Below are 135,664 nucleotides of genomic sequence, written 5' to 3'. Positions count from 1 at the left end.
TAGAATTTCTAATCAAATTTATACATACATATTTCTAAAACAAACACCTGTATATGAGTTAATAGGGGATTATTTTACCCGACGATTGGCCTGTGGAAGCTATTTTAACCGCAGGACAACCTCTTACGTGTCGACTTGCTGTTTGTGTTGGTAAAGCTTGCAAATATCTGCTGTGCTTCTATGGTGGAACTGAATGTGGTGGTGTGACGAAGGCGAAAATTTGGGACCCAAATGATTTCGTTAAATTTGGAAGCGGATAAGCGGTAAACTATCCTGGATAGGAAGTGAAAATTGTTGACGAAAATGGTGAAATTATTCCCGTCAACCATAGAGGAGAAATATATATTCGATCGAAAATTATGTTTAAAGAATACTTCCATGATCCTGAAAAACAGCTGCGGTTAAAACCCCAGACGGATGGTATAAAACAGACGATATCGACCGGATGACGGAACTTTGTAGAGGGTCGGAAATCAAACATGGTTATTTCGAGTGGTTTTAATGTGGCTCCTGAAATCCTTGAACGTCATGAAAATCTTTATTGGTATCGATTTAGTAGTCATAATATCAGTTCCAGAGACGATCAGGTTTTGTGCGCATGCATGATAAGGAAACCAGGATTTACAGTAACCGGAACAGATGTCCAAACGTATTGCCGTGAATACCATGCCGACAAACCAGGGCTTTTCACCGTTCTTCAAAAATTTTATATGGTCACGTTCAAGGTAAAGGAGCAGGGCTTACAATAACATAGCATTTTTCTAAAGGAAATCGAGTGTAGAAATATTTGAAACGCTTCAGTGTGTTTGGGGAAAGATGCACCCGCACAAGATGCAGTGTACTGATTGGCGGTACGGTGTACAATCAAAGTACAGTCAGGGCGACCAGTTGATGCAACTCATAAAAAAAAGCTAGGGAAGAGAAAGTAATTTTTGTCTCTGATCGACGATCAACCCGGAGGAGATAGCACATGATATTAGAATCGGTGAATGGTCCGTACATACGATTGTTACGAGTAAGTTGGTCATGAGACAGATTGCGCAAGATGGCAACCTCGCTGATTGACGTCAGATCAGAAAAGAGCGCGTATCACAGTTGCGACAATCTTGATAGAAAGACACCAAACTTTAAAATCGCATTGCTGCTAATGGCGAAACAAAGATAAAATGTGATGAGCCAGAAATGAAACATCGGCCATCGGAATGGAATACATCCGCGTCCCCAAGGACGGCAAAGTTTATGTTAACTTTGGATATTCTAAACATAGTAATAAAAGTGTTTTGATTCTTAACGTAAATCTAAATGTATAAGAGCAGCATGAACGCAAATATTAGTGTTTATGTGAGCTGATGTGTCTAACATCGAGAGTCGGCTCACTTCCAGTGATGTCAGGCACATTTACGGATGCGCAAAACTTCCAAATTTTATACTTGCACTGAGAGGATGTCAAGTGTCTACAAACTAACAATTATTTTACAAAATTAAAGACAAAACATAGGAAATTAATATAATTTGGTTGGCTTCCTCTTCGGGCGTGGTTAAATAAGGCTGGCACAAGAAATATTGGTCCAACCATGCATATAGAGGAAATTACATGAATGTCTTTTCACACTGAATTTATTAAACAAGTTGAATGATATAATAAAACGCGAGGCGTTACCGAGCATTCGAACGAGTTTAATTAATTCAATATGGAACGATGCAAATGTAATATTTTTATCACATGATAGCTTTTCATGCAGAGTTATCAGATAACTTCTTTCTTTACAGATTATAGTCAAACGCCTCCTACACTTAAAACAACGTTAACGTCAGTACGTGTGTTTATGTAATGTTTTTTCTTTATCTCGTGTTGAGTGACCTGTGGAGTTTCCATTTTTTTCGATTTATTTCACTGCTGCGACGACAAACTAATAAAAATATTCAACGAACGTTAATATACTAGTAGTCAGAAAACATTAACGTGCGCTTGCATTAATGATGCTTTGAAACATAAAATTATTTTAATCTTGTTTCAATTAAGCAGCAAAGTGGAACATATTCAATAAAAAGGAAGGTTATGAAACTGGACTGGTGTGCCTTAAGATGATATTGGCAAACTAGTATTGGTCCAAGGGCAATACACATTCCAGTATTCCAATATCGATTGAAGGCACACCTGCCTTTTGTTATGACATCTGAATATAAAGACAATCTGACTAAAGTACTTGATCTTCTAAACGAAGATCTGAGAACGACCCATTCACATTCGTCTTCTGTATATTTTGGATTTCCATTATTGCTATTTTTATGCTATCCAATCAGACGACTCGTTCGATTGTCAAAGGATAAGAAAAATATGCGGTTATTCCAGGACTCGAACCCGGGACCCCTCGCTTGCAAAGCAAGTGGCCTACCGACTGAGCTAACCGGCTATCTGATACATTACTACATAAGAATTGTAAATATCAAAAGTCAATGCTACATGTAGATTTGCAAGATGTTGTAAGCTAGGCTCTGATTGGCTAGCGAAAGAGCCGTCAGAACGAGGCAATGAATAGATCGTTTTCAGATCCTATGCGTAGCGTAATAGGATATGTACTTTAGTCAGATTGATATAAAGATGATATAGACTTGATTAATTTCAAATTTGTTGATTTCAAGAATTTTGTCTACAATGAATTTGATCTACGATCTGAAAATTTTGAAAGATCTTCGATTGCAGACCCAGCGTTACAGCCTGGTCCCTCCCCACACGTAATGTGTTTCCCCGGGGAAATCAACTGTTGATTTCTTCCCGGGAAAAAATTCAGTATATTGTTTTTTTCCTACCGTAGTTCTTTTTTTTTCTCCTCGATCTTTGAACACAAAAAGGGAGAGGAAAAACTAACAAGTTGGTTCCCGCAAACCCTAACCCTGATTAGTTTCCTTCCCTAACCCCCTAGGTTTTGTACACAGAAAAGAGAAAAATAACTGGTTTGATGACCTCCGTAGTTAATTCACCACTTAGCTTTTATACACCAAAAAAACAGCCGATTTTTTCTCCCGCCTGGTTAGTTTTTCTACATGAAAAAGAATATATGTTAGCTGTAAAAATCTTATCATACAGACTTTTTGTATAAAATCTAAAGGGGAAAACTAACCATGGGAGAGAAAAAATAACAACTGGAAAAAATAGGGGAAAAAGCTAACCAGGGGAGAGAAAAGAACAACTGGTCAGTTTTCCTTGTTTGTACACAAAAGCTAGGGTTGTGTAGGGGGTTGGGAACCAACTGGCTGAATTTTTGCCCGGGGGAGGGGAGGGGGAAAAATCAACCTGTTAGTTTCTACCCGGGGAAAAAACTGGCAATTACATCACGTCTACAGTAAATTACGATTTACGACTTGAACATTTTTAATATTAAAATTAAACTACGATATCCAAAACAAACCATAAAATTCAAGTTTTCTGATCATAAACATGGTTGAGATCATACAATCCATTCAACGTTAATGGGGGTCTGGGGATAGACCAGGTGTTGTCCTTTTCATTCCGTTCATTAACCGTCTCTGTCAAACCCTGTCTGTTATAAAACGACCTGGTATCCATCTGTACTTACAATTATAGTTCTCATTTTCATATCATTATAAAAAAGCTCACGGCCACGCTACTTGTGAAGTATTTTAAACTATTATATATGTAAATTATAATGAACTAAATAAACAGATAAAGCGGGTTCTTAATTTGGAACAGGTCACATAATATGTGGTTTTTGCTGTTATCTCGAGTATTTGAGTATGCGTATTTGATTATAGATGTGGGTCGCTGAAATGTGTGAGGATTTTGTACAGATAGATAGTTTCAAAGAGTGACTTCATTTGAAAAGTAAAATGGAAGGTATGTTTACGAAGAGTTATGTTAAAATTGACAGCCCTCCGTTAGAATTAAAACATAAAACAATTCCGGAGGTATTAAAGTACTACTCAGAAACAAAAGGAGACGGTGAATCTATTATTTTTGTATCCACGGACGGATCTCGCGATGTTGTTACGTGGTCGGAGCTTTACCAAAAGTCTTGCAAAGTTGCAAAGTCGCTGATCAATATAGGCATTCGAGAAAAGGAAATTATTGCTATAAATCTGCGATGCTGTCCAGAATGGTTGTATGCCACATTCGGGGCAATGATAGCTGGAGCGATCCCTGTCAGTATAACGTTTACGTACACAGATGGAAACGATCTTATCGCAATGATGGAAAAGCTGGAGAAATGTTCGCTGCTAGTTCTAGATCCTGGATTAGAAAGCATTAACTGGAACATTCTTCGTAGGCTTCTTGACGAATATAAATCTGACGGAAAAGTTCGAAGTAAGAAAATGCCTTACTTAAGACATTTGTTAGGTGTTGCGTTCGACAGAGAACCAGATACCTCCAACGTCAAGGACTTCAAAGACCTTCTAGAAGAAGATCATCCTGACATAGAACTCCCCGACATAGATCCTAATGAAATTTACTGTTTATTTCAAACATCGGGAAGTACTGGCATACCTAAACTTGTGGCGCATGTGCAGCTAAGCGCAATGAAGTTAGCAGAATCACATATATTTGAGTTGATAGAAGACAAGTTTATCCAGTTTAACGACCGACCATTTAACTGGGGTGGAGGTTATCCAAGTTCCGTTCTGACCGGTCAAACAAGGGTGACGTTTTCCGAGTTTTGTGATCCGCCAAAGGACAGGATTTCATTTATGATTGAAGTTATAGAAAGAGAAAGATGTTCCATGGTATTTGCTCTACCTCCTTTGATGCACGAGCTAATTAAAAGACAGGTATAACGACAAATTGATATTATATAAGTTGCTAATTTCATTTTAATCAATTATAATTTTTGATCCAGACTTATCAGTCATCAATTATAGACATTTATAGCGCTTTCAACCAAACCAAATAGATTTAGTTATACATAATACATATACAGATCGAACTTGATATCAAGGTGCAAATATTTATTCCATTTTCATTTTTTTAGGACAATTTACCCGACGACTGGCCTGTGGAAGCTATTTTAACCGCTGGACAACCTCTTACGAATCGACTTGCTGCTTGTGTTGGTAAAGCTTGCAAATATCTACTGTGCTTCTATGGTGGGACAGAAATTTGTGGCGTAACGGAGGCGAAAATTACTGACCCAGATGATTTCGTTGAATTTGGATGTGGAAGGGTTCTGAAATATCCCGGATTGGAAGTGAAAATCGTTGACGAGAATGGTGAAATTGTTCCCGTCAACCATAGAGGAGAAATATATGTTCGATCTGAAATTATGTTTAAAGAATACTTTAATGATCCAGAAAAAACAAAAGCGGTTAAAACCCCAGACGGATGGTATAAAACAGATGATATAGGCTGGATGACTGAACACGGTCAATTCTTTGTAGAGGGTCGGAAATCAAACATGATTATTTCAGGTGGTTTTAATGTAGCTCCTGAAATCCTTGAAAACGTAATGAAAACATTTCCTGGTATCGATTCAGTAGTCATAGTACCAGTTCCAGACGACGTATACTATCAGGTTTTGTGCGCATGCGTGATAAGGAAACCAGGATTTACAGTTACCGAAACAGATGTCCAAACGTATTGCCGTGAATATCATGCAGATAAACCAGGACTTTTCACCGTTCTTCCGAAATTTTACATGTTCTTTGAGAAGTTTCCTGAAACAAGAAGTGGCAAAACGCATCGGAAAGAGTTGGAGAGAATAGCATTAGAGCGTTTCGGACCTAAAAAAGACAAATGTCCAAATTGAAAGACACGTTGTTAATAATACATACAATTATTAAACAGAGAAACGATTACGTGTGTGTTAAGAATAGTACTGCATAGAAAGAAACCTTTAAGATGACGAATAATATAAGTGGCTACACAATGCGAATATGCAGTCTGGTTTTTGTTTAACAAAGAATTATCCCAGATATTACATATAAAATTTAACTCTTTATTCATTCATCTGTTTTAATCATTTGCCTATATATACAAACCTGGATTAGTGATATGATGTCATTACTGTATAATAAATAGTTAAAAAACTGGTCACACATTGTTTTTCTAATCTTTAGGCAGACACTAAAACTAGTATATTGAAATTCAGTTATCTCATTCAAGTAAATCAAATTTACCATATTTTTCAAATAAATGTTGTATGTGTTGACATGACAACCGAACTTACAAAGCACCTATGCACCATATATATATATATATATATATATATATATATATATATATATATATATATATATATAGGCAGCGGAACTAAAGATACAAACTTCAATTAGGAACTATGTGTTTTTGATATATGTGTAGTTGACAGCAATAAAGTACATAGACTGAAAAAATATTAAAATATCATTTTTCTGAAGAAGAAAAAAGTTATTTGAGCTGAAAAAATGACTCCGGGTGAAATATTTGGGAAATTAATGGAGACAACTGCGCTAAGACTTTATGGTAGGCTTATGTGACTATTAATCTAGTACCTCATGCAAACCATGTACTTTTTACCTCTAGGCAGGAAAAAGGCATGCATGATTACTACAAGGATTAGCAATCTAATAGAAAACTATGTAAAAATCAAATCAGTTAATGCCCTGGGGGAAGTGTGACAATTTCTGTGGTGAAATTTGTCAACAAACAGACTATTTATTTTGAAAAAGTCAAAACCCACAGAATTTCACAAGGTAAAATATGTTGAAAAGGCTACAACTGGAAAGAGAGCAATATCTACTACCCATATATATGGGTCAAAGTATGGGTACAATGCCTAGAAATATGAGAAAATCAAAGATATAAATTTTAGGATTATTAAATGCATGACTATGTTATCCTGCATAGCATTTAACATAGATATGTTAATTTTCCATCGCACTGATATAACAGGGAAGGGAGAAGGACTGAAAAACGGTGTTCACTCAACAATTTTACTATATAAACAGATTGTTTCCCATGTGTAATAAAGAGGGCTTAGGGTAAGTCTCTAGCATATAGATAAAAGGCTTGTGATGTAACTAAAGCTATTCAGATACTACGTTAAAAACACTTTAATTGTTTGATAGTTAGCTAGTTAGCTTTGAAGTGGGTTTCAGGCAGTAAGATACTTTGCAAGAGTTAATTTGAAACTATTTGATTTACTCTTTTTCCCTAACTTTATTTGCCTACTAGGGACATCCAATAGATGGCGAGAGTTCATACATCACTTCCTTATTAATTAAATTTATTAAGCCATGACCACATTCAATGTAGAGCAGCAGCGCGCTTATAATAACATAGCATTTTCCTAAAGGAAATCGAATGCAGAACTATTTGAAACGCTTCAGGGATTTTGGGGAAAAGATGCACACGCACAAGATGCAGTGTATAGATTTTCTTTAAAGATGGGCGATACGGTGTACAATCAAAGAAAAGTCCATGGCGGCCAGTTGATGGAACTCATAAATAAAATGCTAGGGTAGAGAAAGAAATTTTTGTCTGATATTAGAATTGGTCTATACATGTGATTGTTACGAGTAAGTTTGAACTAGATGGGTATCTTGATGATAGACGTCAGAGCAGAAAAGAGCGCGAAACAGTTGCGAAAATCTTGATAGAAAAACACTTAACTTTTAATCCGCATAATTGCTATTGGACAAACAAAGGTAAGATGCTATGAGCCAGAAATGAAAAATGCAATTGCATCCCAAAGGACGGCAAAGTTTATGTTTACTTTGGTGTGTAAATAGCACACAGAGTTTCAGTGGGACAAACAGTAAATCAAGTGTGTCATCGTTACTTTCTTAGGCACTGATAACGATCCGCAATATGGAGACGCACAGAACCATATTTAATCCGTGACCGTTAATCCTCTTTACATGGTATATGCTTCTAAATATAGTAACAAAAGTGCTGATTCTAAATGTAGATGAGCAGCATGAACTTCGATATTTTTGTTTGGTTTAACGTCGCACCGACAAAATTATAGGTCATATGGCGACTTCCCAGCTTTGATGGTGGAGGAAGACCCTAGGTAACCCTCCGTGTATTATTTCATCGCGATATTAATGTTCATATGAGCTGATGTGATTTGGCTTACTTCCGGTGAAATCAGGCATTCTTGCATAAAAACTACTTTTTACTGGATCCGCCCATGTATTAACGGAGAAAAATCGTGTGCAAACAAGGCAATTCACGTGCTGTTAATACATGATTTTTATTTTTGTAATGCTTTGTCAGGGACGTATATATGTATTTCTGCAAAGACTGATACTTGGCATCTGCGTCTTGTTTCTTCCATAATAACCTCTTCTTGTAGCGTTAAAGATACAATGTAATCCGTAGAATTTTTGCTGTATCAGTTTCCAGCCCCAAAGGTACTGCCCCCAACAACGTACGGACTTACTTCTCTTATAGTTTACTCCCTTTACAAAGCGTCGGTTCAGTTGTTGTAAATAACCGTGAATGAATAAGTATCGCGTGTAACTTGTGCGATGGTTCGTTTTTAGGAATCACATTAATGATTTTGGTAAGTGTTAGTCGGTATGTTTTTACCTGATTTTTCGCAGAATTCATATAAAATAAACCTTGAAAGCTCGTTACTACCTTCGTAATAATCTGTACTCTAAATGTGTTTGTACTGAAATTATTCGAATGTAAAGTTTCTATTCTTAAAATTGTGTTCCTGTTTATCAAATTTTTAAGTTTTAAATTTTTTTAGTCTCGGTCAGAAACATTTCCGCGGGCTTTTGCAGATGTTAATACACAAAACAACGTGTATTATCCCTATACACTTACGGAAGCGCAAAACATCCAGATTTTGTATTTGCACTGAGAGGATGCCAATGGTCTACAAACTAACAATTATTTTACAAAATTAAAAAAAACATAGCAAATTAGTATAATTTGGCTGGCTTCCTCATCGGACGTGGTTAAATAAGACTGACACGAGAAATGACGGCCCTACCATGCATATAGAGGATATTACATGAACATCTTTTCATACTGAATTTATTAAACAAGTTGAATGAAATAATAAAATACGAGACGATACCGAGCATTCGAACGAGCTTAATTAATTCAATATGGAACGACGCGAATGTAATATTCTTTTTATCACATGATAGCTTTTATGCAGAATTATCAGATTATTTCTCTACAGATTATAGTCAAACGTCTCATACACTTATAACGACGTTAACGTTACATGTTATTACACAAGTGTTTATGTAATAGCATTTTTAAGTCGTGTTGAGCGACCTGTGGAGTTTTTTTTTCGTTTCGATTTATTTTACTCCTGCGACGTCAAACATATAATAAAATTTTCAATATATGTTTGCTAGGAGAACGTTAATGTAGTTAGGAAACATTAATGTGTGCTCGCATTAATGATGCTTTCAAACAAAAATTATTTAGATATCGTTTCAATGTAGCAACAAAGTGAAACATATGCAATAAAAATGTTATGAAACTGGACTGATGTGTCTTAAGGTATTACTGGCAAACTAGACTGGTATTAGTCCTTTGGCTATTGCCCTATTATTATTCCAATACCGATTGAAGGCACACCTGCCCTTCATTATGACCTCTAAATATAAAGATGACATAGACTTGATTAATTTTAAATTTGATGATTTCAAGAACTTTGTCTGCAATGAATTTTGATCTACAATCTGAGCATTTTGAAATGTTTATCTACGACTGCAGACGAGGTGTTACCGCCTGGCACCTCCCAACTAGTAATGTGTGTCCCCGGGGAAAAAATCAATCGGATGTTTTTTTTCCACCCTAATTGCTTTTTCCTCCTCGGTTTTTGAACATAAAATGAGAGCGAAAAAACTAACCAGTTGATTCCCGCCGACACCAACCCTGGGTAGTTTCCTTTCCTCAAACCAAATTAGAATTAGTCTTTTCCATCTTAAAGGCGTATGCTATTCGGCATTTTTTGGTGAAATGCAGTTCAAGGGCAGATTACTTTTTACAATACTGATGACCTATGACTTTTATTGCATATGTTCGTTCCTTAGATGATTGTTCTTCAATATCCAAAGTTTGGAGAAATTCTGTTATTGGGAAATATTTCTCCCATCTCATATACTGAGACTCTAGCGTACGCCTTTCAGTGTTTTGTACACAAAAAAATAGAGAATAAAGGTAAGTTTTATTCTCTCCCGCTGGGTTTTGTAGACAGAAAAGAGTGAAAATAACAAGTTTGTTGACCTCCGTAGTTAATTCCCCAACTTTTATACACAAAAAGGGAGAAGAAAAAAACAGCAGATTTTTCCCGCCCGGTTAGTTTTTCTACATGAAAATGAAAATATGTTAGCTGTAAAAATCTTATCATACAGACTTACCAGCAGAGAATGATGGACTAAGGGCATGCAAGTACAAAAACTACTAGTGGGGATAGAAACAACTAGTCAGTTTCTTCCCCTTTTGCCGTCTATCATTATTCAAGTGCGTACATATATACAAATGTAAATACTGGCGGAAGAACCAGTTATTCCGTTTCTTCCCACTTTACTGTCTATCATCATTCAGATATGTAGAATGTACACGTTTAGGTGGGAAACAACAAGCTATTCTGTTTCAGTCTTCCCCCTCCACCATCTTATACGTCTTACATTGTACAGTCAGGCATGTAGATACATATATACCAGGGGGAAAAGAACAAACTAGTCAGTTTATTTCCCTTCACTGTCTATCATCATTCAGGTATGTAAAACTATACACACTGTCTATTATTCAGACATGTAGATAAATATATACTAGAGGGAAAAGAACAAACCTAGGTCAGTTGCTTCCGCTTTCAACGTCTATTATTCAGGTGTGGCGAAAACTGACTTGGGGAAAAAACTGACCATTACTTCACTTTAAATGTAAAATGGAGGGTATGTTCACAAGAGTTATGTTAAAATTGACATTCCCCTATTTGAATTAAAAACACAAAACGTTTCCGGGGGCATTAAAGTACTACTCAGAGACAAAGGGAGACGGCGAATCTATTATTTTTGTGTCCACGGACGGAAGTCGCGATTTTGTTACGTGGTCGGACCTTTACCAAAAGTCTTGCAAAGTAGCAAACTCTCTTATTAATTTGGGAATTCGGATACAGGAAATCATCGCTATCAATTTTCGATGCTGTCTAGAATGGTTGATTGCTACATTTGGGGCAATGATGGCTGGAGCAATCCCTGTCAGTATAACGTTTACGTATACAGATGGAAACGACCTTACCGCAATGATGGAAAAGCTAGAGAAATGTTCGCTGTTAGTTCTAGATCCTGGATTAGAAAGCATTAACTGGAAGATTCTTCGTAGGCTTCTTGACGAATATAGAGCTGGCGGTAAAGTTCGAAGTAAGAAAATGCCTTACTTAAGACATTTGTTAGGTGTTGTGTTCGGCAGAGAGCCAGATGCTTCGAATGTTAAGAACTTCAGAGACCCTCTACACGAATACCATCCTGACATAGATCTTCCCAACATAGACCCGAACGAATGTTTTGGCTGTTTCAAACGTCAGGAAGTACAGGGGTACCAAAGCTTGTAGCGCACGTGCATCATAGCACAATGGAATTAGTAGAACCACATGTATTCGATATGATAGGAGACAAGTACATCCTTTTCAACGACCGACCATTTAACTGGGTCGGAGGATATCCATTTTCCGTTCTAACCGGTCAAACAAGGGTGACATTTTCCGAGTTTTGTGATCCACCAAAGGATAGGATTTCATTTATAATTGAAGTTATAGAAAAAAGAGCATGTACCATGGCATTTGCTCTACCCCCTTTGATGCACGAGCTTATAAAAAGAAAGGTATAACAAATTATTAATACAATGTTGCTGACTTCATTTCGCTGAATTAGGTTCAATGATGCCAATGCATTACTGCAGCTTCATATTTAAAATCTTAAAGACTGATCTTTAACTTGTTGAAAATAGGGTAAGTGTAACCTATGATCAGATATGTGAGACACTAAGTTTCTTATTAATCTGTGGTCTGGTTTATGAGACATTGCGTTCATTATTGGTCTGAGATCAGGTATGTGAGGCATTGCTTTTCTTGTTTGGTTCAGGGATACTTTTTTGACCCGTGATCAGGTATGTGAGGCATGGCGTTTCTTGTTTACCTGTGATCAGGTATATGTGGCTTTGAGTTTCTTTTTGATCTGTGATCTGGATGCGAAGCATTACGTTTTTTTGTTGACTTGTGATCAGGTATTCAAGACATTTTTATTGACCTGTGACCAGGTATATATGAGACATTGCGTTTCTTATTGACCTGTGCTCAGGTATGTGAAACATTGCATTTCTTATTGACCTTTGTTCAGCTATGTCAGATATTGTGTTTCTGATTGACCTGTGATCAGGTATGTGAGATATTACGTTTCTCAATGAGCTGTTATCAGGTATGCTTCGAAAATACATATACCTATATTATATAAAAAATACATATCCTGGCCACAATACGAAATTGGTCCCTTTAATGTTTTATTTACACTGTCCCGTTCCACAAGTTGAATTTAGAGACTGAGTGCGGATAACCAGGCCTGAGAGTTTGATTTTTACTTTCACAAACGATAGTCTAATGGTAGAGCGTCCACTTCGAGTGCGGGAGGTCGTGGGTTCGATCCCCGGCCGCGTCATAGACGTGAAAAATAGTACCAGTACCTCCCTTGCTTGGCGCTCAGCATTAAAAGGGAAACTTGCCTCTTCTCTCATACCCTCGTGGCGATGGATTCCATCAGGAATGAGGTGTCGAGAGTGATTAATATAAGCTGTTTCACATTCGACCTAAAATAAATTCTGTATAAACTAAACGCAGTAGTCAACCTTTCAATCATAAAATTATATTACAGAGCACGTAAACATAATTCATATTTGAATAAAACATACGTGTTTAGGCATATATAAAATTTGCATGAAATTGACTTACGGGTTAATCATTTGAAAATGGTTAAAGATATCAAATAGCTATTTTTCACTAAAATACTTTAGATATTTACTTCTACTGTAGAAAATCCCCATCAAATATATTTAACTTTACTAAATATATAAATTGTGTATGTTGAGCTACGTTTATAATCAAATGTCATGCAGTAACAGTTGAGTCAATAAAAAAACTGCCAGTTTTTAGTGGTAGTACATACAATGATATACTGTTTTCTGCCATATATGTATACAGCGTTTACTTTTTTTACCTAATGCATAGCACTGTTAATGCACACAAAGCTGTTAATTCTATGCTTTACATAAACTATATATAATAGTATTTGATAATGTTTTAAAATATGAAATCAGGGTCTAGTACGCCTTTAATAATTTATTTCAGTGTTGACTGCTTGATGTCATTTGGTTTAAATATCCCACAGAATCTATACTATACATCAAATGTATTAGAACATTTAGTGAATGGGCAGCGAAAAATCAATTTTATAGAATAAAGGATAACTTTGATTGAACTGAACTTTTTCCTTTGAAATCTATTGCTTATTTGTTTTATAGAATTTTATACGGGAATCGACAATATTAAAAATATTACGTTTCCAAGACGATAATGCATTTGGATCAGCATTTTCATGTCGGCACCATTTAACACAAAAAATTTCGATGGATTCTGCAATTTGACCACAACATGCATCAAAGTCAGTATTTGAATGAATTCTGTATTTAGGCCCATTGAAAAATAAATTACGAATACGTTTGTCTTTGGTAATATCAAAATTACCAGTGATGACATGACCTGCATCTGAATAGCAATATTTTGAGATTTTGCATTCACAGGGAGTCGGAGTATTTGTATGTATATTTAGGTCACAAACAATTTTATTGTAATTGAATATAATATTTCTTACAGGTGTTTTTTTTTTTATTTATAACAGATAATTAGAGCTTCAGAGTTTCTGAAATATTTAGGCACAGGATCAATGACACGTTTATCCTGAAATATACTACGTACATCGATGAAGTCAATACAACATATCTTAAGGAAATGTCTGTGATGGTCAGATTATGGACGGAGAATATGAGATATTACCTTCTTGATATATTTTATCATTTAAGACAAACGGAAAAGGTGACTGTATTTTTTTTTTCTCCATTTGAATTCTGCTAAATGTATGGCTTTAATTTTAGAACTAGAGTGGAATTTATATCATATACGAGTTGTTCTACTGGCTGAATTGTTACATGATCAAAAGTATGGCCAGATTTACGAAAGTGTTGGTATAAAAAGGTAGTAAACTTGTTCCGACTACGTATTTTGTACGAATGTTCGCGGAAACGAATTTTCAAAGATCGCCCCGTTTGGACAACAAACTGAATGCCACAATTGGGCGCATTTCACGTCAGTACATAAATCGAAGTTTGATGTACGACCTGATTATTTTGGATCGTTGACATACTATTTCAATATCTTGGTCTATACTAAATGTTGATCAACGACCTGAACATTTTAGAATATTGATCCACAATTGCAGACCTGGATCTACGTTGTATGTCGTCTACGACTTGAACATTTTTGAACGTTGATCTGCGATCAGGACATTTTCGATTTAGATGTAAGGCCTTTTTGATTGAAATACTTCAAAATAATTCAAAGTTAAAAATACGTTAACATGATAAAATGCCATTTAAGACTTTACTGGATTTCGATCTACGACCTAGGCAATTTTGAGTGTTGATTTTGGACCTGGATCTACATTGAATGTTCATTGTCAACCTATTATTTTCAAAAGTTGATTTCAAGACCTTGAATTACATTGAAGTGTGATCTACAACCCGAATGTTTTGGGACTTTAATCTACGATTGTACACCCGCGTTTACACTAAATGGCGATTTACAAACTGAAAATTGTTGAATATTAGATTTCAGTCTACGATTTGATCATGAACATATCTTTGCAATAATTCAACCCTTTCAACGTTAGTGAAGAATAGGGGATGGATTGGGTGTTGTTGTTTTCATTACCGTTCATCAGCCAAGCCTGATATTAAACTACATTATAGATCTCATTTTCATATAATTGTATAAAACAACTCCGCGAAGTATTTTATCTTTAAACCAGTCGATAGAAATAAGCATACATTATACATGCAAATATACCAAACAAAGTAGACAGATAAAGGAGTTCTAAAACTGGAACTTGTTATGTAGATTTATTCCTTTGCTGTTATCTCTCTTGACATGAGTATGAATATCAGATTTACATTGTCGGTCATTGAAATGTGTGTTAATTCTGTATGTTCATTTGAGGACATATAAATAGTTTCAAAGAGTGACTTCATGTGAAAAGTAAAATGGAGGAAATGTTTACGAAGAGTTATGTTAAAATTGACCGTCCTCCATTTGAATTAAAACACAATACGATCCCAAAAGTATTAAAGTACTTCTCAGAGACAAAGGGAGATGGCGAATCTATTATTTTTGTGTCCACGGACGGAGGTCGCGATGTTGTCACGTGGTCGGAGCTTTACCAAAAGTCTTACAAAGTAGCAAAATCTCTTATTAATTTGGGAATTCGGGAACAGGAAATCATCGCTATCAATTTGCGATGCTGTCCAGAATGGCTGTTTGCTACATTCGGAGCAATGATGGCTGGAGCAATCCCTGCTAGTATAACGTTTACGTATACAGATGGAAACGACCTGATCGCAATGATGGAAAAGCTGGAGAAATGTTCGCTGCTAGTTCTAGATCCTGGATTAGAAAGCATTAACTGGAACATTCTTCGTAGGCTTCTTGACGAATATAGAGCTGACGGTAAAGTTCGTAGTAAGAAAATGCCTTACTTAAGACATTTGTTAGGTGTTGCGTTCGACAGAGAGCCAGATGCCTCCAGCGTCAAGGACTTCAGAGACCTTCTAGAGGAAGATCATCCTGACGTAGAACTTCCCGAGATAGATCCTAATGAATTTTCCGGACTATTTCAAACCTCGGGAAGTACTGGAGTACCTAAACTTGTGGCGTACGAGCATCTCAGCCAAATGAAGTTAGCAGAATCACATATTTTTGAGTTGATAGAAGACAAGTACATACAGTTTAATGACCGTCCGTTTAACTGGGGTGGAGGTTATCCATTTTCCGTTCTGACCGGTCAGACAAGGGTGACATTTTCCGAGTTTAGTGATCCGCCAAAGGACAGGCTTTCATTTATGATTGAAGTTATAGAAAGAGAAAGATGTTCCATGGTATTTGCTCTACCCCCTTTGATGCACGAGCTAATTAAAAGACAGGTAAAACAACACATTGATATTTTATAAGTTGCTAATCTTATTTCATTTGATTGTAATTATTGATCCAGAATTATCACTGCAGCTTCATATTAATTGAAACAATTGAAACAATAACGACAAATATCTAACCTTATAAATGTGTAGGTAAAGAATCTTGCGTAGAAGTTTTCAGTGACAATCAAACATATTATTTAATCGGTTCAATCATCAATTTCAGAAATGTTTACGCCTTAAACCAAACCAGTTAGATGTAGTTAATTTAACATGATACATATACAGATGGAATTTGATATCAATGGGCAAACATTCTCAGTTTTATTCCATTTACTTTTTCAGGACAATTTACCCGACGACTGGCCTGTGGAAGCTATTTTGACCGGAGGACAACCTCTTACGAGTCAACTTGCTGCTTGTGTTGGTAAAGTTTGCAACTATCTACTGTGCTTTTATGGTGGAACAGAATCTTCTGGTGTGACTAAAGCGCAAATTACGGATCCAGATGATTTCGTTGAATTTGGATGTGGAAAGGCGGTGAATTACCCTGGATTGGAAGTGAAAATCGTTGACGAAAATGGTGAAATTGTTCCCGTCAATCATAGAGGAGAAATATATGTTCGATCGGAAATTATGTTTAAAGAATACTTTAATGATCCTGAAAAAACAAAAGCGGTTAAAACCCCAGACGGATGGTATAAAACAGATGATATAGGTCGGATGACGGAACATGGTCAATTCTTTGCAGAGGGTCGGAAATCAAACATGATTATATCCGGTGGCTTTAATGTAGCTCCTGAAATCCTTGAAAACGTAATGAAAACATTTCCTGGTATCGATTTAGTTGTCATAGTACCAGTTCCAGACGATGTATTTTATCAGGTTTTGTGCGCATGCGTGAAAAGTAAACCAGGATTTACAGTAACCGAAACAGATGTCCAAACGTATTGCCGTGAATATCATGCAGATAAACCAGGGCTTTTCACCGTTCTTCCTAAATTTTACATGTTCTTTGAGAAGTTTCCTGAAACAAGAAGTGGCAAAACGCATCGAAAAGTGTTAGAGAGAATAGCATTGGAGCGTTTCGGACCTTCAGAAGACATATGTCCAAATTGAAAAACTGAATATCAGTTGATATAAGTTAATATTAGTTCAGAGAGGAAGTGTCCAAATTAAAAGAAAAAATTAAATCCAATTATTAAACAGAGGATCGATTACCATGGTGTTGCAAGAGTGTTAAGAATAAAACTAAGTGAGATGTGTAGTTTTATAGTTAAAGAGAAACTGTTTTATTCATACACAGTGAGATAATGCATTTTGTGTTTTGTATAATAAAGAATTATTCCAGATATTACATTAAAATCTTCATTCATTCACCTGCTTATATCATGTGCATTTTGTACTTATTCATTAGCAATAAGAATTAGAAAAAATACGTTTTCTCATCTTCATACATCTCGTTGATACGTTCTGTAAATATTTTGATCGAAACCCATAGGACAAATATGTCGTACAGTCGATCATTAATAACATTGAATTACATATTAAAACCGTTATGTACAGGAGTTTTATCCATGTCTTGGCCGGGACATCGCTGCACATAAAACGTTGAAACAACGATCGGGAAAAATTGAAACAACAAAGGCGAAAAGACAACACATCTTCATTGAAAGTATGATGTACTTTCGACCTTTAACCAGTGTTGTTTCTTTGTTCTTTTTTACCGTCGTACTCTTTTGACAATCGCCATCGTATTTTTGACTATCGCCATCGTACTTTTGACTACCCCATCGTATTTTTGACTATCGCCATCGTATTTTTGACGTTTTAACGTCGAGGTTTCATTGTTTCAACTTTACTTAATTTAATGAATATGCCATAAATGTCCAGGTGGGACATCGTTGTTTTTCTATATATCTTTCTCAAATAGCAAATTCCACACAAATATCTTGTTGGTCATTTATCAGATAAGACATCGCTTTCTTGTTGGCCTATCATCAGATATGCGAGGCATTGCGTTTCTTCGTAACTTATGATCAGGTATGTGAAGCAGTTGCTTTCTTGTTAACCAATGGTAAAGTTTATGAGACACTTCGTTCCTTATTGACCTGAGATCAGGTATGTGAGGCAGCGCTTTTCTTCTTTGGCTCAGGGATACCTTTTTGACCCATAATCAGGTGTGTGAGTCATGTCGTTTCTTGTTGACCTGTAATCAGGTATACGTGGCTTTGAGTTTCTTGTTGACCTGTGGTCAGGATGCAAAGCATTACAATGTACGTCTCTTGTCGACTTATGATCAGGTACTCAAGACATTCTTATTCTTGCATACCAGACGGGGATCTCCGGTATTTTTACCGGTGCTGAAAAAAATCTATCTTACACCCCGGGGATGTAAAGATGACTCTCGTGCTGTAAATGACGTATTACGAACTACATATATGTAGAAGATTTATGTAGTAATTTATATTTTATTTCAAATATCGGAATAAAAATCCAATACCTTGACAGTTCCTCTTTGTTCCTGATATTATATTTCTCGATTCAAAACACGTTGTTTTATCAAAAAGTCATAACGTTACTCTGCAACTGATAAAACAAAACTGGAACTAAACATTGTTACGTCATGAAGATTTTCCTGTTTACGAACGTTGGTGTCCCGCACTTTGTTTAAAAATGCTGATACAAGAAATAGTTCTAAAAAGAAATCCGTTTGTTTGGTTTTATTATTATTATTATTTGAAATCGGTATGCAAGAAAAATATTCTGTCACTGGTTATGGGGGCAGATGGGAATATCCGGCCCTCGGGTAACTGTTTAGGCGGTATCTCGGCAGAAGCCTCGTTACCGCCTAAACAGTTACCCCCGAGGCCGGAAATTCCCATCTGCATCTACAACCAGTGAAAGAATCTTATATTAACCTGTGACCAGGTATATGAGACATTGCATTTCTTTTTGACCTGTGTTCAGCAATATCATACATTACATTTTCCATTGAGCTGTTATCAGGTAGATTCTATGCCTCGAAAATAGATGATAAATCTTACATGCCTGCCTATGTAAGACGGGGTTTTCCCTATCCAAGAGACAGTGTGGAAAGAAAAACCGAGCGCTAGCGAGGTTTTTTATCAAAAATTGGGAAAACAACTGTCTTACACATGCAGACATGTTAAATATTTTTTTCTTGCCTATCACGTTCAAAATAGATTGTGGAGACAAATAGATTTGGTTATTTCCGGATATTATCTTTATAGCTTATGACGTCACAATAGTGCCAGAACAATGTGACGTCACGCTATTTTAGACAAGGTTTTCCCCTACGGAAAGACAGGAATATCTACTTTCCCTGCTAGGTAGGCAAGAAAATTTTATTCAAAAAATACATACCAGTGTATTGGTATTCGATTTTTACTTCACAAACGCAGTAGTCCTCTTTTCAATCATGAATTTGTATTACAGAGCACGTTAACAAAATTCATATTTGAATAAAACATACGTGTAAATAGAGTATATTACATTAGTGTCTTTTCATATTGAATTTATTAAACGAGTTGAATAAAATAATAAAATTCGAGGCTCTGCCTAGTAGCATTTTATCAATTTTATTCAACTCGTTTAATAAATTCAATGTGGAAAGTCACAAATGTAATATTCTTTTTATCGCATGTTGGCCTTTCCTGTCGAAACATCAAAAATTCTACTTTTACTATATAAACAAGTAAATTTGACCAACGTCTCCTATACTATAAATGACGTCGACGTCAAAGCTTTGATAATACATTACACTTCCGCGACGTCAAACATGTGATAAATGCATATATAAAATTTGCATGAAACTGACTTACGGCCTTTATTTTTGAAAATGGTTAAAGATATCAAATGGCTGTCTTTCACAAAAATACTTCAGATATTTACTTCAAATGTAGAAAATCCCCATCAAATATATTTAACCTTACTAATTTATAGATATAAATTATGTACTTTGAGTTACATTTATAATTAAATGTCATGCACTATAGTTCGACTACTAGGTCATACGTGTTTACACGTTTTCAAACCAAAATGTGTCTACTTAAAAAATGACCTTTCTAATTTTTGATTATGTTTTGTTTTAGCTTGAGCTCACGTTTTTCTTATAGTTGAAACACTAAAATATGGAATCCGGAGTTAAGGTAACAAAACGCAATCTTTAATGTTTACAAACATGATGTTTACAAAAGCGAGCTGTAACAATGAAGCCTACAAATAAAACTACCAGTTTTATAGCGGTGGAACATACAATGTAATGTTTTTCTGCCATATATGTATACAACATTTACTTTTTCTTATCTAATACATACTACTGTTAATGCACACAAACTAAAAGTCTTGAAAATTTATGCTTTACATAAATAAACTATATATGGGTCAAGTACACCTTTAGAAATTATTTCAGTGTTGACTGTTTGATGTCATTTGGTAAAATATCCCACAGAATCTAGAACAGGTAGTGAATGGGCAGCGAAAAATGCATTTTATAGAATAAAGGATAACTTTGAGTAAACTGAACCTTTTCATGGATTTTTTACTGTGAGTGAAACAAGACGTTTTAAGGCTGTAGAATATTCTTGCTTGAATTTAGGTGAGAAAATTTTTGTCTTTTAGTACACGAATATATTGGGGTAGGATTTGTGTTTTGCAAGCTCCATCCTCTGACTAATGGCCGATTGCTCATTTATTTAAAATTACTTCCAACTCAAACTTTAATAAATAAAAGTTATAAAACAAACTCTATCGCAACCCAAATAGTCAAACACTTTTAAATTATTTTAGGTACTAAGGGGAATAAGTACGGCACATACATAAGTTATAACATATTGTATATACAGTACAATATTGTTTATACACCATTGACAGATATCAAATCATCTTGTACTGCAGTTGAGAAAAATAGGTAGCTTCCAGTAGGGCACGTTGTATTGCATGACAATACTTCATTCACTTCTTTTGCCTTCACTCTTTACTTTATACATTGTAAAGAAATGTAGGTATATTTCACTTCTACCTAATGGTTATTTTTGAACGATGAGTGCAACATTCAAATCAGTCTCATAGGTCTCGGTCATAATTTTTCAGTGTTGGACCTAAAGTTTTGTCCAGTTAAATTCTTTTACATTGAGGCTTCCTTGCGAAAAATGTTCGTTGTAGTTCGTTTTAAATGTTTTTGTGTCTTATACTTTGTGAGATTTCTTTTATCAAAATATTATATTTATATTTGTATAATAAAATCTCTGCGAACATGCTATTCAATGGTTAGCACTTCGAAAATCGTCTCTATTTTGTCGTGAGGAAATATAATAAATCATCCAAAATTAAAAAAAAAAAAGAAAAAAAAAAGAAAATATAAAACCCCCCCCCCCCCCCCCCCCCCCCCCACCCGCGAAAAAATAAGAGGGTCATGATTACCGCTCACCTGAGTAATATGAACTACATGTTTCAAATGTCAAACTGATGCTAAAACATTAAGAAAGTAGGTCAGTAGGCCACATTCATTGTCACTGAAAGTCAGTTTTAAGATCGGTGTGCAAAACTGTACTTGTTATCAAAATTTCAAGGCTCTATCTTTTAAAATAAGTAGGTCAGTAGGTCAAGGTCAAAGTCAAGTGATCCCTAATTAATTTGGGTCATCAGATTATCATAAGAAAACGGTCTAGGAAATATGACCAGAAAATTTTTAAGGTATTTTTTCCTATATAACACATACAACAAGTGACCCCCGGGGCGGGGCCTCTTTTCACCCCATGGGTATAATTTGAACACTTTTGTTAGAGGATCACTAGTCAATGCTAAATACCAAGTATCAGAGGCATAGGCCTTGAACTTTCAGACAAGAAGATATAAAAATAATTCTGATATGTCTGTATAAAATTTGGGACGCCCCTGGGTGGGGCCACTTTTCATCCAAGGGTAATAATTTGAACAAGTTTGGTAGAAGACCATTAGGTCATGCTACATACCAAATATCAAAGGCCTAGGTCTTGTGGTTTTAGACAAGAAAATTTTTAAAGTTTTTACCCTACACACGCCTACGTAAAATTGGGACCCTAGGGGCGGGACCTCTTTTTACCCCAGGGTAATATATTGAGCAGTCTTGGTAGAAGACCATCAGGCAATGCTACATAGTAAATATCAACGGCCTAGGTCTTGTGATTTAAGACAAGAAGATTTGTTAATTTTTTTCCTATACAAGCCTATGTAAAATTTGGGAACCCCGGGGCGGGGCCCCTTTTCATCCCAGAGGCATAATTCGAACAATCTTGTCAGAGGACCACTATATGATATCATATACCAAAAATCAAAGACCTATGCCTTGTGGTTTTTGACAAGAAGATTTTCAAAGTTATTTTTCCTATATAAGTCTATATAAACAATGTGACCCCCGGGATGGGGCCATATTTAATTCTAGGGGGATAATTTAAACAACATTGGTAAAGGACTACTAAATAATGCTACATACCAAATATCAAAGCTATAGGCGCTGTGGTTTTGGACAAGAAGAGTTTCAAAGAGTTTCTCTAAATAAATCTATGGATACCATGTGACCTCCCACCCCAGGGCTGGACCATATTTGACCCTGGGGGATTATTGTAATAGTCTTGGTAGATGACCACTAGATGATGCTACATACCAAATATCAAAGCCTTAGGCCCAGTGGTTTTGGACAAGAAGATTTTCAAAGATTTTTCCTAAATAAATCTATGGAGACCATGTGACCCCAAGGGATGGACCAAATTTGACCCTAGGGGAATAACTTGAACAAACTGGGAAAAAATATTAGATGATGTCACATACCAAATATCAAAGCCCTAGCTACTGTGGTTTTGGACAAGAAGACTTTTTTTAAGTTTTCTCTTTCGGTTGCCATGGCAACCAGAGTTTTGTAAGGAATTCATTTCTTTGACTAATTTTTAATGAGGATTCTGCAAGAAATATTCCTGTGAAGTTTCATCAAAATTGGACTGGTGGTTTAGGCTGGGAGGTGTTGACGGCGAAGCAATGTACGACGACGGACGCCGGACAATCACTGACCACAAAAGCCTCGTGCTCAGGTGAGTTAAGAAAAAAAAACACGGTAAAAATTGTTTAAAAATTGCAACAAAGTGCGAGGTAATGTTAAAATGCAATTTTGTAAACATTACTATTACTGTTCCACTACCTTAATATGATATTTACTGGTTGTCAAGAGCTTGGCGACTTCCGGGCAAAAGCAACATTTTTCGTTTGCCCCGAAAAAAACTGGCATCTTAAAAAATGTGTTGGATGACTGTTATATTTCCTACGTATGAAATAATTAAGATAATTTCAAGAGACTAAAATATACGTGTTTTTAAGACAATATCATACTTGAAATGCTTGAATACAACCAAAACAGGTTCTGGTAGAATTCTATATGAGAAGAAAGTTATCTTAATGTAATTACATTTTATACCATATGAAATGTAACAAGTTTCCGAAACATAACAGTTTCGGACTCAATGGTATTATGTGCACTGGCTTTTTTTATCTCTCTGCCAAAGACTTAAATATTAGAATATTTGAGCTATCTGGCTATCTAAACACAATATTTAAATGTAAATATTGAAATGATAAAGAACTTTTGAAAACATCGCTGCAAACCTTATTTGTTATACGATATCTGTTTTACAGTGAAAGATTCATATTTGAGCCGCGCCATGAGAAAACCAACATAGTGGCTTTGCGACCAGCATGGATCCAGACCAGCCTGCGCATCCGCGCAGTCTGGTCAGGATCCATACTGTTCGCTTTCAAAGCCTATAGAAATTAGAGAAACCGTTAGCGAACATCATGGATCCTGACCAGACTGCGCGGGAGCGCAGGCTGGTCTGGATCCATGCTGGTCGCAAAGCCACTATGTTGGTTTTCCCATAGCACGGCTCATTTGTTGAAATCATTCGTTTTATGTCCATAAATGGTAATGTTTAATTTGATTATTGTGTCACAAAACAGAATGTTCACCGGGATATTTGATATTGTAGATCAAGGACATGCTTTTATATTTTAGCATGTGTAGATCACATGACCGTTAAAAGTCAAGTAGATATACCTTTAGCATATCTAACTACTAGTCCACATATGTAGACGCTTTGACATAATTTTAGACTTTGTTAAACATTTGCATATACAATGTATACCGATGTTTATCTTTAAACTCGACCTCAGCTGTTGCTTTTCCTTTATTGTTTTGTATTTTACAGGACTATTCAAGAATCATGTCGAAAGGCTATACAAAAGGGACATTTAACAAGTCCATATCAGTCTTAGTTTAGGCAATGTGATAGGAGGGCAAGTCATTTGGCAGGCCTTTCCTTGCTTTTGGGACTAAGGAGTCCATTAACTGTTACAGTATCTGACTGAACTGGTAAAACTGTCTTTATTTGCTGTGTTACGGCTGTACAAATTCCCCAAATAGATTCATTGTTGTTCTGATCCCATGAATTTCATGCAGTCCAATCTCCATTACATTATGTTAGTTACTTGTAGTTACTTGCGGAAATGTTGCAGTTGCACATTTCAATATGTCACATTAATTACTTTAATAAAGTCGAGTTTGCTACTATCTTGGACAATCGCTATATGCTTCTAGAGAGGTTTGTAACAGATAATATAACCAAGGAAGTCAGTGGCATAATAGTAAGCAGCTCGGATTACTCCACCAGCGACCGTGTTCGATTCCCAAATTTCAACTTCATGTGTATATGCACAACACCATTTACATGTCTAGTGGCTGTCGTAATACGTCATTTCGTAACTGGACAGAGTGTTATTATTATTCCTGGACGACTCATGGATTCCATTCATTATTTGTTCCCTTACCGCTCAGTGGAGGGGGCATATAGATTTAATATTGTCCGTGCGTCTGTCCACGTGTCCGTCCGTCTGTCCGAAAAAAAAATGTGACGCGCCTAGCTCAAAATTTATTTGATATAAATTGATTAGACCTTGCGTGAGTCTTTATCATGATATGAATTTGCGCACCTTCTATTTTTTGTCTGGCTGCGCCCCCTTTTCTAAAGTCATGGCCACTGAAATAGTAATAAATGCGCATTTTCACCTTGTGGCGTGATTAGCTCAAAAAAGTATTTCTTATAAATTGATGAAACATTACATGAGTGAACTTGCGTATCTCGTATGATGTAGTTTAGGTCGTTTATATAACATTATTTCAGTTACACAATTGAAGTCAGCTAACCTAACCAGTTTTGTGGATTCCGTCCCAGTACTGATGTGGGCTCCGTAAAAAACGAACGATGAGATTCCATAATCGAGTTGTTAATGTCGCTGACATCAAATCACTTGCCCCTCACCTCTGTTGGTTTGAATCAAGCCTCGCTTGGAGTTAAGTATTCTTTCATGTAAGAAAAATATCGAGCTGGCTTACGAATGACTGATGATTTTATCCAGGTGCCCACCCGTAATAGAATAATTCCTGGGGGGTAACTGGTATTTTCCTCTATCATCAAAAGACGGAAACTTGCAATATGACCTATAAATTTGTCAATGTGACATTAAACCTAACAAAAAAGTAACTAACAATTTCTCCATATGACTCGAATATGTAGGGTACTGCCACCTGTCAAATCGTTAAGAAGTTCATACGACGCCCCTGAGAATCGAAGTGGAGACCTTTGAGGCAAAGTTTCTGAGCTAAGGAAGAAAATGAAATAATATGTGGTATACATGATCTACATGTGTACAAAAAATGGTAAAGTTTCAACGCTATATTTTTTGTCAATGTACCTCTGTATTCATACCATTTTTCTGTACCTTTTGTATTTTAAAAACAGAGCAAAAAGAATTGTTTCATCATACTTATCAAGGCGAGAAGAAACAATTTTGATTTTGGTTACATTTATTGTGTGAAAGCTGTTTGCAAAACAAGAGCGCAGGGGGTTTCAAATACTAAGCCACTAGTCAGGTTAGTATTTGGTTACTAGCCTGCGCTCGTGTTCTTTTTAGGTTGATACTCTGAAATAATTCCTGAATCCGGATAAATTGAAAAGCAAGTAACTCGATATGTATACTCGACGCAGCAAATATGTTTAAGTTGCTAAACGTTGCATGGATGGATTTCTAAATGATTATAAAATGGGATTATTGTTGGAACACATCTGAAATGCAAAAGGTCTGAAATCAATTTTCTATTCAGAATTTAGGAGGAGTCATTAAAAAGGGACTTAATTAGTAATCTTGGTAAAATACAGTATTCACACTACTACTACTACTACTACTACTATGATAATAATAATAATAATAATAATAATAAAAAAATAAATATTTTGTTTGGATTGCCGCCGTCACAGTTATAGGTCATATGTCTACCTCCCAACTTTAGAAAGCTAAGGAAGACCCTAGGCACTATTTCACCATTTGCTGGCACCTGGGTAGAACCATCCACATTCCGTCAGCCAGCTGGATGGACTATAATACTAAAGAAAAAAATATAGTAGTAATAGTATGTAGTAGTAATATTATAAAATGTTGTTATTATTACTGCTCAATATTTTGTTATAATCATTTTGTTATTTTTACAGTCTGTTCGTAAACAAAACATAATCCGTCCATGTTGAAAGGGATTTGACAGAGTATCATTACAATAATCAATATACGAAACGAGTTGTTTGCATAACGCATGTTCCACTATGATAGTATATTGAATTAGTTTTTTTTAATATTACAGAGGTTGTCATCTACGTCTTGTATGAATAGTCACATACAGAGAAATTCACATAGATCAAATAAAATCTGTAAGAAGATCCTTACTGTAAAATGCGCCTAGGCTATTGGTAGGAAACTGTGTTCAGCCTCATTCGTACTGCAACCTTTCATCAGTTCAGTCATAGACTAATCTATCGCATAACTACAGTTCATAACTGCAAAGACCCAGTAGCAGGTGAAAGCACTATTTTTGTCAGTGCTTTTTATAATTCTACTACATACCTTTTTATTACTCCCCACTGTGTTTCCAGGCAACATACTGAGTATTACTATGATACTGGAAACTTCTATAAAGTATCTGTTTTTGCCTCTCATGGTAATGTCTCACAGATGATGCTTACACAGGAAACCGTGAAAATACAATATGAACAAACAAATATTATATTATTAAAAGTTAGAATATAATTGTTCCTACGCTCCTTGGGTTGAACATCCTACACCAATACTATATATACATATATATGTATATATACATATATATGAGAGGCAAATAGGAAATTCCTTTTTTGTTCATAGGGTAATTTGAATGACGAAGGCATATACAGCTTAATGGAAAGGGTTGACAGGAGGATAAGTTTGGGTGAGTGCGTCTCTTGAAACATTTTCCGAAATTAGGTTATATGAAAAAACGTTTTGGACTAAGAACTATTAGAACTATTTCTAGGAAAGATGCGCATGTGGTAAAACAATAACCAATGTGTTGCCTCCGTAGTCACTACAGTCATGCTGTTACGAAACAGGAGGGTACATGTACAAATCTAATAGGCTATAGACATGGTGGCCTAGTAGTCTACATGTACATGGTACACATAATCCTAGGTTATAGGATTCAGATTCCAGTCCAAGCATCTGAAATGTGCCTGAGATATATTATGCTCCTAGAGAATCAAACTTATAGTCAAGTACTCGTTCAACCCATAAAAACAGTTCAGAATGTTTTTATGCTTAAAAGTTAACAGACTGTGCATGTTATAGAACCACAGGTGGCAGTAACGTTCCTAGGATACAGTATGGGTCCATGGGCCATATGCACTTAAATTTATTACAATTATAATGTTTTCTTAGGAAAAAAATGACAAAAAGCCATTTTGAAAAAAATTTTGCTCCTGTGACAATGAGCCATCTACAAGGTAAGTATGAACAGTTTCACACGTGCATTGCTACCAGGTCCGTATTTTTTTTTCAAAACAATATTTCCTTATCAATGATTGGCCGCCTTTTCGGCAAGAGATTAATCTTTCAGAAAAACCTTACTTCAAAACCCAGTTCCAAACCGTTTACGCATCACGAGCGAGCAACGGCGTACAAAACGATAGTGATTTCTCCACCCGAAAAAATCCCACACATTTTTCGCACCGAAGTCTCCCCCCTAAAACACATCAAGTACTCCGTCCCAGTTAAAAATAGCGTTACAACCGGTCAGAATTGGCCAAATGCAAACTAGCAAGACCGAACATCAGGTTTAACTCTTCGTAATTACTTACAAATTTGCAATTTAACTTTTTCGCTTTCGAAAATTACTTTCGCCTGCCATGATTACCGTTGACAAAACGGTGGTTGTAAAGAACGTTTTCATTGGCGGAGACAGTTTACGTATTTCAAACGTAGCGATAAAATCCAAAGAGTACCCGAATATAATCAAGCAGCGATGGCTCACGAAGATTATTTACCAAAGTCAAATAAATAACAACTGGTAAGTAATAAAGTAGAATTGAACCTTACTTTTAGTCTTGTTAGTTTACATTTAGCATATTCTGACTGCTTGTAGCGCAACTTTTAACTGACAAGGTGTACTTGATTTGTTTTAGGGGGGAGACTTCGGTGCGAAAAATGTGTGGGATTTTTTCGGGTGGAGAAATCACTATCGTTTTGTACGCCGTTGCTCGCTCGTGATGCGTAAACGGTTTGGAACTGGGTTTTGAAGTAAGGTTTTTCTGAAAGATTAATCTCTTGCCGAAAAGGCGGCCAATCATTGATAAGGAAATATTGTTTTGAAAAAAAAATACGGACCTGGTAGCAATGCACGTGTGAAACTGTTCATACTTACCTTGTAGATGGCTCATTGTCACAGGAGCAAAATTTTTTTCGAAATGGCTTTTTGTCATTTTTTTCCTAAGAAAACATTATAATTGTAATAAATGTAAGTGCATATGGCCCATGGACCTATACTGTATCCTAGGTACGTTACTGCCACCTGTGATAGAACAAGAGAAGGGGAGAACTTTCCTTTTCTGTGTGACAGCCCATTTAAAAGGACTAGTGATTTACAATTACTACATGAGTAACTAATACTACACAGAGTTCACTAATTCTGCAATTTTCGGATAGATCTATTTGTTACGTTTAGCTGACAACACGTAAATACTTTGAAACTGATGGAAATTCCGTTTTACGTCATTTGCATCATAGCAACACACAGCCACCCGCATTTACCGACCTCTTTCCCGTTTCATTCTGGACACATGATACACACAAAATCAATAATAAATGGCAAAAAACTATGATACAAGTACGAAAATTGCTGCAAAGTGCAGCAAAAGGAAACTCCGCACCAAACAAAGCAGCGTATGTAGTACTGATAGAACTGGAGATTATATAACGATACGTGAGTCTATGTTGTAGACTATAGGCAAACCGTTTCATGAATGTTGGAAGAAACTCATTGTCTTTATAGTATGAACAGGATTTTTATTGTTGTATTTAGTGACCTAATTATTGACCTCTAAGTTTCGGTATATGGAATGAAAGGTATTGTATACACAAGGTTGTGCTTAACTTTAGACTTACGTAGCTGTTTATCCGAGATTTACACTTAGCTCAGATGTTATCAAGGCAATTATTCTAATAAATGTCTAATCAGGAATGTGGGCTGTATATGATACTTTCAAGTTAAATGATGAGGAAGGACAGAGATGTACAATGAATGAAACACAACAAACATCATTTTATCACAGGGGCCGCCGTGGCCGAGTGGTTAAGGTCGCTGACTTCAAATCACTTGTTTCTCATCAATTTGGGTTCGAGCCTCACTCATAGTGTTGAATTCTTAATATGAGGAAGCCATCCAGCTAGCTTAAGGAAGGTCGGAGGTTCTACCCAGGTATCTGGTGATGAAATAATGCACGAAGGGGCACCTTGGGTCTTCTTCAAAGCTGAAAAGTCGTCATTTAACCTATGATCGAGTCGGTGCAACGTTAAACCCAACAAAATAAATAAATAATTTTATCCCACCTAGTGGCATGAAACGTACAGTTTTAAAGCAACAAGAAAATTATAACCCAAGTGCAATATGTTGACAATTACGTTGGTGTTTATAATAAGTGGGTATTGATGTTGTTGTTATTTTGTTGTTTCCTTCTCTTCATCCTGCTTCTGAATAAGCAGCAATGAATATTGACTTAAGAGTTCACTACTATAAACGCCTTAACCACTTTATATGTCATGTACTGATCAATTTAGGAAGGATAAGCTGTTAATGTCGTTCAATCAGCCACCTCTTAAGAAAGACCAATGTTCAAATATTGCTAAAGAACCTACTTTAAAGTTCAAAAGCCAGGTTTTTGCCTTACTATTATAGGTGACATTTGTAAAAGGTTTGACTGTAATTATGCGCATATGAAACATTAATCACATAAATACTTAACTCTAAAAGTATCTAAGTATAAAATAAAAATATAAGACACTGTTTATGGATTATTTATGTTCCAGACATACATACTATGTGATAAGTTTGGTGTTGATTATCTAAAGAGTAATGTAGCATATTAAAACAAAATAATATCACTATAGTTCATAGTTTTTTTTTCTAGTAAAACTTATTTTTCTCGTTTGTGGACTTTAATCTGATATCATTATTATTGGTCAGATCAGACATTAAAAATAAAAATATGAAATTTTGTTTAGCGAAAGGAAAAATCTTCCTTTACGACATACACTGCACTCACAAAAAGCCATCACAAATACTCCATGCCTGTGGGGATGAGACAATGGGTAAAGCGTAAGGGATAATGGGAATGGGCATTATCATTTTTTTCAGTAATGGAATGTAATGGGTATTGGAGCCATTTTCCCCATTACATGTAATGGAATTGCTCTACAATATTAAAATAAATGAGGGTAATGGTCAATAAGTTTTCCATTATTTGCCATTACTTATCTCTATATATTGAGGAAATTCGTACTTTGTCTTAAAAAATGTTTCAATAGATAAATTTACCCTCTGATTACAAAGTATGTGTTGAACAGCCCATTGTTTGACCAAATAGAACTTGTGAAGGATAAGCTATAAAGCAAGTACAATACCTATTGTATATAGATGGGAATTTGGTACAGTAAAGCAAGCAGGTCTGAAGGATCAAAAGTCATTTTTCAGCATTTTAATCCTTGATCCTATGCAAAATGAACTGTACTGCCTGGGGCAACTCAACACAGTATATTATAATGACATGTTTCATTTTTTGTTAACAAAACTCAGGATAACTGGTCTGTTAACTCAAGAATAGTCTGTTATTATGTTATACCTTATATGTTCACTGTATAGATTAGTATATCATTCGCATCTAGTTTGGAATATAGTCAAAATGGAAACACTGGAAACCAATTTTGATACATTTGGAAATTTGTTACCAAATGCCGCCATTGCCCGACTTTTATAAGTGGCAGCTTTAGGGTAACTTCCAACTTCAGGCCAGACAGATGCACGGTTAGTGACTTAAACTTCGAGGTTTTGATGATGATCAAATGTAATCAAGACAACGATGTACTTAAATGAAGCTTTAACATGAAAGCGAAAAGTCGAAAATGTATATAATACTTTATTTTAGAATTGTCATATAAAAGTAATATTGAAGAATATGAATATGTTATCTAAAATATTCAGAAAGCCGTAAAATATTAAACATCTAATACTTATTTTTTGCTTTAAGTTAAAATACTACAATTATCTGCAGCTGTATTCTAACACATAAGAAATGAAAAATGAATTATGATAGGTAAAATTTTATAAAAGCGATAAAATAAGTTAATTCCTCCGTTTAACCTACACAAAGTGTACTGCCTGTACAGTCAGCTTCACAATTATACACTTGTTTATACATGGAACATAATCCTAAACACATATCTATGTACACAAAAGAAATTTTTACACACAAGAATCAGTGTCTGTAAATTAAAAACAGGAATTACATATCTTATACAGCACCACTGAAATAATGTTTACACAAAACACGAATCGTGAATTAAACTGACAGCAAACTGTAATGGGTTTGCGACCGATGCAGACCAGGATCTGTTCGCTGTTCACTCAGTAAACATTTAGGGAATAACCCTATTAACATTTAATGGTATAATCTAAATTCATAAATGGATAAGACCGTGATAATAATTTATCACTGTAAATTCTAAAGCTCTGTAATAATGTTTTACTGAATCTTCCTACTGGCGTAAGATTTAAGAAGTGAGTGTAAAAACATACAAACAAAATTTCAAAGAGAAAGAAAAAAGAAAATATCAAAAGCCTAGAATGTGTGGTGTTTAAGTTCCAGTCGTGAAAATACTGACTAGTAAATATTGCTCCTTTTATGTTAAGTAGATCATATGATTTACGTTTGATAACATGAAAAAGCAGAATGCGATAATTATATGGCCTCGTAATTTATGCTGTGATTCAAAGTTTTTTAAGTTACAGAGAATATTATTTTTTGTAATCTAGTAATCATTGAAACCTTTATTTCGTAATGAAATATAACTTTTGCGAAAAAAGAGAGACATTTAAGTGAAGTTCAAAATAGGAAGTGCAGCCTATGTAATGAAATATATTAGACAATAAACGACTGATGATGATAAAAAAGCATGAAACAGACTGTGCCATAACAAAGAAATATACTGTACATGTAATTGATCTTGTGGGATGTTGCAGTGGAACAAGTAGTTTTTAGAGTTACAATGAACATGTTTCTTTGCAATCTAGTATTTATATAAACATTAATTTTGTAGTGAAATATTACTTTTGCGAACAAAAACTATTTTGACAACTAGGAAGCGAAATTACTATTATTTTGAATATTTGATCGTAAAAGGAAAAAAAAAAGTTTTCTATTGTTTGTGTTTAAAAACAAATGGCCGGCGCCAAGCTCAGTACTTTCGAAAGCAACATATTCCAATACACGATGCAAAAAATATGACTCCAAAAATAGATCCAATGATACGTATCACTAGTCCTACAGCAGCTAGATGCCTTATCTGAAGGCAGTTGATACCCTGGATGCCTGTTACCTGAAATATTAACAGGTATCTGATTAAGACAGAGTCACTTGAATTCATGCATAGCCTTATAAAGCACCATAGGTTGTTTAGGTGAACAAAAGATACACATTTAGAAGTGTACATTCAACATATGTTTTAATACTAATACTAAAGACTTGCATTTCTGTCATTTAATGCATGCAAATCTATGTTTCTAAAAATTTGAAAACAATTTTTCCGAATGAAACATATATATGCCCAATGTCTTCCATTTAGTTTGTTTAGCCAAATACCTAAAGGAAAGTAATTAAAGAAATGTTTACCAATGAAAAAGTATGTAGATAAAGATATAAGGGGGCTCATAATTGTCAAAATTAAATATTCTTATCCAAAATATATGCATTTTAACACTATTAAGACAGCAAATAAAACTATGGTAAAATTTGGATGGAGATGGATAGTACATTTTGTATCTAAAAAGTATGCAGCATATTTTCCTCAAGTTTCAGTGAGAAATAGGGATGAAATATATGATGGCAAAAGACGTTTACATACCGGTATGTTTTACTCATTCAGTAGAACTTTAAATTATTTGCATGTAAGTACATTTGAACGTAATTGAAACAATATTCCCACAAGTAAGGTATAGCATTAGTTTTACTAGCAGCTTTATCTAATGTATTAAGTAAATTTGTTTTCCAAATTAATGTGAACTAGTCCAAACCATTTCAAGGGGAAATAAACATATTTTTCTTTGATTCCCCATCATCATTTCTCCCAAAAGTAGGAACATATGTAAATAACATTACCTCGAACAGCTGTAACTTTAAGCTGGAAATCATACTGGTTATATGATACACTAATTCTGTGTAAAGTCAAGGTCACTATTCGTCCGACAGAGAAATAGGTGCTGGGATTATCACCACAACTGTAGGAGCTCTATATTTAAAAGATTAAGAAAAGAAAATGACGGTACTTGTCAAGTCAACCAGCAATTTCATGATATTCATACGAAAGCCTGACTGATTAAGTTTAGCATTTTTTACATGAACATAGGGAGGGTATTCTTTATTTCAGGTGTTTAAGGTGTTACGTATAGAATTCCAAGAATATGTGTTACAAACACCCGCCAACATGATTAACAAGGCAGTGTAAGTATCTCGACTTTGAAAAATAAATTCTTATACTTACCATACTTCCACTTCCATCCCCGGAGAGATAGAGGTTCACAGTACAAGTATTGATACTAAAGCTTACAAAGTCCACCCTTATTGTTGTATCATTGTCTACTGTAAAGAAATTTATCGTACATCCAAGCTGAAAAATATAAAACCTCAAATGTCTCATGGAATTACATAATTTCACAGCTCATATTTACTAGGCATTTATTCGGTGAACCACTTTTTCCTCTGAGATCACTATTGCAGCTGATTTCTGCCATTTCGTGTTGGTGGGGCGAAGACATCACAACACGAAAACTCGATGATTAAGGTATTTTTCGAGTTTTCGTGATGTCGTGTTTTCGCCCCGTCAACACGAAATGGCAGAAATCAGCCACCATAGATATAAGTTCTTGTTTTGAAAATATATATAACGGAAACGACAAAAATTGCATATATGTGGAGACATAATTTTCAAATATTTTTGACTTGTCGTAGATGTTATTGAAGATACAGTTATGTTCTGTTCAGACTTGAGAACCTTACAATTGTGTGAAATTTACACTTACTTGAGAGGATGATGATGATGTATCTTTCTCCTTAGCATTGACAGTTACTGACTGGCCACCTTTTATAGCCTGTGAACCAAAGTAACCACAGTCAAGGGCAGAGTCCATGTTATCTAAAATAAACAGTCACCAACCATACAATATTGCCTTTAACAGCCATCAACCATATACAATACTTGCATTAATTGACATTAGACAGTCATCAACCATATACAATAATTGCATTAAATGATATTAGAGATTCATCAACTATATATAATACTGGCATTAATTGACATTAGACAGTCATTAACCACATGCAATACTGACATTGATTGATTAGACAGTCACCGACTATACAATATTGTCATTAATTGACAATAGAAAGTAATCAACCATAAAATATTGCCTTAAACTGACATGGGAGAGTCATCACCCAGATACAATACTGGCAAAAATTGACATAAGAGTGTCCTCAACCGTACAATACTGCAATTTATTGACATAGTGATAAACCATATTTTATTATCATTAACTGATATTAGTAGACTCTGAACCATACAGCATTGCCATTAATTGACATCTGACAGTCGTAAACCATAATATACAATACTGGCATCAACTGTCAGTACACAGTCATCAACCATACAGTATTGCCATTAACTGACAAAAGTCAACAGGCTTAGCCATAAAATACTAAAATACCTTTAATTAACAGTAGACATTCATCAACCATTATATACAACACTGGCATTAATGACATCAGACATGTATCAGCAATACACTATTGCCTTAAACTGACATTAGACAGACATCAACCTATATATTACTGCCATTAATTAAGAAATAATAAATCTGTTCCTATACTGGTATTTTATCAGTTAATAAAATATGGGCAGGAGTTTGGATGCGTAATAATTAAATCACGAGTGCGTAGCACGAGTGATTTAATTATTCGCATCCAAACTCCTTCCCATATTTTATTAATTAATAAAATTATTGGAACATATTTATAATCTCGGTTCTAACAACGCAAATAATTCGCATTTTACAGTACTACATTTTCAGCGTAACACGTCATTCGGGTCATATGCTGTTACAATTTACCCCATATGGTTAGAAAGTGTTGCATAGCCAATGGAACGTATAGATATTTGTTTCTTTTTTATTAGAATTTTGAAAAGTATTCATAGATTAGTAATCTAACAGCTCGCAAAATAATTATGAACAGAATCATCAAATTAGGCGAGTTGACCCTGTGTTACGAGTGACGAGCTTAACTTTTATATGACGTTACATCATTATGATGTCATACTTTATGTCATACATTTATGACGTCACCGCTGAATCATAATTGAGCTAATTGAATTCGCTCGTAGAGATTAGAACGTGTTTTACGGATCTATACATTTATTATATTTATGTTTTGAAATGCTGTTTTCAACCGTTTGGCCCTGTAATAATTCGTGTGCAAAGAAACTGAAGTAGAATCTCTTTTGTTACAATCCTAGGGGGGTGAAATGTAACAGCCAACCATATTTTATCGTAGATCCATGTATAGGCGATTTCGCTATATGTTTATATAGCAACTGCCGCGGATCGTGTTAGGACTGACAATAGACAGTCACCAATCGTATAACATTGCCATTAATTGTCATAAGATAGTCATCAACCATACAATAATGCCATTATCTGACATAAGGCAGTCATCAACCATACAATATTATGATTATTTTTCAAAAGACAGTCATCAACCATATAATACGCAACACTATGCAAGATTAAGTCAAACCAGATATTGTAGGTTGCATTACAAAGCAAAGTACCTCTTCAATTTAGATGTCATATCAAACAATACCAAGCAAGGTGCCAGTTCAATTGGGATGTCATTGGTTTCAAAACCAAGCAAGGTGTCTGTTCAATCCGGATGTCACATGTTGCAATGCCTCGCAAAGTGTCTGTTCACTCAGAATGTCAAAGGTTGCAATACCAAGTAAGGTGTCTGTTAAATCAGGATGTTATAGGCTGCAATACCTAGCAAGGTGTCTCTTCAATCATGATGTCATAGGTTGCAATACCTCTTAAGGTGGCTGTTCAGTCAAGATGTTATAGGTTACAATACTGAACAACGAGTATGTTCAATCAGGATGTCATAGGATGAAATGCTTAGCAAAGTTTCAGTTCAATCAGAATGCCATAAGATGCAATGCCTAGCAAGACGTATGTTCAATCAAGATGTCATAGGTTGCAATTCTTAATAAAATGTCTCAGTCAGTATGTCATCGGTTGCAATACTTAGCAAAGTACCTGCTCAAACAGGATGTCACAGGATGCAATACAGATGTCTGTTTAACTGGGATGTCATAGTTTGCGAAACTTAGCGAAGTGTCAGTTTTAGCAGTGTGTCATAGGTCGCAATACCGAGCAAAGAGTCTGTTCACTCAGGATGTCACAGGATGCAATACCTTGCAAGGTGTCTGTTCAATGGAGATGTTATAGGCTGAAATACTTAGAAAAGTGTCAGTTTCAACAGGGTGCACTAGTCCGCAATACCCTGCAAAGTGTGTTTCATCAGGATGTAACAGGTTGCTATACCAAGCAAGGTGTTTGTTCCATCAGGATGTCATAGGTCACAATCCCAAGTAAGGTGTATGCTCCATCAGGATGTCATAGGTCGCAATACCGAGCAAGTTGTCTGTTCCATCAGGATGTCATAGGTCGCAATATCGAGCAAGGTGTCTGTTCCATCAGGATGTATTAGGTTGCAATACCGAGCAAGTTGTCTGTTCAATCAGGATTTCACAGGCTACAATACCTCGCAAGGTGTCTGTTCCATCACGATCTTATAAGTCTCAGTATCGAGCAAGGTGTCTGTTCCATCAGGATGTCAAAGTCTCAATATCGAGCAAGGTGTCTGCTCCATCAAGATGTTATAAGTCTCAATATCGAGCAAGGTGTCTGTTCCTTCAGGATGTATTAGGTTGCAATACCGAGCAAGTTGTCTGTTCCATCACGATGTCAAAGTCTCAATATCGAGCAAGGTGTCTGCTCCATCAAGATGTTATAAGTCTCAATATCGAGCAAGGTGTCTGTTCCTTCAGGATGTATTAGGTTGCAATACCGAACAAGTTGTCTGTTCAAGCAGGATTTTACAGGCTGCAATACCTCGCAAGGTATTTGTTCCATCAGGATGTCAAAGGTCGCAATACCAAGCAAGGTGTCTATTCCATCACGATGTCATAAGTCTCAAAATCAAGCAAGGTGTCTGTTCCATCAGGATGTATTAGGTTGCAATACCGAGCAAGTTGTCTGTTCAATCAGGATTTCACAGACTACAATACCTCGCAAGGTGTCTGTTCCATCAGGATGTCATAGGTTGCAATACCAAACAAGTTGTCTGTTCAATTAGGATGCAATAGGTCGCAATTAAGAGCAAGCTGTCAGTAACATTTGGATGTCAAAGGTTGTATTAACGAGCAAGGTGTCTGTTCAATAAGGATGTCACAGGTTGCAAGCCCAAGGAAGGTGTCTGTTCAATCAGGGTGTCAAAGGTCGCAATACTGAACACGGTGTCTATTCTAAATACGACTGACCAAAGATAATAAGTGTATTGGTCTTCTTCCATTGAATCATTTTGGGAAGTTGTCGGTTATTTCCTTGGAACAGATGTCTACCAGACACTAGTTAGACAAAAAATAATTGTATTTAAATTACTTTCAAAAAGCAGAGAAACATGCAGATTAATATACAATTTATTAATAAGTACATGTAGGTTAAAATTTTGTGAATGTCTGTCTGATGTCATTAACTGATAACAAAAATTTGTGACAGTCATAAAACTGATGATTATCATAGCGTAATTTATAGCATAAATACCGTTTCATAACTACAAACATGCAGTAGCAAGCATAAACACTATTTTTGTATGTCCTGTTCATAGCTCTACTTACAAACTTTTTTAGTTATCCCCACTGTGATTCCGAGCATGATACTGAGTACTACTATTATACTGTTTTTACCTCGCATGGTCATGTCTCAAAGATTATTCTTACATAATGCTTTCCTGTGAAAATACAATAAGAACATTATTGTTCCTATATATACGGGATGCAAATAAGAAAGGACTGTGTGTTTCATATGATAATTTGAATAGCGAAGACTTTATATTGGAGCTTAATGTGATTGCTTTCACAGGATAAGTGTGGGATAGTGCGTTCCATGAAAAATATTCAGAAGTTTGGTAATGGAAAAACGTTTTGGACTAAGATCTATTAAAACTATTTCTAAGAAAGAGGCGAATGTGGTAAAAAAATAACCAAAGAGTTGCCTCAGTATTCACTTCAGCCATGCTATTACGAAACAGGATGGTATAACGTTAATATACTCTAGACATGGTGGCATACTAGCCTACAGGTACATGGTACACTTAATCCTGGATAACAGAGTTCAAATCCCAGTCAAAGCACATAAATTGTCTGAGATACATTATGCTCCTACAGTATCTCCAGTCCATATTTTAAAAGAAATCACCATATATTATGAGTCTAGGACACAGAAACAAGTCATTAAACCCAATCTACTCATGTGCCTGTCCCCTTTGGCTCACATCATAATTTTGACCCGTGATGTACAATTATTCAACAAGTTTAAATTTATCTTTTAAAATGACACAATTAAGTCTTCTTTATTACCCAAACTGACAATTATTTATAAACAATAAAAGTAGAACAAGAGTTGGCGGAGGACAGCAACACTCGACTATTCAACAGCCGTGTCAATTGAATGAATATAAAAATCGAAAAAGGGGCATAATTTTGTAAAATTGCAAAACAGGGTTATGGAACATATACAATGTATATCAGCTCATGACAATGGACAAGTGTGTGAAATTTCAATTCTTCCCCATTAGTAGATACTGGGATATTAGCTTACATACAAAAACGTAACCAAAAACTGCTGAGTCCAAAAGGGGCATACTTTTGTAAAACTCAAAGTAGAGAAATGGAACCTGTGCACTGCATGTCAGATCATGACAGTGAAGAAGCGTGTGAACTGTCAGCGGATACTGGGATACCAGCTTACATATAAAACCTTAATCAAAAACTTCTAAGTCTAAAAAGGGGCATAATTTTGTAAAAAAGCAGAATAGAGTTATGAAACCTGTGCACTTTAAGTCAGTCTATCAAGTAAATAAGTGTGTAAAGTTTCAATCCATTCCCACCAGTGGTTACTGAGATACCAGCTTTCGTACGAAAGCTTATCCAGATCGAGATGCAGACGCGGATGCGTAGGCGTGGGTGAGTCAAATAGCTCTATCTGTTCTATGAATTGTCGAGCTAAAATGCGGAAAACAAATTTTCAAAACAGTTTAAACGGCATAATTCTTTTTTAAAAATTTCAGGTGTGTTTGCACACCTTGTTTGGTATATCGATATGGGTAGACAGTGTTGTATTACAAACCATATTATGGGTAGAATGAACATGATTAAAACGTACAGCTTGTACAGGTATATTCCATTAATCGTCTTTGTCAACTTCCGTGTTCTATTTTTAGATGTTTACCTGAAAGAATTGAATCACTTGTTCATAAAATGATTCGTTGCGTTATTCTTCATGCAGTACATTACTAGACCGGTTAGCTACGGTATTACCCATAATCAGCACGTGTTCATTATGAATGCCGGTAACTCTTGTTCTCTGAGCAAAGTGCATCATACAAAACTAAAGTAAGTTTTCATACAAAATTTAGGCCTGTTATATAATATACTATAATAATATACTGTTACTTTTTCGAATTAAGTGACCATTACTGAATAAATTATAAACATACTTCCGATTTAATGACCAGCCTTTTTTCCAAGAAAGTTACGGATTTCTAGATTTAGCACTTAGAAATAGATCTTATAGTAAGTTGGTCTTTTCCTTCTTTCATACATGAGGCGGATATTTCATATATCAGTAATATTAGAAACTGAGAGGATTTCACGTTCTGTTCTTTCCATTGAAAATTATGAATTATGATAATTGCAAAAGGAAAGGCCAACGTTGCATAGTGGTAACATGCCTTTCTTTGGCCGACGCCTGCATATAGCGATGCAAAGAGAGAGTTCCTTAGATGACGTCTGGTGAACAAAATGACGAGGAAGTAGGCAGTTGATTCTAATGTCAAATACAACAAAACAGAATCTATGTTTTATTCACAAAATTGAAACATTACCAACGCGGAACAGCTTAAGGCAGATCACTACCAAACCAAATGTAAGCCTCCGCTGGTCACACTTTCTTCCTTTCCTCATGCCCTTTCTCCATTACATCATTTTTTTCTTTTATTCTATCACGTTTCAGTATGTATGTGTAGCATTCTGTCGAAATCGGTATCTTCCTATCGCATGCTAGGTTAAAATTGCGGCGTAAAAATTAGACATTGAAAGAACCGAAAAGGAGTAAATTAAGCGGGTTATATTTAACGAATTGTACTTTAATTATATGAAAGTTAACATCCCCTTTTCTTTTTGTTTTTCTATTATAGTAGCGATATAGATATTTTTATGGGAACATAAGTCTCCGAAACTCCGATATGCTAGATAATGTCGAAAATAAAATTATAAAGGAAACGGATTTTATATGAAATAAAATAAAGAACAGCCGGATTTAGTCGTGTTCCATGGTGGCATAATTTTGCATACGATAATTATAAAGTTTTCATGAAAACTTGACGAACTTTGGAGAAAAAAACAATACTTTTCGTGAAAAAAATTCGTGCTGGTGTATTTTCAATCTCTCAATATTTAACCTGATTAATATCTGATTCAGTTCATTCAAAACACCAGAATAAACAACTCCTTTAGATAAGTCGTAAATCATACACAGTTTACAATATAAGGTAAATAAATTGTTTTGTCTCATTGCTTTGTTTTTATCGTTCTAATTCTTTTATATTATAATAATTTGCTTTCGTAACACGCAATACATATAAAATGTGTGCACTAATTGTGTAGGATTTTGTTAAATAACATAAATGGATATTTTTGTCTGCCGAGATTTGAGGCGACATTACTAGAATAATAGCAATAATGTCAATTGACCTGCTCATTATTTTAGAAGTCAAACAGTTAAGTTCCGATGTAATTATTTATTGCGCATGTGATGCATTTTGACAAATCTTTCTTGTTGTCGGCCAGTGAGGCAGGCTCGGCAGACGTAGGGCGACTGAAGAAATGTTTAAGAACTGCCTTTTGTAAATGACGTTTTTTTAAAACTGTTTCTGTTGAAAGTTTTAGATTTGGTTAGGGAAAATAAACTAGATGAAAGTTATATTTATCAAGGTTGAAACTTGTTTAATTGGGTTAACTAAAATATACCCTCGCAATGAAACAGTTACGAAATTGAGTATTATCCAAAACAGATTGATAGAAGTGTAACGAAAAATTACCTAAGCTATGTTTGTCTATTCCCGTTGATTGAATTCAAAAAGTTCCAATCCCTTGTCGAGATGGGTTATAAATGTCTTCAGGTATTCACTTACACACAACGCACTTTGTATGAACACTTTTAATTTTAACACCAGTGTTTAAACCGCAGAAGTTTATGAGTACGAATTTCTTGTGTTTTTTTTTTTTTTTTAAAAAATGCAAATATATATTAAAATATTACTTGTTTCAGGAAAATAATTATAGCAGTGGTAAAACATTTTTCAACTTCATAAGCACTCCCATTTTCAAAATCATACTAAAAATTGTTATTAGATTTTTACCCTGTGTAATTTTATTTAAAGATGTCGGTAATACTAGTATGTAAAAAGCACAGGGGCTTGATTAAGATGTGTTTCTCAGTTAAATACGGTATTACTTTGAAAAACATAGAATATGACAAATTTACATTCAATATGATTTGCGCTATACCAAACCATACCAAACATTTTTATTTAATATATGACTCCAATAGATAATCTATACAGTTTATTTAGTTGTCTCTTTTGAATGACGCCGTTTGTTGTTAATAGCATTCCATCACATGTGGGGCATCCTTCATAATAATGCAACGGTTATGTTTGATATATTCTCATGTAAGTATAGTTCGACTGTCATAGATCTATTACGAGCGAGAAAATGAAAAAAAAAATACTATTCTTTTTCAGAATGTATTTTTCATGCTGTTTAAATAAAATATATAATTTACATATTTTTCAAGGTACAAAAATGTATTTCAAGCCGTGAAAAATTTACTTTTTACACGTACAATAATTGCATGTTTTGCAAACAAGAACGTAAACGTTAAACTGCTAAGACTACAAAATTTTTGAAAAAAAAACAACAACAAACTCCTGTGAGATTAATTCAGTTTCAAGGTCCGCGAAACACCTGTTACGTTGGACAGTGTGCTTGATTACCATATATGGAAATAGTTTGTTTGCCTGTGTGTCATAAATAAACAGTCCACCTTGAAAGATGATATTGTCGTTTGAGTTTGCGTAACATTTTAAGATCATTCCATGTATTATACATGCGGGGTATATGTCCTTTGTATCGTAAAATAGATTCAGACAGGCAACCAAATACATCAATTTCTATATGATGGCTTCTTAAATCAAATGCATCTATATGATGACTTATTAAATCAAATACATCTATATGATGACTTATTAAACCAAATGCATCTATATGATGACTTATTAAACCAAATGCATCTATATGATGACTTATTAAATCAAATGCATCTATATGATGACTTATTAAACCAAATGCATCTATATGATGACTTATTAAACCAAATGCATCTATATGATGACTTATTAAAGCAAATGCATCTATATGATGACTTATTAAACCAAATGCATCTATATGATGACTTATTAAACCAAATGCATCTATATGATAACTTATTAAACCAAATGCATCTATATGATGACTTATTAAACCAAATGCATCTATATGATGACTTATTAAACCAAATGCATCTATATGATGACTTATTAAACCAAATACATCTATATGATGACTTATTAAACCAAATACATCTATATGATGACTTATTAAACCAAATGCATCTATATGATGACTTATTAAACCAAATGCATCTATATGATGACTTATTAAATCAAATACATCTTATATGATGACTTATTAAATCAAATGCATCTATATGATGACGAAACAGGTTAAACCAAGACGATGATGATATACATGTATATCTGTTTACAGATTTATCGTAAATTGCCCTGAGACTCTTTGTTTCTTGAGTTTAAGTCAAACGTTAATTTGAATTTATCCGCTGGAGGAGGGGGTGGGGGAGGGGGTCTGATTTAAGACAAATGAGAATCAATGGACTCTTGGAGCGACAGAAACTCATAACGGTTAAGCAAAAGTGATTCGAAATAAAGGACATAAAAATTATACCCATGCATATCCTACTTTGAAAGAGTTTCTTTTAAACAAGAACCAATGCGTGTTAATATATTCATGTCATGTATATAAAGTAATTCATTACAGATCTGCATTGTATGATCATTTTTATCGTAGACATTGATTAGATAATTGTAAGGAAAACATTTTTGAAGATACTGAATTTTGTTTTATACGGTGTTATGTGTAGGACACGCAATTGATTTTGAAATGTAAAATTATATTAAGCGCTTCAGATCTTATCTCGATCGTTTGACATCTTATTTGGTTCGAATGACATGTTATCTCGAGAACACGATATTATGTTATGCACACGACACAAAAGACATCTTATTCCCTGCACAAGACATTTTATCTCGTGTACCCAACAGATCACTGATTGAACTGTTTTTTTTTTTAGATTAAAGGTTTACTTTATTTTAAAATTATCAAAACGTTGATTACCAGGAATAAATATTTCCGCATTTTTGTAATAAATATTAAGAAAACATATTGAAACGATTTTTAGGTTTTAAATATTAGTAAGCATATTTACCTGTATATTGAGCAAACGACCTCATTTACCTAAAACTGAGCTTAAATATTAGTCATGTTCATCAATGAGCACATTTTGAAAACTGCTGAAATATTTTTTATAAACTATCTGTTGCTGTTTAAAGTGAATTTTATCTCTGATACAGAAGGGTGCAGGGTTAGAGATCTTTATAAATACTGAATTACATGCCGTAAAAGTTATCTATTAGTCTCCTACTGGTTGAAAACTAGTTTCGGGGACTATAGAATGGCGCTTTTCCGTCCGTCTGTCATTCCTTCCGTCAGAAATTTCGTGTACGGTCCATAACTCAGTCATTCATGAAGAGATTTTAACATGACATAGCACAAATCTTTTCAATGATGAGAGGATGTCCCTTACGGAAAACTCAGACCCCTAACTCAAAGGTCAAGGACACAGTTGGAGGTTAAATGTCAAAAGGGATATTTCCTGTCCGGTTCATAACTCTGCCAATAAGGGCTTTAAATATAACGTGGTACAAATGTACCCCAAAATAAGACAATGTGTCTTAATCAACTTTCAGTCCACTAGCTCAAAGGTCAAGGTCACATTTGATAACATGGCATGAACAAGGTATGTTTCGTGTCCGTTCCAGAACTCTGTCATCAATTAAGGGATTTCACTATTACTTGTCAATAGGTTTTTTTCCCCTGTTCTGTGTACACCTTTGTCATGCAAAATGAGATTTAAATACCATTTGGCACAAATATCTTTCCTGAATGTGATAATACATCATGCGCAAAACACGGACCCTTAGCTGATGAATTATATTAATATATGTATGGCATACATTTTTACTTTCTCGTTTGTATTCAAACCAATAATTTAGATGTCCGCTAAAGAAATAAACATAATAAAAACTGAAGAGAATTACTATTCTTATCTTTTTAAGAATGCATTGACAAATTTTCTCTTATCCATTAAAAGATGCAATGCCCTTCTATATAGAAAGAGAATTAAATTATCATTAAAGAGCTAATAAAATTGTTTCGAAATCAAGATTTTATCCAGCGAAAAAAAAGTGATAAAAGCTGAACCCGGATAAAATTGTTTGCTACCCGATATTTGCAAAATCATTATATTTTGATAAACAAGGAGAAGACGATGCAGCAAGTGGAAGGTATTCAAACAGGTTTTTGTAGCAATTAAATATACTGTGATCACATGCGCAGAAAGAGTGATATGCATGTATCAATTTAAACTTAAAACACAAAATGTGTTATCGCTGAAAACTCTTTAAAATATAACATTTTTATTCAAATAACTTTTATTTGTAATTTTTATTTGTTAAATAGCAGACGCAAACAATGTTTTATGAAAAGTAAATTTGTTTGTTTAGTGGTTTTACTAGGTTTAACAGCGCACCGACACAATTATATGTCATATATACACTTTGACGTTGATGAAGACCCCAGGCGCCACTCCGTGCATTATATTCCATCACGAAGTAGAACCATTAACATTCCGTGAGTCAGCTGGATGGTTTCCTTACACGAAGGATTCAACGCCCCGACAAACGCTCGAACCCAAATCAGCGAGGGGCAAGTTATTTGAAGCCAGCGGCCTTACACACTTGGCCTTGGAGGCCCCTTATGAAAAGTAAAGAGGATTGATAACAACAGGTATGTCTAAAGAAGTTTATTTTGTTCGAAGAAACTGATATTTATTTTCACGATAATAGATGACCCAAAAGGAAGGAACTTTTGCCCTGACTAATTTTACCGGAGTTATGACCCTTTGATAGTTTTGCTATAATATAGAATATAGAAAATTTATATCTTATGTGTCAAACTCCTCAAACACTATTGAAAGAATACGCTTGAAAAGTTCAAAGATGAAGGATCTTGATGTGAAGAGGGCCATAAATACTGGACTTTTTTCTATAGCTATTATTCTCTAGAATTATATCTCTTTCTTAATTTCACAAAAAGTCCATAGTAAAGAGATTTTTGTATTCAAATCATACACTTTTTGAAGGATTGTGCAGTATATGTGGACATTCGTGTCACATGGACGATATTCTAGTTTAAAATATAAGATAGAATGTAGCCTAATTTCTTTTGTTTTCTCGAAGAAGAAGAAGAAGAAGAAAAAAACAACAAAAAATAAACGGAACCTGAAAAAATTTATATAACAATATCTGACTATTTGTTTGTTTGACTGGGTTTAGGTCGTTTTTCTTTTCAACATTATTTCAATTACACATCTGAAGTCAACTAATCTAGTAATCAGTTTTTCTCAATTCTGCGCCAGTACTGACTAACGATGGGATTCTTGAATCGAGTTCTATGGTTTCTGACTTCAAATCACTTTCCTTTAAGGAGGTAGGTTACCTTGATATTTGTAAGTGCGCATGTCCAACCGGAAGCTAACGTGACGATTTACGACGACGTTTACGACAAACTAAATGTGTTTGTATATTCATTCTTCTGAAACTAAATCATGAACATGTCTTCGATCTGATGCTTTATGGTTTAATAATTCAGAAATAATGAATAAATCGCCACAGAAACGCTTCAAAACAATGTTGCCTTAAAATGACGTCACTGACGTCATGACGTTACGTGTCAGTTACCGCGCAAAATTAATAGTTTTTGTCTTGAAAGTACGTAATTCTCTGCATTTTTTTTTATTTTAACTATTTTCAAATAACCATTATTTGCTGAAATATTTTTATGAGTCTTTTGCGCTGAATAAAAATCAATATTTTGCTTCTTTTATGTAGTTATATTGAAATGTTATGCGGAATGTAAGAAAATGGATGATGGTAACCAATGTTATTTGGTATATAGTTGGGTGAAAGGTTACTTGTTACGGCCATTTTCAAATAAAAATCTAGCAGTTTGATTTGTAATACCTATTTTTCAGGTTCCGTTGATAATTTGTTACTTATATACTAAAACTAAGATCAAAAATTGTTCAAATTTCGGTAGAAAAATGTGGTTTCTTGAATTGAATTGATGTTACCATGGAAACGAAAACCGTGACCTATGTATCTAAATGTAAAATTCAAAAGCGTTGACACTGGTCTATTTAAGAAACACAGCTTCGGCTTTTTATTTTCATTTCAACAATATCCATGAGAATAATAGCAGCATGCTGAACGATTTTTCTATGAAAAATGCCAGACGAGGGGTACTGCTGTAAATATTCTAAGCTGTGAAATTTGTTTGAATAAATGCAAATAACACGAAAATATAACTTACGTTAGAAATAATATGTTTTATAGCTACAGTAACTAGAAAGATAATCTTATTCAATATTTTTTTATAAGAAACTACGACAAAAAGCAAGATATAAGCTATTTTAAACATCTCTGTTGCCATGGTTACTTTAAACTTTAAGAAAAATAGGGTACCATGTAAACTGCTTGGTATTTTGCTAATAATATTACCCAAATATTCCATGTTGGTCATTAACAGAATGGCATTGAAGCTGTCGAAACCCCCTATTTTTATACATAGTTGTTTAAACATGAGAGAAAATGCGTTACCATGGAAACACGAGCCCCGCGACATATACATTTTAAGCTTTTATTAGAAAGATAACGTGCATACTAGTAAAATTATCAATTATGCAGACTTCTACGGATATCAATGAAACTAAAATACACTGAAAAGTGTCAAATATCCGTATTTTCCTTCTTCTTTCAATATGAAATACCTTTGGAGGGTCATGTTCTTCAAACCTTGATAAAAACTGAACTTGAAGAGACAGAGACAAACGAAACTGAGATTGTAGCAGTTAAAACTTCATATTACAGGAAATACAAAAAATGCTGCGGTTCAACTAATTTGAATTTACCCTTGTAACAAGGTAACCTACCTCCTTAACCTCTGTTGGTTTAAATCAAGCCTTGCTTAGAGTTAAGAATTCTTTCATGTAAGAAAGCTATGTGGCTGTCTTACGGATGATTGATGATTCTATCCATGTGCCCGCCCGTGATAAAATGGAGGGGTAACTGGGATTTTTCTCTATCATCAAAAGACGGAAAGTCGCCATATGACCTGTAAATGTGTCTATGTGACGTTAAATCTAACAAAAGAGTAATTAACGACTTCTCCGTGTGATTCGAATGTGGGGCACTGTCATGTGTCAAATCATTAAGAAGAACATACGGCGCTCCTGAGGATCGAAGTCGAGACCTTTCGAGCCAAAATTTCTGAGCTACATGTACACAACAAGAAAATAAATTAATGACATCAGAATTTTACATGAATCAGCTGTTTAAATTTTCTAAATAATCAAGTTCTCTCGCTGTAATTTACAGACATCCAAAATCACGAATTACAAATAATAACGGGGGTCAAAATTCGAAATATACCGTGCTACCATATGTAGCTTTTACAAAACATCGTATGGATATCTCAATAACCGAAACTTGTCACCCATTAAAATATTTTAGGTAATCGCCGATTTTTCCAATTAGTTTTCTATTGCGTCATCTAACTTACAAATCGTTCACAGTAAGGTTAAAGCGGACCATCTCATATGAAACTTTATAGCAAGGTTTATAAATAAGATGTCTTTTTTATATACAATATTTCAATACGACATTTCACGCTATATCTCAACAAAGGTATTTGCCTCCTATTTTGTCCGATTTGAAAGGATTTAAGTAATATTTCAATCTTAGAGATACGTTATACGCTTACAGCACATGTGGATATCGTATTATTTAGCAGCATGTGGTTCGAATACTTGCTCATGTAAAAATTAGTTTGAAATTAAGTAAGTACATTTAAATTTGCTCTATGATCATGAGATAAAAACAATTTAGACAACATTAAGTCCAAGTATTCAGGGTAGCGAATAAACGTGACCTTTCGGTATCCGTCCCGAGAGTGAGTTTAAGAGCTAGCTACCATGTCCTCAATTCAATCAATGTGTTTTCCACTGGGCTACATTAGGAAACAATGACCTGACATGTTTTTCATACAACTCGTTGAACCAAACATCGAAACTGTTTCAATAAAACTATCCTTATGACAAATAAAGCTGATTAGAATTTTGACCTTCAACCCCTTACATGACATAGAACCTCGCAAATGTCCTCATTCATGCTCATTAGATGAAAAAGATGCCACTAATTTTCACTGTACGGTACATACGATCTTATGAATTTAAAAGTAACAAAAATTTTTAGATGTTGTGTTTGTTTGGGACTGTTTCTAAAAAAACTATTTTTATCATTGTGTCCAATCATATTTTCTCATCCACCCTTTATATTTTTGTAAATTTATCACGTGACGACATAAAGTTAAACAAGATTTTCTGTTCTAAACTAAGAAAATGATAAACGAAAAATGCTGAAACACGTAGAGGTGCTGGCTATATTAACAATATGTTAATATTATTAAAATATACTTAAATACAAGATTTTTAACAAGAAATAAATGTATTTTGTATAGTTCATGTTTAAACCCTTATTTCAGAGATGTAACACGGGCTTTCAAAATTTGGCCTTGAAACTTTAAGATATAGAACAGGTATGGCTATAAATAGTATTTTCCTTTAAAACAGACATGATTTGTTATTGTCACCTGTGTATCTATAAATACAACGAGGACAAATGGCTCAAATGACCGTTTTTATAACGAAAAATGTACCAGTATTTAAGCAGTGTCCTCTGATGGCTATATTTAGAATCAAGTTTGCAAACTTGTTAAAATATATATTTGTTGGGTAATACTACAACATGGTAACCTCATTCACAGTGTTTTTGCTTGACGGCTAGACAATTTAACTGCAATATAATTTTGTTATACATTGTAGAAATCACGCATCATGCGGATGCAACTGGATACAAACAAGCACACTTGTCGAGTTTCAGCCATTGTTATGTGGAATGTACAAGGGGGGTTTTAATTCGGAACAGGTCACGTAATATGTGGATTTTGCTTTTATCTCGAGTATTCGAGTATATATATTTGATAATAGATGTGTGTAGCTGAAATGTGTGAGAAATTTGTACAGATAGATAGTTTGGAAGAGTGACTTCATTTGAAAAGTAAAATGGAGGGTATGTTTACGAAGAGTTATGTTAAAATTGATCGCCCTCCATTTGAATTAAAACACAAAACAATTCCTGAGGCATTAAAGTACTACGCAGAGGCAAAGGGAGACGGCGAATCAATTATTTTTGTGTCCACGGACGGAAGTCGCGATGTTGTTACGTGGTCGGAGCTTTACCAAAAATCTTGCAAAGTAGCAAAATCTCTTATTAATTTGGGAATTCGGAAACAGGAAATCATCGCTATAAATTTGCGATGCTGTCCAGAATGGTTGTATGCTACATTCGGAGCAATGATGGCTGGAGCAATCCCTGTGAGTATAACTTTTACGTATACAGATGGAAACGATCTCATCGCAATGATGGAAAAGCTGGAGAAATGTTCACTGCTAGTTCTAGATCCTGGATCAGAAAGCTTTAACTGGAACATTCTTCGTAGGCTTCTTGACGAATATGAGGCTGACGGTAAAGTTCGAAGTAAGAAAATGCCTTACTTAAGGCATTTGTTAGGTGTTGCGTTCGACAAAGAGCCAGATGCTTCCAACGTCAAGGACTTCAGAGACCTTCTAGAGGAAGATCATCCTGACATAGAACTTCCCGACATAGATCCTAATGAATTTTCCGGACTATTTCAAACCTCAGGAAGTACAGGAGTACCAAAGCTCGTAGCGGACGTGCATCTTAGCATAATGAAATTTGCAGAATCACAGGCATTTGAGATGATAAAAGACAAGTACATCCTGTTCAACGACCGACCATTTAACTGGGGCGGGGGATATCCATTTTCCGTTCTGACCGGTCAAACAAGGGTGACATTGTTCGAGTTTTATGATCCGCCAAAGGACATGATTTCATTTATGATTGAAGTTATAGAAAGAGAAAGATGTTCCATGATATTTGCTCTACCTCCTTTGATGCACGAACTAATTCAACGACAGGTATTCCAACAAACTGATATCATATAAGTTGCTAAGTTATGTTCATTTCATTAGAATTATTGATCCAGAATCATTACTGGAGCTTCGTGTTTTAAGAAACAATAACAACAAAATTCTAACCTTAGAATTTATAGGTAATGTCTCCTGTGTAGCAATTTTCATATTATTTAATCGATTCAGTCATCAATTAACATCTTAAAACAGCCCATTTAGATGTATTTAAATATTTTAAGTTTAATTCTTTTTACTTTTCCAGGACAATTTACCCAACGATTGGCCTGTGGAAGCTATTGTGACAGCAGGACAACCTCTTACGAATCGACTTGCTGCTTGTGTTGGTAAAGCCTGCAAATGTCTGCTGTGCTTCTATGGTGGGTCAGAATGTGGTATCGTGTCGGAAGCAAAAATTACGGACCCAAATGATTTCGTTGAATTTGGATGCGGAAAGGTTGTGAAGTATCCCGGTTTGGAAGTGAAAATCGTTGATGAGAATGGTGAAATTGTTCCAGTCAACCAAAGAGGAGAAATATATGTTCGATCTAAGATTACATTTAAAGAATACTTCAATGATCCTGAAAAAACAATAGCGGTTAAAACCCCAGACGGATGGTATAAAACAGACGACATCGGCAGAATGACGGAACACGGCCAATTCTTTGTAGAGGGTCGGAAATCAAACATGATTATTTCGGGAGGTTTTAATGTAGCTCCTGAAATCCTTGAAAACGTCATGAAAACATTTACTGGTATCGATTTAGTAGTCATAGTACCAGTTCCAGATGACATATACTATCAGGTTTTGTGCGCATGTGTGATAAGGAAACCAGGATTTGCAGTAACCGAATCAGATGTACAAAAGTATTGCCGTGAATATCATACTGATAAACCAGGGCTTTTCACCGTTCTTCCGAAATTTTACATGTTCTTTGAAAAGTTTCCTGAAACAAAAAGTGGGAAAACGCATCGGAAAGAGTTAGAGAGGCTAGCATTAGAGCGTTTCGGACCTTCAGAAGAGAAATGTCTAAATTGAAAAACTTCTAAGAAGACATTAAGTTATTAAGGATACATACTACATTTATTAAACAGAAAAAGTATTAGGCGTGAGTATTAAGAAATATACTGTTCATAAAGAAACATTGTACAGTGTTTGAGATGACGAGTTAACATGAAAGGAACGTGTTTCTTTACTACACATTTGCTTTTGTCATATCTCAATAGATATATGTATATGTATTGCGTCTCTTTCTTTTGTCACCAAATGCCTAGAACAAAAGAAACGAAAGAATAGACCCAATCCAGTAATCACGGAATGAATCTTATTGTAGTCCCAACAAGTTAGTAAAGATATTATATATATATATATATATATATATATATATATATATATATATATATCCTTTCAATACCTGGTATTGGGGAACCTAATTCTATTCATTCCGTTAAGTACTGTTTGATATACCTGGTAAGTGGGAACTTTCTTTTGTTGGGATCTGGGAACGATCTTAGATCATCAACAAAAGAAGGTTCCCGTAAACCAGGTCGTAGTAGATAAATACGACTGATTGATTCACACTTTTCAATACCTTGATTTACATACAAGTGTCATCCATTAGATGGCGAGAACTTTTACAGCACTTCCTTACAAATCGAGTGTATTCATACTTTACGTATACCTGACTTAGCCAATTAGCAATAAAAGTGTGACGTCCTGTAAGAACAACATGGCCTCATTGCTCATGACGTCACGTCGCTGACAGTCATTCGTAAAGCCATGGTCACGTTAAGGTAGAGGAGCATCGCTAACAAATACTGAGCATATTTATAAATGAAATCAAGTGTAAAAATATTTGAAACGCTTCAGTGTGTTTGTGGAAGAAATGCAGCCCCACAAGATGCAGTGAATCTAAAACTGATTTTTTGAAAAGATGGGCGATACAGTGTACAATCAAAGCAAAGTCCGTGGCGACCAGTTGCGGAAACTCATTTAGAAAATGTTAGGGAAGAAAATGGAATTTTGGACTCTGATAGTCGAGGAGATAGCACACGATATTGAAATCTGTCAATGGTCCGTACATACGATTGTTACGAGTACGTTGGTCATGAGACAATAAGTACCAGTGAACATACTGTTAACCGGAAGTGTCATCGTGAGTTTCTGATGCACTAATAACGACCGGCAATAAGAGGAAAACACAGAACCGCTCTCAATGTAGTGCGTGCAGAACGGGAATTCCGTGCGATTGGAAAAAAGATTAATGGCGACATATACCAAACTGTTAAACAATGTCTGCAGGTCACCAAATGACATGTCGCCAGTCCAACTTCCGCGACTGGACCGATCTATGACGTCATCAAAGTGGCGGACAAATTTGAAAATGTAACTTTGCGTGTCTTAAAATTTACTTAAGTAACACAGCAATATTTAATATCAATATTTGATATTTGTTATCTTTGATTTTCCTTTCTGAAATATTTGTTATGTATTAATATTGAAGTATATAAACAATTAAATGATGTGAATGTGTGTGTGTGTGTGTGCGTGCGTGCGTATGTGTGTTTGTGTGTGTGTGTGTGTGTGTGTGTGTGTGTTCGGGTTTAACGTCTTTTTTAACAATTTTTCAGACATATAAACGACGGTGTCTACTTGTAGCAGTGAGCACAATGCCCAATTTTATAGTGCTGCCTCACTGGAATATCACGCCGTAGACACGTGGCATGATACCCCACCCAGTCACATTATACTGACACCAGGATGACCAGTCCTAGCACTATCCTCTTAATGCTGAGCGCCAAGCGAGGAAGCTACTAGTACCATATTTTACGTCTTTGGTATGACACGGCCGGGAATCAAACCCACGACATCCCGCACTCGAAGCGGACGCTCTACCACTAGGCTACCGAGACGGTATAAATGATGTGAATAATCAAAATATATTTAACCACACCCGCTTTACTTTAACAGATTATTTTCTTGTTGAATATATTTGTTTCGCATAAGCTATACCATAAAATATATCAATATCATCATCTTTCAGTACTGTTGTTGCTTTCTATGTGTATTGTAGACTATCTGCAAGTGATGCAAACATGCCAGTTTCGATATTTATGTGGCCTGTAATTGAACAAATCTCATTCTATTAATATTATCCTATACCAATTGGGTGGCCCAGCATTCGTATCGCATTGAACTGCGCAATGATTTAAAATATCCACACTTAATTTAATGTAATGATTAGCATTCCTGCAAATAAGCCCCTACCTTTCTTCTAATGTTTCGTTTCAGGAAGATATATTTAATTTATTTTGATAGAAGCCATTCGAAGAATTAATAGTTTCCATAGAATCTCAAAACTACATTGAACAATAATGGACTCTTTGAGCAATAAACTTTCCGTAGCCCATAGTTTCATTTTTACCACCATTTTAGAAAATGTCGGCCATTTAGCCCAGTCTGTGGCAAGTAATTTGCCAAAAGGATACTTTTTGTGATCGGTATCACGACTTAGTGATGAAATATTTGCCACAGTCTGCCATTCTGATTTAACTCTTTGAAGTTCTGGGATAATCGTATCAATGGTCAAGGGCTGACAAACAACATTTTAAAGTATTTTTGGAGAATTTTTATAACATTTCTATGACAGAAATCTTGCTATCACAAGTGTCTTCCTTGAAATAAATTTGACAACGGCAAAGAGCGTATGGCGACCATTCACAAAATTTCTTGGAATATAGACACCCTAATTATGTATGTATATCATTATTAGCTATCTACTTCTGATGGGCTAAAGATAGTCTGCTTAAGGACGCTCGCTACAGTTTCGTACTATTTTTCTCAATAATAGATTTTGATGAAGTGTTTTGTATTAAATGATCATGTTATGATGTATTGAAAAATGAAATAAAAATACTAGGTCACCAGCTTTGTTTCAATTTAATTTGCCCCTAGATATGGTGCTATTTTTAACATTTTTCAAAATTTCTATAATCCTACAATATATTTCAGTAAAGTACAATAATCAGCATAAATTTGATATCTAAGCATTTTTATAACGAAAAACAATATATCTATTTGAAACATGCTCAGAGAAATCAAAAGAAAATGATTTTGTAGAGAAAGGAATACTTGTTCAGCAGACCCAAGGGCTATTTTTGCATATTTTTGTCAATTTTAAGTTGGTACTTCTGCTATTTTATCGAGTTTCACATAATAGAATTAAATCAAACTCTGCACATACCTTTGGTAATGTCTACCTAATCTAAAACAATAAGAAAATTGATAGGTCACCATATTAGATTTCGCTTAAATCAAATTACAACGAGGTGGGGTGTGGCGGGCATTTATACAACGCAGGTTGGTACGAAATAATACTCTTTCAGTGTTTGAGCAAATGACTTAGAGATATATCAAATTATCAAACGGCAGATTTCTTAATAAGCGGATTTTAAGGTGTTTCTGAAGCATTTTGATGTCATAGAACGATGAAAGTTTCCGCCTTTCTCCGAACAAAACCTATAGTTTACGAATACGGATGTACGGTATGGGTACGGTACGGGATTAGAAACAGCTGTGACTCAATGCAGAGTTCGAGCGCCGGTATAAATTACAGACACCAGTATATGTCGGATTGAAGCAATTTGAACTAAATATACTTTAAATGTATATATTTTGTAACCATGGTGATACTTACCCTAACATTTAGTCAGTATATTATACATATTGTACATTAAATGCATGCGAACATACAATAATTTGCGAATTTTTGCCGTACGCGACATTAGATAATCACTTCCGGGCATGCGCAGAAAACCGCTCCAACTCTGTAGTGAGCTACATCGATTAGAAACACAACCAAATTGGCACGGTATTGGGGTAAATATCGACCCGTCCGGAAAAACTAGCGAGTGCCTTTAAATATAGTATCCGTGTAAGAAGTCTTTCAGTTTTGTCCTTCTTAATGTTGAATGCACAGACTACAACTTGTAAATACTTTTAGATATTAGCTATGACCATTTTAGCTGCAGTAGAATTGTGGATGTTTGCATACATGTAAGGGTCAGGTACATTATAATTCTATGACGAGTTTAGAACGCGACTGTCCATGACATGTTCAAATTGCCACTCTTGCTTTCCGCGAAAGGACCTAGAATCAAATAACGTAGAAAACTTGCAAAGAAGTAGGTATGAACCTCACAAGAAGATCCCGACAATCAGCAATAGTTGTTACTGATCCTGTAAGTGTAAGGGCTGAGTATCATTTTTCCCAAAAGAATATAGCTGCTGAGGATATCATTTGCATTAGCATATTTCGTGTTTATTGCCGAATTTAGACATATGCATAATGTTGATAGAAATCTTAGAAAATCCTCATCAAACATCTTCATTTTGGCTAAATATGTTAACTAACTGTGTTATTCTGCAGTCACAATTACATGTCTGTATAACAACAATCATTTGTTCAAAACAGACTTCCAGTTTTTTAGTGGCGTAATATATTCATATTGTTTTACTTACACATTTATGTAGTAGTTAAACCTTACACACTACCCGCCATACCCACAAACAAGTTTATTTTATTATTCCTTAGATAATATGCGGTAATTATTCATATATTCAAATACGAAATTTTTGCAATATATATCTTTAATATTGTATAAATGACGTTCCGTTTATTCAAAATATTATAAAGCGAGATAATTATGTATTTTTACGATAAAAAGTACTAAAAATCACATTTCGAATCAAAAGCAAGCAACTCTGATCAATCATTTGAAGATGATGATAGATTTATTATAAAAAAAGCCGCCATTTTGATGATGTCATAACTCAGTCCAGCCCCAGAATTCAGACTAACGACATGGCTTAGAATGAACTTCAGACATTATGAAACAAATTGGTATATGTCGCCTTTAATCTTTTTTTCCAGTCGCACGGGAACAAAAATATGGCTCTAAGCGAATACACAAATGCGTCACCATTACTCCTCCATAATAACGCTGTATGCCACGAAGCGAGCAGAGTAACATCACTTATTTTATAGTACTAGTCGGAAGTTTTGCCACATCCTGTCTATATTTGGATAAGAGTACCTAAGACTACTACTTATATCCAAACAAAAAAGGGTAAAATTCTACGATCTGAAATAAATGAATTAGAAAAGAAATGTGACCGCGCAGTTTCGACACAATAAAGATGGTTGCCTAGTAACAGATATTCAAGGTTTGCCTCATTATCTTGAGTTATCCGTAAATAGGTATGTTATATTGAACGACCATTTTACATATGTTTTGAGTTTTAAAATGTTCTTGTTATTTACTGGATGACCTTCGTATACATGAATTATAGTATTGCTACAAGATAAATCGTATCAGAACTTCTGATATGTGTGTATTTTTGAGTTTTTCGAATATTACAGGTACGATTAGCGATAGATAATTTCTACAAATAATATCTAAAGCTTTTTATTATAACTGGATGACAAGATATAATGTTTGAGCTTAAGCTTACCATTTAGATTGGTTTCATGAAATAAAGGTAGATACCTTTTCAACTCATGACGTTTCATTTGCAAAATAATTTGCATACATATTGTCTAAAACATTATATTTGAAGGCTGAGTATTTTAATATAGAAAAAGAAGTTACGAACTTTTTATTTTCGAAAAAAAAAACATTTACAACCTTAAAATATAAGCGTTTTATTCGATAGATTATTCCTAATTCCTTTCACCTATAACGTTACATAACAGCATGGCGCAACCGGCAGTCTTGTCGCTTCCAGACTGAGCCGTTGACATTTAGGGCACTTGGTCTGGGACATTCTCGGTTTCTTGTGATATTTTGTATGCGGAAGTCGATGCATGTACCTCCGAAATTTTTGTTTTCTGCATCTTATAATAAAAGCATTTGTCTTTATCAATATTCAATGGAATTTAATTCGGGATAAGATTATATAAAATATTAACCACTAAATTCAACTGTTCTTTATTTCATATAAAATTCAATTACTTATGAACATTTTACTCGACATTTTCCAGTATATCAGAATTTCAGAAACTTGTATTCCCATAAAGAACTATATCGCTGCAATAGAAAATTGGGTCTTAACTTTTATATAAGAAAACTACACACCGTTTAATATTACCTGCTGAATTAACTCCTTCGTTTCTTTCAACGTCTCTTTTTCGAGACATGAAATTCTTATGCCGCCATTTTTAATGAGATGGGAACATGGTGACTTCGACAGAATGCTACACATGCATACTGAAATGCAGTAAAGTAAAACAATACACGGTGCTATTGAGAAAGGGCTCGAGAAAGAGTAGGACTATATATACATTGTATTTGGACTACTTATGAATAGACCTCGTAGGCTTGATTTGGTACTGACAGTCATCCAATTCCACAACAGTATGACTTTATATCGGTACAGCGGACCAAAGAGAGTAAAAAAACATTAGACCATAAGATCGTTAATTTTGCTGTTAATTTCCTTGTATATAATTGATCTAAAATAAGAATATTTGGAGTTTTGATCTACGATTGCACACCTGCATTTACACTGAATGACGAACTGAACATTTTTGAATATCGGATTTCAGTCTACGATATTAAGTTCAAGTTTTGATCATGGAAATGTTTGAAATAATGCAATCCCTTTAACGTTAGTGAAGAAAAGGAGATGGGTTGGGTGTTGTTCTTTTCATTACCGTTATAAGCCCTGTCTGCTATTGAACCACTTGGATTCAATCTGTACTTAAAGTTATAGATCTCATTTTCATATAATCGCATAAAACAGCTCATGCCCACGCTACTCGTGATGTATTTTATCTTTAAACCAGTTGACAGAAAATAATTAAACTTTATACATTGTACACATATATTGAATGGATTCCATGATCACAAAGGACCAGAAAATATAACAACACTGAATCCAACCTAGATATTTATAGAAACTGGCATAATAACGTTGTAAGCATTTTTTGCGCTCGACTGCCAACCTTTAGATACTCGAGATATTTGCTCGGGCTTAAATTCAGCTTGATTAATAAATGCGCACTTGCACGGCAAACCCTAATTATGGTAATTTGTGAATAATCAAAATATATTTCTTAATTGCCAATAAATCGTTTCGTTGAGAAGGTCACCTTTGTCATTTGTAAGTATGCATCAATAATAATTTCGTACTAGCAGGTGTAAAAATTATGCCTGCACGTATAAAATGTTAATATTCTAGAACTCCTTGTTCTATCTATTTACTTTTGACCCAAATGGTACGCCATGAAAAAGGAGTCATCTTATGTGGTCGGTCGGTTAGCTGACTGGTTGATTGCACCTTCATACATACCATGATAACCATGAAGTATATTGGCATTATTTGGTACATGAGACTCTGGTCGGAGTTATGACTACAGCTTTAAATGGATTGCAGTGAAACGTACTGTACACAAGATAGATATGCATGACGTTATTAGCACTTAGATGTTGGCAAATTTTTGCCTCTGACAAAAGCAGTATTGCGGCGGTATTAATGCTAGTTGTTTTAATGCGTGTTTTGTTTTTTAATAAACCATTTAGAAATATGAAATATGTGCTGCCTTTAGTCGCTTGTCCTATATGACTGCAGAAGTATACTGAACCAAAGAGCTAACCCGACATTTGCTATTTTGCAAATAGTATAAAAATTACTGAAAGTACATTTCTTAAATTAAAGGAACAGTTAGATCGATCTATCAATATTAACATATCAAAATATCAATGGTATTAAATTTCGCAATAATATAATTTTATTCATTTTACTACTAAAGCCCGTTTTTTAAAAAGTCACACGAAAGATGCGATTTTAGAAAATGAATATGTACAATTTATAGAAATAAGCAAGTGTAGATTTTATTTTTTTACTTGGAAATCTTTAAATTTTACACACATATTAAAAGTTCTTTTACGACAGGACATCACAATACCATTATTCTGTTTGTGTTGTCATTTTCTTCCCTCATAATGCTTTTCGCTAGTTTGTAAATTCTATATGTTTTAGTGTATTTTGTGACTTTTTAAAGATGGATTGAAGTCGTAAAATGAGCGAATTTATATGATAACATATTGTTCTAAGCGTAGACTAAATTTCAAAATTGTACGTTCAGTAATTTTTAAGCTACTGGCAAAAGAACTAATGGCGGGTCAGCTGTTTTGTCCAGTATATTTATTTTGAAAATATTTACGTTTCAGTAAAGCACTTATTTCTGACATTGTGTCAAAATTGTGATTTCTTTATTACACAGACTGTTTGTATATACTTGACGGTTATCTATGGTGGCTGATTTAGTGCATTTCGTTTTGTCGCGTTGGTTTGCGCGCGGTTTATGTAGCACATTTCGTGCTGTCATCCTTGCGCGCGCGCCATATCGCGCCATTACAAAATATTGAATGATTTTTATGTTGTTTTGGCGCGCGCTCCAACGCGACAAAACCACACACAAAACTTTCAAAATTTCGTTTTGGCGCGTTGGCGCGTGCGTCAGGTTGACAGAATGTGCTATAAAAGCCGTGCGCACTTCAGCGCGACATAATGAAATTTTCTAAATCAGCTACCATACTTATCGACAATCTATCGTAAAACAGAAGCCTGTGTTAGAATTTATTCTATTAGTGATCTAAAGTGGATTTGGCCATTTCAAGGGACAAAACAGAAATCTTGGTTAGAACTTATACTTTTAGTAATCCAAAGAGGATTTGGCCATTTCAAAGGAAAGTGCGGATAAAGGTATTTGATAAAGAAAGTTCAGATGTAATTGGAGATATTGTTCGGTACATGTATATATTTGTCTAACTTTTGTGTGCCTTACATGTTAAACTGGTTTGAGCATCAAATGATATTAACTAATTACTATCAGGTCGCAACATATTATACTTTACAACTCCTGTTTAAAACGTTTATTAAATTCTTGAAGGAGGTTAATTAATATCATGAAGGAGACAACTTCAGGTGATTAGTAAATAAAAAATGAAGTTATATATTTTAGTTTATTTTTATATACAATACCAATTCTTGTATAACACCAAATCACAGTCAAAGCGTTAGAATAGGAAGCACAGTCGTAAAAATGAAATACATGTAACCGAAAATTTATTACCTTTTAAACAATAACATGGCTAAATTATTCTGATGCTGAGAAATTAAAATAAATTACAATCTACACATAAAACTTCACCAAACATTAATACCAGTTTTGTTTGATTTAACGATATTTTATTACCTGTATATATATGCAAATAGATACATAAAATTACAACAAAACAAAAGCAAACTCATGCTACATACTACTGTAATTTCCTGTAAGTACTAAAGTACTTATTTTCTAGATAACGTGTACACGTGTATTTCATTTGAATTACTCCATGTTATCAGTCTGGAGCTTTGTCTGTCAAAAGCTAAAGCATACGGATGTTTAAATTTCTCTGAAGCTCCCAACAACTCTCCAATTTTCCTGCCATCTTTGTCAATCTGTAATACGTTGTTTGAACCTATCCCACTCGCTAAGATAATATCACCCAGCAAGACACACACTCCCCAAGGCCGTCTCAATTCAGAATCACTGAATATCCAAATGACCTTACCGTCTTTTGACAAGGCGGTTAATTTTCCATTTTCATCGGTGACGAACATAGATCGATTGGATACATTTAACCTAATTGTCTAGCTGACATCAACAACTTATCACCATTGTCGTGCTTTTCGTATGTTCTCAACAGCACTCCAGACTTCGTGTAAATAGGAACTTGATTACTGTGACAAACAAACAATGAATCTTGCGTTGCATCATAGGAAACCCCGATTGCTGAACTGCCGACATAAAACCCTGTTTTCAGTTCCATACGTTGTCCAAACGATACAAACTGTATTTTATTCATACCATTAAGAAATGTGGCAATTTCTTTTGGTCCTACTCTGCATACTGAATACGGAGTTCCACCAACCTGAATATGATCTTCAACAGCGAAGCTTCCGTTCAGTCTCTTCAGTTCTGAATTTGTATAATTAGCAATTACGTATGTCCCATCATCCATGGTACATATACCTGTAATTTCACAGTGCGTCGGATTTATCTTGAACGTTCCATGTAAGATGGCTTTGTATTCTTTGACATTTTCAGCAGTAACTAAAAAGCCCATGCTAGTTAGGTTTTCTTTCATTTCGCTATTCAATACAAATTTCAACTCTTCAGTTGCCTTTCCTGTTGTTAGCTCTCTCAAAAGTGTTTCACAATTTTTGATCGATACCTTGCTTGTTTTAACATTCGTAAACAACTGGGATTCATTTGTGCTGGAAAGTTTCTGCAGATTTTTCTTTGTTGTTGAAGTAGCAGTACCAAGCGTGTCTAAAGCGGACTGTACGTCTTTTCTTATATCTTCATACTTAGATGATATTTGTTGCTTCGAAGTTTCTGCAAGCTTTTCGATCTTCTTGATAAGCTCATTCTTGAAGTTCTCTATTTCTTCAAATAACTTCTCTTTTTCATGATGAAGTGTCGTCAGTTTACTTCTCTTTGTTTCTTGTTTCTGTTTTATTCTCGTCAGAACATTCTCGAGTGCCTTTCTTGTGTCATTGAGCTCCGCACTCTTCTGTATTCCTTTAGCAACATCAGGCAAGTAGTCCACATGAACACACGACCTTGAAAGGAAATTAAAAGACTATACAGCAAAATGACTCGCTAATGTCATATCGATTAAGTGGCTCATATTTTTGACGAATGTGTGTATAACTACAGTAACTATAAAGTATCTTTTAGATTTTGAAAGAACCTACACTACTGCAATTGCATAACCGTATTAACAGAAATAAGCCATTTTTCTTTATTCAGTCAAACTAATAAAGACAAATGGAATTAAACTTTTTATCAAAGGAATTGCTATTTTGTTTATGGCGCTAAGACCAAGGACTTTGTTTCATAAAGTTCATAAGATTTATCCTTATCTCTGTCCTGAACTCATATGTGGCTTCGGTTTTAATACTTCGGTATTAATAATACGAAAGTTAGTGTTACTTCATGTACATTTAGTAGTTAATATCTCGGTAGTTAAGTCAAAGCATGATAGAATACGTATAGAATCAAAGCACTGAGAGTACTGATGGGGCGGTGCATTTCAGCTGTTTTTAAGTCATATTGAGATAGGAACCTGTGGTTTGCGCAAGACATTTTGTCTCACTGAGGATGACATTCATGCCAAATATAAATTGGATTGCGTAATATGTGCAACACCTACCCCCCATCAACTAGCACCGGCATAAACAGAACTTTATTACTTAGTGTTGAATTCAAGAATGGACTCAATGATTCAGATGGACCTGAGAACACAACACTGAATTAAAATACTTTTTGAGTCCAACAAATCTACTTATCCATGAACAGTCGAGCTGATAATTATGTTGTTAAAGTTTTCAGAAATGCGATTCTGTTTACCAAAAAAAAAACCTTTGGGGTATCAAACATCTGGGAGAGTAGAATAACAAAGCATTTTGAAAAACTACATATTTAATAAAATAAAATGATTTCATTTTAGACAGTGAGATCATTTAAAACAATAATAAGAGATCATTTGAAACAATTATTATGCATATAAAATATGTGAGAAACAATACAATATTATGCATACTAGACAACGCATATGTGGCATGTAAAAGTACAGTTCCAACATGTCCAAAACAAAATAATTTTGTGGTTTCAGTTCAAGTCACATTTAGCAGCAAAATAAATTCATGGAATACAAAATAAGAACATACATATTGTGTCAATCTCATGGAAAAATCATCAGGTCTTAGTGAATTTGGGGAGCTACTCTACCAAGAAACTTAAATAGCACTAGACCATTAGAACTACAGGTCGTACGGCAGATTCAGGAAAATCAGGACGATATTGTTAAGTAAATCCATTCTTTTGTTCATAGGTTACTGAAAGTACAATCATATTTTTAGTTTAAGAAAAGATCACAACTAAGAACAGCAAAAGTTGTCAAAGGAAAGTTATTTTTCATTAACAGCATTGTTAACTTACTGAATATGATAGTCCAAAAAAAGGCATTCTTATGATATATCAGTTATACACAAAAACTTAATAAAAAATTGCCAATCAAAAAACGGGCTTTAAAGCTATGTAACCTGTGCAAGTAACACAATTAAACACAGTAAATGTGTGTGTTAAGTTACAATTGAACCCCATGAGAGGGTGCAATTACACCAGTATTAGTATTAGTGGTGAAGAGGTAAAATGTCAACTAGTGAACTAAGAACTAAATGCAGCACATGTAGTTCAATTTAGTGGTCAGCTGTTCTGCAGATTGAAAAGTTAACCAACTTCATTATTGAAAGAAACTGAATATGGACATCCCTGCACAAATCTAACACTTTCAAAAACATAATTACATTTTGACTAGAACTGATGATTTAAAAGCTGACTTTCTGATTAAGGCTAGATAGACACCTGAAAATACTGAGTTTACACACTCCAGACATATTACTTATGGTAACAATAGCAACTCAACCTATTCTGATGCAGACTGCACACAGCGAGATGCATATCTTTGAATGATTCCTTTTTTACAAGTTTTCCTATAACCCTAATCAGTTAAGTCACTTGAAATCCTTCTGTACAAAAATAAATGCATAAAAAACTATCAGAAAACCATGACTGACAAGTAATTATGCATGAAATAAAAATCTCCATAACCAGTAAAGATCCATTCATAATAATATGTCATGCAGTAACAGTTGCTTGTTAAAACAAAGACATTTCCTTCTAATTACATTGTCATGGTTTACAAATATAACATTAAACAATAGCTCCGGGGGCAATATACACCAAAAACGTTACATTAGAGGATGGGAGCAAAATTTAAAGAACTTTACTTTTGAGGCCCAAAGGACATGAAAACAAAGGGAGAAATTAAAAAAAAATCCTTACCAGGTACAGGTAAGTCAAAATACACCTAGAAGTTGGAGGCACCATTCATGTTGTACCACAGAAAAGTAGTCTCGGTTTTTCCCTACAGCTAAATATAAAAAGTTTCAAAAAAGCTATTTATAGTAACATAAAAGGGAAGTAATTCATTTTTTTATTGTAAGTGAACAAATAAGGGATCTGCCAAATAAGAACAAGAACCCTGCAATGCAGAGCAGTATACACAAAGCCAAGTCATGTATGACCTTAGATCCCTAAGATGACCTTGATGCTAGTTATTTGAATCATGTGCTCTGCATGTTGTCTTAATGTGGTAATCATTTGTGCCAAGTTTCTTTAAAATCCTTCAAGCTGTTCAAAATTTACAGAGCAAACAGGGAAAAAACTGGTATGACCTTTGACCCCTAAGTGTGACCTTGACCTTGAAGTGAGACATCCAAAAAATGCGCTCTGCATGTCCTCTCTGTACAGTGAACATTTGCGCCAAGTTTCTTTAAAACCCTTCAAAGGATTAAAAGTTACAAAGCGGACACGAAATTGCGAACAGACTGGCAGAGGGATTGACACCGGGGGTGTAACATAATACATCCTTTCAGGCGTATAAATAAAAACAAATGAAATGACTACTTTGCTACCCAAAAAATTCTAAATAAGACTAAGAATTTGAAGTAACCTGCAACTATTCATGCTTTTAATATGATATTCCGAATCTAATACAAGCTTAAATAAGTGCTGGCAACAAATATTGAATGTTGTGAAATACTTCAAGTAAGGTACTCCCAATTTCCTTTAAATTACATTGTCATGGTTTACAAATATATGATTAAAAAACATAGCAAATGACTATTTGCTACCCCAAAAATTCTAAATAAGGCTACAAATTATATACATGGACACTAAATATAACTGAACAGGTACATTAAAACAGTAAGTACAAATAAGATATTTGTTTCAGTGAAAGATTTAAATCTTTCACAAGTGAACACAAGTTGCAATATTTTCAAGTATTGCATAATCACAAGTGAAAATGCAAAACAATGGTGTTGATTATTGAAAAAGATTTTTATCTTGCATGTAAAACAAGCAAGGATTCTTTTTATTTCACATTTTCAGTAAATTGACCCCTTTGTTCAGTTTGTTACCAGCGAAAAATATATTTGACATTTTGCAATTTTAAATTTTGAAAAATCACTGAAGCATGTAAAAACCGCCTGATTTGTAAGCATAAAATAACTCTTGTATACTCTTCAAAAATCACAAATATCAAATTTTAAGGTAACTTAATTTTCAAAACAGATTTAAGTTCACATTACCATATATAACACAAAACAAAAGTTACAGTTAAAAAAAACTTTATCTCCCCTTTAATTTAAGTGAAACTAAATGCATGTCTACAGGACACTAGTGCCCATCTCCCTGTCACCGAAATTTCATGACTCTAGGCAAAATGAATTTTATCACAACTACAACAAACTTAAGCACTATGTATTTTATAACTTTAGTCATGGGTCATAACTCTGACCGAGTGAAACCCCAAACAGAACATCATGTGCACAAACATATTATATCACAATCATCCATTATTTTACCTTTACAGCAAATTCTTTTTTTGGTAATGTATGTAACACACATTTTTAAGCACATGTATTTTTTTACAAAACCAAGGACCAGAACTCCTATGAATTCCCAATTTAAGACATTATGTGCACTTCTTCACATGCTGAATAACAAGTTATTAACAACCATGTGAGGTTTGACGAGACTGTGAGATATGCATGTGGGGAGGGGAATATGATAACAGCACTACACAAAAACATTAAATACAAACTTAACAATAATATCAATCTTGCTGTATATGTCAGCACCCAATTATTTTCAAACAAAGGTATTTTAAGTAAACTTACTTCAAAGGTATTTGACTTTTCGACTATTTTGATGCTGGATAGTGAAACTGGGCACATCTGACAAAGCTGGAGCTGTCACTAGAGTGTTTAATGACTCCAACTTGGATGTAATATCGGATAATAGCTCGAGTCTGTGTCAAAAGTATTAAGTAATAAGAGAGATAAGGATCAAGTGTATCAAAACAGTAAATATTAAGTAAATTTTTAGCAAAAAGGGGGACATAATTCATGAAATATTGATGCAACAGTGATGCACCTTTTGTCATGTTGAATCAAATCCATTTTGTAATAACTTGAGATGTAGTGAACTGCATCAAAACTAACCTTTAATTCTAAGTAAAAGGGGCATAATTCATGAAAAATTGGTGCCTGAGTTATGGACCTTGTGTCATATGATGTGGGTGATAAGGTTGAACAATTATTTTAAGTTTGATTCAAATCCACTTAGTAATAATTGAGATAAAGTGAAAGTGCACCAAAACTTTAATTCTAAGTAAAAAAGAAGGATAATGCATGAAATATTGGTGCCAGATTTAAGGCCCTTGTGCCATATGATGTGGGTGATGATGAGGAACAACTATTTTAAGTCTAAGTAAATCCATCAAGTAATAACAAAGATAAAGAGAAAGTGCATCAAAACTTTAACCAAAGTGCGGAACGGAAGGACGCCGATGCCAGGTCGAGTAGGATAGCTCTCCATCAGCTGCTCTCCATACTTTGTATAGTCGAGCTAAAAATACATCTGAGAGCGGAGGGTCACACAAGGGAAATCTCTGGCAGAACTTTAAGCTTTTTCAACTGTCACAAGTTCATTTCCTTTCGATGTCACAACGAATGTGACAGGACCATTTACAGTTAACATCTCAATATCAACTGGCTCTTCTTCACTCAATGACTGCTGTAGAAGTTCAGCAGATACTCTCAAAGTATCATCTTCACCAGTGAATAGTTCTGCTATCCCATCCTCGACACCAACCGCCTCCACACATACAGTCCTTTTAACAACTGGGGCATCACAAGGCTGAAAATAGAGAATGAAATGTTGCAAAAATTATAATATATTAAGGCCTAAAAAAAAATCTTGTTTCCGGTAACATGCTCAAATAAAATTAAGGTAGGTAGGTTGGAATTTTTTTTTTGTCAAAAATGAATACAAATAGAGGAGTTATGCTTTAAGAGCATCAATATACCGACATTGACCTTTTAACAGATTATGTGTTGTCACATTGTCTTATCATGACGAACCTTTGTGCTAAGCACTAAGATAATACTTAAAGGATTTTTTATAAAAGATACGTAGCAAACCAATTTAAACTTGTCAGATCTTCAATAGTGACATTGACCTACAAACCGAAGTCATGTATGTGCATAGTCAACATATAGCCCTCTGTTCACATACCCAGTTCATTTGTTTGCTTGAATACATTTTAAGTAATTGTAGGACCCAGACTTTGGGACAGACAGACGGAGAGCATTCAAAACGATTTCCAACAAAAAGCACATACCTCAACTTTCGAGTTGCCTGTTGTTGTCAGTGTCAAGTTGTTGTAATAGTTGTTTATAACAACATCAGTTATAAGGACATAATCCCCAGGCCTGGCCGTTGTGTCTGCGGCTGTCCTCCATAGTGAAACTTTTGCCTTCCCAGACGTGTCTTCCACTGTATTCGTCTTTATCTTAACGTCATCTCCTCTGACTACAGCAGTTCTTGGCACATCCTCCTGCATAACAGTTGTTCAAAAAATATTCAAGGATTTATGTAACTGACTCTTGCCTTTTTAAAAATAGAGTGCACTTCCTCCAGATTAACTGTTTGCCATTACATTAACGAAAAAGATTTAGTTTACTAATATCAGAAATATCTGTAGCATTTGATGGCGTAGCATCTAGGCAAACCATAGCATTTGTTCCATAACATACAGCATAACTTACAAAACAACATAAAATGTAACTTATAAAAGTTTTACAATAATTTTATTTTCACTTTTTTGTAATAAAAATTACTCTCTGGGATATAAACTAGTTATTTTTATTTAGGGGCCCAGCCCAAAATCTAGCGGCCATGGGCTACTGAGCTAATTTATATCCCTAATTATTATGAATTTACTGTTATTTTTTAAAAACAACCAATAAAAAGACTTTTCAAATAAATCAATCAAGAAAAAGTTGTATACCTGAATGATCTTGCCCTCCACACTTGATTTCTTCGATGGAGGCGACCCCAAGGCAGTAGATATGGGGACCCTCTCCGCTGGAGGCGGGTTCAATATCAACATCACTCTGCTGACATCTATCGGCGCAGGTATCAAAACTTTACTAACTCTCGTCACTACAATCACAGGCACAACCCCATTCCTCCTGATAATCTCCCTAAATAAGAGAGTCGTCCCAACCTGAAACGAAAACAACAATTTATGGCGTTTTCAACAAAAATTTTCTTTACACAAAGAACTGAAGTGAAAATATACTGGTCAAATAACAGAAACTTAAAACACAGAATTCCGTAAATTAGACCTGTAACAGGAAACTTCGGAGGCAAATAATGCAAAATAATAGCAAATTTTGACAGTTGGTTCATCAAAGATTTATATCCAACATCCGTTTAGAGTGTCCTTTCCTCTCGCTTATGCAACACTTGTACTGTATTCTAATTTGTTCACTGCTTATATGGACTGGAAAGTAGATCCATCGGAAGCATGAGAACAATGCAAAAAGTGAAAACTGCAGACTCGGTTTGATTGAGTCTGTTCATGAGCAGTAATGGAAAATGAAACACTGCCAGCGTCCCCTAGCACTGGCTTTAGCAGTATTCAATTTTCAAATCCAAATGAGTTGAAATCAATTATCCCGAAGGACCAGAAAACTTGATGATAGCAAAGGAACACAATTTAATGACAACAACAGCTAGAAATTGCTCCAGGACGCTACTCACCTTAAACTTAGGATATTTAGTTGGGTCATAGCATACGACCCGTGCTAATGTCTCCCCATCACTAACAACACTAGTTAGTGATGTCTTTGATGAGCCATCTTTGCTTTTGTATTCATCAGCTTCCTTAATAGCCAATTCCTTCGCCTTGAAAGGCTTGCTATAAGGCCCTGCTGCCCTTTCCTTAAACATAGAGCTGATGTTAGCCATCTGAAAAACAAGAGCATAATATATATGCTGAACTCAGTGAAGAAGCTAAATGACAACTACATATAATAAATATTCACATACAAAATATCATTACAATAAACAACTTCATTTCTTAGAATTTCATGCTTTTTCCTATAAAACTCCCACATGCACCTTATAATTGAATTCAGATCTTAACAAGAGGTGTTGGAGGACAGCAACACTTCACTATTCAACAGGGAGTAAAATTGCAAAACAGGGTTTTGGGACCTGTAAAATGCGTATCAGTTTATATGACAATGGACAATTGTGTAAAGTTTCAAACCATTTCCATTAGTGGTTACTTTTGGTTTGAAGCTTGTTGGAGAAAATGCCCATATACCATATTCTTAAACATTTACTTTTTACAATCTGTGCCCCTAAATAAAAATAGCTAGTTTATATCCCTAATTAAATATGCAAAGTAGAGGTATGTCACCTGTGCATTAAATGTCAGATCATGACACAGTGAAAAAGTGTGTTAAGTTACAATCCATTCTCGTTAGTGGGTACTGAGATACCAGCTTAATTACTTATAAAAACTTAACCAAAAACTGTTTAGTCGAAAAAAAGGGCATAATTTTGTAAAAATGCAAAGTAGAGTTATGAAACTTGTGCAATGCATGTCACATTATGACAGTGTGCAAGTGTATGATGTTCCATTCTATTTCCATAAGTGGGTACTGAGATATCAGTGCTGCGGCTGATGATGACCTACACTGGTGGCAAAGGCAGAATCAATCGTGTGCAGCATGATAAGGATTTACTATAAGTTTGACAATGATTAACAAAAACTAGCCCAGATATTTTAGAGGAAAATCTCTTCCATGGATAATTCACTTCACTCATACAAATTGCTCCACAAACAGCTGACTGTCTAAATACCACTACTAGTATATATAATGTGTATAGTTTATAACTGCACAAAGGAGTTAAAGTTTACAGTAAATCAACATAAAAGGCCGTATCACAGTGAATAAAAAATCCATCTCAAAAATGCCAGCTAGAACTAAGCTGAATCCAGCTTGTTCACACATAAGTACAAAGGTTTGTGGTCAGAGTAGTAGGACTCTAAAGTCCCAAACTTACGCAAACACCGACAGGACAAGTTTGTATATATGTGATCAAGGCAGGAGCCATAGTCTGTGGTCACTGACCGAATAAGCTGAGAAACACCTAATTTGTCAAAAAAAGCTGCGGGATATCTGAATTTTCTGAGAACTCGAAATTGAAGTCGCCCATCAAAATAAGCTTATCCTTTTCTGAAATGTCAGACGCAACAGCTGCCAAGAAATTTGTGTAATTTCTGATAGTTGCACATTTTGGAGGGCAGTACACAAAACCGATGACAATATCTTCCATAAGATATATAAGTATAATTTCTATTCCAAAGTATGTTTTAATTTCGTAATGTTGAACCATAATGCTTCCCTGTAATAAACAGTAATTCCATGCGCAGCTTGTTCAAGATCAGAACACAAGACACTGAACCCATCCATTTCGTACTCGCTTGGTAAAATGCCTGAAAGTCTTGTTTCCACAAAACCTATTACATCTGCGCACAAAAGGTTATACTCATGCTTAACGTCTTCTATATGTTTTCTCAAACTTCTGCAATTTTGGAAACAAATTTATGTTTCACCAATCGCAGTACACCCAAGATTTGGCAAAATTTCTTTAATTAATTTCTCTGTTCGAAGACTTTCCATTTCTATTTTCACATCTACAGAAACACTCATTTTGTCAGAATTCAATTCTAGAATATGTACACCAGAAAGGCTTGTAACTCTGCTTAAACCAACATAGTGTATATGGTCAATCTTTCGAGTCCCAAAGTGCATAGCAGCACCTTTAATTGTAGAACCCTGAGCCTTGTGGATTGTTTTACCAGCAGAGATGTTTATGGGAAACTGACGACGTACTATCAGGTAGGTTTTGTAAAAACGAAAGTTAAACTTTCGACAAGTTTCAATTATGGGTGTCCATGCCGAATCTATTCCTTCTCTGTAAAAATGGTTGTATTTCATACGCCAATTCTTCCCTATGGACTTTTCATTGAATTCTACCCATACAATACTACACCTACTTGAATTCTCTACTCTGAAGTCAAATTTTCTTACAAAACATGAAGCACCATTGGTCAGACCATCTCCAGTATCTATATTCAGACACAATTCACATGCGATGCCTATCCCAAGTACAAGTTTTTTTTTTGCAAACCAATTGTTTTATTTGGATCAAGAGGAATTTTAGAGAGAATTTTGTTATGCAATGATGCGCTGAAATCACCAGAAACCGTATCAATTGCCTCAATTTCTATGACATCAGAAGCAGGTATATCTGAAAGTATGGCTGTGTTATGACAGTTACAATGTAGCATCTACTCTAGTACAGAACAAATGTGGCAAATGTTTTATGCTATCTCTGTTTACATCCAAACTTTCAACTGTTCTCTTTTTCAATACATCTAAATCTTCTTCAGCATGATTTCCTTCCCGTAATCTATTCAAAAGCATAGCAAAAGCTAAGTCATCTTTCTGCCTCATAACTTCTATCAATTCAAAAAAATCTGTGCCTATACTCTGGAGTTGTGCTGTTTTGTACACTTGGGAAAAGACCCACGAGTCCATTACAGGCTTTAACTGATACAAATCCCAAACTGCAAGAACACTGACACCTCCAAATGGCTTAGTACAACCTTTTATTTCTTGCAAACGCAAGTTTATAAAGTTGAACATCCCACGACCAACCATAGATATTTCATCAATGATGACCACTTTCAAATCATGCAGACGGACTCGCATTGTGTTAAGCTGTTGCATATCAAGAGGTTTAAACTGAAAACCTTGACTTGCTGGAATGCAAAAGGCAGAGTGGATTGTGCTTCCTTCAATGTTATGGGCAGCTTTTCCAGTAGGGGCACAAAGCAATAGTTTAACAGTATTAGGGTTTTCACTCTGCATATGGTTAAGGTATTTAAGAAGGGCTTGGTAAACTGCACGAATAGGAACAGATTTCCCACATCCTGCACCACCGGTAAGGAAAGTATAAAATGGAAGGGCATTTTTTTTAACTCTATGAAGGATATGGTAGAAAAAGCGCTTCTGTTCATTGTTTAAATTTCGAATGTTTTGCAAATAATTTTCATTACTAACTTCACTGTGAGGTAAGACATCATTACACACACTTCTTCTGTTAATGCCCAAATCTTCTCCCAAGTCATAGTCTTCATGTACACTTGTATCAACCCCTGGATCAAAACATCCTAGGTCAACTGGTCTAGAAGAGCTTTCCCTCTCTATCAATAATGTCTTGATGCTGGGCCTCTGGATGAATGGTCATTTCTATCTGTTCGTGCTCCATGTCTGTGAGAATGCTTTCATAAAAACCTTCACTGTTCTTCTCATACTGTGAGCGATTCACGCTTACTTCACCAAGTTTTGCCATGTAACTTTCTTCAAAGGTTTCAAAGCCATCAATCAAGTCTTTTTCATCATCTCGCCAGTGAGTGTACAACATGATCTTTTCACGAAAATGCTCTTCCCTATCATGATTTATAGAAGTTAGGTGACTATATATGACCTTCTGCTTGGTTCTTTTTTTTACTTTTGTACCACATGCAAACCTAATCACTCTGTTATCTTCTTCAGTTGCATCCTCCAAGTCGTCACCCTTATCATGTTCATACTCTATTTCTGGCAATTCTTCCTCTGCATCAGAACTTACATTTTTACTTGATGTTTGTTTGTTACACAGGTCATACCATGAGGCAAAATCAGCATAACAAAGACTTTCCAGTTGCTTTGGCCTCCTCTTGTATCTCTTCAAAGCATTATCCATTTCAATGTTCTTTGACCCTGCTGGGAGTTCTTTCAGTTCAGATATAGGTTATATCAAAGATGTTGTTCTGGTCTATTTGTGTCAACATATATAACGTTTCTTGTACACCTTCTAAGCGGCATCTGGAGTACAAGATAAACAGCTTCTTGGGCACCTATCTCAACACTGGACAAAAACTGATTGCCAATTCTTCTCACTTGCTGTCTAATGTCATTGTCTGATTCTCTAGCTTCAATACAAGCATCACGAAGTAGATTTGATAGACCTCTTTGACCTTTTGAAATATAGGATACTATGTATGAAACACAAGAGTAAGGATCAAGGACATACTGAATATCCATGTTTGCTTGCCAACACTTCAACAAAATCCTGTTGTAATTGTTTACTCTGCTTTCTGAAACAGACCGCCTTAAAAAATCCTTTGGTCGAGACAGTGTGGAACGTATTGTTTGAATATAAGAGTCATAACTCATTTCTAGATGTACTAGGAAGTCTTGAAAAGACATTTCGTCCTCAATTTGATGCATCTCATTGAGGCAAGTTATTATCTTTTCATAGGCGTTTGCATGCTCTGATCTTTTTTTGGTTTCATCCAATGGATGCAAAACAAGTGTTTCTGGCACTGGGGGAATAGGGAAGCTGAAACGACAGATGGCCTCACCGTGTTTTCTGCAAGTTTTAGCATGTCTGTGTGTCTGATAATTAATGAAAGTTGGCATTTCTTCATCTTTATAGCATGTAACATATTTATCAACAAATGCAGCTATTGATTTGTCGGAAGAAATGCCATGAACAGGTGCATCTTTTATCCATATGAGCATGTGTATGTGTGGAGACCCACATTGCTGAAATTCAACACGGTAGAAAAAGTCAAGTATTTCACCAATAGGTAGACAGTGATGCTGCAAAACATGTTTTATAAAAATCTGTACCCTATGATCAAAATATCTCGCACATGTTACTGGGTCTGACTTTATTAACAAACACTTGTCTTGCCAAGAAAGGTTGTTTAACTCACTACTCGACATTTCTTTCCCATGTACAAGCTTAACAAGAGATTTCATCAAGGGTTTCCATTTCGTTTCTGTAGTGAGAATGAGCAAAACCATGTCGGAATACCAAGTTGGCGAATCATAGCAAACACGTCTCTTTTGGCAGCCTCCCAGTAAGGCGGTGAGCCACGAAGTGTTCTAAGAACTCTGTAACCATCATCCTGCATAGTCAGTTTATCAACAAAACCAGGAGTAAGTAAATCACCAGCTGTGAATGTCATTCCCTTTGCCTTACACTTTCTTATTGCAAGAAATACTTTATCCCTTATCTGCTTGATTTGTAGCCTTTTAAGTTTGAAAAAAATATTTGGAACACACATGGCCACACGCCTATCAACACTGCGAAGCTCCCACTTACAAATATCACTATAATGTAATGGAACAATGCGCTCACAGTTTTCAACACGCCTAACACCACAGAAGATAGTAGGAAAAGAAAGAACTTCAGAATGAAAATCTTGAAAAAGGCTGATTGGTGAATTGTTTTCACCAGGCGCAACAGAAATCACCTGATTAAATTCTCGGAAATCAATTGACTGCAAGTAAGTATCAAGATTTCCTGTAGGTCTGTCTGCAAAACTGTCGTTTTCAGTCCAGTCATCACTGGAATTCATATCACTAGAAACAGATTCTTGCAAAGCCTGATCTTGGATGTTTGGAACAATATGGGGATGTTCTAGCCATGTTTCATTGATACTTATACCCTCATTTGGAAACAATGTACTGTTATCAACTAACCATTTGGCTGCTTCAAACACTTTGTTTGGTCTTATATTTTCAAAAGCAACATGGTTTTTATATGAAAGCTTGCGCTTTAATTTCAACATTATTGTTTCACTTGCTTATATCATCCTTGGCAGTGATTTTATAGTACCACTTACATCAGCAGGTACATTTACTATATTGCCTTTGAGATTGATTTGGCCGCCCCTGGGCATCTCACGTAGCTGAATAAATGGTAACCTTGGGAAAACTAATCTCTCTTCTAGGTTTGAAAGCTCAAGCTGCTTTGGCCTTACTGGAAACTTAATGCCATTGTTTACCCAGAACTTTGGGGTCTTCCCAACACGAACATATTCTGAACAACTTTTGCAAATCCATTCAGTATTTTCCACACTTTTAACTCCAGTCAAAAATCTTGACAGCAATGTTTGCTTTTCTTCTGGCACACGCTTAACATTTTTCACTGAATGCTTAAAAAAGGTTCGCGTACAACAAGAACAAACAAAATCTGGACCGAAAGACACAAGTTTCTCAAAAAGTTGAGTCACAACGACATCATCACATACACCTGAACTTTCAACTAAATAATGCTGATCAAAGGCTGTATCAAAAGAATCTTCAGTAACATGTGTATTTACACCAAATGCTTCTGCAACGTGCCTGTCATCAACAAAATTTCTCAAGGACTTCCCTTTTGTCAAGTCCTGAATTTTTCGCTTTTCCGACTGGCTTATTGATGGTTCTGCTAGGGTTTTCCTCCTTATATCTTTAACTAGGAACCCCTCTCTATCACTAAGAATTTGTACCTCAAAGGCAGTACACCTGTACCTTTTTGTAAATATAAATGAATGCAAGTCAAACTGTATATCATCAGAAAATTGCCCTAGAGACAGTGATAAGCTTCGAAAGAAAGAGCACAACTCAAACAGAGTAGGAACAACACCTAGAACACACTTTCCATCTGGACAGCTCATGCCTTGTCTATTTCGAGAATGGCTATCAAATATGTAAAATTGGACACCATCATAACTTACACCTAATGAAACACCATTAAACACTATAACGAAATTGTTTTTAACAGTACATGCTTTTAAAAAAGCACCTTCAAGGGTATGGTAATTCTGCCCATCTGCAAGTGGATTTTCATTTAAAAACCCAGAGAATAATTCTTTGTGCCTAATAAATATTCTTGTTCCTTTGTATAAAATACGTTCTGGCAAACTGACCGGATCTGTTAATTCCAAACCTGGATTTATTGAGGACATTGCACAGTAAAGGTGGCTGCCAGCAAACAGAATCTCATTTAGATCTTGAGTTTGAATATCAGAACAGTTTTTCCGTCTTTCACTGTTATCAGAAACATAAGGCAACGTGGGACACATTGTCGACCCCTTGCCCTGGTCGGAGGGCATTCAGCAGCTTGGTTAAAATCGGCTGCACTAATAAATGAAAACACCATTGCAACGTTTATGTATTCTTAACATAAAGTAAGTCTACATCCTAATGAAATCCATGAACATACCTAATCAAATGGTCAATTATTTCATTTTTGTACCGCTAATCCTTTTCGATGTTTATTTACATTTGTAAAATTAAGCCTTCATCTGGCATAAACTACATATCATCAATTAGGTAATATACCGCATCTATTATAAACTACCAGGCATCAAAAATGTTGCATAATATATCTGATTTACTGTAAGGTCATACGTATCTTTCCAAGACATTCCTGCATTTTTGACAATTAAACTCCCAAGGTATTATAATTGTGTAACTCACTTCAAGCTTTCATTGACAATTTTGCAAAATAGGTCAGAACAAGTTCAACTTATGTCTTTGATGCAGCAGAAAAAAGTAATATATTTATACACTGTAATGCAGTGTCAAGATTACTGCAAGTTCAATTAAAAAATGTGATGGTAACCTCTTCAACTTTGAAAAGGAATATTTTTTATCAATGTTGTTTCTCGCTTCAAAAATGAAATTCAGTAAATAGGGCTTGGGTTATATTTGCTAGTTTTTCTATATAATTCACTTCCAAAATGTCAACATATTATGAACATAACTTACACGAGATTATCATAACAAAAAGCTAACAGTTTTAAGTTCAAATCTGAATTATAATTTGTCAGTGTATAAACATGAAATTGTGACAACTCAACTCATATATTAATCAGCATTACTTAAGACACAAACTATAAGATCTTTGTAAATATTTTACTCCAAAGTAAGATGGTAGTAGGTCAACTGCAATATATGATGATAGTAGTTTAACTCTGAATGATAACAGTTCAACTCCAAGATATGGTAATAGTTCAACTCCAAGATAAATTAACAACAGTTCAACTCCAAGACATGATTGTAATAGTTCAGCTCCAAGATATGAAGGCAATAGTTCAACTCCAAGATATGATGGTAATAGTTCAACTCCAAGATATATTCAACTCCAAGATATGATTGTAATAGTTCAGCTCCAAGATATGAAGGCAATAGTTCAACTCTAAGATATATTCAACTCCAAGATAAATTAACGACAGTTCAACTCCAAGATATGATAGTAATAGTTCAACTCCAAGATATATTCAACTTCAAGATAAAATAACAACAGTTCAACTCCAAGATATGATTATAGTAATAGTTCAGCTCCAAGATATGAAGGCAATAGTTCAACTCCAAGACATGATTGTATTAGTTCAACTCCTAAGATCAATATTATAGGTCAACTCAAAGATACAGTGATAACTCAACTCCAAGGCAGCATGATTATAAACAGGAGAAATATTTAGCTAATTATATTTAATAAAGACAATATCAATATCTTGTGATAGATTCGGGAAAGAAAAAGTTGTACTATGTTAATTGCAAACAGGACTGATTTACCAATGTATCTTTTTAATGGATGCCTGTAACATGTGTAATAATATCTTTATTTTATGAAGTTAACTCAGTATGCAATGAAATAAACAGATACAAATGAAATCACTTATTTACAATGACGCCTGCAATTTTGTCTTTCCTGATTTCAAGGCATACCCGCGTTCCTTTTAAGGGTCTGTGTAGTCAAATAATAGCCCCAGATTAAAGACTCACAATATATTTTTGTAGAAAAGTAGCTCTTGACTTGAGCTAATATTAACTTGTGATACTGTTTATCTGAAATCTGTGATGTAAAATATCTGGTATAGCCAGATAAATGATCAAATATTAAAGCTGAAATCTCTTTTTTAAACGACAGTATGTAAACCTACCATCCGTAACAGGTGTCAGGTCACAGCATTATAGATTCGCCTGAAAATGGCAAATACAAATTATTCCCCCTAATATTCAATGCCTTTCAAACAAATTTTAAGGTAATCAATACATGCATCCTGACATTTTAATATTGGATTTTGTGCAGAAGATACTAATTCAATATTTAATACTTTTTACAGGCTGTTTCTAACCTAGAGAATGGTTCTTACAAGAAATGTGATCATAAATTTGAAGATCTATTTTTTCTTTTTCTTTCAACAGCTAAGACATTTCAGTGTCAGAAATGTATATGAATTGTAAAATAGCTACCAGGATCTTAAGTCCAGATTATTAGCCCTGATTAAAGATCAACGATATTTTTATCGGAAAATAGTAAAGTTATGTCACGACAGTGAATCCGATGAAAAATATCTTGTACAGCCTGATTAATGATTAAACAATAAAGCAGAAATCTAAAATTTCACACGAAACCTAAGTATGATCTACTTTACTACTTATATGTCCGTGGCCTAGCAGTTCAAAGCTGCATAGCATTGGCACTAGATGGCCTTTAATAATTATTCTCCCTAATATTCAATGCCTTTCATACACATTTTATGGTTAAAAATTCTTAAATGCACTCTCTTAATGCATTCCGTGCAAGAGCGACAAAAATCGATTAAAAATGTCCTTGAATAGGCCTACTCTTCAATTATCAATATACAGTTTCGTAACTAATGAGAATCGTCCTCAAAAATTCAGGAACTAGAAATGGATCTAGCATGAAAACTTTGCTGAAATCAACAAAATAAAACTTCAGTGAAATCACGCACTTAAAATATATCGTTTAATGTAAAGCAAATATCTAACACTGAAAAAGGTCTTCCTGAAAATAGACGCAGGCTTCTTCTGGCTTCAGGCTACATCAACATTTATGCAAAGTCGTATGACAATGTAACAAGCCCGAATACATATATAATTAGGCTTTACAAGTTGTGGCTCAAGATATTTATACCTGTAAAAGAATGAACTAGATCTACTCAAAATAATGTATATTTACTTACAATTCAATGCTTATCTTGATCGTCGTGCTCCAATATGGCGGCTTCGCGGAAAATGATCGCGTCTGTCTGTCACGTGACTTGGCGTCTGTATAAGTACTCGTTTTATATTTATAAAGTGATCAGCTTTTTTAAACAAACGAAATGCTGTTATGTGCAGTTTTTTTACACAATATATTATTGATTTAAACACACAGTTAATATTTTTTTATTATTTAAAAAAACTTGATGGAACTCATTATTTACTGCGTAGTGCAATAAGTTATTTGGTTTCTAAAAATAGCAATCGGGAAGCCTCGGTCATCTCCGGAATCCTCCTTGATTTTCGCTGATGACGTGAGAGTGTAAAAATAACCATAAAATAGGTCATATTCGTGCGCTTTGTTGTAGGTGCTCTTATTTATGAGAGGATGTAGAAAGTGGATGCGCTTTGCCGTTTTGCACTAAGAAGTGGAGTGGTTTTCATTTTCCCGTCTTAATTCCATTGGAGGCGGAGCTTACGCACCGCCCCAAAAACTAGGAGATATGGTGACCTGTATCTATGTATATTTATATTTTGAACGGCGTACCTGTGTTTAATAGCTATACAAGCTGCACAACAGACTTCGTCGCGATCTTTACAGAACATATCGACTAATTTCCCGTGGTGGACTGCACATCTTTCTGTCGACCGGCCAGCTCCAGCTCCTTCGCTGTCATTTCGCCCCTTTTTGTCCAGACTTGTCTAAAATCTGGTGCGATCTTAACGCCGGGAATTTATTATGATCCAGCAAACATGAAAAGTGTTGTGGATGCGACTACACGTTACAGGTCAATAATATAAGTGCTTAAATTTCAGGTTAAATGTTTGATGCGCCGAAAGGTCCATTTAATAAACATATCAGCCTAATTATCACGAGCGCACAACATCTTGTCTCTATCGCACGACATCTTATATCATGCGCTCGACATCTTATCACGTGCGCACGACATCTTATCTCGAGCGCACGACATCTTATCTCGAGCGCACGACATCTTATCTCTTGCGCACGACATCTTATCTCGTGCGCTCGACATCTTATCTCGTGCGCTCGACATCTTATCTCGAACGCACGACAACATATCTATATAAATTAGGACCCTTTATGTGTATTCAGGTTATGACTAAAAACATATGGACGAGTAGATAAATAGGGTCCCGCCTATTCAGATGTCAAACTTCCCACAAGTACAAGTTTATCACATCATTTGGGAGAGCAGTGCACATAATTGGTCATCCTATCTTCAAAATTAAACGAACATAATGATGCTTACTGCATGTTAGAATAGCAACAAATCGCAGTTCGACTGATAGTATCAATTAGCACATTGTCAGAAAAGTTATAAAATTGCATGCATGAATTAAGGGGATACAGGGAAATTATTTGATATATGGAAGTAGCCAACATACTTAATCTTTATTTCAGTTTGTGTATTTAACCTACTACCCTGCAAAGCCGTGTAACGGTTATAAGTACAGTCGAGTCCGTTTAATACGAACTCGCTTGATACGAATTTTCGGATTAAACGAACAAAGTCCGAATTCCCCGGCCGGGTCCTTCTATTTTCTTTGTAAAATTATTTCGGTAATAGCGAACTCGCTTGATACGAATAATCGGTAGATACGAACACATTTTGGAAGTCCCAATAAGCTTAAATATTATACTTTTCCATCTTTTGATACGAATTAATTTTAGAAGTCGGGGCCGTTATAAAATGTGTTGAAAATAATAATATGGTCAAGCTGGTGCCGCTCGGTAATTGGACAATGGAGTAGTTCACACCTATTCACAAACAAACACTCGGTCCTTTGTGTATCATGTCAATATAAAATAATTTAATCAATTAACAAGTCAAGATTTAAAGAGGTGTAAATAATTTTAAACACATTATTGACGTTCTAGTGTCGATACAGGTAGGCTGTGTCTTCCAAAATATACAAACTTTTATACCTCTTAGAATGCTTGTTATATAGTACAAGCTTCAACCGTCGTTTATATGACTGAACAATTGTTGAGAAAGACGTAAAACCCGAACACACACACACACACAAGCTTCAATGTTGGCGGTGGATATAATTTGGCGCTCTTGACCTCGACCGCACATTAAAATTTAAATTAATACAGTTTTACCTGTTTAAGTATGACTTTTCTTGAGTAATTTCAATGTTATCTGAATGAATTAACTTAATCAGTTTAAAACTATTAACTACTTTCATGTATCATAATATTAGAATCTATTCGCCGATGATACCGGTGATACTGCCCAAATTGCTCGGACAAATTATCTGGTCATGCATTCATTAATACGAATTTCGTTTGATACGAACATATTTCTTAGGTCCGGATGAGTTCGTATAAAGCGAGTTTGACTGTATAAACAAAGCAAAAGCAAAAACAGTGGGAGTCGAATTTGCTTTTGAATTGTTAAGATGTCGTGCGCACGAGATAAGATGTATCTGCCTGAGTTTATCTAACGTGTTCATACGAAAGAGCATTAGTGCCACGTGCTTGTTATGTCTTCACTCGAAATGTCAAGATAGTATGTCGAAAATTCGAGTAAAGTGAGTCAAACTTTTGAGTTACGTAAGTCGAAATCTTATCAGTATGTCAATTAACAAACTTATGTTAGGTTCCAGCATCACTAGGGTTTGAATTATTTTCTATAAGGACACAATACGGTCGATTTGCGCCAGGTGGGTGGTCGCCTCTGACTATAACGATGCCTTGAGGGACACAAGGGTCTTTCTAAATGAGAAGGCATTTGAAATTAGCAGGTAATGTAATTAGAAACAAAAATAAATGGAACACATGCTTACAAATAAACATCAAGCATAAATTGATAAATATTGTGACCACTCTGACACAAACAAACCATTCCGTATATAGTCTAAAGTGATGTTCTTGATATAGTTGCAGAGCAACATTCACTGTTCACTGGGAAACTTCAATTTACCTATGTTTTATATGGTTATCATGCAACAAAATATTATTCCATCATATGTATCAAGTAGAAGGTAACTATTAAGCTTTCTGCAACTTTAATTAAAATTTCAAAAATGTTTAAAAAAATACAAATGTTCATCATTTGACATGAATTTTGCATTTTAACCATCGTCTTCAGTGGTCATAAAACTTCCAAATTACCCAAAACTTCACAGGAACCTTCAAATGTGAAGTACATAAAAATCTACGCCAGTTCTTTGCCAAATATACTCTTGCAGGCATTTTTCATAAAACCCCAATTTTCTCTGGACAAAAGAATATGTATTTTGTGGCCCTAAAGCCTAACAGACATTGATATACTAGTATCCAGCAAACTATCATATGTACAACTTTAATTGTTTCTGCACGATGTTATGTTTTCAAAGTGTTTTTTTCCGTAAAACATCACTTATTGAAAATAAAGTGTATTGGATATTTAAATTACCAAAAGATAATTATGAATATATTATATACAAAATAAAACTTAGACTTTGTACAATAACTCTGTTATAATACATGTAAAATGTAAAAAAATGTGCATAGGCAACAATATACAGGAAAAGGAAATGGTATCAGATTTAATTGATCCCCCTGTAAAATGAAAACGAGGAAGAACAGGGAAAGGAACACAGTAGTTCACTGCATTGGAATGGTCATTGGCATTTAAAGTATTAAAAACTCTAAATGAACGCAGTACACAAGAAATATTATGCAATATTCAGCCAATCTTTCAGCAAACACATGTAATATCAATTATTTACTCATTGCATGCAAAAATTAGACACTAATGATAAACGTGTGTGTGTGTGTGTGTGTGCGTGCGTGTGTTCTATTTTCTAGATATCGAGTACACCTGTATTTCATTTGAGCAATTTCCTACTATAAGTCTATAATTTTCTTTGTCAAACGCTAGAGCCACAGGACGTGGTATCTCTAGAAATAGACCAATTTTCTTTCCGCTGCTGTCAATTTGTAAGACGTTATTCGAACCGTAATCAATAACTAATATGATGTCACCTGGAAGAACGCAAACGTTCGTTGGTTCCTTCAACTCTGGGTCACTAAATGTCCAAAGCGCGTTGCCGTGTTTGGTCAAAGCTACATGTATCTGTTTTCTGTCCTGCTATCGCTGACAAACATTACATCATTGGATGCATTTAATGATAATTGTGTTGCGAACGTAAACAATTTATGTCCATATTCGTTCCTTTCGTATGCTCCCGATTTCGTAAAAACAGAAACTTGATTTTGGTTACAAACAAGTAAAGCATCTTGTTTTGCATCGTAAGAAACCGATGCTGCTAGTCCATCGGTATAAAATTTGGTTCCGAGTTTCATTTTCACTCCAACGTCTACAAAAAGTACGCTGTTGCCGTATACAACTGTAGCAACTTTGTTTAACCCTACTTTGCATATCGAATACGGTTTCCCACCAACATAAATACGACCTTCGACTGTGAAGTTTTCGCTCATTTTTTTCAATTGTGAATTTGTTTTATCAGCAATCACCAGTGTCCCGTCATCCATCACACATATTCCAGATATTTCACAATATTTTGGGTCAATAAGGAATCTATCATAAAACGATGCACCGTATTCCTTCACAACTTCCTCATCAGACTGTACGAAACCAAGAGAAGTAAGAGTCCTTTTATTTCCGTGATTCAACACAAACTTGAACTCTTCAGTTGTCTTTACAGCAGACAGGTCGTTCAAGAGTGCTTCAGAATCTTTTATCAACTCTTTACTTGTTTTAACATTCATAAACAACTGGCATTCGTTTTTGTCTAACAAGTTTTGCACACTCGCTGTCGCTGTTGAAATGACATTATCCAGCGTATTTAAGTTGCATTGAATTTTGTCCTTGCATATTTGATACTGCGAACAAATTTGCTCCTTTGAAGTTTCAGAAAGCTCATTTATCTTTCGAGTTAGCTCCGTTCTGAAGGTTTCTATGTCTTCTAAAGACTTATCCTTTCGTCGATCAATGTTTTTTAGTTTATCTTTCCTTGTGTCTCTTTCCTTTTCCATTCTTGTTAGTACATTCTGCAGTGAAGTTTTGGTATCTGCATACACCTTACTGTCCTGTATGCCTTTAGCTATGTCTGGCAGAGATTCAACATGTTCACACGCCCTGCAAATGAATTTAAGTATTTATTCCTTCACGCTGAAACAAATAAAAATATGTACGCAACAAAACAAGTTCTTAGCTGAGAGTTAAACACTTTGTTTAAGATGTATTGTTGTTGGTTATTACAAAATTTTACTACAACCGAATTCAAAAAGGTATTTTTGCTAACAAATGTATAGAATATACGTTAGAAATTGCTTTTTATACTGCCTGCATCACGCGGACGCAAATCGATACTAAGTAGATCTAGGGTACACTAGTAGGTACATACGGGTGTGGGGGGGGGGGGGGGGGGGGCTAGAGAACCTCCTCAGGGGCAAAGAACCTCCTAAGGGAAAAAGTACCTCCGACCGTCCATTTTCGTGTGAACGTGTGTGTTTGCAAAAGAGAATAGTTAATGAGTTGAACAAGGACGCCTTTTCCACTAATCGCAGGACAGCATTACTTCGTTTTGTTTTGTTTTGTTTGTACATTTTAAATAGACACCTTTTCAATCTGGTACTTTCATTTAACCAGGGTACAGTGCGTACACGTGCGTGCACTGCATTGATATGGATAATAAAAAGGAGCAAATTTTACAACGATATTATTTCAAATCAAAGAATCCCGCTGCGTACGCGGGTGCATATAAGTTGTTTCAAGTTCTCAACAAGAAATATCCTGGAATATTTACAATTACCTACATCAAACAATGGCTAAACAACCAGGACCCTTATTCTCTTCAGAAGCCAAGACGACACAGATTTAAGACGGCCAACGTGCGAGTCACATACATTGGCGAGCAGCTAGACATAGATCTTCTGTCAATGTCAAATCTAGCTGACGAGAATGACGGTGTGCGATTTCTGCTTTGTGTCATTGATATTCTATCCAGGAAATTGTGGGTGAGACCATTGAAAAACAAGACGGCAAAGGTTGTTTTAAGCGCCATGAAGGACATTCTCAATGACATTTCTCCAACTAAAATTAAGAAAATCCGCGCGGATAAAGGGAGTGAGTTTTCCATCCAATGGTTTAAGAAGTATATGAAAGACATGGATATCTACTTTTTTACGACAAATAATCCACCAAAAAGTAATCGAGAGGGCTCAAAGGACATTGAAAGAAAGATTGTATCGATTGATGAGACACAACAGAACCTATAGATATTGTCGGGATTGACATCAATACTAAAAGCAGGTTCGGTTTCGATGACTGTATTACATCAACTCAATTCAAATACAAACAAGTATACAGGAAGTACGTCAAGAAGTGACGTCGCGGTAAAAGGCGCCAAACGATAAACGCCAATAACGTTAAATAGAGGCGCGCTAAATATAACACTCCGGGCAACGAAAGTTATATGCTTGCACTGAATATACTCAAACTATCACTGTCTCTGAATTTAATCACAACATTAATTTTAAATAATCACTTTTTTAAGTCGTATGTGCTTTTTCAAGTCATTATGAAAATACAAATATGACGTCAGTATTTTCAAAGTTCATTCGCTGGTCTCTAATGGATAAAGTTTTTTGACCGGACGTATGGTAACACCTCTGTTGGTTCTGACTCGGGCTGCTCGCACGAAACCGTCTTGACCAGTGATCAGCTCATCGATAACTGCAAGTGGCCATCTCGTCCTATGGATATTATCGTCATGTACGAGTACGACATCGCCGACCCTAGGAGTATCTGGTATTCGCTTGTGTACTTTGTGGTATTCTCGCAGTGATGCGAGATATTCGTTTTTCCATCTGATCCAAAAATGATGTATCGTATTAGCTGTAAAGTTTGCTAATTTCTTCACAGAATCTCGCGAGATTGACGTTGGTGTGAGAGCGCACCTGTCGTCTGGAAATACAGGCGAAGAAATCCGGCGTCCGTATAGAAGGTGGGATGGTGTGAGTGGATCTTCATCTAAGTTATCAGACGACACATATGTTAGCGGCCGGTCGTTGATGATGCATTCAACTTCTGTTACAAGCGTCTGGAGAACCTCGAGACTGATAAGCGCTTTCCCTAGTACTTTCTTAATGCAGGTTTTTGTCAAACCGATCAGCCTCTCCCACCAGTCTCCGTACCAAGGCGCATGTTGAGGTATAAATTTCCAAGTAATTTCATGCTCTGACAGTGCAGATGGGTCCTTCAAGATCTTCGCAGCAGCATTATACGTTAGAGCGTTGTCTGACATCATAACTGTTGGTGTTGATTTTCGGCTGGTAAAACGACGGAAAGCTAACATAAAGGATTCTATTGTCATATCGGGAACAATTTCAAGATGCACTGCTCGCGTCTTCGCACAAGTGAATAAACAAATGTATGCTTTTCCCATTGATCCGTCTTTATTTTTGATGTTCATGGCTCCAGTAAAGTCTACTCCTGTAATGCTAAATGGTGGTCCGTCCTGTACTCTGTATTTCGGTAATGGTGGTGGGTCTGGTACTCTGTAAGCTTTCCCTGTAACCTTTCGACATGTTATACACCTGTGTATATGAATTTTACTCTTTGTCGTATTCTCGGAATCCAGAACTTCTGTCTCAGGTAAGTAACTAAACTTTCTGTACCGCAATGCAGTTGTCTTTTGTGTGTTGAAGTAATGATGAGGTCTGTTAGTGCGTGCTTTGTAGGTAGCAACAATGGAAATTTTCTATTCTCATGTACATAAGCATTTGACATACGACCACCACAGCGAACAATATTCTTATTATCCAGGTAGAGGTCAAGTTGTCGAACCAGATTGGACTTTGTGTTTAGTTTCTTCTTTTCTCTTGTGAAAATTTCTGGGTAACTTGTATGTTGCACATCTTTAATCCACGTACATAATGCGCTGTTTATTTCGTCTGCAGTAAGCGGACCTCGTATTTTCTTTGTATTTCTACAGTTATATATGAACCGTAGTACATATGCTGTGACGTTCAGAAGTCTATGGTAAGAGCTGAAATTCTCAATTTTCGTCACATTTGAGATGGTTGATAGTTTGTCGACGTCTGTGACGGTTAACTGTGTTGTAGATGTCAACGTCTCTCGAGTAGTTGTCTTTGAACTAAACTGCGAAGACTGTAACTTATCTTGTGTAGACTGGTACACGTCTCTCATACTCAGGGAATTGTTTTTTGCACAGTTAGACGTATCACTTGTATTCTGTGACGTATTTCTGGTAGTCAGGGACGTATCACTTGTATTCTGTGACGTATCTCTGGTATTCTGGGACGTATCTCTGGTATTCTGGGATGTATCGTTTACTTCTATCAATGATGGTAACAGTAGTGTTTTGAGGTAATCGCCTTTGATAAACCATGAAGGTCCGTGAAACCATAGCTGGTTATTTTGGAATTTGTCGAAGGTAATGCCTCTTGATAACAAATCTGATGGATTAGAATCAGTAGGGCAGTATCTCCACTCACTATCACCAGACAGTTCTTTGATTTTCTTTATCCTGTTATTTACGAATATGTTCTGTTGTTTTGATGATGTAAGCCATTTAAGTACTACTTGGCTGTCATTCCAAAATAGTATCTTTGTGCAGTGAACACTTTTCTGGATATGATCTGCCAATTTTGCGCCAACAACAGTAGCCATTAATTCTAGTTTTGGTATAGCTAAAGTCTTTATCGGAACAACTCTGTTTTTTGCCATCACTAATGAGCTCTCGTTTCCGGAAATTATATATGCGCATGCGCCGTATGCTTTTATACTGGAATCTGTAAATACGTGCAGTGTGGGCAAATCTTTGAATTCTTTCGAGAAATAACATCTAGTGAGCTCCGTTTTGATTCCCTCATCAATATCTGTTTTCACACTTTGCCATTTGAGGACTATTTCAGCAGGTAATGGTTCATCCCATTCCAGTTTCTGTTGCCATAGCGACTGCATCAATATTTTGCTTCTAACTGTTAATGGACTCAGTATTCCTAATGGATCGTATATGGATGAAGATTCTTTAAGTAACCCTCTTTTCGTCATAGGGACCAGACTGCTTGTACAACTTTTACTTTTCGCAAATGTGATGATGTCGCTTTCAGGGTTCCATACCATTCCAAGGACTTTGGTAGCTCTGCAGTCGTCTGCAACATTCTCTGATCTCGCCTTTTCACGTAGACTCTCGTAATTCGAAGCCCAAGACCTCAGATTGAATCCCGCTCTCTTGAAAATATCTCTGATTGAATGGTAAAATTCCATTAGAGTGTCGTGATCAGGTAAGCTTGAAAGTATGTTGTCAACATAAAGATCCCTTGAAAGTTGCTCTCTAATGGCACACTGATTTGATGACAGATGTTTCTGTATTACGGCGCTCAGAATAAAGGGTGAACACGTGGCACCAAACAGCACGGATTTGAAACGGTAGATCTGTAAGTCACTGCTCGGGTCGTCGGGATCACTCAACCAAAAGAATCTTGTGACGTCACGATCATCTTCGCTGAGTCCAACGTTCAGAAACGCTTTTTCTATGTCAGTAGTGACAGCATACTGGTGAATCCTGAAACGCATCAGAATAGACGAAAGGTCGTTCAGTATAGGCGGAGTACTTTGGAGACAATCATTCAAGCTTGCTGATTCTTGTGAACTTCTGCAGCTACAGTCATATACAATCCTTATAGGAGTTGTCGCTGAATCTTTCTTAATCGGGAGGCGGGGAATATAATGTAGCTTTTTAGGCGAGGTGACATCGTCTGGTACTTTTTCAATAAATCCGAGTCGTTCTTGTTCTGCTATGATTTCTCCGTATTTCTTTAGAAGACTTGGTTCTCTCTGTAGTCTGTTAATGACATTTCGTGTTCGTCGTCTGGATATTATTTCATTCGTCGGTAATGGCTTGTAATTTTCTTTCCAGGGTAATTTTGCATAGTATTTTCTATCTTCTTCACTGTATGTAACGCTGGATTTCTTGTAGTTTGTCATATAATCATCATATGACTGATTACATTCTTCTGTTTCTATTCCGAGCGATTCTATCTTCCAAAATTTCTCTAGATCTATTTCTTCGCTGACGTGTGATGTCAGTAAATTCATCGTGGATGTATGATGCGGATTATCTTCAAATGTATTCAATGGCCCAGACAACAGATATCCAAGTTTTGATTTTACGGCAGTAGGACCATTTCCTCTCACAACTTTATCTTGTACTATTCTCCAATAATAATCTGCTCCAATCAATAAAGTTATCTCAAATATTTCATCTTTGTTCAACGGGTGTGCTAATTTTAGATCTTGTAAGTAGGGAAGCTTGTTAACCGCACCTTGATATGTCTTCAACGGAACTGCTATTTCTGGTACTATCAGTACTTTGATTTCAACGTCTTCATTTTCAGTCCGTAGCGTTATCATCGCAGTTTCTAGATGTCTGACTTGTCTGTTCTTTTCTCCAAATCCTGACAGGTAATGTGTTTCTCTTCCAGTTACCTTAAGGTTTAATTTCTTTGAAAGCTTATCTGTGATAAAAGATCTCTGAGCTCCTTCATCGAAAAGTATATTGGCTTCGCAACGGCGGTTTTCAGAAATACAGGTCCATCTGTATGTATATGTGAGGAATGCAGCATTGCTGTGTCTTTCTTTTCAGTGTTTTCTTCTTGTGTTGACTTCTTCTCTGGCAGGGGCTGACTTTTAAGCTTGTCCTTACATAGGCTGGTATGATGTCTTCGAGCACAGTTCTTACAGTTAGACTTAGAGTTGCTATTCGAGACCCTGTGGTTTCCAAGGCAGTTAAAACACAGTCTGTCATGTTTAACTATATCAATTCTGGTGTCATAATCTTTCAGAGTGAAACAATTTGCGCTGTAATGAGGTCTTTTGCAGAAAACGCACCCTTTCGCATTTTTTGACTGAAAACTAGATTTATGTGGATTTTCATGCCTTTTTCCTGATTTACCTGATTTATATTTGTTACTGTTGGTCACAAACGCTGCTGTAGCTGGATAGGCCGAAGGCTGAGGTTCATTACCGGCTTCCATAATGGTTAACTCCTTCAGAAACATTCGTCTAATGTCTCTTAAACTCCAATTTGTTGAACCATGTTCACGGGTCATGTTCTTTTTCATTTTCGCCGGAAGTTTCTGCAGTATGACGGGAACTAGCAATGAACCGTATGTATTTTCACTTTGTCCTAAGGAATCTAAACCTCTGATATGTGTCTCTGTTTCGTCGTAGAAATGGCGAAGGCTTGCAAAATTGTTTACTGGCGCAGGTAAATCTAGTAGTGCTGTCATGTATGTCTGAATTATCTTCTCCCTCTGTCCATAACGTTCGTGTAAAATCTTGACTGCTTTCTGGTAATTTATATTTGTAAGCGCGAAGCCTGCGATTGTTTGAAGAGCCTCTCCCCTAAGGAGCGATTTCAAATAATTAAATTTCTGTACGTCCGTAAGTGACGAGTTTGCATGTATTGCAGATTCATATGAATGCCAGAAGGCTTGCCAGTCAATTACATTTCCGGTGAATATGGGAAGGTCTAATTTCGGCAATCTATGATAGCTGTTTCCAGAATTTACATATTGAACATTATCATAACTGTCAATCAGCATTGATTGCTCTCGTGTTGTACTGCATGAATTAATTGCGTCTCTGTTGGATCGATTTATGTTTTCACTTCCGGTACTGTATTGCGTTTCTGTTGAGCTATTACTAAATACATTTGCGGCGGCGTTGAGATTTGAATTCCTTACCTTTAATGCTTTCTTAATTTTGTTTAAAATGCACTGTAGAGAATAGCTATAGTCGTGCTGCGCGATCACCTCCTCTTCTATTTCCTCTTCATTTTCCGGCGGTAGAATTTCTAGAACCTTTGAGTGTAGACTTTCAAGTGTCGTCTGTTTCTCTTCTAAAGAATGAAGAATATTCTCTATTTCTTCTGCATTGATCTCCGAATCGTTTGCATCAAACTTTGACGTTAGTTTTTTAACTGCGGCTTTATTTCCCTTAATAAGAGCTCGTAATTTCGTCAAATTCATCTTTGGCTGCAGCGGTAAATCTACTCTTGAACTGTTACAAAAGTTTCTCTTTGTAGGCTGTGTATCCGGTTCGCGGGACCAAAATGTCGGGATTGACGTCAATACTAAAAGCAGGTTCGGTTTCGATGACTGTATTACATCAACTCAATTCAAATACAAACAAGTATACAGGAAGTACGTCAAGAAGTGACGTCGCGGTAAAAGGCGCCAAACGATAAACGCCAATAACGTTAAATAGATGCGCGCTAAATATAACAGATATATCAATGACCTTGAAAATATTGTTTCAAGTATCAACGCAAGCCCGCATCGCGGTTTAAATGGTTTAGCTCCAAACGATGTCAACAAAGGAAATGAAGCTGATGTGTGGGCTCAAATGTACTTGAAAAAATCAAACAAACCAATCTCTAAACCTATTTTTTCAGTTTAAAGTGGGATATCTTGTGCGCATAAGCTTTACAAAGCAACTGTTTCAACGTGTTTATCAAGAACAGTACACAACAGAAGTGTTTAAAGTGGCGGGAAGAATTCTAAAGCAAGGCATTCTATGTACAAGATAAAAGATTTAAAAGGCGACAGTATTAAGGGTTTGTCTTATACTGCTGAACTACAGAAGGTAAACAAAGACGAAAATAGCTTGTGGTTCATTGAGCGTATATTAAAAAAACGAAAAAGGAACAAGAAACTGCAATATTTCGTGGAATGGCAAGGCTTTCCTAAAGCATTTAATAGCTGGGTAGACGCAAACGAGATCAGAGACGTGTCTGAAGGTAAACCATAAACATCTGAGGTTGCTATGGAGCGATCTCGAGTGTTTCGAGAACTGAATTTTTTGTTTACCTTAAGAAATGCAACAGCAGCAAGTGTTCGCCGTCATTTAATTCGACAAATAACCTCGGAGCAGATAGATGCCATTGCAGAAATTATGAGGAGGTTAACAGCTCGATCTGATCTATTATCATTTACCAACCTGATGTTCATATCTTTGAAGACGAAAGACTCACAATGGGAGTTATAGCTTCCAGACATATAAACAGACGAAGGAAAAAGAGAGCATTACTTAGAAATCATGCGCTGTTAGCTAGAGTACTACGATCTCAGTACATTTATCAAACCATAGCTGCTGAAATAAGCGACACGATATACTTGGGAGATGAATAAAGATTAATTGTCAAAATAAAGTAGCTGAATAAAAACGGATAACATCAAAGACGTTTTGGAAAGCGCCCTATAAACACCATGGATAGATTTCTGTATATCAAAAGTGATGAAAGTGATGCCTAATTTGCAGATAACCAAGTGTTTCGATTTAAAGTTCATTTGAATTTGCCGCTGACTCTAAATGGTAAATGGACAGTCGCACTCACAGAGTTTCGTGCTATATGTGATTCCAAGCCGAGAACTAAAACGATTGATGCTATTTACATCTACACAGACCTTTGTTACGAAAGTATTGTGCACGGCATGGAACAACCACTGTTAAGACGGTTGGATAAGAACAAAAAGAACGGTTGGGATTACATGTTCAATACACCTTACTATCTACCCGTCAGAAAGAAAGAGCTGAGAGAATTTCAAATCTAAATAAAACTGGGAGATGGTACTTTCCCGTCAGATTTGAAATCGCCGTTGCACCTAACACTTCACTTAAAGCAGTATCCGTTTTATTAAAGGAAAAATGAAATTGTATGTTCCAAATCCACAAAAGTGGGTAGACATTTTTGAAAGAGTGAGCAGCGGTAAAACGACATTAAACCAATCAGGAGGTGGACGACGTTTATCTATCATCCCCGTGGACGAATCAAAAGCGACACACGATAAACAGTATTCTATAAAAGCGGTCTTACCAGCAGAACAAACGACAGCGCAAGCTAAATCTGAGCTAGAGAGGGAGGATATAAATCCAGCCAACGTTGTGAATATGCTTCAGTCTTCAACTAGACAGCATCGACGTGGGACTAAGCGCAAGAGAACTAATGAAAAACTCGTCAAGGAGTCAAGCGGCAGCGTGGAAGTGGCAAGAAAAGAACTCATTCCAAGCGCAAAACCTCTCGAAAGAGTCATAGGAAGTCACGCGTAAGCAGGAAAAGGGATATATTTGAAATCAACTAAGAATGTCGGTGTTTAATGAAGAGAAATTTAAAGAAGGACTGGTGTCGGAGTTGGCTTTGTTCGATCTTCCAAGCACACAGACTAGTGTCACGGATGTGTATTACGATGAAATTAGATCTCTATCACAGGTGTCAGATGACAGTCCATTCGAGTTTAAGATAAGCGGGCAAAACTCAATGGACTATCTCGACTTGAGGAAATCGCAGATCTATGTCAGACTAAAAGTAGAAAAGGCGGACGGGTCGGTCCTCACCGATGTCAAGCAAGTGGGGCCTGCAAACTTGTTTCTGCAAGCGCTGTTCTAAACGACAGAAGTGACTTTGCAAAACAAAGCCACGATCACTTGTAACTACAACCCGTACAGAGCTTACATTCAGACATTACTAAACTACGGATCAGATGCTGTCACTAGCCAGCTGGATACGCAGCTCTTCATCAGGGACGACGCAGACAGTCCCGGAGTGATAGATCCTAACGCAACCAACGACGGGCTATTTCTGAGAGTAAATGCAATTGCCTTGTCTAAACGCATCGACTTGCAAGGACCTATCTTTCACGATTTGTTTTCCATGTCCAGATATCTGTTGAATTAGGTGGATGTGAAAATGAAGATGTATAGAAGTTCTACCAACTTTTGTCTACTCACTGGAGATGATAGTGATTATAAAGTGAATATTGAAGATATCTACATCCTCGCTAGAAAAATCAGAGTCAACCCTGCCGTCATCTACGGTCATTCAAAAATACTGGAGAAGCAAAATGCTCTATATCCCTATGATAAGGTTGAAGTGAGATCAGTGAGCATATCAACGGGTTCAACTAGTTTCAACTGGGAGAACATGTTTCAGGGAAAACGACCAAACAAAATCATCTTAGGATTTGTAAAAAGTAAAGCAGTAAGCGGTGATTGCAAGACCAACCCGTTCAGTTTCGAGAATTGTTCTATTCAGCAAATCGCCGTATATTGCGATGGATTGCCTGTTGGAGGAAACCCATTGAAACTGGATTTTGACGCGACTGGAGGTACGGCTATTATGCGCGCCTATACCAACTTGCTCGTATCAAGCGGAAAATGGAGACAAGATGAAGGAAATCTACTAGACAGAAATCACTATATAAAAGGTTCAACATTATTTGTTTTCCAGTTGGAGCCAGACTTTTCCCATCACGGGGAATACCTTTCATTGGTGAAAACGGGGAATGTGCGATTGGATGTCGTATTCAAGACATTAGCAGGTAAAAATACTTTGATTTATTGTACTAATAAAATTCTCTGTTTTCCAATTTGAGTTTTTATATCTTCAAATCTATGTATTTATACAAGGCATGCTTTTTAAAAATTGTATTAATTTTCTTTTAGAACCAATGAGCTGTATTGCTTGGAGCGTTGAACCCGCATTTCTTGAAATCAATGGACTGAGAGATATCATTCTTCCATAATGGATACGTCACAGCTGAAATGTATGATACAATGCGATCCCGTTTTAAATCAGCGAGTCACTGGCGTTTTTGCTGCCGACAAACTGCCTAGTGAACTTCCGCGAACACCCTTTGGATTTATCGCTAACACGGACATTCACACTGAACCGGGTCGACACTGTGTGCCTTTTTCAGTGATATAAGAGGACATTTGGAATTTTTTGACACTTACGGTAGAACGCCAAATCAAAATAGCCACTATTTCCAGCGTCGGTTAGACATGAAGGCAAGCACTTTACAGACGAATCTTATTCAAATTCAGAGTGATATTTCAACATTATGTGGACTGTATTGTATATTGTTTCTCCATCAAAGACTGGTTGGATATACCTATCAAGACTTTTTAAATGTATTTGATGCGACAGCTTTTGATTCTAATGACAATTACGTGTCTGATATGATGATAAACGTCTACTCTCAGTGTGTTGGAAATGAACTGAAGTATAATCAGATTTGCAGTTCTTTAACAGAATGCTTTTAAGCATACTTTGTAGTGTTTAATCGTATTTAATCAATAAATGGTAAACTAGATTTTACTTGTTTGTTATTATTTCGTGTTAAAGCAAACAACAAGACGTTTATTTTAATTAGTTTATTATACTACACAGATAAACATAAAATACATAGAGCGTATAGTATAAAAGACATATCAGAGCTTTACATTTTTATGCAAGGTGTAATCTTAAAGTCACTGATCGTGAACACTTGCTCATCCAGTGATTGCCAATTACCATGGCACACTGTTAAAGAGTTCTCTACAGGAATGATTGTAAAAGTTGGCTGAGCACTTTCTTTAGTTACACTGAAATGTTCATTGTCACTATTTCCATTTCCAGCGATTTTGTAATGCCCATAAGCGTAACTGCTCACTGCATCAATGAGGTATCTTTTGTCATCAAAAGCAGAGAGGCTCCTTTTCTGTTTCAGTTCGCCGAATAATTCGTGTCCATGACTTCTAAGGGAATTCATGGATGAGACCGTGCTAGTTTCATTAAATAGAGTGTTCTTGTAATTGTCATGCTTTAACTCCTTTTTCACTGTCGCTTTAGCAATGCCTTTTGCTCTTTTCTCTTCTTTCTCGTCACACAAAAAGCTATACATTTTAGATCTGAGTCCTACAAATTCTTAAATGGGTTTTCCATTGGTTTCGTCCTTCATTTTTCCAAGCACATTTTTATTCAGATCACTTTGAAGGAAATGTTCTTTTGGATAGTCTGAGGTGTCAAAATAGTCTACCGAAGTCTTCATGTCTTGGTATAAATCGTCTGTATTGCAAGAAAAGAGCGCAGAATCAGTGTCCATCATGCACTGTTTTGGTATTTCGTTTTGATATAATTGTACCAAAAGTCGTACATCAGACATTTGCTCAGATCTGAAGTGGAGAACATACAATAAAAAGAATATGATATTAATGAGTGTGCTTAAAAAACAGTGAAATATTGTACTTAAAACAATGTTCTTCAACAAATGAAGCAAAAACAGAATTTAGATTAAAAAAAATATAAATAAAAATATAGACAAACACCTACCTAATATACACATGCCGCAATAGATGGGCTTGAATAAGTTGACTTTTGCCTTGTATAATTCCACCGCAACCAGGTCTTCATTAAAGATTGTAGTATTTTTGTAGGTGGGTTTGGCAGTCACTTTTTGAAATCTATTTTTTGTATGCACCAAATCAATATTTTTGTGGTGTCTCACGTCTTCCATGGTCTGAAAAGTAATTACAATATGGTTTAACTGACAACATAGAAGTGGTCAGAATTAAAAAGAAATGTATAATAATAATGATAAAAAAAAATCTACTTATCTCTACTTGCTCTACTTATTTCTACTTGCTTCACTATCTGCTATACTGATATACTTGCCTTTCCATACACTGAAACATTTAGCAACTTGTAGAAATTTTTCTGGAAGGTGGATGTTGCCCTCTCCCGCATTTCAGTGTTCAGCTCGATATATGGTTTCATCCATGCTTCCTGCTTGAATTGAAGAATTCTGTGAATGCATTTCAGTTTCATTCCCAAACGAAGATATAACTGCAAATTTCTGTAATGCAATACGTAATGATCCTTATCTTCTAATGTGGTCAACAGTTTCTCAACTTTACCTCGGTTAGGAAGCGGATCTTCATCAGATAATCCGCTAAGCTTCCTTAGCAGATGTTGTGTATATGGAGAAAGCTCTTCATTTGAGACACCTTTCGCAAAGGTGCCAAGGGTAGACAATTATGACTGTCGTGAAGGATTTTAGGATAGTGCAACGAAACCTCCAGAATGTATCCAGTTTCTCCTTTCTCTGGAATTGACATGACGTCAAACGTTTGAATGTCTTTATCTTCTATGAAAACAAAGTCACCTACCGGAAGTGGCTGCACTATAGCCCATCCGTAGAGATTATTGGCATCGAGGTATTGCAGGAATTTCGTAGGCTGTGAAGGATCATAATCAGGCAAATAGGCATTGTTTGCTTTTTGATAACGATTTGAGATCTGAGACACACCTCCACATATGCCATTCTCCACTATTAATAATTTGTCAATATCAGTGAGTAATTCTAGTTGGACACCCGTCATTTTCACACAAGCGGACCTAGAAAGACCTGAAGATGTATAGTAATGACACGGATCTAATTCATAATGCCTCATAAACAAAGTTCTAAATGACTCAAAGACTTGACAAAGTAAGACCGTGTCCATCTTTAAATACAGATCATGATACTGCCCTAATGATGTCATATTGAACGTTTGAAACACGGTCTGAGCATGCTCATACTCCTTATCTGATACATGCTACTTTTTGATTGAGGAATAAATTTATCTTTAGGAGGTAATTCTTCCTCATCAAATTTGTTAAAGGAATCCATATATTCGTACGGATAAACGCCTTTGCGAAGCAATAGTTCGGCTTGCTGCTCTGATTGACATTCTGATAGCAGGTAGGGGAATGCTTGCAATCCGTCTTGAGCTAAATTTTCCACTAGACTCTCTAACGATCCAGGGAGAAACTGAAAGCTATCAATAAACCGGAGTCTACCTAAGGAAAAACTAACATAGCGTTCGGAATTCTGAGCAATACATTTCACTGTGTAGTCTTTAAACTGCCCGAGATTTTGACAGAGAATGTGAGTGTCAAAGTTTTTTAAATTATGAAATATCACGGGAATGAACTTTGCTTGGTGGCAACTGAGGTTGCAGCTGTTACAAGCTTGTCCAATGATTTCGCCTGTGAGATGATTGTGGTGTCTTACTATCCTGCTATACGTCTTGTCATAAATAGTGAATTGTTTCTTACAGATACAACACTGTGTGGCGTTTTCAATTATTGAGTTGATCAGTAATCTGCATTTGTTCATTGGTATCTAAAACTTCTTTTATTTCTTCTTGTTCCCGTAATAAATATTCAATTAATTTCCTGCCAGCATCTTCACCTCTATAAATCACAGACGTTTTGGTGTATCTGTCATCTTCGCATACGACTTTATACCCAAACCCACACACTTCTAATTTGGTCGTGGGTGTGGTAGCCGATTGATTGGGATTGGGTGCGCACGTATATAATTTCATGTTAATGGTTTCAAAGTCGGCATATATGACAAAAGGCACTTTCAAAGTTTTTTCAAAATCTTTGAATTCCAGAATGTCATTCTTGCCAGAAATTGGAAGTTCTATTCTTTGCGCTTCATGTTGCGAGCAGTACTGTTGATGTTTCTGAAGTAACTCTTCTCTGCGAAATTCATGTAGACAGTAAGGGCAGAAATGCAGTTGTGAACGATGTGTTTTTGAGCGGTTTAAATTTGTGATCAAGCAATAATGTGATTTTTCCCCTTGTGATGAAGATGATGCCGTTGTTCAGTAATTCTTAACGGTAAAATTGATCCATCCTCATAAGTGAAGACATTAATCGAAATATTTTCATTTTGGTTTTCCACCTTGCGAATTTGTGGTAAGGTAACCGGATAGGTGATACCAGACATGTTTATTTCTCGCTCATATTCGTAGTAATGTTTTGCAAGTTGTGGCTCTATCGTGGTGGGATGTAATGACGCTAACAAACAGTAAAGGGAAAACTTATCATCCTGATTCTGTATATTTAATAGACTGTTACTTAGTAAAAATGACTTTGGTAAAGGTATGTATGCAGAGCCACCCAAGGGTTTGTACACTGCAGTATGGATTTCCAATTTCAATACTTTTTTAACATACCACCCTGAACCGTCCCGGAGGAATTTTTCAAGACTCGCATATATTTTCTGCATGGCTTCATTTAAATCGTGTTCATTTATATCATCCACAGATGATGTCCTATAAGTCTGACTTCTAAAATATGGCGTTGTGATTGTAGCATCTTGATCATCATCGTGCTGCATTTCTACTTGCACACATAAATTCCACTTAATGCCTCCTAAGGTGCGCGCACGATATTGTAGAAATGTTCTGACTTCTTCTCTGATATTAGCAAAAAACACTAACACATCGTATCTTTCATCTCGTCTAGGGTATATGTATCTATTGCGTACAGTATTTCTTAATGCTGATTTATCTGCGGAATGTTCAAGATGTTCAGTATGTTGTTGATCATTATCATTAGCGGAAGCAACCATATCATTATCATCAGAATCAGTGGCTTGTTTTACAGTTTGATTATTTGAGGGTTCGTTTACATTTAGTGTTGGAGGAGTTGTCGCTTTTCGACCTCCTTGTTGATTTAAAGGATGGTTTGGTTCACATGATGAAATAATTGATCATAATTTTGAAATTCACTGTCACAGTATCTGCAAGAAAACTGAGTTGATCGTCGTCTTGGAGTAACATGTACCTTATTAATATGGCGAGAAAGATGATATTTTTTTCTAAAGATTTTGTTACACAGTTTGCATGGAAAAGATGTAACCTTTTGTTTTCTTTCGTTGTATAATCCGTGAACATGTTTTTGATGACGACTTAAATTGTCTATCCTCGTAAAATATTTTAGTTACATAGTTGAAAAATGTGTATACAAAAAGTCCTTTAGTTGTAAAATGTATACACAAACATTACTTATAATATTTAAAAAGTAACCATTTATCACAATCTTATTTCTCTGCAAAGAGTTTTCTTCTCACATTTAAACCCTAAATTGAAATATAATTCCCTGTATTCATATAATGTAAATTCAGCTCATATATTTTCTCCGTTTAAATAGATTGTGAAAACTGAAATTATTCCTTCTAAACACGATTTTTTAAATCCATACAACAAGTTCAAATGATAAAAGTAATAAAAATCAACCGCTCAAACGTCGTTTCAAGACGGAATAAATTAGCATATTTATCAACTTTTTATCAAATTCATTATGATGAATGAGGGTATTTACCACCACCACACCTAAGGCAATTAACATTTTTATTATTTAAAAAATGGGTGTATCTCCTATTCCTTTTCAAGACGGGAAATTGGTAATTCTACCACCTGTCAAGTTTATTAATCAAATTTTGTTTGTTCAATGAAACTACCAAACGTCATATCTATATCCAGTTAACATTTTAATCTAAAACACAGCAGGTGTTAGTCCCATAAAAAACAACTTACCTTTATATGGTGTAGTTAATCCATCGTGATTTGGTGCCTTCTTTCTTTCCATTTGACCTTGTCAGCTTTTTTCCATTGAAATTTGTTTTGGCGCCTTTTTTCTGTTTACTTTTAAAATGTGTTTTTGCCTTTATTCTGTCGAAAGGCATTTTTGATAGCGGTTTATCCACATATAGTCTAGGTTTCTCTACTACTTCTGTACTTTTTTCATGTTCATTTTGGCTGCTACTAATCATTTCCTTCTCATTTGTATCATTTTTTTTTCCGACTTAAGATCAGTTGTCAGTGAGTTTTCGTCTCTGTTCTCCGTTTGTCCACCAGTTTGCTCATTTTGTTTAGAATCTTCCATAAGTTTGAACAAATGTTTTTGATTGCAGCGATGAAAGGTAAAACATATTTAAGATATTTCAGCAGCAATTGTTTTCTCTTTTTCAGTGGAAGTCCTTTGCGCACAAATTGTCGAATGATAACTTTTTGTTTTGATATTTGTTTTTTGTCTTTTTCAACCATTGGGCGATTACCGAGCATGACATTATACACAATTTGCGCAATAGCGCTTATCTGTTGCTTCTCTATGTTTTGTAATAAAACATTCTTCTGTTTGTTAGATGTATTGAGAAGCAGACGTAAAAAGTCCCTTTCTTTTTTAATTAACTGATTCATACTGCCTTATAGGTTGGTAAACTGTCATTAACTGACCAGGTAAGATGTTTGTGCGAAGTTTATATTTAGAATCTGAATGTGGAGACAGATCAACCAGAAGGTATTTATATTTCTCTGCAGTAGCTTTGTTATACGCATCCATGAAGTACTTTACTTGACCGGGAAAGATTTGACGACCTAAAGTTTGTATGTGTAATTCATCCCTGTTGTTTTTAAACAGAAAGAAGTAGTGTGTGTTTAAACCGATTGTGCGGAATTCGCGCCCGGGACAAAACGCATTTTGACAAATGAGAAAGCAAAAGAATTTGAGATGATGAGCATATTTGCAAAAGATATCAACTATATCTTTATTTTTGGCGCTTTCAGTCATCATATCATCGATCACCAAGATTTTTTCTTTCGATTCATTCATATGCCAGGTTTCGAGTTCAGTCTTTGTGGGAAGACCCTCATAAAATGTTATGTAGGGTATAGTTTTTTTCATTTCAGCGTATAGAGGTTGATCCACGCTATAGCAATAATAGATGGCTTTTATCGGTTTTGTAAAAGCTCCATCAGCATGTTTTAACAGTTGGAACACGAAACTACCCTTTCCGACATTGCTGGGACCTGGAAGTATGAAAAAATACTTCGTTGGCAAGTTTTCTTGAAATCAATTTCATAACTATCTTCAAATATTGTTATCTCCAGTTAACCGGTATTTTATTTCTACTGTAGTTCAATTTTAAATATACACTAATGTGAACTTACCTCATTGCATAACAGTTGTTCTTCTATAGTGTTAATAGCATCCCTCAGCCCAACAGTTTCGTTCCATTTAAGCCACACAGATCGAGATTTCTCCTTTACCGGTTTTCCATCTTCAAAGACATTATCATTTATATAAACATTGATGTACTCGCCGCTTTGTTTTACCGTAATGTTTTTATTAAAACCAATCTTTATCCTGATAGGTTTGTCCATTATCACAAGAAAAAAAGAATGAAGAAATACCAGAAAGTGTTCGAAAGGTACAGTGAAATGTTCGAAAGGTACAGTGAAAAGTAACAGTCTTCGCCGAGTTTATATTGCCTATCCACTCCCAAACGTTAGGAGAGGGAAAAATAATCTTTCAAAGACAGGAATTTGAAATTTGATTATCTGAGTGGACAGTTTAATCTTGACATTTAATGATATTTTCAATCTCATACTGGTTGTGCCCCCCCCCCCCCCCCCACCCCCATGAGTGGTGGGGGCATATAGATTTGGTCTTGTCCGTGCGTCCGTCCGAAGTTCGTGACGCGCCTAGCTCAAAAAGTATTTGATATAAATTGATGAAACCTTGCATGAGTCTTTATCATGATATGAACTTGCACACCTCCTATTTTTCGTCTGGCTCCGCCCCCTATTTCCAGAGTTATGGCCCCTGAAATAGTCAAAAATGCACATTTTCAACTTGTGACACGCCTACCTCAAAAAGTATTTGATGTAGATTCATGAAACCTTGCATGAGTCTTAATCGTGATATGAACTTGCGCACCTCCTATTTTTCATCTGGATCTGCCCCCTATTTTCAGAGTTATGGCCCCTGAAATAGTCAAAAATGCACATTTTTACCTTGTGATGCGCCTAGCTCAAAAAGTATTTAATATAAATTTATTAAACCTTGCGTGAGTCTTTATCATGATATGAACTTGCGCATCTCCTATTTTTCATCTGGGTCAGCCTCTATATCCAGAGTTATGGCCCCTGAAATAGTCAAAAATGCACATTTTCACCTAGTGACGCGCGTAACTCAGAAAGTATTACATATAAATTGATTAAACCTTGCATGAGTCTTTATCATGATATGAACTTGCGCACCTCCTATTTTTTGTCTGCCTTCGCCCCCCTATTTTCAGAGTTATGGCCCCTGAAATAGTCAAAAATGCACATTTTCACCTTGTGATGCACCTAGCTCAAAAAGTATATGATATAAATGGATGAAAACTTGCATGAGTCTTTATCATGATATAAACTTGCACACCTCTTATTTTTTGTCTGCCTTCGCCCCCCTATTTTTAAAGTTATGGCCCCTGAAATAGTCAAAAAATGTACATTTTCACCTAATTATGTGCCTAGCTGAAAAAGTATTTGATGTAAATTCATGAAACCTTGCTAGACTCTTTATCATAATGTTACCTTGCACACTTGGCATTCTTCTTGAGAATCTTAGCGCTTATTACAGAGTTATGGCCCTTGAAATAGCCAAAATAGTGGATTTTTTGTTTGTGATGCTCATAGCTCAAAAAGTATATGGCCTAGAATAATGAATCCTTTTCATAAAATGTTTGTTTAGGCTATACCCCATTAAGACTGCAAACATTTGAATTATTTCCCCTTATTTGTGACAAATGTACCAGTGGGGGGCACACCCTGTGTCCTACAGACACATTCTAGTTTTTAAATTTAATTTTGTCAGATCTAATCTGAAAAATGAGATAGCTATGAAACTTTAATTTAAATGTAAATGAAGGGCGTCTTAGCGTTGGAACCACCCTTTCTTATACAAAAGGAAAAGTACATACCTCGCACAACTATTTATATTTTAATAAATGTCGACAAAAGATATTTTGATGAAAATAAATAGTTGGCACTTAATCTGAATATTAAACGAGATTTTTAAAAAATATCACACAGGTGTTTAATATAAATGCAAATTGACTTTCTTTCAAGACATAACATTTTTTATCAATATCATTGATGATACTATTAACTTCACACAGTTTTTAATATAAATGCAAATTGAATTTCTTTTCAAGGCAAGAATGTGCTTTAACTTAAGCCCTCATTTAATAACGTACTGTTATTGATTTGATTAAATTCACGCAGTTCTATTGAAATGAAAAAATGAAATATCTGAAGACAACTTATCGTGGGAAACTACGATTCTACTTTTATACATAAGATATATTTATGTATCTTAGTTTCGGTTATTAATCCTAGTTATCCCTGATATACAGTAAAATATTAATGTTTGCAAATTGTACTTACTTAAAAACAAAAACAACTATGTTTCAAGAAATCTGGTTGGAGGAATGTGGTTTGTGTTGGATAGATAAACTTTTTTATTTCATTAATCAATGTGTCTGCAAAAATTTAGTCTGTAAAGACTGCTTTGGTTGTATTGATAAGTGTCCTTTTTGTCGACGCATAATTTCAAAATTCGACCAAAAGGAAACAGCGCAAGCGCAACCTTTCAGTTTATTCCTGGAATCAGATACATGTACATCAAAAATATAATGCCATTACCTGGGGTGTTCCCATCTTCATCATTAAGTCAGGATGATGCTAGAAAAGCTAAAAGGAACTGGAATTTTTGGTTTCAACGATTCCATGGAAGAGAAATTATGACAACGATCATATTCATCAACTTTTGAGAACTGGAAGATTTGACGATCTTAGTGAAGCTGCAATATGCGCTGACAAAACTGAAGCCTATTACTTTGTGTGAAGACAGTTGGAAGCATTTCAAGCATCTGTTTAAGACACATTTTCTATGTTATATACGATAACGAACAATGGTGCATAGACTCGATGATACTGACTTCCTAAATTTACTACAGTGTAGCCTACGGCTTCTTTTAGCTCTTTAAAATCTGTCCGGGTATTAAAGTCATTTCATCACTAAACCAGTCCAAAGCAACCTTCACCTACGTTGCGTAAAAAAATTAGAAGTGCAGAAAAAGCAGAAAATGGCATTCGTGAAGGTTTTACTACTAAGTCTGTCACTAAGTCTGCCCCTAAGTCTAGCAGAAGTTTTTCTGAACCACATCTGTAAGGAGGAGAATCAGTTATTGCAATGCCCGGGGCAGGGTAGAGAGAAATATGGATACGAGTTCTTGAATACAAACATCCGAAGGATTGCATGGACTGGGTCTAGCGAGGGAGTGGTACTGGATTTAAAAACTTACCAGAAGTGAGCCTCCTTGAAGTAGATTATGGCATAATTGAGTGTGATGCCGTTAACTTTGTCAAGGAGTTGACAATTTCCACACCAGATAAAACAGTACATTGCCAGGTTAGATTTCAAACATGTTTTATAAGTATGTGTGAGTATTTTGGATTTTTATCTTTGGTACGGTCTTGGGTCTTACGAAAGATCCTCTTTCCAGATTTTATTTGATTGAAAAAGCATATAAGTATGCTGTAACAACAGCTTGTACAAATTTGCTATCATTCACAGATTTTTTTTGAAAAATGAGATCATAGAACCTATTAGTTGTATACTCTCTTCTCATTAATACATATTCTTGGTGAATGTTCTGCATTTAGTAACATGCATTCTGTTATTATTCTTGTTGCGGGCTTTCAATGATCAAAGATGAGTGCATTTGTAAAAGAAAAAAAATTGTCCATAGCTGTTAGCTATACTGATTTTAAAAATCACCATCAGTTAATTAAAATTCATGTACAGAATCAGTTAATTAACATTCATGTACAGAATATGTTAATGTTCAGGAATATTTTTTAAACAGTATCGAACGGAGACGACGACTAAGGAGGCAGTTCAACAGACAGCTATGGAGACGACTAAGGAGGCAGTTCAACAGACAGCTATGGAGACGACTAAGGAGGCAGTTCAACAGACAGCTATGGAGACAGTTAGCCAGACCAGAACCGAGACAACTAAGGAGAAGGTTCAACAGAAAAGTCTTCAAAGAAGTACACCTCTACAGGCTTCTAATACACTAACTTGAAAGGATGAAATGCAAATATGAATATCATGATTTTAATGACAGCTGCTCTTTTAAGTACAGTGTTGATATGTTGGTTGTTCAGTTGAATATTGGTTGAGCTGGTGGCCAATACTGGTAAATAGTGCTCAGTTGAAAATTTTCATTAAAGGTGTACTGATAGTGCCTCCTGTATTACTCCTAGATATAAGGGTTGATTTTATAGTATAGTGTTGACATATTGGCTGTTCAGTTGAATATTGATTGAGCTGGTGGTCAATACTGGTTATTGCTGCCATATACTGGTAAATAGTGCTCAGTTGAAAATTTTCATTAAAGGTGTACTGATACTGTTTTATTATCAAGAAAATGCTTATTTAAAACTAAAAGTAACATGCATTAGACCTATTCAGTGGTCCATACTGATTGGAAAGTAAAATAGTGTGATTTGTATTACTCACAGATTGTAAGAAGCGGTTTTCACTGTCCAACCATGTCAGTGTAAGGTTTACCATAAAACAGATACAGTCAAACCTGTCTATAAAGACCACCCTTGGGAGAACCAAAATGTGGTCTTTATTGGGAGGTGGTCTGTATTCACAGGTTAAAATACATTGTAAATGTTGAAATGGGAAACAAAACATGTGGTCTTTAGAGCCAGGTTGTCTTTGTTCAGAGGTGGTCTTTAACACAGGTTTGACTGTATTCTCTTTATTAGATGGTAAATCAGGTATTCTTTACATTACACTGTAAAAAAACCATAAAGCCAATATATTCTTGTATGTTCATCTAAACCTTAGCAGATAAAAAAACAGAATGAAACTAGGCCCTAAAACAGAATGAAACTAGACCCTACTTACTTTTGAAATAGAGCCTTTGTTCTTTAAAACATAGACAAATTCTTGCATTTTATTTTCAGACTAGAAAGTGTAGAAAAAGAAAAACAAGATCATTAGATATAGAAATGAAGGCATCTGTCAGTTCTAGACTGGATAGACTTTCAGTGTCAGAGAACAGCTCAGAAGAAATTTTATACTTGGCACCCACCAGACCAGTTGCTAGATGCGTTGGAAAGCCGACAAGCAAATATGACTAACTTCTAAGGCATACATGTGCTTTACAACTCATAACCAGTTTCTGTTTTATCTTAGACTGTTAAATTTTGTTTTCAGTTATTGTTCCATTACTAAAAGATAATTGTTTTTTTCTTTTAGACTATCAACTGATCATTTATATCATCTTCATTATAATCATCCGTGCATTAGAAAACAGTATACATCAAGTAATTCAAGTCCTCCATCATTTCTTAATCCAAAAAGTTGAAAATGGTATACATCAAGTAATCCAAGTCCTCCATCATTACTTAATTCAGAAAGTAGAAAATATCTACAATGTTCTGTTTGAACAACAACAACAAGTAGATATCCTCAGCGCGAAAGGAGACCACCAGTCCGACTGAATTATTACTAACTTAACATCTTGTGCAGTATCGTCTATTTCCTGTAATGCAAATTCAGTTTTTCAAATAATGACTGTTCTTAAGTGTTATTTTTACATTGTTTAAAGTTTTATTGTTACACCGTTAAAATGTTACTTTTACATTGTTTAAAGTTATATTGTTACACTGTTAAAAATGTTCTTTTTACATTGTTTAAAGTTTCATTGTTACACTGTTAAAAATTCTAATAGTTACACTGTTAAAAGTAGAATTGTTATCTTAGTTTGTTAAGGTATTGGACCCGTAATAGAGTATCTCCTTTTTGAAGAGTGTTCAATTCCTACCATAAACCTACATTAACTGCAATTTTCAGGGGGGCGTAGGTTCAAACCCCACTGGGACCAAATTTTTTTCTCCATGTTTTCCTTTTTTCCTAGTAAGTTTTTACTTCTTTCAAGACTAATTATGGATGAATTGTACAAAAGTGGAATATTTTCATTTTATAAGCCATTTTTTTGTTGTTCAGTATGAATTTACCTCTGAATCAGGAGGGGTAGAGTTAGACATCTTTAAAAATACTGAGTTACGTGCGGTAAAAGTTCTCTATTTTGCCTTCATTCTTTAGATTACATATTGTGGAAGAAATGCAGATAGGTTTTACTATTGCCCCAAGGTTACTTTTGAAGGAAGTGAGCAAAATTCAAAACAGACCCACAGGATTCGACCTTAATTTTTCAATGTTGGAGTTAGAATTCTGTCTCATTAAATCTGTTTACTTGAGGCACCCTAGACAAAAATGATTTTCACAGTTTTATTTTGTGTTTTATAATTGTTTAACAATAGTTTGCTGTAATGAATTCTCTGCAAACGTTTTAGATAGTGGCCATCACATTGAATTTTGTCTCTTCTTGAGCGTGAGGAAATACCATAAATTATACAAAATTTACAAAAAACCGCACGGTAAAAGTTGTTTAAAATTTGCAACACAGTGTGAAACATGGTCAACTTTAAAAATATACCAAGCAAATGCCATTTTTTAAACATAACTATTAGGGGTCCAATACCTTAAATAATGTCTGTGAACATGATATTTTTTTAAGTATATTTTACATTACAATTTTACATTACAGTTTTATAAAGTACCTTATTAACTTGACAGTTCGTTCATCTAATTGCACATATGACTCCTTTGTCTAAAACATATACAAATCTTTGGGTTTGAAACAAAATCAAATAGACATGCTGTATTTTACATTTTATCTATATTGTAACTTTCAATCAAAGTATGTGTTTTTTTTTAAATTTATTGAATTTAGTAAATTGTTTCTTAAAAATCTACTTACAAAAGCAGAACTCTTACATTTCTTACATTTTATAGCTCTGTACTGTAACTTATGAACAAAATATGTTTTTTTTTAAAAATATTGAATTTAGTAAATTGTTTCTTAAAATCTATTTACAAAAGCAGAACTCTTACATTTCTTACATTTTATAGCTCTGTACTGTAACTTATGAACAAAATATGTTTTTTTTTTAAATATTGAATTTAGTAAATTGTTTCTTAAAATCTATTTACAAAAGCAGAACTCTTACATTTCTTACATTTTATAGCTCTGTACTGTAACTTATGAACAAAATACGTTTGTTTTTTTAAAATATTGAATTTAGTAAATTGTTTCTTAAAATCTATTTACAAAAGCAAAACTCTATAGCATATTACTGACCACAGCTCTTTTCAAGATATTGCCACTACTACTGCTGATTTGTCTGCTGTATGATCTGAAATACAAATTACAATTTATATTGAGTTTTGTGATTTAAGTATAAAGTTGTGTCGTGTACATATTGCTGGTCAATATATAATTTTGCTCAGGGAATACATGATTTTACTTAGAAACATATAGTGAAATTTTACTGCTAACTCGGGGCAAACTTCTAGTAGCAGAGAAATGTTCAAATTTATGGTTGTGAAACTTTATTGCTCACTCAGGATAACATTGCTGTTATTATGTACAAAGGTAATTTGATGTTATGTTAATTTTATTATGCAAGAAAAAAGGTAATTTCTGTTATGATGCTGCAAAAAGGTATTTTGCTGTTATGTTGATTTTATATTGCAAACAAGGTAATTTGCTGTTATGTTGCTTTTTATTATGCAAAAAAAAGTAATTTGCTCAATTTTACTAAAATGTGTGTTTACTGTTATGAACAAATTAATAAAACTTGTTAATAATGGTTTCTTATGTTTTCCTTATAAGTTGAACTTTAAATAAACTTACCTCTCCATAACATCTACCACTTCATCCACCTTCACATGAAGACTGTGAATCATTTGGAGAAGATTATCTACCTTCAATAAAATTGAAAATCAATATGTAAGTCTATATTTATCATGTGTCAGTTACGCTTTTACAGAAATAACATTGGGATCATTTTGTTTGACTTCAAACAAATAAAAATACATGACAATACGTAACACTTGGGGAAAGTCTATAATGGAGTCATGGTGTCAGAAGTATTGTTCAGTTTCAATGCGTTGATGAATACGTTGACACTTAGCTTACTGAACTTCACAATTGCTTTTGATACTTATGAAAAATGTTGAAAGAAAATATTACCTTTTCCTTTAATGGCGCAACATCTTCCGCCATTTTGTTATACATTCTCTCTGCATTTTCGTGTAATCTTATTAGGTCCTGTGCTCTGTCAAGTTGTCGTTTCAGAGCTACATTCTGAACAGAAAGGTTATACACATAACACACATAAAAGCAATCTCGCTACGTATAAAGTTTATACAAATTAAATGTTCAAAAGGACTAAAAGCACTCTTAAGTACTTAACATGATCAGAGAAGTTGTTAGTTACTAGAGGAATATACACATTCAATACTAACCAAGTACTGGGACTTAGTATTACATGCATAAGAAAATAACACAGGAATTATTTTTATTATGTTTGTCATGCTGGTATAGGTTATAAATCTAACTATACTAAGCCGACTGTCAAACACCGATACTTTTATACTTTTCTATTTTAAAGTATAATCTGTTACAAAGGAAAAATATGTAATAAATACCTTTGTTCTAACTCCTTCTGCTTTTCGACCATTTGCACGACCGAAAGCCTATAGTCCACTAAAGATCCAATTAAAGAATTCGTTGTTGTATCATTAAAAGTCATTTCTGTATTCTGTATGACTTGACTTGTATTAGTTGAAGGAATGGTATGAGAGTGCGCGAAAACAGATTCTTTTTATAATGAGCTGTTTGGAGGGGTGGACAAATTAATTAGGAAAGAAATGTTGAAAAACCTGTTTACAAGTGGTAAAAATATCAAATGTTAGTATCATAACTATACAAAAGAAAACAAATTTCCGAAACCGACGGGGAGGTATGATAATTACATTCTATATTGATACAAAGTTTTCATCTCAAATTTTTGCAATGATATGAAAATTAAAGTCTTTAATTGAAAGCTGCGTGAATGAATATATATATATACGTAACTTCATATCTTCAATCTTATGATTAAGCAGAAATATACAGCAACACCCTTAATAAATGTCATTTTTGACCTATATCTTTGGTAAACAACATATTTTCTAAAACGAATCTTAAAGGACATGTATCATATTTATATTAAAAAGACAGCAGAGGAACATTAACCCTTATAGGACACTAACCTACCCATATTGATTAAAAGAACGTTGACTTAAGGAAAGATAGAACATTTGCTTTCACGCATTTATTTAAAATTAAAAAGTCCTTTAAAATAGTGCTCTTTATAAGTCCGTTTTCAAGACGCAGCTTGGAGTAGGATGTCTTAAGATAACCACTTTTTTCCTCAATCGAGTTGTTACTAAATTCAATTATATCTAGGTGGGTGAAATGATACAAACTTTGCGGTTTTCTTGTTGAACATGAAGCTCAACTGATCATAATTTTTACTGACTGATTACCCGCTCTAGTCACTACGCTACTTTTACTTTTGAATACTGCGCCGGGAACAAAACTTGGAGATTAACTTTTGATGACTTCAGGTAGCCTTGTTTCATTACAGCTTTGTGTGCTTTATGTTTAGTGATGGATATTTGAAACTAATGAATTAATATTGTTCCTTTTATTATCCATATCAATGCAGTGCACACATGTGTACGCATTGTACTCTGGTTAAATGAAAGTACTAGATTGAAAAGGTGTCTATTTAAAATGTGCAAAAAAAAACAAAACAAAACAAAACGAAGTAATGCTATCCTGCGTTTAGTGGAAAAGGCGTCCTTGTTCAACTCATTAACGATTCTCTTTTGCAAAAACACACACGCACACGCACGTACACACGAAAATGGACGGTCGGAGGTACTTTTACCCTTAGGAGGTTCTTTGCCCCTCCCAGTATTTACCTACTTACACTTTCGTGTCAATAAGATAAGATAAGATAATTATCTGACGTTATCTACCATTGGCTGTGCAACTAATCAGGTGATCAATAATCGACTTGTACTAAAAGTTACTTTTTATCCAAGTCAATAAGAATATTCAATTATTAATGCGGAAATGTAACATAAATGACTTCGACACTGAAACATTTGCCAGTTTAATAACAATATGGCGTTATTATTTTATATTTTCAAACTGTAAGATCAATTTAAACGTTTATATATTTGACGTTTTGGATGAGAATTTGTTAAAAGATTTTCAAATGATAATCTGTCCACTGTAACTTAATAGGCTAGCTCAATTCAAACCGGTTATGCAGGGATGAACAAGAACAAAGCGAAAGCTTTGTATAATTTGTTAATATTTACATTCACTATGCATTTTTTATGGAAAGAAAAAAAGCGTCTATTTTCGTATAAACTACATTGGTGTAATGATTTCAAAGACGGCTGGCTTCATTCACGAAAAACATGAACAAATCTTCGAAAATTCTTTCAAAATAGGACGCCTTAATTAAAACAACAATAACAAAAAATAACAACAACAAAACATTAAATTATAGCTTAAACTTTTTTTTCTCACGGTAACGATTAAAACTGAATCCACTCGACTGCATGTTTTTTTCATTGACTACGTTTCAAATCTAACGATATTTTAAATAAAACCAAGGAACTGTATTTTTCATCGGACTGAAAGTGGGCGGGTCCTTTTGGCTGTTATATTTAAATGTTGAAAGGTTCAATATCCATACATTTATTTTGATTTTCTGGTATTGCTGGAAAGAAAACCACTTATTTTTGTTGCAAGCTACAATAAAAATGTAAATTAAGCATTGGTTAATATTTTATGCATTTATAAATACGGGTATAAACCATATTGAAACGTTATGGCAAACATCCAAGAATCGATAGCGCGATTCATGGATTTTCAAGAAATCCCAATATATCTTCATTGTAAAAACAAACAAACCTGTGTTTAATTGCGACCCAAGCAGAGCAACACACTTTGTCGTGATCTTTACAAAACATATCAATCAACTTTCCATGTGGACTGAACATCTCTCCGTCGGCATGGTTATTCCAGTTGTTTTGTCTGTACTCCGTCCGCTTTGTTCGGTCTTATCTAAAACCTGGTGAGATCTTAACGCCGGAAATTTGTTATGTTCTAGCAGACACTGAGCACAAAAATGCGATCCACATTCGACACAGAATTTATCCGCTTCTTTTGTCCTTCCGGACTCCGAGCATGGAGTACAAGAAGTGTTTAAAATCTCCTCTGAACCCGTTTCAACAGATATTTTGAATATTTGATCGGTCGCCATTTTGTGGTGGTATTGATTTGTATTTTGCATTGCACACTTTAAAGCGCAGAAGTTTAAAAAGCTCTACATTTAAATTGTCTTGTTACGTATCAAATTACGCATGGAAAACTACTAGATCTTTACTATTATATGAAAGAAATTTTACTTTAGTTGAATGTTTACCCATCCAAAAGATTAATTAATATATTAGTAGTGGGTAAAATCAAAATTATGCATTAATGTGACTGAAATTTTTAAGTTTCGATTTCATATCTTTGTGCGTATTGGTTTTATGCATATGTAAGCAAGTACCTCATAAACATATGTTATCATAAAGCCAGTAACTTATAAACACATATGTAATCACGTGGCCAGTACCTCTTTAACATATGTAATCATGAAGCGAGTACCTCATAAACATATATAATTATGAAACCAGTACCTTATGGATATATGTAATCAGGAAATCAGTACCTTACGAACATATATCTTATCATGTGGCCCGGACCTCATGAACATGTGTTATCATGAACAGGTACCTCATAAACATATGTAATCACGAAGGCAGTGCCACATAAACATATGTTATCACAAGCCTGTACCTCATAAACATGAATTCATGGAAACATTACCTTATAAAAATATGCTATCATGAAGCCATTACTTCATAAACACCTGTAATCATGTAGCCAGTACCTCATCTAGCCAGTATCTTTGAAACATATGTAATTATGAAACCAGTACCAACGTCACCAATATAATTGAGACCGATAGATCTGTGAAGTAGATAATACTGGTATACCATCTAGCAGTTACACAAAATGGAAACAAATATCATTAAGAAAAAGTCTCTTTTGGTTTAAATATTGCAATAGCTGCAGGTTATTGGCTTGCCAATGCAATTGCAATTTAGGCGATTTTATTGTTTTATTGAAATCGGCTAATTATTGAGAAATAAACCTTTTCTGCCTTTAAATATCAAATAGATCTCGCTCTGATTGGCCAACGGTTTTATTTAGTTTAAATCTAATGGTCTTAATGTATTGCATTTTGATAGGTTTATGTATTTCCGAATTCAAGTTTTAATCTAATCAGATTTGTTCACTCTGTATTTTTTTTTGTTATATCACGTCTTCTAAAGGACTGTTTACACCAGATTAGAAGTGACGTGGAGTAGTCCAAAATGCAGTTCCATCTTGTTGATGAAATATGGTGTTATGAGACATATAAGGACGTGGCAATTTTATTTTTGACTTAGTTTTATTGCTTATTGTATTGAGAAAAGATCTAGAACACTTTCATTTTGTGACATAGTAATTCGAAATTTCGAGATACGTAACTCGAAATTTCGACTTAGTAAATCGAAATTTCGACTTAGTAATTCGAAATTTCGAGATACGTAACTCGAAATTTCGAATATGAACTTTTGACGACCCGACGCCTTTTTGACCAAGATGGTTAAATACCTATGGTGGCTGATTTCTGCCGTTTCGTGTTGGCGTGTTGGCGGGGCGAAAACACGACAACACGAAAACTCGACAAAAACCTAATTTGTCGAGTTTTCGGGGATTTCGTGTTGTCATTTCGGCGGGGCAAAAACACGAAAACACGACACATTTTACGCGAAAACTCGACGTTTAGAGGGCGCCGACACGACAAATTTATCTGTCGAGTTTTCGTGTTCAACTTGGCGGATATAAATATGTTGTGATGGCGCCCTTTATTTGTCGTGTTTTCGTGTCGGCGGGGCGAAAACTCGAAAACTCGAGAAATTAGGTATTTGTCGAGTTTTCGTGTTTTCGTGTTGTCGTGTTTTCGCCCCGCCGACACGACAACACGAAAACACGACAAATTAGGTATTTGTCGAGTTTTCGTGTTGTCGTGTTCTCGCTCCGCCGACACGACATATTAGGTATTTGTCGAGTTTTCGTGTTTTCGCCCCGCCGACACGACAACACGAAAACTCGGCAAATTAGGTATTTGTCGTGTTTTCGTGTTGTCGTGTTTTCGCCCCGCCGACACGACAACACGAAAACACGACAAATACTTTTCAGACATCTCTAATAAAACATTATTCTGAAGCCAGTAGCAAAGGGTTTTAGAAGCATTTTTCTTTCTATTCGAACGAACCGTCCATTCAGAATTTATTTATATTCACTAAAGCTGCATTAGGAGATCTGAGATTATAAAACAATACAATAATATATCAGATGTCATGTCAGTTATCGTTTTAAGAATACAAAGTGTATGTATAACAGACCCGGTTCCAGAAATATTTCATTGCGGTGCGGTGAGCGGCAATGGCGAGCCGAGTCGGGTTAGGTACGGAAGGGGGTAACCCCTCATGTTAGGTAGGTCAGGGCGTGTCCGCCTGGAAATGTTTGAAATATATGAATAAAATGGTGGCCCCTGCTGCATTTTTTGAGTCCAAATTTTGAGGTACGGGGGTTAACCCCCTCCTGACAGTGGAATCACAGGGTCTCTCCCAAAAGTTAAAATGACCAGCCTACATACCAAAACCATGATAATAAGTACAATCAAACGTCTTGTTAGACATTTAGAAAGTTTGAGATAAAAAATAATATTTGGGAGGTGTTTGTCACGCGTTTTATTCATAGTCAAACGTATTTTGGCAATGATACAACATGATGTCATAAATACTTAAACTTTTTGATTTGCACGATCTTATCTGACAATTGATAAGTATATCACGTTTATTCTACAATACTTAAAGACTTGAAACAATATGTGATTAATCATCCATTCACCTGTGAAATATTAATGATTTTAACCTTTTAAGATCAGATTGTTTTAAAATGCAATGCCACTTATCGAATTCAAGCCACGGTATGTCACACCTTTGCTAATATATTACAGTACGTTGAGCCACATAGAGCCTTCTCCGGTAGTTTTACTTTCGTTTGTAGCTATTTTAGAAGATTTCCAAACATAGTGTCGACTTGGGGCGTAATACGTCAGTAAAGGTTGACTCGTGGTAAGTCGATCAAACCCTGACTAAGTTGAGTAATTAAAACAACAAAAAGCAAAAGATGGCCTTAACTCACGCAGTATCAAACAAATACGTTGTACTTTGCCAACCCAGCTGTATAAGTGAAATAATAATTAAGGTAGTATACACATTTGATAAGACGGAAGTCATGATGTGATGTCAATATTCCGGATAAAACCAGAATAAATCCTGAACCCGGCTTACGGAAAGGAAAACCATTATGTGTATAAGTCTGATGCTGTGTGTACATTTATAAAAACGGCAACATTACTTTCTGCCAAAATTGTTGACACATGAAATGATTTCAAATGATGCCTTCAAATCCACTTTAGATTTCCAGATCTCTTAAAGTATGCACGCAATTCGTTAAAAACATGCACACAAAACTTTTCACTGGAATACATGGAGCATATAATACTCGAAGTGTCGATTTATAATTGTGAAAAAAAAAAACCCGTTCTATTAGCAAAATGCCATCAAAACTATTTACCAATATGAAACCTTGTGTGTGGTCCAGTCACATTCTACACTGTAGAGAATATGATCCGAACGAGCAGAACTACCTTTTAAGGATGCAGTATACAATTTAAATTTGCGCATGTCCAATCGGAAACAGATGTTGAGAATTTACGACAATATTAACGACAAACAAATGTGATGGTGTCTTCATTCTTCATCGCAGCATCTGAACGCGAAACAATGATTTTATCAAACGACAAATTACTGTTTTGGATATATTATGCCTAAGGTAACGAACAAGCATAAGTTTATAGCAGCTAAAATATTGAATTACTTTAAGCAATACGAATTGCTACTGTACAAGGTATCCTGCATCATTAAAGACGCGCAGCAGAATAACTGTAATCTACCGTGTTTCCATGATAGTAATTATACATGATTTGCACAGAAAGATTGAGAAATACAATATTTACCAGTGACGTTTCGAGGCCAAGACGTGTGTTTACTATCTAAATGTTTTGCTGAAAAGAAGATGTAGCAGAATGCAAAGTACTTGATGTATTTGGTTTAAATGTAGACCACACCTTGTTTTCATGGTATAAGATTTTTATTCAGCTGTATTTTTAAAACATTTAAATATACAGAAAAACAGACTGACTAATTAAAAAAGCTAAAAATAATTTGAAAGCAAAACTGTTAAAAGACAGTAACTCAGAGAGGGCCCTAAATTTTCAACCTGTCATAAAGAAGTATAGCTGTATTATAACTTTCATGAAGTGTATATGGGGGAAAAGCTAGGTCTCTAAGTTGTGATATGTCTTTAATGAATACAGACTGAGGAGTTCAAATTGTAAGTCGTTAAAAGTCGTGTAGTGCATTCTATAAATTTTAAATGAAATCATGCGAGAAATAATTTTGGCAGGTGATATAGTACGTTGATTTAAAAATTAGATAACATCATTAATGCACCTTCACGGCTGTATCATTGAACATAACGATGACATGCAGACATTGTCTAATACAATCTAGTACGAACCTCTCTTAACCGGAACCTGTAAAAAGCGAATCCTCCCCAATCTGAACAGTTTCTTTATGTATAGAAGAAGTGTTAATGGCAAGTGAGATAAACATTTTTATATCAAAATCTGTAAAAATGAAGACATTCAAAATTTTCATCTCCAGGGTGAACTAGTAGATTAAAAATGTCTTTTATAAATCAGATATACCAAATTTTTTAAATTCTATTTTTAAAACCATATATTTACATTCTTCCTATTTGTTCCATTGGAAAATATTAACATTCTACCTATGTTATTGCGTACATTTTGCTTGAACCGCTAGAGTTACGTTAAAGTGAAGAAGTGCCGCTGTTTTGACGACGGCCGAACGTAGTCTTTAGATGACGTCACAGTTTTGTCTGGCTCCCAATGTTCCAAGAATGTGCCTATAAGGATGCCATTTTATTGAGTGCCGTTTTACTTATTATTCACAATTTCGTGATCTCCTAAATTCATTTATCTGTTTTAATTTTTTGACATCCTTAATTCATTTTAATGAAATTTTATTTTAAATACTCTGTGTGTGCATATTTACGAAAACATGGGACAAAGACTGACATTAATTATACATTTAACATAATCACCCACTCAAATAAGGGTACCAGTATGAAAGAAGATGAAAGCATATAAGTGTATACGGAATATAAGAAACTAACGTTTTCGATACTGTATGTCTTAGCCTGAAGTTAAAAATAGATCAAGTTCCAAGGCATAATGGAGCGTGTAAGGTAACAGTGATAACGGGATGCCACTCGGTTATTCACAGGATCATAAGTGAATACTTTTTTGATGATCTGGATATGGCGTAAAAATAGATATGCTTATTGGTTGAATTATTGATGTAATTTGTCTGTTAAGCTACATAGATTAGTGTACCATTTAACCATTTAAAGCGACTCCTTCAAGTATTTTTGGTTGAAAAATCAATAAAATGTTTGTACTGTGAAAATGATCTGTGGTACAAAATTATTGACATATGATTTTGTAAGATGTCCTAATAAATAACCAAACATTTTGTGCAGAAGGGAGTAAACCATAGACAAGCTCCTACACTATGATTTTTTTTTTTTTTTTATTTTTAAAATTGTGAATATAGCCAGTCAATATCCTATGTCCAATATCATAATTATATTACAATCAGTTTGTCTCGGAGGAAATTGCATTTGTCACTATTACATAAAATATTTATTTTTTACAGAAGTTGATTTTTTTTGACAAATTCTTTATTATCAGTCTAGTGGCTAGTTTAAGTAAACCTATGCAACGCTTTTGAAATGTTGGAAGAAATCAACAGATTTCTTGCTTATACCAATATTTAGCATTTATTTTCACTTATATTACATGCCAGACTTAATGGAAATGGACATTTTGAAATTTTTACTCAAACTATGGGAGAGTAGCTTAAAATGGTAAATAGATACTAGTAACTGATTCTTGAGATGGATTTTACATAATGATAGCCTCTTGGACTGGGTTTTGGTGAACAGAATATCCGCATATTCTAATGCTAAATATAACAAAATAAGTGCAATATGTATAGAAAAAAAATTTGTTAAGAAGCGGAAACTACCAGGGAAGGAGTATACGGTAAAGATAAGACATGAGTTTTTTCGGAGTTCCTGTGAAATGAACGACAAAAAATGGGCAGCAAATTAACCATAAATGGCTAGGATTTGCCATTCATTTCGCATGAACTCCGATAAAAGAATTTCATTCCTTAATGAACAAGTTAGCGGATTACATAGTATGAACTACAACCATTTTGTTAAATTTTACATTTTTAAACTTTCCACTTGTTCGACGGTTTCATACCGTTATAGGTATTGCGCCAGGTGTAGGCTACATATTTCTGAGCTCCTAAGTTTTGATTGTTTTCAAGTGTTTCTGCTTTATATAGAATGTTGAAATTTGGCAGATGTGAGCAGAAAATAGCTAGGATTGGGTTTTTCTGTTTAATACTTGGATTCATTGTGTGCTTTTTGAGAAGTTTGAATTTTAAAAGCAAAAGTGGTAAATATTGTGACATTTTATACATGTGCATTTTACCTACAGCAATGACGAGTGAACACATATCAATGCGGATTAAATATGAAAGATCAACTTTATACAATATTGGAAAATCAGTGACTGCCCAGCGTAGTCGACCTAATCCTATTGTCATGGAACAAACCAAGCAATTACGCATTCGAAAATACAAAAGAGGAAAGAGAGGTGGTCAAAATCATGTGAGAAGGACATGGGATAATAATCAAGGAGTGAATGAAAATAATTTGCAAACTTTACCACAAGAAATTCCCGCTGTGATTCAAACAAGACGCTTCTCAAGTAGGAACAATAATACACATAATATTAATAATATTACAAAGATAAAATGTGAATCTCTCAACATAACAAAAGGTCAGAACACCCTTAAAGTATGTTCTATAAACCCAAGATCTGTGAAAAACAAAACAATACCACTTTGTGATTTTATCCTTTCAAACGATTTCGACGTTATTGCCATCACAGAGACATGGCTTGATAGTACCGTGGAAAAAACATGCAGTAGTGAGTTTGTCCCTGACGGGTATCGCATGAAGCAAGTCCCTCGTCCCGGGAAAATGCGCGGAGGTGGAGTCGCTATTATTTATAAGGCCAATATAGAATTTAAAATGCTGACATCTTCCGGTGACGGACACTTCTCAACGTTTGAGCACATTGATTGTAATATTGCTACAAATAAGAACTCCTTGCGTCTTTCAGTCGTATACAGACCACCACCATCACAAAAGAACGGTTTCAGTACTAATGACTTCCTTCAGCATGAATGGCCTCTGTTTCTTTCAAAATACGCAACCATTGACAAGCCAATAGTTATTGTTGGTGACTTAAACTTCCATCTGGACATACCTACGGATCGTGACGCTTCCAAATTCAACAGCTGTCTAGAAACATTTGGTATGGAACAACATGTTCGAGGACCAACACATGTTGCAGGACATACTTTGGATGTGCTTATCACAAGAGACACTGAAAATATTGTATCAAATATAGAAGTTACTGACCCAGGACTATCTGATTCTGATGGGAAGATATCACGTGACCATTTCGCTGTGATATTTCATATTCGAGCAGAAAAACCTGCTCCAAAAAGGAAAACTGTGACCTTTCGAAAGTTGAGATCCATCGACATTGGATCATTCAGAAACGAAATAAAATCTTTGGAGATTCTCGACACAAATACGTTAATTTCTGATGTTGACCAGCACGTGGAATCATTAAATAATAGTTTGATATCACTCGTTGACCAGCACGCCCCTTGGCTTACAAAAACAATAGTGCTTAGACCGACATGTCCATGGTATAATGAAGAACTACACGAAGCCAAACATTTGAAACGAAAACTTGAACGCAAATGGAGAAAAACAAATCTGACAGTAGATCATGCGATATACAGAAATCATTGTGCTTCTTTGAATAAATTGCTGAAACAAACACGTGTTAATTTCTATTCTGAAAAGATAGAGTCCTGTGGAAGCGATCAGAAAACTTTATTCAAAGTGACAAAGAATCTTCTTGGTAGAGACGAGGAGGCCGTCCTGCCAACATCTTCCTCTTCCAAAGAACTAGCACAAAATTTCAGCGACTTCTTCATCGATAAATATGATGGAATACGAAATAAAATTAGGTCAGAAACAGAATTACAAACCGGTACGGTTACCAACGAGGAAATTCCGAACTTGTTGAATTTACTCCAGTCTCACAGGATGATGTGAAAAACGTTATTTCAAAATCTGCAAGTAAATCATGTGAGCTAGATCCAATTCCGACATGGCTTTTGAAAGAATGCTTAGAAGAACTGCTACCATCTCTCACTAAAATAATTAATTATTCTTTGGAGAAAGCATATGTACCGAAATCCTTCAAAAATTCGTTGATCAGACCACTCATTAAAAAGTCAGATCTAGATGCAAATGTTCTGAAGAACTATAGACCTGTCTCTAATTTACCGTACGTGTCTAAAATACTTGAAAAGGTAGTCGATGCTCGTTTGGAAAGCCACTTGTCTTTGAACAATCTCCACGAAGAATACCAGTCTGCATACAGAAAATTTCACTCCACTGAGACTGCATTCAAAATGGTTCAAAATGACATTCTCAACTCCCTTGACCAAAATGATGTAACAATGTTAGTGATGCTTGACCTATCAGCTGCTTTTGATACCATCGACCACAAGACACTATTGCACCGCCTCCACGACCACTTTGGTATCGCAGGGAAACCACTCGAATGGATAACTTCATATCTGAGCGACCGCTACCAAACTGTGACCATAGATAGTGAATTGTTTTGTTCCACAGGGGTCCGTTCTCGGACCAAAATTTTTCACAATGTACACTAAACCTGTTGGTACAATATGCAAGAAACATGGACTAAATCACCATTTTTACGCCGACGATGGGCAGCTTTATTTATCTTTCAAACCAACAAATCCGGTTTCTCAGAAGGATGCTTTACGCTGTGTTGAAAACTGTCTCGTCGAGATTGTATCGTGGATGAACAGCAACATGTTGAAAATCAATGCCGATAAAACTGAAGTCATTCTATTTACCTCTCAAAGAAACGAAAAACACATTGAATCGGTTTCTGTGAAAATTGGAGAAGAGAACATTAAACGATCTAAATGTGTAAGGAATCTTGGTGCTTTTCTAGACTCCAAAATGAGCATGGAAAAACATATTAACTCAGTTTGTAGATCAGGATACGGACAGTTACGTCAAATAGGCCATATCAGGAAATATTTAAATACAGATGCCACAAAATCGCTAGTAAATTCACTCGTCACTTCACGCCTTGGTTATTGCAATTCGCTCTTGTATGGTGTTCCGAAGTCTTTGTTGAATAGACTTCAAAATCTTCAGAACACTGCAGCTCGAATCATAACGAGAATATAGCGTTATGATCACATTACACCGGTCTTAAAAGAACTGCATTGGATACCAGTTACTCACAGAGTGGACTTTAAGATTCTAGTTCACACATACAAAGCATTGCATGACCAATCACCGATCTATGTTAAAGACTTGCTAGAACTCTATCAGCCAGCAAGAAATTTGAGATCCAAGAACAACTCAAAACAACTGGTTGTTCCAAAAAGCAAAACTGTGAGGTACGGTGATCGTAGTTTTTCATCAGCTGCACCGAAGTTATGGAATACTCTTCCAGCTACCATTAGAGACGCTAAAAGTTTGGATGCTTTCAAAAATCATTAAAAACACACTTTTTCTTCAAGGTCTATTGAAACTAACTTTGCACTGGAAAACAAGCTGTTGTATGACTGTGCAATAGAAGTTATTTACTGTTGTTTATTGTTCTTTAAAATATCTAGTATAATTAATATGTAGAGTCAAACCTGATTCTAGCTAACTACCTTTTAATGTTGAACTATTTTTAAATATATTTTTTGTGTTGTATTGTGTGTCCATATCATTCTGTGATATGTAGTTTGTACAGCGCTTTTGAACGTTTATTTTATAGATGAAAAGAGCGCTATAAAAGTCTGGTAAATAATAATAATAATAATAAGAAGAAAACTAATTATTGAAAATATCGGGTAGGGTTTCAATAGAAAGGACGGCTTAAACAGATAAAAGATTTTATGTTCATGCTTTTACAATAGGGTTCTTGTCAAAACACGTTATTAAACATTTCAAAATTGTATAGGATTTCTTTTTTTCAAAAAAAAAAAAAAAAAAATGGTACCACAATATTCAAATAGTAAAAGATCAAATGCATGTTAATGTCGTACGTTAGAAAAATCGCACGTCGATCTTTAACATTACCGTTCATTTGTCAAATTATTCAATTAGTTTTAACTTGAATACATTCTCTCGCAATTCTGCGGTGGCACAGAGGTGACATAGATGTTTTTTTATATTAATACGTGCGCACGTAATAACTAATACGTGCGCACGTACTAGTATAAAAACCATCACCGCACATATCAGTACGTGCGCACGTACTAGTATAAAAAACATCTTCGCCCGTATAAAGTAATACGTGCGCACGTAATAAGTTATACGTTCGCAGATGTTTTTAATACCAATACGTACGCAGATGTTTTTTAAACTAATACGTGCGCACGTATTAACTATTACGTGCGCACGCAATAAGTTATACGTTTGCAGATGTTTTTTCTACTTTATGTGCGGTGATGTTTTTTATACCAATACGTTCGGTGATTTTTTTAAACTAATACGTGCGCACGTATTAGCTATTACGTGCGCACGCAATAAGTTATACGTTTGCAGATGTTTTTTCTACTTTATGTGCGGTATTAGTTATTACGTGCGCACGTATTAGTATAAAAAACACCTATGTCACCTCTGTGCCACCGTACAATTCAGATGTATGAAGAGAATAAACGCTTAATAAATAGAACGAGAGTGTATATAAAAGTGCGTAAAAGTGAAACTTCCTTTGAAGACTGAAATTAAAAGGATTGTTTATTAGTTTGAATCTGAGTGAAATTTATAGAATGATGGAAGTGAGACAGTTTCTCGTGCATTTCACCTGTACTTGGATATCTGTTATAATTCTCACAGAATTGTTAAGTAAGTTAAAGTTTCTTTTTTTTCAGAAAAAAATTGTATTCAGTTTACATATATTTTTTATATTTTATTATATTTGTATATTATAGTCATTATTTTGGTAATAACGCTTAATTACTCGAAGATGAAAACAACTGTACTTTAATACAAAGGTTCTTGTATATTTAATGTTGCAGATTGAAATTTTACATATCCGAAGTTTCAATTTCATCAATTGTCAAAATTTAAAATATAAATTTATCCAAACATAGACTGGCATCAGTCGTTAGAGTCCTTAAAAAAAACAAATATCTCTACCTTAAAATCCTCTTTAATGGCACTTTCTCCAAAAATTTAAAATATATCTTGTCTCTGACTCTAACAACTGGAAATATGTGATCTGAATCTGGCAGAATAATCAAACTCATTGCAAATTTGTTCATGATGTAACATAACCCTTGATTGGCTCCAGAATAGAATAGAATAGAATAGAATATCTTTTATTTCCAGTTTTCGGGCCCTCTCGGGCATGACAATTATAATATATACACAAAGTTCCAAAATAGGTATCGCTATCCAGTGCCATGGATCAGAGAATCCTTAATGGCCTTCACAGTCTGTATAACAACGTGCTTGTCAATGGGCACTTTTTATTACCAGATGAATAGGAGATGTTAATCAACTTTAATATTAAAAACTTTTATAATTGTATAGTCTTTAAAATGTAAATAAAATAGATAGGAGTAATCTTCAGCATGATAAAGAGTTAAATTATCTAAAACAAGAAATTATTAAAAGTTTATTGTTATGTAAAAAAATCATGCTTTAGAAACAGTTACAGTACCAATACCAATTTTGGTGCTCCAAATAAACTTTGAATATTGAAAATACACGCTTAACTTGTGGTACATCAATCTATAAATATGCAAAATTATAGAAAAATCTGTCCGCTAGAAATAATTGTGAAAAACATCTTTAATAGAAGAAAGTTAATGATGAAATCACACAGTGAAAACAATCACTGGTGGTCAGTATATTTAGTAACTTTCATGAAATACTTTAATCATAATTCTGCACTGTCTATATACTTTCAAGTGAGGCCTCCATGGCCGAGTGGTTAAGGTCGCTGACTTCTAATCACTTGCCTTTAACTTGGTTTGAAACCTCACATAAGGTGATTGAATTTTTTATGCACGTAAATAGTCCCGGCGGCTTATGGAATGTTGGTGGTTATACTCTGGTGACTGCCCATGCCTGAAACAATGCCTGGAAGTGCACCTAGGGTTTTCATCTACCATTAAATGCCACCACATGACCTACAATGTGACAGTATGACTCTTACCTACCCACCTTCCAAAAATCAAAAAATACTAAACATGGACTAAATCACCATTTTTACATTTCAAAAATACCTAATTCAAACAATAATGAATTATTGACTACTTCATCTGTCAATTTCAAAACTTGATACAGTGTTTCTTTGATTTATACTAATGAAGTCTGTGTGAGACATTGAAAGAAGGAAGATGTTTAATTATTTACAAATATATAGTTTATTAGCTAATCATGAAATTAAAACGAAATTTAACATGTTCTGTCTATATTGGTTCTGGTAACATTTCATATTACTTGTGTTTTCATCAAATACATCTCAGGGTATCTAAACACATCTCCATGTTTTAACTGACCACAGAAATGGTTATGCCTTAATATTTATTTGAGTTTTTAAATTGCACAGAACATCCACAGACACTTGGGGTTCGGACCCCCACCCACCCCCACTCTCATCCGCCCTTGGTTAAGTTTAGCCAATAGTTTTTAGCATTTTACCATGTATTGAGCTTAGATGACGATCATAAAACGCATTTTGTAACATTTCAGCGTGTTTTAAAAAAATGCATGTTTTACCATCAATGCTCTCAATACTACAAGATATGAAACATCGCACAGACACTATGGAAACAATAGCCAATTAAACTTTTAAATAAACCCCTACCAATGAATAAGTGGTATCATTCGAAGTGTGTGTTACCATTTTGTCAAATGACACCGGTCCTGACAAATATCATTTGTATTCTGACGAGAAATCAATAAATACTATAAATCAATTAATCTAAATTTTATGGAACACTTCCTTGTGAATTGATCCCTGCTTTGTACAGCGCATATCGTTACCGGGTATCAAAATTAATACCGTTACAACTACATTATACCGGATTATCGCTTCATCAAGTGTTACACGAGGTTTGTTTACATAGCGGAAAAACTGGTTTGTTTGCACCTTGGACAGGTATTTCTATCGGAGCACTCCAGAGTAAGTAAAAACGTATTTTTAAAAGTTGTCAATTATGTTAAGTGCTAGCCAAGGTTTATTTTACTCGGCTGCAATAAATGGCCACAATATTATTTTAACTGGACAAGGTGGGACGGGGAAATCATACGTCCTGTCTAAGTTTGCAGAAGATATAGCCAAGAAAGAAAAGGTAATTTCCATTACATGTAGTACAGGCATTGCTGCAGCACAAAGTCATAACTGAGAAACCCCCATTTTAATTTGAAACCAAGGGAGATAATTTGATATAATCTACCCTGGTAGTCTAAGTCCAACTTATGACAATCATGAAATTTCAAATGAGTCCTATAAATACTTACTGAGATAAATTCATTTTTTAACCAGGGGAGGTAATCATACAGAGTACATGCCTTTACAACAATATATTAGAAAAGTAAGTAAAATAGAAATTTCTTATCATGGAAGACATAACTAACGTTTCAAATCAATCTCATTAGAAGCTGCTAGGTATATTCATTTACATACAAAAATAAAGGGGGGTAATTTATCATAAATTCAGTCAGTATGTATCTTTACTGATTGTCCAAGTCCATCTGATATCATAAATGAAATTTCAGATCAGTATTTTCATTAGTTACGGAGAAATATACAATTTAATTTGAAATAAGGGAAGGTAATTTGACATAAAATCAGTCCATAGTTATCTACCCTGATTGTCTGAGTCCAACTAATGACAATAATAATATTTCAAATGAGTCCTTTAAGAACTTACTGATATAAATCCATTTTGATTAAAATCAGAAGAGGTAATCATATACAAAATAACTCTAGAACCTATGATTTGATTTGACATATTCATCATGGACTCCAAAAATTATTGTTGTTAGAGATATTTTGCAAGTTTATATCAAATCAAGCCATTAATGAAGTCTCTATAGGGATAGAAAGGCCAAAATGGCAAATTTTGCACCTTTAAGGGGCCATAACTCTGGAACCCATTGTGGGATCTGGGCAGTTTTCGAAAAGAATCGAGATATTATGCCAATACAAGTTGTGTGCATGTTTGATTAAAGTTGATCTCAAAATGTGGTCTCTATCATGTTCACAAGCAAACAATAGCAAATTTTGGCCCATTAAGGGACCATAACTCTGAAACCCATGATGTGAGCTGACCAATTTTTAAAAGGGACCTAGATATTATGCCAAATACAAATTGTGTGCAAGTTTATTAAAGTTTATTGCAAACCGTGGTCTCTATCGTGTTAATAGCCAAAAATTGCAAATTCTGGCACTTTAAGAGGCCATAACTCTTGAACCCATGATGGGATCTGGCCAGTTTTCGAAGGAATCTAGCTATTAAGCCGATACAGATTTTGTACAAGTTTGATTAAAGTTGATTTCAAAATGTTGTCTCGATCGAGTTCTCAAGCAAAAAACAGCTTAGCAAATTCTGGCCCTTTAAGGGGGCATAACTCTGGAACCCATGATAGGATTTGGCCCGTTTTCGAAAGGAACCGAGATACTATATCCATACAAGTTGAGTGCAAGTTTGATAAAAATCAAATACAAAATGTGGTCTCCATCGTGTTCACAAAGAAATTGTGGACGGACGACGGACGGACGACAATCACAAAAGCACTATGTGACAGGTGAGCTAAAAGTGGGATCAGTTTCAGTTATGTTTCTTTCACAATATACACCATCCTCAGGAGGTGTCATAAAAAATAGTGGCTTAATATGCTTTGATGACGCAAAGTGGATTTCATACTGATCAGGGTGTTCGGCAAGGTTCATGCTTGGGCCGCAATGTTCAGTGCTTACATATCTCTTTATGGAAGATGATACTACAATATACATGCCACTTATATTAAACAATAAAAACACTTAAAAATTAACCGAATTACTTAAAACTTACAACTGCACAATGTACACATGCATATGCAATTCAATCCCTTCAAATGTTTTAAGTTGTAAAATATACCCTGGCACTACCGTCTAAAATCATATATAATTCTGCTGCCAAACTAACATGTTAACGCCTTTGAAAATGGTTAAACGGTACGACAGGACAGGTATCTCCATATATACATAAACCTCAAGGCCTGTGTGCAATCCACGTTTTATATTCATGCAACAAAAAAGTACAGCTTAATTGCACAAATATGAAGCAATATATATTTTATAACTAGGAGAACGATTAAGATTTTTAACACATTATAAAGTACTTACCAAGATATGCAGTTACGTGCTTTCCACATTTTCTGCCCGTTTATCGTCGTCAAAAATTGGACTATCGGCGACAGTAAGTAGTGATAATCTGGTTTGACATAGTCGTAAGCGTATTAATTTTGGTACCCGGTTTATGACATGCGCTAAACAAAGCGGGGGTCCAGCGCAAGCAAGTGTTCCCATTGTTCGTCCTATGTTTCATATCTTGTAGTATTGAGAGCATTTTTTTAAAACACGCTGAAATGTTACAAAATGCGTTTTATGATCGTCGTCTAAGCTCAATACATGGTAAAATGCTAAAACTATTGGCTAAACTCAACCAAGGGCGGAAGAGAGTGGGGGTGGTTGGGGGTCCGAACCCCAAGTGTCTGTGAGAACATCTGGCTACACAGATTGTGCCACTGTTACTAATTAGAAAAAGAGAGAGTTTATTTATTCAATTCCAATAGGCTAAAAGCCCATGAGGACATAAACAGGCACAGTTTATAACGAACAGTGAAATGTGCATGCATACATAAATATTTGTGTATATGTGTCTTCATTTTAACATTTGGAGAAGGTTACACACTAATAATAGATTAACGTAACATATATATTTATACATAGTTTCTACTAATTATGAACTGAAAAAATATTCCAGTCTTATGGATTAAGATATATTCCGGTCTTGAATTGATCCTTAACGAAACGAAACAAAAGGGACGACAGACTGGATAATCGCAAGTCTGTTTCAAGAAATAACTACTATAAAATATAAATACGTATTTAAATAAAACAGTATTTGTTTTGGCTGGAATATTTTTACTGGAAAGTAGAATATTGTTTTCATTATTTAACAAATCTATAAATTTGTACATATTTGGTCTTCTACAGAATTTTGATTGGATATATTGTTTCTTCAGATCATTATACAATGTATATTCAAAAACAAAATGAAATTCATCCTCTAATACATTGCAAATATGACATATTCGTTCATTTACTGGAATACTTAAAAGAAATTGATAGTATAAAAATAAAATTGTGCTTTTATAAATTGAATTCAATCGTAAGTAGTATATTGTGCAACTATAAACTATAAGTACTTTAAAAAAGGTCATCATTCATTCAATAAATTGTCCGAAAATTCTTTTACATCGGAATATTTTAATTATTTCGAGCAATAGCGAAAATCATACATCGTCTGTGCTACGAGCAGTTTGCTTTAGGAGATGCTCTCAATTTTGTATCGCTCTACTGCGAAGTTTTTAAAAATAAATTATAATTGTTGCAGTGCTAATTATGTTAAAAACGTTCTATCCATTTACCTTTTTCACAGCATTACATTCAGTTTGTAAGACCACAGACACTTGGAGATCAGGCCCAACTCCCCTTATCAATATTTTTATTGCATCGATAGTAGATTGTATGCTTGTTGAATTTGTAACAAAACATATTTAATGATCGAAACATATACTCAGATTGATTTAAAAGACTTTTAAATATAGCTGTTTTTTGGGCCCGGGGGCCCGGGGGTTTCCCAATTTTTGGGAACCCTCTATTTTCCCTCCATCGCCCACACTGAAATGAATAAAAGTGATAATTACGTCGGGGTTTGGGACAAAGGCGGAGGTATTTTTTTAAAATTTTGTAACAAAGCATATTTAGTTTTCGGGGACTTTTTCTCGTTTGTTTAAAAAAGGGGGGGGGGGGGGTTTTTAAAAATTTTATAGGTTATTTTTGGAAGGGATGGGGGGCACCCAATCCAAGGGGTTTTTGTGTGTAAGCCCAAACAACTACCAGTGTTTTTTTTTTCTCGGGGTTTTTTCTTTTTTTTTTAAAAAGTAAAATGTGCAGAACGACATAAAAAAAACGGGAACCGAGAGATGGTACAAACCCTTTTGGGGGAAAAACCTTTCTTTTAAAGCAGATCTTTTTAAAATTACGTTTTTAGCGAGCTCAAAAATTTCGGCCTGTGGGAGAATCGAGCTTTAGGGTTTAACGCGTATATTTTTCCACTTGTGGAGGTTTTTAAAAATTTTCGGGGAAGTAAAAAGGCCGCCCCTAGCGGACAGGTAGACAAGATTTTCTCCCCGCAGTTTTTTACGAAAAAATTATTTTTTTGCTGAAAATTATTTATCACTCAAAACCCCGGAAATTTGCAAAGTAGGATATTCGCTGAAAACGGGTTTTTGATGACACAAAAATTTTAAATTAAATTTGTTTTAAGGGGAAAAAATTTTCGCAAATTTTTCACTTTCTTTTGGTAGAAAATAGTTTTTTTTGTAATTTTTTTAAAGTTAAAACCTGATTTTTTTGAGCTCTTTTTGGGAGGTTTTGTTTTTTTTTTTTTTTGTTATGGAAAACCAAAAATTGGGAAAAAAGGGAAAAATTTTTTTAATTTTTTTTTCCCGACAGATAATTGTCAGGTTTAAAAACCAGCCGTTTTCCCCCGTCAAATATCTGTTAGCTCCCCAAATTACCCTTTTTAAATTAAAATTTTAAAAAAAATAGTGGACAAAAAAACCCCAAAATTTAAAACCACACGAATGAACAATAATTCCAAAAAGAAAAAAGAAAAAAGTTTTCCCTTTCCCTTTCCTTTTTTGTATTTCTGAATTTTTTTTGTGCATAATTTTCACCAAAGGGAATGCATGTAATTTAAAAAATTAAAATTCCGTAAAATAAAAAAAACTTATTTTCCATTGGGGTAGGGCTTTTTTGTCTTTCTTTTTTTTCCTTTTTTTAAAATTTTAATTATTTTAAAAACGAAGCAAAAAGGGGGGGGGTTTAGTTTTAAAAAAGAGAGCTTTGGGGTTCTCTCTTCTTTATTCCGACGATCCAAAACTTTTGAACATTTTTTATTTTTTTTTTAACAGAAACCCCAGAACCAGAGCGCGTTTTATTTTGATTTTAAAAATTTGCAGTCATGTCGAAAATTTTTTTGTGTTTTTGTTTTTAAATTTTTAAAACAAATGCAGATGTAGCGAAAAAACGAAATTTAAATCGTTTTAAATTTTTATTTAAATTTTAAGTTTTTTTTTCTTAAACACATGTTATTATTTTTATCATACTTTTCCCTTTTAAAAAGGGTCGAATTATTTTTTTCTTTTTTAATTCGGTTTTATTTGAAATTTTCTATGGTTTTTTAAATTTTAAAATTAACTCCCCTACAAAAACACCTCAAGCTCACAAAAACATTGCATTTTTTAAAGTATGGCTTTTTTTTCCCAATTTTAATTAGGGTTTAACCCTATTTTTGGACAGCTTTTTTTATTATGTTTTTAACATAAATTTAAAACCCTTTATGGGATTTTTAACCATTCATCTTTTGAACGCAAATGAAAAACCCATTTTTAAAGGTTTTTTTGCTTTTTTAATATGCTTTTTTTAAGTAAACAAAAAAAGCTGATTCATAAACAGTTGACGAAAAAAATATTTTTCTTTTATTTAAATGTTTTCAAAATCCACCTTTCGTTTTTAAAAGTTCTCTTTTAGGACCTTTACAGGCCTTGTAGATTTTAAAATTTTTAAAATTTTATGATTTTAACATATTGCAAGGTCATGCTTGTGCAACGTCTGCCTAAGGAGTTATGGTACTTTCAGATTAACAAAATATAATCATTTGCACAATAATGCGAGGAAAAGTAGAGTACATAAAATAACTTTGTCTTGAATGACTCGTTTATACCCTCTAGTAATTGTTTTTCTACAGTAAGGGCAGTTTTTAAATAAATTTAATAAAATTTGTTTAAAATACTTTAAAATGGGTTATTTACTTGAAAATTCATACTGAATTTTTTTCCCCTTTCCTGTTTTTTTAGTTTACGAAATCCATTACCCCAAACCCGTGTTTTGGCCGGAAATTTAAAATTTTTAATCTTTTGGGCGTTCAGTTCCGCGGGGATTCTTTAAATGGGGGGGAACCCGGAAAGGGGTGATTTAATAAAAAGTATCTAAACGACCAATGATTTTTTTAAAAGAGCAAACCCAACTGTTTGTGATATTTGTTTAAATTTTTTAAGCCCGTTGTAAAAGGGTTTTTTTATTTTACCCCCCGATACCCCCCCCAAGTATTTCCCTTGTTTTGTGGGGGGTTTTTTTTCCCGCCTGCTATGTTTTCCCTTGCCCCCCTATGGGTAATGTTTGTAAATTTTAAAACAGTGAATGTGTTGCAAAAATTAAAAAAACCACAACAACTCATTTTTTAATTATGCTTCATAAAGGAAAAAAAAATTTTTCTTTTTAAAAAATTAATTTATATGAAAAAATGCCTTGTTTTTCGTACGAAACCGCCGTCGCAAAATTTCCCACCGTGTAAAAACCTGGTTTTAAAAGGGTTTTTGGCCATTGGAAAAATTGGGGGGACTTAAAAACCCAAGCGCGAGCAACCATTGGAAAATTGTCGCGGCACCCTATGAATTTTTCATGGCACAAATAAAGGGGCTATTTTTTCATTTTTTTCTAAAAAAATTTCGCTGAAGGTTTTTTTTTTTTTTGGGTCTAAAAATTTACAAGTTGAGAACCCGGCAAGATAGCATTTTGAGCCCAGTTCTGCAAACCCTAAATTTTTTTTACATTTTTGTTTTAAGATTTATTTTTTTGTGTGTTTACGCAATTTATCTTTCTATTTTCCCCTTATGAAAAAAGGTTTAACATGGCAAAATAAATTTTAAGAAAAGGCCTTGGTAGTTTTTGCTTTGGGGGGGAAACGTTTTTTTTTTGGGTTCATTGGTTTGCTACGCCCAGAGGGCGCCTCACCCGCGGCTAATGAGGGGGGAAAAGTTTACGAAAAAGGGACAGTGCTGGGGGCCCAAGTTTTGATTTGATTTTTTGGGACCTGAAGCTAAAACCCCAACATAAAAATTGGGAAAAAGGGTTTGCGGGCCCCAATTTTTGGAATTTTGTTTTAGTTACGTTTTAAATTTGGGAAAATTTTCCCCAGTTTTAAGAGGACATTTAAAAATTTAAATTGCTTAAAACTTTTTTGGGAAAAATTCATAAACTTTTTTTTTTAAAAAATTTTTGAAAATTTTTATTTTTAAAAAAAAAATTTTAAATTTTTCAGCAGGTTTATTTTAAAAAATTTGGGTCTAGACATTTTGCAATTTTGTTTTTAAAACAAAATGGAAATTCAAAAAGCTTATGTTGAAAAGCGAATTTTTTTTTAAAGGGGTTTTTTTTTTTAAACTATTTGGAATTTAGCAAAGGTTTAGCCCGAAAAGGGAAAAATTTTTAAGTTTTGATTTTAAAAAGGGGAAACTTTTTTAAAGTTATTGCTAAAAGGAATTTGGGAAAATTCAAAATTTTCATGTTTAATTTTTTTAGGGTGAAAAAAGCGAAGAATTTTTTAGTTCAAATTTTTTTAAAGAAAAATTGAAAGGTTTATTGCATTTTTAAACTCGATTTTGCATAATATATGGTTAGGTTAATGTTGTTTTATATTTTTAATTTAATTTCTTACAAAAAATGTTTAAATCTTATTGCAGATTAAAGAAGCTTTTTTTTCTATTTTTAAAAAAATTTTCCGCAATGCTTTGATGTTTTTAAGCAAAAACAAA

At 34.9% G+C, this 135,664-nt stretch overlaps 5 protein-coding genes and 1 long non-coding RNA gene across 14 annotated transcripts; 3 read left to right on the top strand and 3 right to left on the bottom strand.

The window, feature by feature from the left end:
* Nucleotides 1–3,728: 3,728 nt before the first annotated feature.
* On the top strand, nucleotides 3,729–6,046 carry LOC123539377 (3-[(3aS,4S,7aS)-7a-methyl-1,5-dioxo-octahydro-1H-inden-4-yl]propanoyl:CoA ligase-like). Its single transcript, XM_045323941.2, has 2 exons — nucleotides 3,729–4,785; nucleotides 4,986–6,046. The coding sequence occupies exons 1-2, from the start codon at nucleotides 3,850–3,852 to the stop codon at nucleotides 5,757–5,759; spliced, it is 1,710 nt and encodes a 569-aa protein (XP_045179876.2). The 5' UTR covers nucleotides 3,729–3,849; the 3' UTR covers nucleotides 5,760–6,046.
* Nucleotides 6,047–15,146: 9,100 nt separating this feature from the next.
* LOC123539378 (3-[(3aS,4S,7aS)-7a-methyl-1,5-dioxo-octahydro-1H-inden-4-yl]propanoyl:CoA ligase-like) lies at nucleotides 15,147–17,553 on the top strand. The gene is made up of 2 exons (XM_045323942.2): nucleotides 15,147–16,210; nucleotides 16,547–17,553. The coding sequence occupies exons 1-2, from the start codon at nucleotides 15,275–15,277 to the stop codon at nucleotides 17,318–17,320; spliced, it is 1,710 nt and encodes a 569-aa protein (XP_045179877.2). The 5' UTR covers nucleotides 15,147–15,274; the 3' UTR covers nucleotides 17,321–17,553.
* Nucleotides 17,554–30,657: 13,104 nt separating this feature from the next.
* LOC123539382 (uncharacterized) lies at nucleotides 30,658–42,693 on the bottom strand. Of its 7 annotated transcripts, XM_053530393.1 has the most exons (8): nucleotides 42,361–42,692; nucleotides 41,146–41,320; nucleotides 40,425–40,490; nucleotides 38,879–38,991; nucleotides 34,950–35,062; nucleotides 34,412–34,537; nucleotides 34,030–34,159; nucleotides 30,658–33,250 (listed from the first exon to the last, which is right to left on the bottom strand). In XM_053530393.1, the coding sequence occupies exons 4-8, from the start codon at nucleotides 38,958–38,960 to the stop codon at nucleotides 33,084–33,086; spliced, it is 618 nt and encodes a 205-aa protein (XP_053386368.1). In that variant the 5' UTR covers nucleotides 38,961–38,991; nucleotides 40,425–40,490; nucleotides 41,146–41,320; nucleotides 42,361–42,692; the 3' UTR covers nucleotides 30,658–33,083. The 7 variants fall into 7 exon arrangements, with proteins under 7 accessions (XP_053386368.1, XP_045179883.2, XP_045179885.2 ...); XM_045323948.2 differs by lacking the exon at nucleotides 41,146–41,320; XM_045323950.2 differs by lacking the exon at nucleotides 41,146–41,320 and having other exon boundaries at nucleotides 42,582–42,660.
* Nucleotides 42,694–50,506: 7,813 nt separating this feature from the next.
* On the top strand, nucleotides 50,507–53,153 carry LOC123539381 (3-[(3aS,4S,7aS)-7a-methyl-1,5-dioxo-octahydro-1H-inden-4-yl]propanoyl:CoA ligase-like). The gene is made up of 2 exons (XM_045323947.2): nucleotides 50,507–51,833; nucleotides 52,090–53,153. Exons 1-2 carry the CDS (start codon nucleotides 50,898–50,900, stop codon nucleotides 52,861–52,863), a joined length of 1,710 nt encoding a protein of 569 aa, XP_045179882.2. The 5' UTR covers nucleotides 50,507–50,897; the 3' UTR covers nucleotides 52,864–53,153.
* Nucleotides 53,154–61,944: 8,791 nt separating this feature from the next.
* LOC123537747 (uncharacterized) lies at nucleotides 61,945–114,548 on the bottom strand. Of its 3 annotated transcripts, XM_053530392.1 has the most exons (6): nucleotides 114,176–114,548; nucleotides 111,389–111,502; nucleotides 111,050–111,120; nucleotides 110,495–110,549; nucleotides 109,914–109,963; nucleotides 104,679–108,832 (listed from the first exon to the last, which is right to left on the bottom strand). In XM_053530392.1, the coding sequence occupies exons 2-6, from the start codon at nucleotides 111,431–111,433 to the stop codon at nucleotides 108,826–108,828; spliced, it is 228 nt and encodes a 75-aa protein (XP_053386367.1). In that variant the 5' UTR covers nucleotides 111,434–111,502; nucleotides 114,176–114,548; the 3' UTR covers nucleotides 104,679–108,825. The 3 variants fall into 3 exon arrangements, with proteins under 3 accessions (XP_053386366.1, XP_045177457.2, XP_053386367.1); XM_053530391.1 differs by lacking the exons at nucleotides 104,679–108,832; nucleotides 109,914–109,963; nucleotides 110,495–110,549; nucleotides 111,050–111,120; nucleotides 111,389–111,502 and adding an exon at nucleotides 61,945–63,501; XM_045321522.2 differs by lacking the exons at nucleotides 104,679–108,832; nucleotides 109,914–109,963; nucleotides 110,495–110,549; nucleotides 111,050–111,120; nucleotides 111,389–111,502 and adding an exon at nucleotides 83,541–85,889.
* LOC128550736 (uncharacterized) lies at nucleotides 97,013–103,841 on the bottom strand. The gene is made up of 4 exons (XR_008368409.1): nucleotides 103,389–103,841; nucleotides 101,976–103,247; nucleotides 97,933–98,119; nucleotides 97,013–97,775 (listed from the first exon to the last, which is right to left on the bottom strand). It is a non-coding gene; the product is annotated as an uncharacterized LOC128550736 (long non-coding RNA).
* Nucleotides 114,549–135,664: the final 21,116 nt, after the last annotated feature.

The sequence above is a fragment of the Mercenaria mercenaria genome, chromosome 18, assembly GCF_021730395.1.
Source record: "Mercenaria mercenaria strain notata chromosome 18, MADL_Memer_1, whole genome shotgun sequence".
In the NCBI taxonomy this organism is placed as follows: domain Eukaryota; kingdom Metazoa; phylum Mollusca; class Bivalvia; order Venerida; family Veneridae; genus Mercenaria; species Mercenaria mercenaria.
The sequence above is the reverse complement of the archived record's forward strand: the minus strand, read 5'-3'. Positions and strand labels throughout refer to the sequence as shown.

What these genes read in the sequence shown, in the direction of transcription:
- LOC123539377 (XM_045323941.2), top strand. Translation starts at nt 3,850, where the DNA reads ATGGAAGGTATGTTTACGAAGAGTTATGTTAAAATTGACAGCCCTCCG. An exon ending in ACGAGCTAATTAAAAGACAG is followed by an intron (nt 4,786 to 4,985) that starts GTATAACGACAA and finishes TCATTTTTTTAG; the next exon opens with GACAATTTACCCGACGACTG.
- LOC123539378 (XM_045323942.2), top strand. Translation starts at nt 15,275, where the DNA reads ATGGAGGAAATGTTTACGAAGAGTTATGTTAAAATTGACCGTCCTCCA. An exon ending in ACGAGCTAATTAAAAGACAG is followed by an intron (nt 16,211 to 16,546) that starts GTAAAACAACAC and finishes TTACTTTTTCAG; the next exon opens with GACAATTTACCCGACGACTG.
- LOC123539382 (XM_045323951.2), bottom strand. Translation starts at nt 38,960, where the DNA reads ATGACCATGCGAGGTAAAAACAGTATAATAGTAGTACTCAGTATCATG. An exon ending in GGGATGGAAGTGGAAGTATG is followed by an intron (nt 34,160 to 34,411) that starts GTAAGTATAAGA and finishes TTTTAAATATAG; the next exon opens with AGCTCCTACAGTTGTGGTGA. An exon ending in TAAAGTTACAGCTGTTCGAG is followed by an intron (nt 33,251 to 34,029) that starts GTAATGTTATTT and finishes TTAATATTTCAG; the next exon opens with GTAACAGGCATCCAGGGTAT.
- LOC123539381 (XM_045323947.2), top strand. Translation starts at nt 50,898, where the DNA reads ATGGAGGGTATGTTTACGAAGAGTTATGTTAAAATTGATCGCCCTCCA. An exon ending in ACGAACTAATTCAACGACAG is followed by an intron (nt 51,834 to 52,089) that starts GTATTCCAACAA and finishes TTACTTTTCCAG; the next exon opens with GACAATTTACCCAACGATTG.
- LOC123537747 (XM_045321522.2), bottom strand. Translation starts at nt 114,264, where the DNA reads ATGTTCAGTCCACATGGAAAGTTGATTGATATGTTTTGTAAAGATCAC. An exon ending in TGGGTCGCAATTAAACACAG is followed by an intron (nt 85,890 to 114,175) that starts GTTTGTTTGTTT and finishes ATTCATTTGCAG; the next exon opens with GGCGTGTGAACATGTTGAAT.